General features: G+C 39.8%; 1 protein-coding gene and 1 long non-coding RNA gene across 11 annotated transcripts; one reads left to right on the forward strand and one right to left on the reverse strand.

Annotated features, from left to right (window-relative positions):
* Positions 1–2,913: 2,913 nt before the first annotated feature.
* On the reverse strand, positions 2,914–121,253 carry ASIP (agouti signaling protein). 10 transcript variants are annotated; one of them, XM_032604665.1, is made up of 9 exons: positions 121,226–121,253; positions 118,936–119,017; positions 106,834–106,997; positions 96,381–96,454; positions 94,920–95,001; positions 93,527–93,573; positions 5,857–6,026; positions 4,551–4,612; positions 2,914–3,297 (listed from the first exon to the last, which is right to left on the reverse strand). In XM_032604665.1, the coding sequence occupies exons 7-9, from the start codon at positions 6,014–6,016 to the stop codon at positions 3,121–3,123; spliced, it is 399 nt and encodes a 132-aa protein (XP_032460556.1). In that variant the 5' UTR covers positions 6,017–6,026; positions 93,527–93,573; positions 94,920–95,001; positions 96,381–96,454; positions 106,834–106,997; positions 118,936–119,017; positions 121,226–121,253; the 3' UTR covers positions 2,914–3,120. The 10 variants fall into 10 exon arrangements, with proteins under 10 accessions (XP_032460556.1, XP_032460555.1, XP_032460557.1 ...); XM_032604664.1 differs by having other exon boundaries at positions 93,527–93,705; XM_032604660.1 differs by having other exon boundaries at positions 3,116–3,297; positions 4,551–4,798.
* On the forward strand, positions 46,695–51,036 carry LOC116739861. Its single transcript, XR_004345724.1, has 3 exons — positions 46,695–46,984; positions 47,982–48,079; positions 50,491–51,036. It is a non-coding gene; the product is annotated as an uncharacterized LOC116739861 (long non-coding RNA).
* Positions 121,254–136,505: the final 15,252 nt, after the last annotated feature.

Raw genomic sequence — 136,505 nt, forward strand, 5'->3', positions numbered from 1 at the left:
GACCTATTCTTTCTGAGGCCTGTTGTATGGCTTTTCCTTCGATTCTTTGAGGTCTCCAGACCTCTCCAGTAGACTACTGCCACCCTTTATTTGTTTCTTAGGCTAGCCAGAATCGTTTCTGTTGTTTGCAACCAAAACATTCTGACTGATTTTCTCCGAATTTTGCAAATGGGGAAATGGTAGTAGCATCAAGAGGTCAGTGACTTCTTCAAGGCCACACAGTGAGAACTTTGGCACAAGTGTAAGGCCATGCTCTACAGGAAGAAATGATCCTAAATCAATATCCACAAAAGTAGAACAAATATATCTAGGACAGATATATTTCGTGTGTGTATGGGGCAGCGGGGAGAGAAATATGAATAATGGTGTGGGAAATAGGGTGTGTGTGTCCCAGATCTTCACAACTCTGAGTCACAGATGTATTTCAATTCTGGTCACTCAGGCAGGATTTTTGCAGAGACCCAGAACCAATCACTCAGGACCCTAAGGCTTGAGGAGGAATTCTGAAAAGGTGGATGAATCTTAGGCTCTCAAGCTGAAGGGGAACTTGGGCAGATAAATACCTAACCAGGGATCTGAGTCAACAGAAGTTAAGAACTGAGAGTCTGAGGGAACAGACCAAACATGCTAACAATGGTTCTTACCTTTAACAAGGGCTGGTGGTCATGGTCCACTGGACCATGAGCTCTGTAAAGAGAGGATTGGACTTGTTCACCACAGTATTCACAGCACCTGGCACAATGCCTGGCACCTAGTACGTGCTCAATACACATTTGCTGAATGAGTGAATGGGTTGGGCTTCCATGCGGTTGTTTGGACTCAGCAGCCTAGTGGTTTTGTCACTAATGGACTGGGTCTTTGGCTTTGCATCTCTGGCCTCACTCATAGGGGGCCAAATGGTGCCTGGTAGGTGAGCAATGTCTGGAAAACACAGGAGCAGCGGCTGCAGTATATTCCCGATATTCTAATTACTGATGACATTTACTCAGCAGCAACTGTGGTACAAGGAACAAAAGGTTATTGCCCTGTGGGCATGCAGCCAAAATGACAGAAAACAAAAACAAGCAACTGGTAGCTTTTCTGTGTCTGTGTGTGTATGTTGATTGTTGTGTTAAGGTATAAGAAGCAACACTATTTCAGATTTATAACAAGAACAGCAAGAGTGATTATATCCCATTTTACAGACAAGTAAATAGAAGCCCAGAGAAACACAGACTTTCCCAATGTGCAGAATCGTGTCCCCAGCCTAGCCTGGAGCACCCATCTTTTTGTGTGTGTGCTCCATCTAGGTGGCTTGAGCTCTGTCCAGTCCAGGGTCTGATGTTTGCCTCCTCCATTCCATACTGGTTATGTCACTGCAGGCACAACAAGGGTCTCCAGTTGAGAAAGGTCCTTGGAAAGGAGGGAGTTTTAAAACATTTGAAAGAGGGAAGATTGTAAGTTGACAAGTGCGTCAGGGGAGGTGGCCCCATCTGTGCTGACCCCGGAGCCCCACTGTCCTCACCTCCAAGGACCGAGATACACAGTGGTTACCAGGGCTGAGGCAACTGCTCCGCATTATTCTGTCACATAGCCTCTTTCTAGACTCTTTCTCATGTACAGACAGGCCGTGTTATTATTATTTAAAAAAAATTATCTTCTTACATCACCATCGTTTGCAGTTTCTTCTTATAGTGATTCCTTGGGGAAGAGCTCCAGCTCTGGGAGACGCTGACAGGTGAAACCTCAGCTTTTCTACTGGCAGGGATGCTCTCAGCCAAGCAGGGCAAGTAGGTGATGTCATTTAGAACCCTTTCCTCTCAAGGTGCTGGGAGTTTTCATGTGACTGTGCCCACACAGACCCTGTTCCTACCTTTACCACCTCTCTCCCCAAAACAGCACCTCCCAGGGTCCTTCCAGAGGGAAAATGCTGCATTTCAGTTTCCCACAGACTCAGAATCCCTTAGAATCTCAGGCAACAGTTTGGGACACTAGGAGACAGGCCCCCGATAATCCAGGACAAAAGTTGCTGCCTACTCACCACGCCCAGGCCCACTGCCTCCTTCCTGGCTGACAGAGCTGGGGCAGGGAGTGAGGAAGGATTCCTGAACACCTGTTTCCTACTTGGGAGAGCCCAAACTCTAGGCTTTCAGAATTAAAAATGGCTAGGGACCAATGATCAGTGTTCATTTAGCCTGGGAGTGGGAAAACTCAATCAGATTCTCTTTCTAGGGCATTTGAATTATGAATGGTCCCATGCAAGAACTGAAGCTGTTGGAGGTGACTTATCCCATAGTCTTGCCCTGAAAACATTGCCCATTGTTTACTTTGACCTGGCTCCTTTCATATCCCTCAGAATCCTATCCTTTCTGAGGCTTGTTGTATGGCTTTTCCTTTGATTCTTTGAGGTCCTCAGACCTCTCCAGTAGACTACCGCCCTCCTTTATTTGTCTCTTAGGCTAGCCATTTTGGGGGAGCCTCCTAAGGCTCTAGGGTCCTCAGGCCAGAGCAATGCCCAGTCACAATCAGCCACCCCAGTTTGTATCCGCAGACCCCTTAGGACAGACAGCCCAGTGAGACTGTGTATGGAGTTGTAGCCTTTCTTGTTTTGGGGGCGCTGAGGGGAGCTTCTTAGAAGGGGGAAAGGGTGAAACACTGAAAGGTAGTTCCTTAATGGTTCCTTTCTGCCTCCCTGGTTTTGGAGGCAGCTTCGGGTGTTCCCAGGCTTAAAGGAAGGGGGCAGCATTGCCTCTGGCGGCCACACCCAGAGATGGGCTTACCAGGAGGGCAGCCTCAGGGCCAGGTAACCACGTTTCCCCAGGACCAGGAGAGAGCAAGTGCGCAGCCCGTGGAACTTCTGCGGTGAAGGGGACTCGGCGAAGGGAAAAAAGGATCTTTCGGGTTCTTTAAAGAAACAGCCACACACCTTTCATTAGCCTATATATATTTGGATTTTAGCCCAACCCAAGCCAAGTCTCCTTGAAGCCCCGCCTCCTGAAAGCTCCGCCCAACGTCAGTAGCTACCCACTCCCTGTTCTAGGAAGCCACACCTACTAGAGATCGCCCGCCCCAGAAGGGCCCGTCCGGGGAGCCCCGCCCCTGTAAGCCCCGCCCCACCCCGCCCACCACCCAGAGGCGCGTTCAGCAGGTGGGGTTGAGCACGCGGCAGGAACAGGCGCTGCGGAAGAAGCGGCACTGGCAGAAGGCGCACGGGTCGCAGCAGCGGGGCGCCGGCGGCTTGCAGCTGTCGCGGGTGGCCACGCAGGGGCCAGGCGGCGGGGGCTGGGGCTGTGCCACCTTCTTCATCGAAGCCTTTTTCTGCGGGGAAACGCTGGGGCTGCCCGAGCAGTCCACGTCCGCCCCACTCGTCCTCACCTCTGCCTGGGGACTCCTTGGACTATGGAGGCCCCCGACCAGACATCCCCACCTTCTGCCCACCGCCCGCCCGACTGATGCCCACAGGGCACCCCAGCGGGTCCCCGCCTGCTCCCCCAACAATGCCCCACTTCATCAAAACTTAACTGGCTCCGGCCTGGCCTCTTCTCTCCCTAGGGCATCCCACTCAGCTCCACCGTTTTTAACTACCGTCTCTGTTGTCTTCCCCTTCCAGTGTAGCCACAATCCCTGTCAGTTCTGCCTTCACAATACATCTGGAGTCTACCCACTGCTTCACTACCGCTGCTACCCTGGGCTAGGCCCCTGTCTGCGGCTCTTGCCCCCTTACAGTCCAACCTCCAGTGCACAAAAGGGACCTCTCAAAAGACCTATGATGGCATCACACTTGGGCTTAAAGCACACCCTCCTCCCCGTTACTTTGATCCTTGAGGCCCTCTGTGGTTTGGCCTGCCCACCTCTCCCACCGGTCTTTACCACACTGCCTTGTGCGCACCGAACACAAGAAATGAGTTCCTACTGCAGGAGCTTTGAGTTTGCTACTCCCTTTTCTGGGGACATTCTTTGCTGTGCTGTCCAATACAGCCAGCCACCAGTCAGCCATATGTGGCTGCTGAGTACCTGAAATGTGTCTAGTGCAATTGAGGAACTGAGTTTTCAAAAAACAAGGTTTTATTTTCATTTTACTTATTTTTAGGGTTACTTTCTATTTATGTCAAGTGATACTGGTTTTCTATATTGGTTATATAGGTTTTTAAATAACTATATAACCATGATAGAAAAGTTTTAAAATTAAAGTTTTAATTTTAAACAAATATATTAAATAGGTGAAACTCAGATATGGTAAAAGTTGTGGAAATGGTTCTGAAATGACTGAGGTTTGGGAAACATTGCATTCATCCAAAAGAATGAGTGATGGTGAAATTTCAGGCAGGGTGTGAGCTAGTATAGGAAGATGCTTTTTAGCAGGTAAGCTATTTTGCTCAGTGAACCTTAGCTTTCTGGGCCTCAGCTCCTGGGGGTCTGGTTCAGGGCTTGAGGCCAGGAAGTTTTGGTAGCTTTCAGTTTCTTGTGGGCATGTAGGCCTGGGAAATCTTTTATTAGTTCCTAGCCAGAGCTTGGGGATCCTCTCCCTTTAAGTCCAGTCCCACCCCAACAACGTGAGCTCCCAGGCCTACCTTGGAAGATCTTTTTTTTTCCGCTTCTTTTCTGCTGATCTTTTTGGATTTCTTGTTCTGTGCTTCAAAGAGAGAAGGAGCAAAGCCAGTCTCTGAGGGCCCTGAGCTGCAACGAAGTGGGAGGAGCAGAGGGGGCTCCAGGAAGCCCCAGGGTAGGGGAGAAGATGAAGGGTTGGCTGGATAGATCACATCTTGGGACTTAGGCCAGCAGGTTCTTGTTAGCCTGGCTGCAGACCTGGAGCCAGAGACTGAGAGCAGAGTCCTCTAAGGGAAAGCAAAGGTGGCCCTGGAAAATGGACTCAGTGTCTTGTACATGGATGGACTTGTTTTTCCTGTATCCCTATTTTCCATTTCTCAGAGCTTTGGAGCCAGGCATACCTGATTTGAATCCTGACTCTGCGATATAACAGCTTTGTGGCCTTGAGCAACCTACTTAATCTCCTTAAGACTCAGTTTTCTCATCTGCAAGTAGGATACTGTAATACCTACCTTGAAGAGTTGTCTTGAGGATAAATGAGGTATGTTTATAAAGCAGAAAGTCTGACACATCGAAGGTGGTCAGTCAATGTTAATGTGCCCCCGTCCCTTCCCTGATATATCTAGAATATCTTCTTTTTGAAGTGAGAGACAAGTCAGCAAGGAACATTAGTTTTGAGCTTAGGTTCTGGAGTTAAACACCTGGGTTTGAATTCTGGCTCTGCCAATTAAGAACTGTGTGTTAGTTACTTAACTTTTCTAAGACTTAATTTACTTAGCTGTGAAATAAAATAGGAATAAAAATAATACTCACTTCACAGTGCCTAGCACAAAATAAGTATATATGTTATTATTATTATTGTCAGATGAAGTCGAGCCAGAAGATCTCCATGCCAGGCTCTAATGCCCCTGATACTTTCTCCCAAGCAATCATTTTCAATTCTCAACCCTGGCATGAAAGGACTAGTTCATCCCAGACTTGGTTATATTCTGCAGCATTTCCTAAAATTTTTACCATTGATAGGAGTTCCGTGACTCATTAAGTTTCAGAAATGGTAAGTTAAACCAAATTCACCAATTGTCATGACTTTAAGGTTTCTCAGAGCCTCTAACATGCTAGGCTGCGTATTCGATTGGTGGCAGGCAGGGCTTTCCTAAACCAAATGAGTTAAGGGGCACTTTATTCCTCCAGGATTGTTTTGAGGAATGAGCACGAAGGAGCTCTGACCTATGTCAGTAGATCCTGGTATCAGCTTGGGGAGTGTGTTTGACAACCTGCAGTTCTCTGGGGCCAGAGCCTGGAGGCTGGGCCCCAGGCTAGGCTACCTACCCACAATAGAGACAGAAGGGAAATCCAACAGGTTCATGGAAGAGTTGCTCCTTAGGCTCTTTTCATCTCTGGGCTTTTCCTCAGGTGCCAGGTGGCTGTAGGCAGTGAGGAAGCACAGGCATACCAGCAGGGTAGCCAGGAGGAGGCGTGTGACATCCATTCCGGGAGGCCTGAGTGGGACAGAAAAGGCAGTCAGGTGGGCCAGGGGTCCTGGCAAATGGGGGGTCCTGGCAAATGGATGTGCCCTCCTGCTTTCTTTGGGCTGGTGCTCTGACCCCATTCCACACCCCAGTGTCCCAGGGGAGCTGGAGGACCAGTAAGGCTTAGGACAGGGAAGGGGAACTGATGAAGAAAGAAGAGAGAAAAGGAGAGATGGGAGAGGAAGAAAGAAAGACAAGAAAGGGAGGGAGGGACTTCTCTGTGGGTGCAGTGGTTAAGAACCTGCCTGCCAATGCAGGGGACATGGGTTCGAGCCCTGGTCCAGGAACATCCCACATGCTGTGGAGCAACTAAGCCTGTGAGCCACAACTACTGAGCCCATGAGCCACAACTACTGAAGCCCGCACGCCTAGAGCCTGTGCTCTGCAACAAGAGAAGCCACCACGAGAAGGCCGTGCACAGCAATGAAGAGTAGCTCCCACTTGCCCCAACTAGAGAAAGCCCACGCGCAGCAATGAAGACCCAACACAGCCATAAATAAATAAATTAGTTAATTATTTTTTTTTTAAAAAAGGGAGGGAGATTGAAGTAAGGAGAAAAGGAATGCATTGCAATTGGTCTCTGCCTTCCAGAGGGTGGGGCGCTGGTTTTTTTTTAAGTCAGTGGCCCCAGGAGACCCTAGGCTTGGGCAGAGTTGTTGAAAGGTCCCCAGTAATGCCTCACAGTGGCAGAGGTCTTACTGAAGTGCAGAGAATAAGGCTCATGAGTTAAGACTGAACGAGACGGTGTAGGGATAAATGGCTTTTTTGGACAAGTGTGTAAGTCGTTGCATATGCTATATTCCGACATCCAGAGGAAATAAATGCAGATATGGTTTGCGTCAGGAGGATAGGATGGACCTGTTCAAATAGGCTAACTATATTTATCGATTTATTTCTAGCTGGATTTTGATGAACCAGACAGATCCCAGAGCGGATTTCTTCCCACGAATGTCTAGGTTTGGCTTAGTGAGGGCTCACAGCTTCAACAGCATCTTCATCTTCTCTGAGTGTGGAATCCCTACTCCTCACCTACCCTGTGCGTGTTCTTTCTGGTCTGGGAAAAAGCTGAGACTGCTTTCCCAAGGTTCTCTGGCCCTACCATAAGGCATAGTGGGTGAGAAGAGAATAAAACAATCTGCTCGTGCTGGTCCTGCCCATTACTGGGCTCAGCCTGGCAATTTCTATCCTATTCCTCCCAGCCCTCAGATTGCTTAGAGTAAAATTTTCTCCATTTCTGTTACATTCCAGGAGAAGGAGGACCCAAATAGCCAGCCCCCAACCTCATTCTAAACTTCTTAAAGGTAGAGGGGACAGTCCCTTCCTTTTGAAGCTCGCCCTCTACCTCTCTCAGCCCTCACTCCATTTCTTCTGATTCCTTCAGATCCTTTCATCAATGGGCATTTATTTGCCTATCATGAACTGGCCACCAATTTTCTTTCTCAAAGCCTGGTAGTGAGTCAACAGAATGAGCACTGGGCTCGGAGTCAGGACCTCTGAGTTCTTGTCTTGGCTTAAGCATTAGTAAAGGCATGACTTTGGACAAATCCATTCTTTTTTTTCTTTTTAATGGACTCTAATTTTCTTTTTGGTAAAATGAGGGGAGTGGGCTAGGTGAGTGGTTTGCATTCATTTAGCAGGGGAGCTCTTTCTTCAAATAAGCAATGACTTGAAGAATCCCAATGTATAAAACAGAAAGAGGCAATACAGAGGTTTTTCAAGCAGTTCACATCTTTTTTTTGTGGTGGGACAATACTTCTCCTCAGGCCCTAGAGCCCAAAACATATTTTGAGGCCCTACATTTCCCAGCTCCATGTAGTTCCATCTCAGAGGTTTCTAGTCCCCATCAGCAATAGTTAACCCAAACAAAACCTTTATCAGGAAAGTCTGGGGACTGAGGCATAGTAATTTGCTCCATTCTCTGCTTCTCAGAACTTTGTACTGTTCTCTGTCAAATACTTTATCACATTGTTTATGTGTTTGTCTCTCCCACTTGATAAAAAAAAGGTCATGTTTTACTCATTTCTGTGACCATGAACGTGGCACAGTGACCAGCCCCAAGCAGTAACTTGGACCCCTCTTCCTAGCAGGACTCCCTCTCTCTTTCTCTAATGATGCTGCTGGGCTCTCAGCTTGGAGAGCAATTTCTCCTTCTCTCTTGTTGCCCACACCCAGTCAATCAGTCATTAAGTTCTAGTGATTTTCACTCCCCCCAATTCTCACAACCCTCCCTCCCTTTCCATTCCTTCTGTCCGTGCAGCCTAGTTCCTCCCACTTGGTCTTCCATAAGAGCCTCCTCACTGGCCTCCTTGACTCTAGAACATATAACCAGACTAAGCTTCCTTTTAAATAAAGCCCCATTTCCTTTCATTCATTCATTCATTCATACCTACATTCATTCATCTAGTTAAAAAATATTTGTTAAGTACCAACTATGAACCAGTGCTATGCTAGATTCTTGGGTAAAAATAGTGATCAAGGGGCTTCCCTGGTGGCGCAGTGGTTGAGAGTCCGCCTGCTGATGCAGAGGACGTGGGTTCGTGCCCCGGTCCGGGAGGATCCCACATGCCGCGGAGCAGCTAGGCCCGTGAGCCATGGCCGCTGAGCCTGCGCGTCCGGAGCCTGTTGTCCGCAATGGGAGAAGCCACAACAGTGAGAGGCCCGCGTACCGCAAAAAAAAAAAAAAAAAAAAAAAGATACACAATGATGCCTGTCCTTACAGAGCTTACATTCTATCAGGGATGACTGACAAGTTAAATAAGTTATTCTAATAAAGCTTGTGCTATGGGAGAGCTCAACTAGTGCATGGACTAGGGAAGGTCTCTTGAAGCATGTTGTACTGAAGCTGAAAACAGAGGGCTGATTTGGACTTATCCATGTTGAAGAGGAGAGTGGAGGTGGTGATGGCAGTGTTGCAGACACTGAGAACCATATACATGAAGATCCAAAGGCAAGAGAGGATGGTGAATTTGAGGAACTAGAAAAGATCAGTAAGGCTGGCAAATAAACATAACAGGAGATGGAAGCAGGGGCCAGATCATGATGGGACTTGTAAACCATGGTAAGGAGTTTGAACAATATCTTTTTTTTTTAGCGGTACGTGGGTCTCTCACTGTTGTGGCCTCTCCCGTTGTGGAGCACAGGCTCCAGACGCGCAGGCTCAGCGGCCATGGCTCACGGGCCCAGCCGCTCCGCGGCATGTGGGATCTTCCCGGACCGGGGCATGAACCCGTGTCCCCTGCATCGGCAGGCGGACTCTCAACGACTGCGCCACCAGGGAAGCCCTGAACAATATCTTAAGGTCGATGGAAAATGAATGAAAAGTTTTGAATAGGGGGAGGGACTTGTTCAGATTTGCATTGTAGAAAGATCCCTCTGACTGGGGTGAGGAGATGGAGGGGACAAGACTGAAAGGAAGGAAAACCAATTAAGAGGCTGCTGCTGGTTCCAAGCATTCTATTCCTCTGCAGGGGTTACCCTGACTACCAAATGAAATACATAATCCATAGCCTCAAAAGGGCACCAGAGCCCTCCCAACCTGCCTTCCACATTCCTTTCCAGCTTTATCTTTTCCTATAGGAAGTATATATCCTAGCCAAACTTGGCTACTACCTGGTCCCCATACAAAGCTCGTCCTTTACCACTTCTTAAGCCTGACAACTTCTGACCTAAGCACAGTACTTAGCTTGTTATACAAGCATTTTTTTACTAACCACTGAGGCTGAATCTGTAGCTGTTAATGACTGCAGTATTCGTTTGCCCTTTCCATATTTCATGTAGCATTTGTACAGTCTTCAAGCTAAAAATGTTTTTTCACGTTTGTAAAGTGTTCTATTAAAAAAAACCCAACAGAGACCCTATGTGGTCCACAAAGCATAAAATATTTACTCTCTGGCCTTTCACAGAAAAAGTCTGCTGACCCTGTCTAGATTGTGAGAATCGCGAGGGGCTGTTAGGCAAGCAAGCATGTCACGTCTGCTCTCTCAATATCTACTAACTGATTGAAGTAATTAACTGCTTCTTTGGGTAAAGGTATTGATGATCCTTATTAAAAGACCAATGTGACTTGGGAAAGTTAACTTGTGCCATTACCAACCAATAATACTTGTCATTAATTTATCAGGTTTCAGATTCGTTTTAGGACAGGGCTGGGTCCTAATGAGACAAGAGTTAGGATTGTTAAGTTTTGATTATTAGAGGCAGAGGGAAAATATCCATTCTGAGTAGTTATCATAATGTTTTGAAACTTTCTATTACACCATGCTGCCTAGAATTCATAAAGATGCAGTGCAATAACCCCTGGAATACAAATAAGAAATATAATCATTGGAAATCGCAAGATAATATTTTGATTAGTTGCATAAAATTAAATGTGTATTTTTGTATAAGATCAATCTTGTATAAGATTTTATTTTGTATCCCCAATATCTTCCAAAAGCAATTTTTTAAAAAAAACTTTTTTCTTGTTTTTAACTAATTGATTTATTTTTTGGCTGCGTCGGGTCTTGGTTGTGGCACGCGAGATTTTCGTTGAGGCATGCGGGCTTCTCTCTAGTTGTGGGGTGTAGGTTTTCTCTCTCGTTGTGGTGCGGGGGTTCCAGAGTGCGTGGACTTCGTAGTTTGGGACACTCAGGCTCTCTCCTTGAGGTGCATGGGCTTACTCGCCCTGTGGCATGTGGGACCTTATTTCCCTGACCAGGGATCGAACCCGCGTCCCCTGCATTGGAAGGCGGATTCTTTACCACTGGACCACCAGGAAAGTCCCAAGACCATTTTTTTTTCAAGCAGCAGAGCTCTGGTATCAGTGGGTATTAATTAGAAGGACAAATCAGAAATAAATTCAACTTGAAAAGAGAAAAAAAAAAGAAAGGAAAGAATGGAGATGTGGTGGAATGAGTTGGGGAGAAGCTCTGATTAAGGAAAAGCTCTGATTAAGGCAAGTCACAAAAGTCATGTCATTGATTGAGAGGCATTATATTCAGTTATTCTATTTTTTTGGGGTTTTCCTTATCACGACTGACATAAAACTAACCAAAAAACATGCTGGGAATTCCTGCAAAGAAGTGAAAGAGTAATTGGGAAATGTGAGTTAGAAAAGGAGTGGCTGGAGTTTGGGGGGAATGAACTGAGACCCAAAGATCACATTCATCACTTCCTCTGAACACCTGATAATGCAGGAATTATCACCATCACAGCAACCAGCAGGCTTAATATAAATAGTAGCCACTGCACAATGGGCAGTGAGGAGATGTCACTAGGTAACATCTCTAGACTAATTAAGGATATAGTGAATTACAGGGCTTAATTATTATTTTTTAATTTTTAAATTAAATTAAATTTATTTTTTATACAGCACGTTCTTATTAGTTATCCATTTTATACATATTACTGTATGAATACACCTCCACCACCACTTTCCCCCCTTGGTGTCCATACATTTGTTCTGTACATCTGTGTCTCTATTTTTGCCCTGCAAACCGGTTCATCTGTATCATTTTTCTGGGTTCCACATATATGCGTTAATATACGATATTTTTCTCTTTCTGACTTACTTCACTCTGTATGACAGTCTCTAGATCCATCCACGTCTCTACAAATGACCAATTTCGTTCCTTTTTATGGCTGAGTAACATTCCACTGTATATATGTACCACATCTTCTTTATCCATTCGTCTGTCGATGGGCATTTAGTTTGCTTCCATGACCTGGCTATTGTAAATAGTGCTGTAATGAACATTGGGGTGCATGTGTCTTTTTGAATTATGGTTTTCTCTGGGTATATGCCCAGTAGTGGGATTGCTGGGTCATATGGTAATTCTATATTTAGTTTTTTAAGGAACTTCCATACTGTTCTCCATAGTGGCTGTATCAATTTACATTCCCACCAACAGTGCAAGAGGGTTCCCTTTTCTGCACACCCTCTCCAGCATTTGTTGTTTGTAGATTTTCTGATGATGCCCATTCTAACTGGTGTGAGGTGATACCTCATTGTAGTTTTGATTTGCATTTCCCTAATAATTAGTGATGTTGAGCAGCTTTTCATGTACTTCTTGGCCACCTGTATGTCTTCTTTGGAGAAATGTCTGTTTAGTTCTGCCCATTTTTTGATTGGGTTGTTTTTTTTTAAATATTGAGCTGCATGAGCTGTTTATATATTTTGGTGATTAATCCTTTGTCCATTGATTCATTTGGAAATATTTTCTCCCATTCTGAGGGTTGTCTTTTCATCTTGTTTGTAGTTTCCTTTGCTTTGCAAAAGCTTTTAAGCTTCATTAGGTCCCATTTGTTTATTTTTGTTTTTATCTCCATTACTCTAGGAGGTGGATCAAAAAAGATCTTGCTGTGATTTATGTCGGAGAGTGTTCTTCCTATGTTTTCCTCTAAGAGTTTTATAGTGTTCAGTCTTACGTTTAGGTCTCTAATCCATTTTGAGTTTATTTTTGCGTATGGTGCTAGGGAGTGTTCTAATTTCATTCTTTTACATGTAGCTGTCCAGTTCTCCCGTCACCACTTATTGAAGAGACTATCTTTTCTCCATTGTATATCCTTGCCTCCTTTGTCATAGATCAGTTGACCATAGGTGCGTGGGTATATCTCTGGGCTTTCTATCCTGTTCCACTGATCTGTATTTCTGTTTTTGTGCCAGTACCATATTGTCTTGATTACTGTAGCTTTGTTGTATAGTCTGAAGTCAGGGAGTCTGATTTCTCCAGCTCTGTTTTTTTCCCTCAAGACTGCTTTGGCTATTCGGGGTCTTTTGTGTCTCCATACAAATTTTAAGATTTTTTGTTCTAGATCTGTAAAAAATGCCACTGGTAATTTGATAGGGATTGCACTGAATCTGTAGATTGCTTTAGGTAGTATAGTCATTTTCACAATATTGATTCTTCCAATCCAAGAACATGGTATATCTCTCCATCTGTTTGTGTCATCTTTGATTTCTTTCATCAGTGTCTTATAGTTTTCTGAGTACAGGTCTTTTGTCTCCCTAGGTAGGCTTATTCCTAGGTCTTTTATTCTTTTTGTTGCAATGGTAAATGGGAACGTTTCCTTAATTTCTCTTTCAGATTTTTCATCATTAGTGTATAGGAATTCAAGAGATGTCTGTGCATTAATTTTGTACCAAATTCATTGATTAGCTCTAGTAGTTTTCTGGTGGCATCTTTAGGATTCTCTATGTATAGTATCATGTCATCTGCAAACAGTGACAGTTTTACTTCTTCTTTTCCAATTTGTATTTTATTTGTTTTTCTTCTCTGATTGCCATGGCTAGGACTTCCAAAACTATGTTGAATAATAGTGGTGAGAGTGGACATCCTAGTCTTATTCCTGATCTTAGAGGAAATGCTTTCAGTGTTTCACCATTGAGAATGATGCTTGCTGTGGGTTTGTCGTATATGGCCTTTATTTTGTTGAGGTAGCTTCCCTCTATGACCACTTTCTGGAGAGTTTTTATCATAAATGGGTGTTGAATTTTGTCAAAAGCTTTTTCTGCATCTATTGAGATGATCATATGGTTTTTATTCTTCAATTTGTTAATATGATGTATCACATTGATTGATTTGCATATATTGAAGAATCCTTGCATCCCTGGGATAAACCCCACTTGATCATGGTGTATGATCCTTTTAAAGTGTTATTGGATTCTATTTGCTAGTATTTTGTTAAGGATTTTTGCATCTATATTCATCAGTGATATTGGCCTGTAATTTTCTTTTTTTGTAGTATCTTTGTCTGGTTTTGGTATCAGGGTGATGGTGGCCTCATAGAATGAGTTTGGGAGTGTCCCTTTGTCTGAAAGTTTTTGGAAGAGTTTGAGATGGGTGGGTGTTAGCTCTTCTCTAAATGTTTGATAGAATTCACCTGTGAAGCCATCTGGTCCTGGACTTTTGTTTGTTGGAAGATTTTTAATCACAGTCTCAATTTCATTACTTGTGATTGTTCTGTTCATATTTTCTATTTCTTCCTGGTTCAGTCTTGGAAGGTTATACCTTTCTAAGAATTTGTCCATTTCTTCCAGGTTGTCCATTTTATTGGCATAGAGTTGCTTGTAGTAGTCTCTTAGGATGCTTTGTATTTCTGTAGTGTCTGTTGTAACTTCTCCTTTTTCATTTCTAATTTTATTGATTTGAGTCTTCTCCCTCTTTTTCTTGATGAGTCTGGCTAATGGTTTATCAATTTCGTTTATCTTCTCAAAGAACCAGCTTTCAGTTTTATTGATCTTTGCTATTGTTTTCTTTGCTTTTATTTCATTTATTTCTGCTCTGATCTTTACGGTTTCTTTCCTTCTACTAACTTTGGGTTTTGTTTGTTCTTCTTTCTCTAGCTCCTTTAGGTGTAAGGTTAGATTGTTCATTTGAGATTTTTCTTGTTTCTTGAGGTAGGCTTGTATTGCTATAAACTTCCCTCTTGTAACTGCTTTTGCTGCATCCCACGGGTTTTGGATCGTCGTGTTTTCATTGTAATTTGTCTCTAGGTATTTTTTTGATTTCCTCTTTGATTTCTTCAGTGATCTCTTGGTCATTTAGTAACGTATTGTTTAGCTTCCATGTGTTTGTGTTTTTTACATTTTTTCCCCTGTAATTGATTTCTAGTCTCATAGCGTTGTGGTCAGAAAAATGCTTGATATGATTTCAATTTTCTTAAATTACTGAGGCTTGATTTGTGACCCAAGATATGATCTATCTTGGAGAATGTTCCCTGTGCACTTGAGAAGAAAGTGTAATCTGCTGGTTTTGGATGGAATGTCCTATAAATATCAATTAAATCTATCTGGTCTATTGTGTCATTTAAAGTTTGTGTTTCCTTATTAATTTTCTTTTTGGATGATCTGTCCATCGGTGTAAGTGAGGTGTTAAAGTCCCCCACTATTATTGTGTTACTGTCGATTTCCTCTTTTATAGTTGTTAGCAGTTGCCTTATGTATTGAGGTGCTCCTATGTTGGGTGCATATATATTTATAATTGTTATATCTTCTTCTTGGATTTATCCCTTGACCATTATGTAGTGTCCTTCCTTGTCTCTTGTAACATTCTTTATTTTAAAGTCTATTTTATATGAGTATTGCTTCTCCAGCTTTCTTTTGATTTCCATTTGCATGGAATATCTTTTTCCATCCCCTCACTTTCAGTCTGTATGTGTCCTTAGGTCTGAAGTGGGTCTCTTGTAGACAGCATATATATGGGTCTTGTTTTTGTATCCATTCAGTGACCCTGTGTCTTTTGGTTGGAGCATTTAATCCATTCCCATTTAAGGTAATTATCGATATGTATATTCCTATTACCATTTTCTTAATTGTTATGGGTTTGTTTTGTAGGTCCTTTTCTTCTCTTGTGTTTCCCTCTTAGAGAAGTTCCTTTAGTATTTGTTGTAGAGCTGGTTTGGTGGTGCTGAATTCTCTTAGCTTTTGCTTGTCTGTAAAGCTTTTGATTTCTCCTTTGAATCTGAATGAGATCCTTGCCGGGGTAAAGTAATCTTGGTTGTAGGTTCTTCTCTTTCATCACTTTATATATATCATGCCACTCCCTTCTGGCTTGTAGAGTTTCTGCTGAGAAATCAGCTGTTAACCTTATGGGAGCTCCTACAGGACTTAATTTTTAAAAACAGTTTGCTGTGCAAGTAACTCTTAAGAAATAAACTTAAAATACAATTTCTTAGAACCTAAGTAACTTAGTGGAATTATAAAGCTAGACTGAGTCTGGGAAAGGTGAAGTTTCAGTGGAATTAATCTTATTTGTGTATTGGGAGACGGTAAGAACCAATATTCCTTACACAAATCCTGGGGAGATATGTATATTCTAAATGTAATATATGTCCATAATACCTAGGTGTATTATGATGCTTGGGGTCAGATTTTGTTTTTAGGATTCAGAATTTTAGAAAAACAATATCTTCTATATTAAACCACATATAAGAACTCTAGAAGCACCCATTAAAAATGTACTGATGCTTCTGTAGCAAAAAGGTATGGATAAACAAACAAAGGATAAACAAAGACTGTGAATTGATTCGCATCAATTCAGGACAGGTTTTTTGCCAAATGAGTTACCAAAGGAAAAAAAACTTACAGCAGAGTTTTGGGATTTTGCAATTTCATGTAGTGGATTATGGACCTATACAAACCCTCAACATGGGACACACACTCCACCTATTAATGTAGGATCATAATGCTGACAACAATGACTACCTGTGCAATTGCTTTTCTCAAGAGTAATTTGTCTTTCCACTCTGTGGTGGTAAAGACTGTTCTTTGATCTGTGGTATCACTGATGACAATTCTTCCTCTTAAACTCATCATCTGCTTTAAGTTACTGCTTAGGACTTAAGATGAGTTTCTCTTCAGTATGTGGACGTAAAGAATCCAGTAAGGGGAATCAGGTTACACGGACATACCTGCCAGTTAAGTGGCTGTGTGACCCTTGGCCCATTTGGGCCTGTGCTTTCTTATCTGCAAAATGAGAGGATAGGACTACATGACTCAGTACAGATTACGAGGTGCAGAGTAGAAATTTAATAAAGATTTGTTTAATGAATTAAAGAATTAAAGACCTTTCTATTTTTAAATTCTATAAATTCTATAAATTTAAATTCATAATTTCTGATTCCTGCTTCCTGGGCTTTGGGGAGATTAAGCAGTTGCACAAAGAAGGATTTTGTAAAGGCCACTTGTTGTGTATCCTTAAGAGTTGAGGGATTTATAAATGCATGAGTGTGACTGAATCTGATTAAACTCTGGAAAAGAGGGCATGGAAAGTCATGGCTAAATGTAAATGGTTTATATACCTCAGGAGTGCTGTTGATGTGTGTGTGTGCACACACATGTGCACGCACATGAGTACTAATGTGTAAGGGCTCTGACTGAGGGAATATGAGAGACAGCAGTGTCCAGAGCATCTCTGAGTATGGTAAGGTGAGGACACAGTGTATCAGTATGCAGCGCACACTGAGTGTACACTGTATACATCCCCTTAGCTATGGCACTGGGATAGCCTGATATCTTAATCCTTTAGGGTAAAGGCCTTGATCCTAAAAGCAAAGGAAAGGGTTATAATGTTCCAGTGATGGGGGATGGCTAACCACCTACTGGGACAGAGGTATAGTAAGAGATGAGAACAGTAGAAGAGGTGAAGGCAGCAGTCTTCTTGAAGACAGTGAACAATATTAGCTGCTGACCAAGCTAGGTGTAATGAGGTGCAGTCCTGACAGCCTGCCCTGGGGGGAGGCTGTGCTGGTGGCACCTGTGAGGGAAACCAGGGTGTCTGGGCAGCCAGCAAGCTGGCACTGCAGGGGAGGAGACGGGGCTCAGTTGATTGTAATAGTGGCTTCCATCAGTCCTGCCAAGCACCAATGGCTAGGGGTCTGGTGAAACTCAACCCTGTGAAGAAGGAAGCTGCTAGAATCAAAGCAGTGTTGGGTATGCATCCAACATGGAGGAGCAACTCATATAGGCTTGTGGTGACAGAGGCAGATTTTCCTCTGACCAGTCTTTTGGAACAGAACATATACTTGGGAGGAAAGGGAAATTATAGCAGGAGAGAATCTTAACCTAAAATTGTCTGCAAAATTTTGTGCATATGTGCATTTTTCTGGGGAGAAGGTCCATAGCTTTCTCTGGATCTATAAGTGTGTCTCTGGCCCCTAAAAAACTCAGAACCACTCAGCTTCTAGGAGCTAAAATGAAAACCCCTTCTTGGTATATTATGTTCCTGCAACTTGACGGCCTCATCCTGAATCACAGGCACATGAGAGCAGAGGATATTGTCAATATTTTTCTCTGCCCTGGAACACTCTCAAAGCCTATAACTCTTCTGGCTCATCAGCCACAGTTTCTGATATGCCAAAACCTGGGAGAAGTAACACACAATTTTTGTTGTGGTTTAGTTTCTCAGCCAAACTAGCTGGACCAAATACTGAGGGTCAGGGCCAGAGAAGAAGTATCTCTCATTCATAGTTATCTAGATTCCCCATACCAGATGTTCAGCAGCTGCATAAGGATACCACTGCCTTACACATCTTTCATCCACCTGGGCAGCTGGTGATTCGCATCCACTAAAAATGCCTGGCCAGGCTGAGCTTAGGAGGCTCCAATGGGGCTACCGGCCCATTCCTTAATGTTCACCCAGGCTTATTAGTGCTGATAATTTCTGGGGTAGCAGGAGAGTGGCAATATGTTTTATCTACTTAGTTTTGTCCTAGAACAGCCAATCAAGCAACAAAAATTTTTTGAATGCTGTGGGAAGCCTTGCCTGACTGTCCCCTCCAGGAGAGTTAATTATTCTCTCCTCCCTAGACACACTGTATTGTAATGATTTGTTCATTTGCCTGTCTCTTCTAGATTGAAGACTCATTAAGGGCAGAGCCTGTGCCTTATTCATCTCCATGCTCATCCCCTCCCTACTACCCCTAGCCCCAGTGCCTAAGCTCAGCACAAAATAAGGCCTCAGTAAATGTTTCTCTCAATTGAATTAATTTACTAAATGCTCAATATAAATGAATATGGGTATTACTTGGCAGTCCAGTGGTTAGGACTCCACGCTTGCATTGCAGCAGGTGTGGGTTCCATCCCTGGTTGGGGAACTAGGATCCCACAAGCCACCATGGTGCGGCCAAAAAAAGAAAAAAAAAAAAGAAAAAAGATGAATAAAGAGTCCCTGCCTTTAGATGGCTTTCAATCCTGCAGGGAAGACAAACAAATAACTAACAAAAAAAAAAAATGAGGAGAGAAGTGCTAGCGTTGAGGTACAAGTGAAATAAATGCCTTGGGTAGGCAGAAAAAAGAGGGTGGTTCAACTGCACAGGGTCTTGGATGATTTTGTGAGTTATTGTTGAACAAGAACCTCTCTAATTTCCTCAGCCTCCTTCCAATTTTGGGCTGCAGCTCCTGGAGTGCTCAAACATTCTGTGCTGCTCTTGCCAGTTCCTCCCTCTTTCACATGGTTCTATTCAGCATACAGCCTCTGCCTTTCCCCTTTGGCAGTCTCCTTGAATTTCCTGCCCTAGAGAGTGGCTTCCTTTTACAGCCGTCAGGTAGCCAGATGTGCATAGCCAAAGCCAATTACTGAGATTTCTATCCTATTTTAATCAATTATTTGGCTAGAGTTTTTCTTAAGAAGCCAAATCTCATACTGGGGAGATCATTAGGTCCTGTACATCCAAACCAGGCTGGTGGCCTGGGGTTGGGAAATAGTCAGTGGCCTGAGTCAGGAGTACAGGTGCCAAGTTCCTGATCCTGTCCCAGGGGATAGTTCTAGGTATTTCATTACAACCTCCTAATAAAACAGGGAGACCATTTTCCTTCTCATTCCTATCTCCTAGGATGTAAGTTACAGGTAGGCCACCTAATTTGTGGGGCTCTGTGCAAAATGAAAATGTGGGACCACATGCTAAAAAATTAAGAATTTCAAGGAGAGCATTAAACTAAGCAAGCATGAGGCCTTCTAAGTGTGAGGCCCTATAAAACTGCTCAAGTGCACACCCATGAAGTCATTTCTGGTTACAAGACTGAGAAAGCTGACACTGATGGTATGACATGGTGGCTGTAAAGAAGTTTGTGAGACAATAAAGAAGTTTGTGGATTGGGGGAAACATTAAATTACACTCAGCAGTTGCAGCAGCAAGTTATATAATGATGAGACTGCTTCTAGACATCCCCTGCAGCTGTCTTACTAGTGCTCCAGGCATCAGACATCTCAGTGGAGCAGACACCAAAGAATGGACAGGGGTTCTAGACCCAGCCCTGCCAGGAATTCACTGTGGGACTTCTGGCAAGTTACTTTCTCTCTGTGGGCATCTTTTTCTTCACTTGTACAAAAAAGGATTTGGATTTCTCTTCTAACTCTGAGTATAAGCAGCTTTTGGCAGGAAAGAGCTCTCTGGAGGAGGCCTCTTTGGTCTTGTCAATTTAGCAAAGCTATAATGTAACTAACCTTAAGCCAGACACCCCCATGCTCTACTCATCTCCAGCCCAAGCACACCTTTCAAATCTTTTGATCACACAATACCTTGCCTAATCTGTTGGTTCTTTCTGTAGATCAAAGAAGTAGAAATGAAGAATAAGTAATTAACAGATGACCAAGTCTCTTCCTTAGCTTCCCCTTCAGTAATCTCACAAATTGTGTGAAAAATATATGATCTAAAGAAAGATCACAAGTAGCTGACAAGCCTGCACACTGGGGGAGATGGTGATGAGTCTGATTCCCTATCTCAATGATTAACTGAGATTACTTCCCCTTTTCCCTTTAAAAACTTTCATGGGGCTTCCCTGGTGGCGCAGTGGTTGAGAGTACGCCTGCCGATGCAGGGGACGTGGGTTCGTGCCCCAGTCCGGGAAGATCTCACATGCCGCGGAGCGGCTGGGCCCGTGAGCCACGGCCGCTGAGCTTGCGTGTCTGGAGCCTGTGCTCCGCAACGGGAGAGGCCACAACAGTGAGAGGCCCGCGTACCGCAAACAAAACAAAACAAAACTTTCATGGATGAGCAGAATCTTCGGAGTTGATTCCACCTTCTCCCCAGAATGCTGGCTTTCTAATTAAAAGCAACATTTTCTGTTTCTACTAACACTTGCCTCTCGAGTATTAATTTTAGAGCAGCAGGCAGCTGGACTTGAGTTCAGTAACACGACTTGCGGTGATTCTAAATGAGCAGCATCCCCTTCAGAAAGGCTGTAACACATTCTGTTGAATGTTCCTTTTGATGGTAAGAATTTGCCCTCAGGATAAATCTGACTTCTGGAAATAGACAATGATTTACAGCCAAGTCTGGTAAGGATAGTAATATATGGCCTAAGTCATGAGATTTTATAATTTAAAAATGATTTTAATTTTAAGCTGACACAACCAGAACTGAGATAGCCTGTTGAGTGTTTTTCCTCAAAGCTGTAACATTGAGAGGCCAAAAATTCATTCTAATGCTGCAAGTTGCTTTAAATATCTTTAGAATTCTAGACATTCTAAAGGCAATTTAAAAGTCATACAAGGGGGCTTCCCTGGTGGCGCAGTGGTTGGGAGTCCGCCTGCTGATGCGGGGGGCGCGGGTTCGTGCCCCAGTCTGGGGAGATCCCACGTGCCATGGAGCGAGTGGGCCCGTGAGCCATGGCTGCTGGGCCTGTGCCTCCGGAGCCTGTGCTCTGCAACGGGAGAGGCCACAACAGTGAGAGGCCCGCGTACCGCAAAAAAACACACCCAAAAACAAAACAGTAAAAGTTATACGAGGACTTCCCTGGTGGTGCAGTGGTTAAGAATCCGCCTGCCAATGCAGGGGACATGGGTTTGAGCCCTGGTCCGGGAAGATCCCACATGCTGTGGAGCAACTAAGCCCGTGTGCCACAACTACTGAGCCCACATGCCACAACTACCGAAGCCCGCATGCCTAGAGCCCGTGCTCCGCAACAAGAGAAGCCACTGCAATGAGAAGCCCGTACACTGCACCAAAGAGTAGCTCCCCACTCGCTGCAACTAGAGAAAGCCCACATGCAGCAACGAAGACCCAACTCAGCCAAAAATAAATAAATTAAATAAATTTAATAAAAAAGAAATACATTAAAAAAAAAGTCATACAAGAAAAAGCACCATATAACTTAATAATCACAACTTTTATCTTGGGATGGAAACCTGTTTCAATTGAGCACCAGATATACACCCAAAAAGTAATCAAGAGCCTTAAAGAAGCCTCCTTTTAAATTAGTCTTCTTTTTTTAAAAAACATATTTAGAGAGGAGAATGTAAAATATTAAACTCACTAGATTTTAGAATTAATGAGAAGAGGGAATTCCCTGGTGGTCCAGTGGTTAGGACTCTGCGCTGTCACTGCTGAGGGTGCAGGTTCTATCCCTGCTGGGGGAATTAAGATCCCGCAAACTGTGAGCCATGGCCAAAAAAGAAAAAACTAAAAGAATTAATGACAAGAGAATAAAACAGGCAGAAAAGGAAAGTAGAGAGGAGAAAGATAAGTAGGGAGGAAAAGACAAAGAAATAGAAGAATTATGAGGATTGGAGCTGGGGGGTAAGGGAAATTCTAACTTTATCTGTAATTGTTTTTGTGGGCTTTTTTTTGCCACACCCGAGGTGGCTTACAGGATCTCAGTTCTCTGACCAGGGATGGAACCCATGCCCCCTGCAGTGGAAGCGCAGAATCCTAACCACTGGACTGCCAGGGAATTCTCTCTGTAATTTTTTTTAAATAAAAAAGACTTGAAGCAAATATGGTAATAAATATGGATGATTCTGGGTGGAGGTTACATGAAATTTTCCATATTTAAAAACATTCTCACAATATAATAATGTGGAAAACAAAGAAAAGGTAAATTATACTGTGGTCTGGTCTCTGTACCTGGTAGATCATGGCCCTTTGAGATGTTGATTAGTGTTCAGAGCTCTTAGGTCTTTAGACTTTCTAAGAGTGAGGCAATTATTTATAGCCAAGCCAAGATGTTGGTTCCGTTTCTCTCTGAATGGGATGTTTCCCTTTAACCAGAATAAAGCATATGGTTCATCCAACTCACAAGGCCAGGGTTGTGACTTAGTGTTGCTCATCCCTAAGTGGACTCCAGCTTGCCTAGGTCAGGAGAGGAGAGAAGGAAGGAAAAGGTAGCACCATCAGCATCAATCAGAATCAGCCGTTGTCAGACATGGGTTTATGCTTGACCTTCAGCTTTTCTCTCTACAATAATGGGTGGGAAATAGGGAGCAAGTTAGGGGCAGAGTTGTGGACTTGTACTTTCTAGTTTGCAAGTGAGAGCTTCAGTCACCTTGTTTACCTTTTATTTTTTTTTTATTTTTGGCCATGCCACATGGCTTGTGGGATTTTTAGTTCCCCGACCAGGGATTGAACCCAGGCCCTTGGCAGTCAGAGCACAGAGTTCTAACCACTGGATCACCAGGGAATTCCCCATTCACCTTGTTTAGAATGCCATGGCCATTCATCATCTCCTTCTCCAAATCCTATACTTCCCTTCAAAAGTCTGTTTAAGTCTTGCCTCCTCCAGGCCCATTGTTCTGGCCTATTTCTGGACTCTTGTCTTCTGCCAGACAAGAGGGGGCCCTCTAATTGGGGACTGCCTGGACTGTCATCTCTTAAGATTTCTATGGAAAGCCAGTCCCACCCTTCGTTGCTCCAGATCCCTCTACCTGTTGTTCCAGGCCACAGGGTCCAAGATCAACAGTGTCTCCAGTTAATGTTTTTCTTCAGACAACCTCTGTTGGCTAGTCTGAGTTCTTTAGGAAGACAGAGTGGGATAACTCACAAAATAGAATTTAAGCCACATTCTGCCTCAAAATATCTTCCCTGGGCTTCCCTGGTGGCACAGTGGTTGAGAGTCCGCCTGCCGATGTGGGGGACACGGGTTCATGCCCCGGTCCAGGAAGATCCCACATGCCGTGGAGAGGCTGGGCCCGTGAGCCATGGCCGCTGAGCCTGCACGTCCGGAGCCTGTGCTCCGCAACAGGAGAGGCCACAACAGTGAGAGGCCCGTGTACCACAAAACAAAACAAAACTAAACAAAAGAAAATCTTCCCTTAACTAGCCAGATTCCATAGCATGTCTTATGGGCTATAAGGATCAAGTGCAAATGCTCTCAGTCATGGTTAAGTTGGTAGCAATTAGTGTTACTGGATTAGTTTTCTATTTTCCTATCTAAGGGCAGACCTCTGAGGAGAGGAAAAGAAGGAGAAGTAAAGAAAGAAAGGTCCAGAGAGCTTTGGGGCACTGTGTTAGGAGGGCAGATTCTGCTGACAGTGGGCATGAGACCCCAAAAGAGAGAAAGAAACTGATGAAAAGGACCTGGAGAAGCCCCCGTCATAAATGTGGCTCACTTCTCAAGATTGGGTCTGAAGAAAGGCACTTCAGGGACTGAACATTCTGAGGGATCCTTTATTCAGCCTCATCTATGACATGTGGGGAAAACATTAGAAAGACAAGGCCAACTGAGCATGAGGAATTCACTAACTTCTGAAGTTGTTTTTTCTTGCTCTCTGTCTTTGGTTAACCGAGTTACCAAACTAGGGTAGCTTTGCACAGCAGTTCAGCCCGGATTCTGAACCTCTGGGACTGTTGCTTGCTCAACTGTAAATGTCTCTTAATTGATATCCTGTCTCCATTCTTGTCCTGTTCCAAAACAGTAGAGTGATTTTTTTTTGCGGGGGGAGGGGGAATTAAAATCACATATCACCCCCTGCTTAAAAACTTTAATAGTTTCCCATCGTTCTTGAAATAAGATCACGATTTCTTGTAAGGCCCTGTTGTTACTCTCTCTGACCTCATCTGATAGACTTTCCCTCTCAATCACTAGATTCTAGACATATTGTACTCCTTTCTGTTCCTAAAATATGCTCTTTTCTACCTTGCCCCTAATGCTCATTCCCTGGCCTTGAACTTGATTCTTTTAGTTCTTCCCATGGCTGGATCATTGGCAACCTCTGGATATTTGTACAAATATCACCTCCTCCATAAAAGCGTCCTTCCCCAGTATTTATCTATCCCATCATCCTATTTCTTTCATAGCTCTTATCACAATTAACAATTATCTGTGTTTACCTTTGTATTGGCTTTCCTTCTCTTGTAGAGTTCAAACTTCCTGAGGGCCGGGACCTTGCTATCATATTCATTTTGCTACTCCCACTACCCAGAGGTACCTGGCACAAAGCAAGGCACTCAGTAAATATTTGGTGAATGAATGAATGAATGAATAGAAAAGAAAACCAGCAACAGAAAATCCTCAGATTTGTTGGTCCCCTTGGGACAACAGGACAGGTGACAAGTCAGATTTGATGGTGACTTAATGTCTTTTCCTTGGCCTTTGTTCTGTCATACTGGGGCTTGGACAACCTTTAAATTTCATTAGCATCCCTTATCTGAGTGCTAGGATATGCTCAGGACTCTGGCTTTTCTTAATATATTTTATCTTGTATTTGATCGAGAAAGGTAAAAGATATAACCTAATTTGTGGGTAAAAGGGACTGGTAAGGGGGCCTGAGATGGGGCTATAAGAACCATAGGGCTTTAGAACTGGAAGAGAACTTATGGATCATCTTGTCCAGGAAACTTAAGCCTGGCCATGCATTAGATTCGTCAGGGGAATATTTTGCCCTTATGCTAACAGTACTTTGTTAAGATATCATTCACATACAGTAAAATGCACCAATTTTAAGTATCCAGCTTGATGAATTTTAAGTTTACAAACCTGTGTAACCACCACTCAGCTCAAGGTATAGAACATTTCTTCCACTCCTGAAAGTTCCCTTGTGCCTCTTTCCAGGCAATACCCATTTTTACCTGTCAGAGGTGACGTCTATTCTGACTCCTACCACCGTAGATCAATTTTGCTGGTTTCTGTACTCATATAAATGGACTCATACTGAATGAAATCATTTGCATCTGACTTCTTTTGCTCAACATGTTTTTGAGGTTTCACCCACTTTGTTGCATGCATAAGTAGTTTGTTCTTTTTTTAATAGCTGATTAGTATTACACTGTAAACATATGACATTTGTTCATCCCTTTTCTTGCAGAATTTTACCAAATATAAACCCCAAAGCCTGCCCTAGGCCCACTTAATCTGAATTTCCAGGGATGGAGCCTGGGAGACATACTTTCAATAAGCTTCCAGGCAATTGTGATATACAGCCATGTGTGAGAAACACTGATTTTGTCCATTCACTCTGGTTCTACAGAGAAGGAAACTGAGGCTCCAAGGAGGAAAGGGGTTTCCCAAGGAGACACTTGAATCAGTGAGTCAAGACTAGAATCTCTTCCACTGTGCTACTCTTTTCATTGTAAGACAACTCAAACTGCTAATTACTGACAAGGGCAGAGACATGAATCATAATAGCTTCTATTTATTGAGTACCTGCTATATGCCAGGCTCTGCTCTAGGCACATTATGTACATTTAATCCTTTTAACAATCTATATATCACAGTTGAGGAAACTGAAACCCAGAGCAGCCCAAGGGACAGAGGTAGTAAGTGACAGAGAGAGCAGTGAATCCCAAGTCTTCCAGACTCCAGAGCCACACAAGAAGGTTGGTACCTTTGCGTGAAGTAGAAAAAGGAGGAAAATTACAAACTTCTTGGTTTGGTGGTCTGCCATCCTGACCCAGTCCAGCTTGCTACAGTAGAAATAAAAACAAAACAGTATTTACCCCATTTCTCAAACCCTGGTTTTAGAATTCCTTCAGTTCTATACACTCAGTGTCTATCAGTGAGAGTTGTTGACTGTCAAGATTGACTAAAAATGTGCCAGCTAAAGGAAGGGTGATGTGTTTGCTTAATCACTAGCTCTTCCTCCTTTACTGTCCCTCGGGGTGGGGATTGCAAAGGCTGCCAGTGGGTCTGTCAGGGATGTTGTCCACATCTGGAAAGCAAGTTTCCCAAAGTGGAGAGGGCCTTGACTCTTTCATCAGAGTAAACCGACCCTAGCAATCAGAGACTGGAATGAGTCAGAGATACATCTGCTAGTTGAGATGCTGAATCTGGAGTCCTGAGAGTCTGGCACGCTCTGTTTTTTTTTTTTTAATTATTATTTATTTATTTATTTTTGGCTGCATTGGGTCTTCGTTGCTGCGCACGGGCTTTCTCTAGTTGTGGCGAGCGGGGGTTACTCTTCGTTGTGGTGCGCGGGCTTCTCATTGTGGTGGCTTCTCTTTTTGCGCGGCACAGGCTCTAGGCATGTGGGCTCAATAGTTGTGGCTCGCGGGCTCTAGAGCACAGGCTCAGTAGTTGTGGCACACAGGCTTAGTTGCTCCACAGCATGTGGGATCTTCCCGGACCAGGGATCGAACCTGTGTCCCCTGCATTGGCAGGCTGATTCTTAACCACTGTGCCACCAGGGAAGTCTGGCACACTCCGTTTTTTGATAATGAGGAAATCTGGGAAGTATAAGGGATGGCTGGCTGAGGAAAGTGGAGACCTCTCTTTTGTTGCTGGTAGGGTTGGGGGAAGTAGGATGGGAATGGATGGCAGGAAGAGAAGAAAGCTTGTGGATACTGACAAAGACTCTCTCCCTGACCAAACTTTAGTTAGGCTCCTCTGAGACCTCTTCTTAACTAGGCCTTGACTTTGGCCCTCCATTCTGTCTTTGGCTTGCATAGCTCAGGTTTAGCAAGAATGCTGTCAATTTAGTGAGAATCCTCCCACCCTTGATATCTGATCACTCGATATCTAATCAAGTTTCTCATCCCCCACCTCTGATGTATAAACCTGACTTTAGGGAGAATCCTGTTAGGTCAGTTTAGCAAGGATCGCCTTACCCTTGATGTCTCCTCTTAGTAATTTTCCATCCTCTGACCCTCTTACTCTAATCATTGGCTAAAAATTCCCAACTGTCTTTGTTGTATTCTGAGTTGAGCCTGATCTTCCTTTCCTATTGCAACATCCCTATCGCAATAGTCTTGAATAAAGTCTTCCTTACAATTTTAACAAACATCAGAATAACTTTTTTATACGATACCAAAACAATTTGATCTCTTGGGCTATATCTATACACAGAGACTGATTTGACTGTTGTGACTGGATTGACTAGTCTAATTCTTATGCCTAACAGATGACAAATTGAATAATATTCTAATGGGTGGTTTGGGTCTTATGTGGACAGCCTGCTTCAGGACTCTTCTTCTGAGACCAAGAACCATGTGATAGGCCCAGGCTCTGCCTAAGGGGTTCTGAGTTAGTATCCGAGAGAAGGCTTGATGCTGTGTTCTTCCTCAAGAAGCAAAAGGACACAAATCATTCAGGCAGCTGCATGTCAGTGTGAAATCTGTCTCCCTGTTCTACTGAAACAGGTGTCAAGAGTCCTGGCTTCCCAGATATGCCTTCCCAAAGTATATAAGGAATACAATGCTGGTAGGAGCTGCTAAAATGATGAACCTCCTGACATCATTCCCTTCGGACTGATTTAGTGCTTATCACTCAACAAAGACCTTAGTGCGGACTTTATTGATTTTGGTTTTACTCTCCAGAAATTACTTCTCTCTCTTTTCTTTTCCCCAGTCATCATGCTGTCTTATGGTTTTCTTAATTCCTTTTACTTGAGATGTATTCTGAACTTACTAAGAATGGCCTGAAGCTGGGTGGATGGTCTGCTACAGCTCTCAACAACTTTCCAGCAGAAGGAAGGGAAGAGGCTTTGATGTCAGAGAAATTTTCTGCAGAAAAGGATCAAGGCAGACCAAAGGAAATACAGCTGAGCAAATCTTAAAACGATGTATGAATTAGACAAACTTTGTGTTTAGACAAAGTAGAACAGGTTCTGAGACAGACACATGTGAAAGTGTTTTTTGGAATGGGTCAAGATCTCTTTTTTTTTTTGGCTGCGCTGGGTCTTCGTTGAGGCACGTAGGCTTCTCTAGTTGTGGCATGCGGGTTCCAGAGTGCGCGGGCTCAGTAGTTGTGGTGTGCAGGCTCTCTAGCTGCAGCACGCGTGGGCTTAGTTGCCCAGTGGCATGTGGGATCTTAGTTCCCCGACCAGGAATCGAACCTGCATCCTCTGCACTGGAAGGCGGATTCTTTTTTTTTTTTTTGAAGGCAGATTCTTAACCACTGGACCACAAGGGAAGTTCAGGGGTCAAGATCTCTTGATCCCACAAAGGTCCCCAAAATAGCCAAAGAAAACCCAAAGTGACTCCAATGTTGCATCTCTTAAGCCTCCTAGAGCCTCTCCAATGGAAATGGCAGAACAAATGTCCAGTGTTGCTGAAGCAAAACAAACAAATCCACAATTGAAAATATTAACCCGAGCTTTCCTCTAAGGGGCATTAAAATGTGCTGAAATGGGCATCCACTCTGAAAAACCAAACACTTAGAAAGGAAAAGGAAGATTTGCAATAAATGGAAGTTTGGTTGTCTGTTTTTTGCCCTAATAAATACGAAATGAACCAATTCTTCACATGCAGACTGATCCTAAATCCCAAATTCTACTCTATGAGAGTCATTAGAAATCTGATACTACAAGTGACTTTTATTTATTTATTTATTTATGCATTGGGTCTTCGTTGCTGCGCGAGGGCTTTCTCTAGTTGCGGTGCGCGGGGGCTACTCTTCATTGCGGTGCGCAGGCTTCGCATTGCGGTGGCTTCTTATGCTGCGGAGCACAGGCTCTAGGTGCACAGGCTTCAGTAGTTGTGGCGCGTGGGTTTAGTTGGTCCACAGCATGTGGGATCTTCCCAGACCAGGGCTTGGATCCGTGTCCCCTGCATTGGCTGGTGATTCTTAACCACTGCGCCACCAGCGAAGTCCCTACAAGTGACTTTCTGAAGACATTTAAAGAAGTGCTAAAATATGATTCTGGAGTCAGGGCTGAGATTTTTAAAGTACCTCTTTCTATGGATTTTTTTTCTTTTACTGCTAGAAAATGGAAAAAGCAGGGTAAAGAGAAATAAGAAGCTACTAATTAGTGAAAGGTAGATTGCTTTCTTTATGCTAAACTCCTAACTACTCTGACCCACAAAAGTGAAACAAATAAATCTGTTTAGCTTTCCTGAAAATGAAGAAATGAGGGATGACCAACAAGTTCTTTAAACTTTCCAAAGTCGCAGTAGCTTCACTCACTCTGAAAGTAAATTTAAGCTGCCAGCTAGACTCACATGCTTCCCCTCAAAAAATGGAGGCCAAAGGAACTTTCTCACCTTGCAACAGAGGAGGCTTGCGACTCGCTTGTCTGTAATTTCAAGGACAAGAATAAGAAAACAAACAACCATACTACAAAAATTATTTTAAACTTCACTCCATCTCATTGGCAGGAAGATTCTCACTGACCCACAATGAAAAGAAGAAATGTTTCATCATCAGAAAAGTAGTAGTAAACAGAGCAGGTTTTACAAAAGAAGTGAAAGTAAAGGGTAGCATTTATTTTACGTAGGGGATCTCTAGCAACCCAGGTTATTTGAAGAACCCAGAGGAGGAGCCAGGATTTCTGTAGGCAGCAGAAGAAAAGAAAAAAATTTTCTCCTACTTACAGTGCCCTTTATCAGTCTCTCTAAGGGAAGCCAGAGCTGAGCATCTTCCCTGTCCTTACACAGCAGAGGCAAGATGTGTTGCTGTGAGATTTTTAAAAGACCCGGGAAGTCCCAGCAGCCGACTTTCCCATCTCATCTCTTTGCTTTCAGCCAAGCAAAGACTGTCTTCATACTCATTCTGGTGGCCACAAGCCTTGTGGTCTAGTCTCCCTATTTTTCTCCCCAGTCTTTGGAATTAGAATTGGTGTTGACACTGAGGTTGCAAGGGCTTGGAAAGGAAGTGGCTGCACTGAGGATACTCATGCACAGGATTTAATGAGACTTTAGTTCAGAATGGATCCCAGGAGAGAGAATGAAACTTTGCCCTAATGAGTTAACCTGGAAAAACAAATCCTGCCAAAGAAGGGCTTAATTCAGCTTCTTTCAGAAATTCTGGGTGGACTAAGGAGTACTCGGTGGAGAAGCTAAACTCTAGGTGGGTAGATTGCTGAGGCTCAGCCTGCCTTATTAGTAAAATCTCTCTGGGAACTTTCAATATTGGTCTCATGATTTTCAAATTTCTACGTAAATTTTCAACAGTTGAAGGGCTGCCCTTCTGCTGACACGGTAAGTTATTAGGCTGTGGTGCTCCTCTTCTCACTCACTTGGGTTTTATTTGAATAAAGTAGAATTTACAAGGTCACAATTTATGACCCCTGGGTGATGTGAAGCTTTGAGACTCTTTAGAGGGGAGCAGCTTAATACAGGGCTATGCAGCAAGCATTGTTTGTTTTAGTGGGGATGGTGGTGGAAGAATGTGATAGGTAGTGGCATGGTCCTACATTGATTTATCCTAATTTCTAGGGACCAACTTATTTCTGGTGGTTTATGGAGACAGGGGCAATTGGAAAGAGAAGTGAATAAGAAGTCAGAAGATCTGGATTCCTGTTCAGGTTTTTTTACTTTCTTTCTGTGATCCTGGCAAGTTACATGAACTGTCTGAACCCACTATCTCACCTGCCTACCATCCTGGGCTGAAAAGAAGATCAAATGAAATCACGTAGACACCTTGAAAACCGTGAAGCACTCCACAAATGTGAATGTTTTCTAAATTTTAATTCATTGTATGACCCACCAAGTAAGCTCTTCAGATAAATCAAGAGTTTGAATATGGAATGGGGAGGAGGCAACATCCTGAATCTGATGGATTTTAGGTGACGGGAATAGAAGGCTATGAAAGATAGAACTAAGTGGGAAAAAAAGAAGAAAAAGGAGGGAAAGAAAGTAGAAAAGACATAAAATTCCTGAGAAAGACTTGGCTCTGATGCTGATTGGGCTTTATGACTCTAAAATATAATCCTATTCAAGTATGGAGCAATGGAATATAAATAAGTAATGAACATTATTATTTCCTTAAAAGTAATTAGCCAAAAGGACAAATACAGGTTGTCCAGCAGGCAAAATCATGAGCCTTTGGGGATAAATCAGGAGGTAAAACAGATTGTATGAGAATGGCAGGATGTGGGAAAGGATGGTGGTGAGGGTGAAAAGTGCTCTGAAGTCCAGGGACTTGGCTCCTGCCACTGACTCGCAGTAGGCCCTTGGACAAATTACTATCTGGTTGGTTCCCTAATCTATACAGACTGACCTCAAATCCTAAATGAGAGAATTAGACTAAGTGATCTACTAAAAAAAATTCCGTCTTTGTTACTTTTATGTGACTTTGGACAAGTCACATAAACTGTGATAGTCACCCATGTGCTCACCACAGATGTTAATGTTGTCCCCATATTTGCTTCAAAGTTTTAAACAAAGAAATAGAATGCTATAAATATAGCTCTCCATTCATTTCTCCTCCTTCTCCCAGAGGTAAACACTATCCTGAGTTGGTGAGTACCACTCCCATGAATATTTTTATACTTCTAGGTATATGATTTCGTAAAAAAAACCATAGAAATGTTTTGAGGGTTTTAAACATTTACATAAATTGTTACATACCATATGTTTCCTGCTACAGCTTGATTTTCAGCAATATCATACTACTGAGAAGTAGTATAGCCTGGTGGTCAAGCTCTAAGATTCCAGGGCAGATAGCCTGGGCTCATATCCTATCTCTACCATTACTAGCTGTGTGATCTTGGGTAAATTGCTCAACGTCTCTGAACCTCAGTTTCCCCATATGTAAAGTAGGGATAGTAACATAGAGCTTCTGTGAGAAGTAAATAAGTTAAAATACGTAAAGCCCATAGAATAATGCCTGCACATAATAACCACTATGTGTTTGCTACTATTATTTGAGATTTATCTATGTGGATACTTAAAGATTTAGTTTGAGATTTATCTATGTAGATAATTATATCTTTAGAAGGATAGATAATTAACTACTATACTACAGTTTTCACTCTAAAATAGTATTTCCTATAGAGGGATTAGGTAGGTCAGGGGCCATCCTGGATTATAATCTCCTTGTGCACATGTGTGAGCGTTTCTCAAGGGGACCTAGATCTCATTTAGGTCTGATCCAGCTCAAATGAGACCCTGTTATGATCTAATAGGATCAGACTCATTTCTATCTTTTTAGACCTCCTAGATATGGTCATTTATCAATTAATTATCCATCATTTACTTATTTTAGCTGAAAACCAAGAGAAGAATAAATAGCTAATTTCCTTAGTACTGTTCTGTTTATGTTTGAATTGTCAAGGTTAATTATTTGCTTTAATTATATTTTATGATATCGTGTCTTCATCAAGTCCATGAATGCTCATAGGTAAGTAAAAGTCTGCTCATATTCCCATGGAGCATTTGATTTGCTTGTCAGAGACTTAATCAGTATTTCCTTGAACTAACCTTTGTAATCAAAGCGTAATGATGACTCCTCACAATAAATTATAAAGAGAACACCATAAATGGAAACTCACATTTTTCTAGTTATTCAATCATTCTGAGAACAAAAATATTTATAACATACATTACCATATGTGTATTAAGAAGCTTTTCACCATCAAATGAATAAACATTTAAGTTCATTTGGAAATACTGTATTATGACTCTTGATTCTGACTTCAGGCTATAAACATTTTTTTCAAGAGGAATGTTGAACATTCTATTTTCTCTCTGCACCATTCCAACTCTTCAAAGGCAGTGGGGTATGTTGAAAGAAAAGAGCATATGCCAGAAACCTGGGTTTGAACTCAAGCTCTGCCATTTATTACCTAGTTGTGTAATTTTGGACTAGTTATTAAATCTCTCTGCATCCCTCATCTGAAAATGGGATATCTCATAGTGGTATTGTGAGAAATTCATTCATTTAACAAATACTTATTAAGTATCTATAAACAGCTCCAAGCACAGTGCCAGACACATAATACCTGCTTAATAAACACTAGTTTCCTTCTTTCTCAAAGTTTGGCGAGGTCTTATAAATATCTTCTAATGCATGCCAAGTGTAGATAATTAAGCTCTCTTTCCAAGAAAATTGACATTTCTGTTAGTTTTGAAGACCCTCATGGTTTTCCCACATTGGGTAGAGTTGAGTTGGGCATCTCTCAAGAGTCCATTGGCTGGTTTTCACAAAAGGGCTATAATATAGGTGACCAGATGACTTCTAATAAGTGTGCGATTTGGGAAGTTCTCCAAGGTCAAGGGGCATGTCACAGGGTTGACATGATCTGATGAGAAGATGCTTGTGAACTCTCTCTAAAAACTCTGAAATGCTGACCTAGTACATGGTATTTCCAGGAAAGATTCTGACTAGGTCACTGGGCTGCCTCATTCAGGTTGCAGTTCCCTGTGTGGGGTGAGCTGGGCATGGACCATGTGGCCTGCCTGGGGTGGTGATGTCGCCCTTTCTGCACCATATCTGGAACTTATTGGAATAGTTTTTCTGGGGCAGAACTGCCTCTGAGGGCCATCCTCATCTCTGCTGATTGGAAGGAAGTGGCTTTGAGAGGTGAGGCCTGAACCATCCTTTCAGAGACAAGAGCCTAGCTCCCTCTGGTGCTATTTAAGAGGCCCCAAACACTTCTATCCAAAAATATCTTCCTCAATGAAATTTTACTTCTATCTGGAATTAGCACCACTCTTTAAGGGTCTTCCAGACACTGTAAAATTATTACCTTGAATTTCAGCTGAATAATGCCCTTGCTTGCTTTTATGCCTTGCTTTCATACATCAGTATGAATCTCTAAACAATGAACAGTTTAACTTAGCCTGTTTTTGAACTTTATCTAAATGGAGTCCCATAACTTTATCTTATGGGACTTGTTTCTTTTGTTTTACCTGTTGATGTGTGAATTTGTGGTTTAGTTACTTTTACTGCTGTATGGTATTCAATTGTGTGAATATCCCACAATTTATTTATCCATATTTTACTAGGATGATCATGTGAGTTGCTCCCAGTGTGGGCCATTAATAACAGTCCTGCTCTGTATATTTTTTTTTTTTTTCTTTTTTGCTCTGAATATTCTCCTGGGCATACATACATTGGTTACTCCATATACTTACTTAGGAATGGAATTGATGGTTTTAAAGTTATATGCATGTTCAACTTAATTAGGTAGTGCCAAACTGTTTTCCACCTTCATTTTACCAGTTTAACACTTCTGTCAGGAGTAGATATGAATTGTTCTTGCCCCATTATGTCACCAATATTTGTTTACTTTTTGACCTTAAAAAATTTTGCCCATCTTATATAAAACAGTATTTCATTATGGTGTTAACTTGCATTTTCTTGATTACCAAGAGATTGAGCATTCCCTTCATATTTTTATGGGCATTTGAATTTTCTTTTTTGTGAAATTCCAGTTCATGTCTTCTCCCCATTTTCCCATTGTCTTTTTCTTATTGATTCATAAATATCTTGTGTACTAATCCTTTGTTGGTTATATGTATTGCAAATATTTTCTCCCAGTTTGTGGCTTGCCCTTGTACTCTTTTTATGGTATTTTGGATGAATCAAAATTCTTAATTTTAATGTAGTCAAATTTATTTTTCTTTCTGTATGTTTAAGAAATATTTTCCTATCCCATGGTCATAAAGATATTTTTCTATATTGTTTTCTAAAAGTTTTATAGGTTTACCTTTCACATTAAAATCTCTTTAACTTTTGATAGTGTATAATTTCAAACATATATAAAATAGAGAAAATAGCATATTAAACCCCTTTATTCCCTTTACCCAGCATCAAAAATGTTCAAATCAGGGAGTTCCCTGGTGGTCCAGTGGCTAAGACTCCATGCTCCCAATGCAGGGGGCCCAGGCTCAATCCCTAGTCAAGGAATTATATCCTGCATACGGCAACTAAGAGCCTGCATGCTGTAACTAAGATTCCCACATGCCATAACAAAACATACCGCATGCTGCAACAAAAGATTCTACATGCCGCAACTAAAGATCCCGCATACTGCAACTAAAAAAAAAGATCCCGCATGCCGCAACTAAGACACAGTGCAGCCAAATAAATAAATATTAAATTAAAAAGTTCATATCCGGGCCAATCTTGTTTTATCTATACTCCCATACTATGTCCACTAGAACATAATATTTCACCCATTAATATTGTAGAATATATTTCTAAACTATAAGAATTACTTTAAAACGTTAACTATGATACTAATATCATACCTAAAATATTAAAAATTTCATAGTATCATCAAATATCTATTGAGTTCCTCATATTTAAATCTTTAGTAAACCTAGAATTCATTTTTGTATATGGCATAAAGTAGAAATTCAGTATAATTTTTTCCTATACATAACAACTGTCCCAGAACAATTTATTAAAAAGCTTATCTTTTTCCTTCCTTTCTGTAATGCTACCTCTGTCATAAATAAAGTTTCCACATATGCTTGAGTTTGTTTCTGGGATTTCTTTCCTGTTTCATTGGTATATTTGTTTTAAGATACTGTCTTAATTATTATAGCGTTATAAATCTTGATACTTGGTAGGAGAAGTCCTTTGACTTTTTCTTTATCAGGAATGTCTTGGCTATTCCTGGTCCTTTGCTCTTCCATATAAAAATTATAGAAACATCTTGTCAACTTTTACACACAGAAAAACTGTTAGGATTTTTATCAAAATTGCATTAAATGTATGTCAATATGAGGAGATGTCACCTTTACAGTATCTTTTTATGTGAACCTATCTCTCCATTTATTTAGGTATTCTTCATTGTATTTCAATACAGTTTTAAAATTTTCTCCATAGGGCTTCCACAACTTTTGTTAGATTTATTCCTAGGTATTTTTAATTTTTGTTATGATTATAAATGGTCTCTATATAAATTTTATTTACTAATTGTTGCAACTGACTTTATAACATGATTTTTACCCATAACTCTTGCTAAATTCTTTTAATTCTAATAATTCACCTAGAGATTCTTCTGGATTTTCTGCAGAGTTGAACATATACCCACAAATAAACACCATTTACTCCCTCCCTTTCCAATCCTTATACTTTTTTTTTTTTAACATCTTTATTGGAGTATAATTGCTTTACGTTGTTGTGTTAGTTGCTGCTGTATAACAAAGTGAATCAGCTATACGTATACATATATCCCCATATCTCCTCCCTCTTGCATCTCCCTCCCACCCTCCCTACCCACCCCTCTAGGTAGTAACAAAGCACGAGCTGATCTCCTTGTGCTATGCAGGTGTTTCCCACTAGCTATCAGTTTTACATTTGGTAGTGTATATATGTCAATGCCACTCTCTCACTTCGTCTCAGCTTACCCTTCCCCCTCCCCATGTCCTCCAGTCCATTCTCTACCTCTGCGTCTTTCCAATCTGTATACTTTTTATTTCTTATTCTTACATTATTGTATTGGCTAGGGTCTTCAGTATAATGTTGAATAAGATGAAGCATTCTTGCTAATCTTTCAACAAAGGGGATACTTTAACATTTCACAATTACTTGTAGTAACAGAGATGCCCTTCATTAATGAGGTTCCTTTCTGTTGCCTTTTATTTTATTTTTTTGGCTGTGCAGTGCGGCATGCGGGATCTTATTTCTGGGATCAGGGATAAAACCCACACCCCATGCAGTGGAAGCACAGGGTCTTAACCACTGGATAGCCAGGGAAGACCCATGCCTTTTTTATTTTTAAAAAATTTTATTTATTTATTTTTGGCCGTGTTGGGTCTTCGTTTCTGTGCAAGGGCTTTCTCTAGCTGCAGCAAGTGGGGGCCACTCTTCATCGCGGTGTGCAGGCCTCTCACTGTTGCGGCCTCTCTTGTTGTGGAGCACAGGCTCCAGATGCACAGGCTCAGTAGTTGTGGCTCACGGGCTTAGTTGCTCCACGGCATGTGGGATCTTCCCAGACCAGGACTCGAACCCGTGTCCCCTGCATTGGCAGGCAGACTCTCAACCACTGCGCCACCAGGGAAGCCCCTTTATTTTATTTTATTTTAAATGATTTATTATTTATTTATTTATGGCTATGTCGGGTCTTAGTTGCGGCATGGGGGATCTTCGCTGAGGCATGCGGGATCTTTTGTTGTGGCACGCAGGCTTCTCTCTAGCTGTGGCGTGGGGGTTTTCTCTTCTGTAGTTGTGGCACGTGGGCTCCAGGGCGTGTGGGCTCTGTAGTTGTGGTGTGCAGGTTCCAGAGCACGTGGGCTCTGTAGTTTGGGAATGCGGGCTCTCTTGAGGCGCGCAAGCTTAGCAGTTGTGGCACGCGGGCTTAATTGCCCTGTGGCATGTGGGATCTTAGTTCCCTGTCCAGGGATCAAACCCGTGTCCTCTGCATTGTAAGGCGGATTCTTTACCACTGGACCACCAAGGAATTCCCATGCCTTTTTTATTTTTGAATCATGAACAGATCTTGGATTTTCCTCATCAATTGGTACAATCGTATTGTTTTTCTCCTTTAATCTGTTAATGTGGTGAATTAAATTAATTTATTTTTCATTATTAAATCAACTTTGCATTCCTAGTATAAATCCAACTTGGTCATACAGTACTGTTTTTTCCTGTCTTGTTTTCTTTCACTATGTTTGTTTGGTTTTGGTATCAAAGTTATCTACCTTCATAAGATGAAATGGGAAGTGTCCCTCCTTAAAAATTAAAAAAAAATATTCTGGAAACTTTGTGTAAGATTGTCTATTCTTTGAAATTTTGGTAGACCTTACTTTCCAGGCTTATCAGAGTGCATGATACAGATTATGGTAAGATTTTAAAATTATGGTCCAATTTCTTTAATGGTCATGGGACAATTCAGATTTTCTATTTCTTCACCAATCAGTTGGAATTTATCTATTTCATATGTTTTCAAATTTGCTGCCTAAATTGTTTATACTATTGTTTGTATCTATTTAATCTCTTCACCACCTATCATATCACCTTTTATCATTTGTAATATTGTTTATTTTTACATTTTCTCTTGTTTACTTAATTAATTTTACCAGTGGTATTTCCAAACCACCAAATTTTGGCTTTGTTATCTTCTTCAGTGGATGTTTGCTTTCTTTTTCATTAATTTCTGATTTTTATTTTCTTTTGCCTTCTTTGAGTTTATTCTTCTATTTTTCCTTTAACATCATATACTGGATGCTTAATTCTTTAACACTTTCTTCCCTTTTTTCCTTTAAGGCTATGAATTTCCCACTAAACAGTGCTTGGTTGCATCTCAACCATTTAGATACATAGTAGCTTTACTACTGTTCAGTTATAAGTATTTTCTCGTTTCCATTATAATTTTTCTTTTAGACTGTGAGTTTAGAAATTAAGTTTTAAAGTTTATAAATATGTGAGATTTTTCAGCTTTTTTTATTATTGGTTTCTTTTTAAAATTTTATTTATTTATTTTTTTGCTGCATTGGGTCTTCTTTTTTTTTTTAACATCTTTATTGGAGTATAATTATTTTACAATGTTGTGATAGTTTCTGCTGCATAAAAAAGTGAATCAACTATATGTATACATATATCCCCCTATTCCCTCCCTCTTGTGTCTCCCTCCCACTCTCCCTATCCCACCCCTTTAGGTGGTCACAAAGCACTGAGCAGATCTCCCTGTGCTATGCAGCTGCTTCCCACTAGCTATATATTTTACATTTGGTAGTGTATATATGTCAATGCTACTCTCTCACTTTGTCCCAGCTTATCCTTCCCCCTCCCCGTGTCCTCAAGTCCATTCTCTATGTCTGCGTCCTTTTTTTTTTTTTTTTAGATTCCATATGTATGTGTTAGCATATGGTATTTGTTTTTTTCTTTCTGACTTACTTCACTCTGAATGACACACTCTAGGTCCATCCACCTCACTACAAATAACTCGATTTCATTTTTTTTAAGGCTGAGTAATATTCCATTGTACATATGTGCCACATCTTCTTTATCCATTCATCTTGTCGATGGACACTTAGGTTGCTTCCATGTCCTGACTATTGTAAACAGTGCTGCACTGACCATTGTGGTACATGTCTCTTTTTTTGTGTGTGTGTGTTTTGCGGTACGCGGGCCTCTCACTGTTGTGGCCTCTTCCGTTGTGGAGCACAGGCTCCGGACGCGCAGGCTCAGTGGCCATGGCTCACGGGCCCAGCCGCTCCGCGGCATGTGGGATCTTCCCGGACCAGGGCACGAACCCATGTCCCCTGCAACGGCAGGCGGACCCTCAACCACTGCGCCACCAGGGAAACCCCATGTCTCTTTTTGAATTATGGTTTTCTCAGGGTATATGCCCAGTAGTGGGATGGCTGGATCATATGGTAGTTCTATTTTTAGATTTTTAAGGACCCTCCATACTGTTCTCCATAGTGGCTGTATCAATTTACATTCCCACCAACAGTGCAAGAGGGTTCCCTTTTCTCCACACCCTCTCCAGCATTTATTGTTTGTAGATTTTTTTTTTTTTTTTTGCAGTACGCGGGCCTCTCACTGTTGTGGCCTCTCCCGTTATGGAGCAAAGACTCCGGACGTGCAGGCTCAGCAGCCATGGCTCACGGGCCCAGCTGCTCCATGGCATGTGGGATCTTCCCAGACCGGGGCATGAACCCATGTCCCCTGCATCAGCAGGCGGACTCTTAACCACTGTGCCACCAGGGAAGCCTCTGTTTGTAGATATTTTTGATGATGGCCATTCTGACAGGTGTGAGGTGATACCTCATTGTGGTTTGATTTGCATTTCTCTAATGATTAGTGATGTTGAGCATCCTTTCATGTGTTTGCTGGCAATCTGTATATCTTCTTTGGAGAAATGTCTATTTAGGTCTTTTCCCCATTTTTGGATTGGGTCATTTGTTTTTTGATATTGAGCTGCATGAGCTGCTTTTATAGTTTGGAGGTTAATCCTTTGTCAGTTGTTTCATTTGCAAATATTTTCTCCCATTCTGAGGGTTGTCTTTTGGTCTAGTCTATGGTTTCCTTTGCTGTGCAAAAGCTTTGAAGTTTCATTAGGTCCCATTTGTTTACTTTTGTTTTTCTTTCCATTTCTCTAGGAGGTGGGTCAAAAAGGATCTTGCTGTGATTTATGTGTTAGAGTGTTCTGCCTATGTTTTTCTCTAAGAGTTTTATAGTGTCTGGCCTTACATTTAGGTCTTTAATCCATTTTGAGTTTATTTTTGTGTGCGGTGTTAGGAAGTGTTCTAATTTCATTCTTCTACAGGTAGCTGTCCAGTTTTCCCAGCACCATTTTTTGAAGAGGATGTGTTTTCTCCATTGTATATTCTTGCCTCCTTTATCAAAGATAAGCTGACCATATGTGCGTGGGTTTAACTCTGGGCTTTCTATCCTGTTCCATTGATCTACATATCTGTTTTTGTGCCAGTACCATACTGTCTTGATTACTGTAGCTTTGTAGTATAGTCTGAAGTCAGGGAGCCTGATTTCTCCAGCTCCATTTTTCTTTCTCAAGATTGCTTTGACTTTTCGGGGTCTTTTATGTTTCCATACAAATTGTGACGTTTTTTGTTCTGGTTCTATGAAAAATGCCATTGGTAGTTTGATAGGGATTGCATTGCTTTGGGTCTTTGTTGCTGTGTGCAGGCTTTCTCTAGTTGTGGGGAGTGGGGGCTACTCTTTGTTGCGGTGTGTGGGCTTCTCATTTTGGTGGCTTCTCTTGTTGCGGAGCACGGGCTCTAGGTGTGTGGGCTTCAGTAGTTGCAGCATGCGGGCTCAGTACTTGTGGCACACAGGCTTCAGTAGTTGCAGGACATGGGCTCAGTAGTTGGGGCACGCAGGCTCTAGGGCACGTGGGCTTCAGTAGTTGTGGTGTGAGGGCTCAGTAGTTGTGGCTCGCGGGATCTAGACTGAAGGCTCAGTAGTTGTGGTGCAGGGGCTTAGTTGCTCTGTGGCATGTGGGATGTCCCTGGACCAGGGCTTGAACCCATGTCCCCTGAATTGGCAGGTGGATTCTTAACCACTGTGCCACCAGGGAACTCCTATTATTGGTTTCTAACCTAATTGCACTGTGGCTCCAGAATGTGGTCTGTTTGATACTAATCCTTTAAAAATGTGTTTAGGCTCACATTATGGCCTAGCATTTGTTCAGTTTTCATAAATATTCCAAGGGTACTTTAAAAATGTTTTCTGTAGTCACTAGGTGCAATGTTCTTTTTTTCTCAGTCCCAAAGAGTGTCCCCTTGATCTCCAACAGCTTAGAGATCATTTAAATCACAACAACGGAGAGGCTGTTTTTCCTGATGCCAGGCACTCTTTGGCACTTAACTCTAGAAAGAATATTTCCCAAAGATGGCACCAAGCACCCTTTTGCCAGACATGTTACAGAGTCAATAAAGTCTCATTCAGAACTCACATTTTCTGCCTTAGCACATATTTACACTGTTTTCCTTTCTGTGTTTGCAGATTTCAGACTCTACTTTGCCTCACTCATGGTCTAGTTCTTTCATCACTCCTCAGTGGCTTTGGAGGAAGCAGATTTTCACAAAAACTTTTGTGGTTATTGTTTTTCAAGGAAACATGTGATAACCAGCACTATGCCTAGTATTAGTAGGTGCACAATAATATTTGTTGAATGGAAAAACTAAAAATACAATACAATGTCAAAACTGAAGCTCGTTTACTAAAAATTGTAATCAAGGCAGAAGATCTCATTTAAATGCTTAATAATTAGAATATAAATTAATACAAATTTAGAACATAATTTACAAATTGCTTAATTATTCTTTTTCCACTGAGAATATCAACTAGCTATCATTCCATCTTTAGTCATAGAATGCACACATGTGTGACACACAGACACAGGATTAATGAGTGATGGCAGATTAAAATGAATATAGTGAAGGCATATCGTGACCTGGGGTTAGATTCTAATGTCAGTATAGGGACTTCCCTGGTAGTCCAGTGGTTAAGACTCCGTGCTCCCAATGCAGGGGGCCCAGGTTTGATCCCTGGTCAGGGAACGAGATCCTGCACACTGCAACTAAAAGATCCTGCACGCCACAACAAAGATCCTGCGTGCTGCAACTAAGACCCGGCACAGCTAAATAAATAAATATTTTTAAATAAATAAATAAAGTCAGTATATATAGTGAAAATTGCATATAGTCAAAATTGCCCTTGAAACCCCTTAAGAGGATGCCATGTTGTCTTCACATATTTTACACAGCCAGTTTTTCCTCTAATGTTCGAACAGATTGCTGTTACTTCAGTTAAGCACCACATTGAAGAGTTGGTTTGTATTTAGGGGCCATGATCCTTTAACCATTAGACTCACAGTTAGCTTGGTAAAAAGCTCATCAGAAAGAACTGAGACAGCCTGAGTGCAGCAAAAATAGAAATGAAGTTTTCTCTCTCCTGAGAGCAAGGAAAATAAAGGGAACAGTGAACAGGCTAGAGAAGAAACATAACCTGGCCTGAAACAGTTAATCACTCCTAGTTTTTTTTTTTTTTTTTCAACTGTTACTAATCTGCAGTGTCTCTAACTAGATTTGTACTTCACAAAGCTAACCTATTACTCTTCAATACTATGTGAATTACATCCTGCACTCCCTTGTAGCAAATCACCCTTTGTAGCATTCGCATTTCAGATAAAAGGTCGCAGGCCAATAACCAGAGACAAACGGACCCAATTACCCGGCTGCCTGACGCCAGCTGTGACTGTTTTGAAATAATGCAGGAAGAAGAAGAATGCAAGACCTTCACTACTTTGATCCTTATCATATACCCCGGACTGCGAGCCCCGCAGATAAAATCTTCTCTGATTCCCAAAGGAGGGGGGGACACAGTTATTGAGGCGCTAGCCTGCTGTGTCTTCCCTTCTGTCTGGCAGAAAATTAAAGCCATCTCTCTCTTCCTCCAAAATCTCTGTCTCCGTATTTCTGTTTGGCATCGGTGCACAGGGAAGCCGATATTTCCGCAAGAAAATGGGGGCTCGTCAGGGATCTGCTCTGGGGCAGGCGGCCCGCAGGACCCCTCGGCTTGATCGGAAACTCGGGGATCTCTCTCCACGCCAGTCTCCTTTGGGAGAGCGGAGGGTTGGAGGATATCTCTGAGGCCAGATCGCCAGGGACTCCTTGCTGCAGAGCTGTGCCGTGATCCCACCCGGCCCACCGACTGGGCTGCGGAACTCGGAGGCTGCGGCGGAGAACTGGGGAGAGGCTGACCTAACAGCTGCCAGGCTTCTTTTGCCTTGAGGACAACTTCTCTTCTCTTGCCCGCGCCGGCCTGGACTTCCACTCTGAGAAAACACTAAATATTGGAGGATCAGAAAGAGGGCGTAGGCAAGTCGCGACACACCCGTCAGCACCTACGTGAATCTCCCCGAGTGCACTCCGTGACTTTTGACCGTCCCCTTACGGGAACTTCGGTTCCAATTTTGGGATTTCCCAGCAAAAAGAAAATCCTGATGTGGAATTCTCCCTGCAAAGGGAGATTCTGATGTAAGGCGCTGCTTTGGGGCAACGGTCCAGGTCGAGTGGGATTTGGAAGTCACGTTTGGGCGGGTCTCCGCCATGTTTCTCCTTTTTCTTTTTGAACATCCCTTTGCTGTTTTCTTTTACGGTTTATGTTTTATGTGTGACTTCCAGCTGACAAGGTGAACGTTTATGTTTTGATTTGAGCGCGCTAACCTCTAACGTCTGTTACCAACTGCTCCAGTCTAAATGGGAAGCGCTTCCTCTAAGGTTCCACCCCCACCCGGGAACCCTTAGGGAAAATTTTAAATGACAGGTCGACCTATAGCTATGATCCAATGACAAAGAAAAATGGTCTGAAAATGGGTCTCCTACAATTAGATCTTTATTGCCACAGGATAGGAAAGATGGACTGAGGTTCCCTTATGTTCAGGAATTTATGCCTCTTCTCTTATAATCCTGTTCTAGGTGGCTCCATAATCAAAAGCCTGAGGAGTCGGGAAAAAAACAAAACGAAAACAAACATAAAAACTACCTCTCCTGACATTCTAAATGATCCTCTTCTAACTTCTCCCAACTCTCGGGGAGGGGGAAAACCAAGCTTCCGCCACTCCTGCAAGTTCCCTCACTCCTTCAGATTCTTCTGATCAAACTAAGACCCCACCTCTTCAGAGGGACAATCCCTGATGGGACAACATTTTATCAGCCAGTCTACCCCTGTTATCAGAGCCAATTTGAGCACTATCTGGTTTAAATTTTAGCTATGAAATCATGACCACAGAAAGAGAAAGATGATTTTCGACAGTATGGCTACAATATTCTTTAGACTGGAGAAAACTGGTTAAAATAAAACTTTTCTTAAAATTGCAAAACCAGTTCTTTTTGCATGTGCAGTTAGAAAAAGCTAGCTGGTTAAAATACTTTTCTTCAAAATTCTGACCCTGAGAGAACAAAAATATGCCTAGGACAAACCTTGAAGTTAACTCTTATCATGTCCTTGAGCTACAAACGTAGCCCACTCTGCCTGAGACTTCAGCCTTGCGTTAATTAGTAGAACTTCAAGCCAAGAGAAGAAAAAAAAAAAAAAAGAGGCAAAGAGATATTTTAAATCTCAAGTGGAAACTCTCAGATCTCTCTCTGTCTGGATATATGTGTATGTCTCAGTATGTGCTTTTGTCTTTGGATAATATTGCTGAGGTTAATTTGTAAATGAGCTCTATTTTTTTTTTTTTTTTTTTTGCGGTACGCGGGACTCTTACTGTCGTGGCCTCTGCTGTTGCGGAGCACAGGCTCCGGACGAGTAGGTTCAGCGGGTCATGGGCTCAGCCGCTCCGCGGCATGTGGAATCCTCCCGGCCCGGGGCACGAACCCGTGTCCCCTGCATCGGCAGGGGGACTTCCAACCACTGCGCCACCAGGGAAGCCCTGTAAATGAGCTCTATTTAACTGGCTTAAAAGTCAGCGCTTACAAATCAAACAATTCTAAATACAAGAAAAATTAAATAAATTTCAGGTTCACGTGAACTGGGAAATATTCAGTATTAAATTAGGACCTGGTATTAATGTTTGTTTGTTGATCTAATTAATATAGACATGTCTTTAGAGCCATCAACCTTAAGTATATTACTTTTATTGTGCCTAGGTTTAATATAAACTAAATAAGATCTTATATCTGTTACAAATTTGTCAGCAATGAAAATAACTCGATGTGAAGAAAATTTAAGAAAAAAAATTGCAAATGAGATAAGAGTTTTGGGTGAAATTTTTAGGAATAATTATGTTTTATGAATATTTACTTAAGAATGATCTTTCCAGATGTTTGATGACTTGAAATTTTAGAGTTGTGCTAAATTAAGTTAAAGGATGGAAGTTTATTAAATAACCAGGCCATTTCCAAATAAAATAAGATATTAAAACATTAATTATTGAATATTGGCTTCCTTTTACAGAGAAAAAAAGGTTTAGAACTATTAAAAATGTGTTTGGTGCCACACTGAGATATTTTCTATAAGAAAGCACATTCTTCAAAAATTATTATTTGGATGTGTGTTTACCAATCTACAGAGTGCTGATATAAGAGACAGTTCATGGTTGCTTAAGGAAAGTAGGATGTGTGTTTTTAGTAAAGAAGGTATGAGGAATGGAATTGCATTTTATTAAGGAAAAAGGAAGTAGATCTGACTTACAGGTGGCTGTTTCTGAATGGAAAAATAAAGTGATGGATACAGAAAGTGATAGAAAAGGTTTGTGGAAAGTGGACCCTGAGAAAAGAGTTTTATGCACGGTACAAGTTTTCTTAAGATGTTGAACTGCCATGGATGACAGATTTTAATCTTCTTTACCTTTTAAGTGATCAGTTCGATATTCGGCTTTAAAATCTTTTACTGTTACTTTGGCTAAGTGAATAACTATTGTTTCACAGTGATGTATGATCTTATCTGACTGAGTGTTCTAAACTCTTTTGATTTTTTTTGATAAAACATCCCAAATCAAATTGTAATGAAGTTTCTTTGACCTCTAGCTAACTTTGGGGTGCTTCAAAGGGCCCCTGAAACATCCCAAAGAGAGATATTACACTAATTAGGTTCATGTGGTATGTTAAAAGTACATGGGAAGTATTGTCAAATGTGTAATAAATCTTCTTAGGTTATATTTTATGGTAACTGTTACTAATATAGATAGTCTAGAACTTATATGGAGTTTCAAAAAAATTCTGATATGTCCTGGTAAAATGTTATCAGTTATAATTCTAGTTATTATCTTGTGTCATGTCACAACAGTAACCAAGTTACCTTGTTAATTACATTATAATCAGAATTTAAACTTGCATTAAGTCTTTTGTCATTATAGACGCTTAACGGTTTCACTCTGATGCCTTTGCAAAAATTCTTCCTCTTCAAGAAGATTTATAAAAAGGACTTTTGGATAAACACAGGTTTCTGACTTTCAGACCATAATGCTAAACTGGATAAAAAGAAGCTCTCCTCCTCAAGCTACTTATGGTTTACAACGATTTGGTAATTTACACCTATGGGCAAAATTAAAACATTTATCTTTTCTCTCTATCTGCTCCCTCCAGAGACTGGAAACTCCTAGGTCCCCAGCACCTTTATCAGATAAATTAGGAAGGCTACCTCACTAACAGGTACAGAAATCTCAAGGTATTTTCGGGACCCTGAAAAAGGAGGAATTCACCTAGATTTGGTAAGCGAAATCTGTGACAAGCCCTTGGTGTGACGTTCCTGAGAGGTCTTTTAATTTAATTTAATTTTTTTTTTTGCGGTACGTGGGCCTCTCACCGTTGTGGAGCACAGGCTCCGGACGCGCAGGCTCAGCGGCCATGGCTTACGGGCCCAGCTGCTCTGCGGCATGTGGGATGTGGGATTTTCCCCGACCGGGGCACGAACCTGTGTCCCCTAACATCGGCAGGCGGACTCCCAACCACTGTGCCACGAGGGAAGCCCTGAGAGGCCTTTTAAAAGTTCAGTCTGAAACTCCTTACAGTTTCAGCAAGCAAAAAGCCTATATGGTTAATTACAGTTATATAAATCATCAGGCCAAGTTTATTGAGACTAGACTGAAATTTGGTTCTCTCTCTCTTAAGAGAACAAAGTTTTCTTGGAATGCTGCTTTAATAACAGACTATATAAATTTATTTGCCTTTAAGTGATTTACACTTACTTTTAAAATCTTTTGTTACTTAGGTAAAGTAAATAAGTATTATTTCATAGTGATCTATGAAGATTATGGCACATGTAGATAAAGTTCATTATGCTCCTACAAAAATTAACCCCTCATTGTCAGACTTTTTCCATCCTGATGTCCTTAAAACATGACAGTCTACTCCTAAATCAGGGAATTTAAAATGGGTAAACAATAGCTGTAAATCAAACAGTCAGGGCTATGGAAAATCCAAGACAGCTGCTTGGCTTTTTGTGCTCCCTGACAAACCTCGTTTTTTATTTGATGGGATAAAGCCTTCTGGGTTTTTCAGGGTTAATGCCCTCACAATGAAGAAAAAAAATTATGTTTTACTGAATATTAAATTCTAGTTTTGTTAATTAAGGTGTTTACTAAGACTCACTTCCCGGATAGTTCCTTGCTGTTATGTTATATTGCTAAAAAGTTTAATTGAATTATTAAAGGACACATTCTAAGTTTGTTTCTAAAGCTTATCTCAGTAATCTATTTTTGGATGAAGATCAGATGCCCACTGACCTACAACCAGGGGATTATACATACTGGAAAAGACATAATTTAAAGGACTATCTCCAAACTGTATGGAAGGACCCTTATCAGGTACTCTTTTTTTGTTTTTTTGTTTTTGCGGTACGCGGGCCTCTCACTGTTGTGGCGTCTCCCGTTGCGGAGCATGGGCTCCGGATGCACAGGCTCAGCGGCCATGGCTCACGGGCCTAGCCGCTCCGTGGCACGTGGGATCTTCCCAGACAGGGCATGAACCTGTGTCCACTGCATCAGCAGGCGGACTCTCAACCACTGTGCCACCAGGGAAGCCCCCTTATCAGGTACTCTTAACTAGCTCATACACAGTAAAACTAAAGGGAATTAACTCTTGGATTAATTTCCACTCACAAAGGGCCCCTGCATTGGACTGGCCTATAGGGAGGACTGCTGACCTCAAAATCACCTTAAAACAACGCTCAAACAGAGGAGAAACTACACTCACACCAGGATGAGAAAAAGACAACATCAGAAGTAAACAGCTTACCAAAGACCCTGGACCTGACTCATCTGTTCATTTATAATGTTTTCTTGACTTCTTGGACCTTTGCATATGTATCAAATGTTTTTCTATCATAGGCATGATCCTATGCTAGTTTTAAAAATCAATCCAATTGTTGGGTTTGTGGCCAGTTACCTATGTCTAGTACTTCTGGGTTACCTGAGTGGATTTATCCACTCCGTGGCTCTAATTGGTTGACTCTTAGGAAATTTATCTTAAAAGGAAAATTATACTCATGTTCAAGCCACTATTGATATTACTGGATGAGATCCCCTCACCTGACCAATTAATAACACCTGCTCTGACCCTTACCATAAATATGAATTTTCCTCTATTACTCAAAGTTCAATCAGAGCAACAAGCAACATTTCAGCCAAGGAATAAAACCTCCCACAATTATGGGATGGATTTATATAATTAACACCACGCTATGGTAACTTAAGGTTAAAGGCTCCTCTGTGCTGGGGACAATTAAATCATACTAAGGATAATCAGTCTAGTAACACTAGGAAACTGGGCTGAGTACCTTACAGACAATGCCAAAATATAATTTCCCTGAAGCATAGGGATTGGTACAGAACAGACTAACACGACCTGGGATATACTGGGCTGCACCTAATGGAACTTCTTGGCTTAATTCTTACTTATGACTTTATTAATACTGCCAGCTATGCTATTTGTATTTTGCCTATTTCAAAAAAAAAAAATGATTGTTTCTTACGTTACCAAAAGTGTAACTGAGCCTCTGATAAAATGATGATTTATAGTTCCATATGAGATCAATGATTGCAATAGTCTAACTCTAGATATGAGAAGAAGCAACAAGAGGGAATATTGTCCTGGACCATAAGAGACTAGGAAGACAGGTGTCCAGAGACTTTTGGATGCGAGTAAAGGCCTAGTCCAGTAACAGCACATGGAGTGGCCTATCAGCCAAATCTTTGCCAGACCTGGGAATGAGCATTCCTAGCACCATGGGACAAAATGGTCATGAAATGCCCCAAACCATGGTTGAAATTATGACCAAAAAGGGGTCCTGCTGACTGAAAACTGACACTTGCCGTCTACTTCTACAAGGATTAAATCATGAGCTGCTGTAGCTGGTGACCTTCAACACCCGCTACAAGGAGTTCAGGGTGGAGATCTGAAATGAGGCACTCTATGCTCTGGGAAAAATTGACAGGACAGGCCTTCAGATAGTTAAATACTTTCAGGAGAAGATTTTACGAGCCCCAATTCTTGCATCTTCTCATACCTAGAGAAACACTGACATCATTAACGGTGACACTATGGTGTGATTTTAGGCAAGTTCTTTTATTGCTAAGAACTTGAGTTTTCTGAGCTGCATTAGATTTGGGATGCCACCAGCCGTTCTCAAAACAATGTCTGTTGGCAGCTGGTAACTGCAACCTTACTTCTTAAAGGTCTCCTCTTGTAACTATTACACTTTTAGATGATAAAATTGCTTTAGATCATATATTAACAAAAAGAGAAAACACATATGTAGTGACCAATAGCTCTCATTACTTATATGTTAATATCACATCAAAGGTTAAAACCTACTTTGATGAAACTAGATAACCAGCTACCTGGCTACAATTCTCCCCAAAGTGCCAGGCCTAGACTGGGTTTCAGGCTTATTCTCCTAAAAAGAAATGAGATCTATTTTGTCTATTAACATTTAGGTTGTCGCTCCTCCAAATACTTCTAACAGGGTCTGTTACACCTACATCAATCACACTGGGCTAATAGAAGAGGACATAAAATTATATATATGAACACACCAAATGGCTCCATTCCTTTAGACAGGGTAACCCAAGCACTGACTCTATCTAGATCAGGATCAAAATTACTACCAAAGGGAACATGGCTTTTAATCCTGCTTGGGACCCTGGCTATAATAATTCTTTTACTAATCTTTGGCTTCTGTTTTTTTAAACTACTTGTTAAGTTCTGTCTCTTCCAGATTACAATAGGTTCACATCAAGATAATGATGATGCAAAGATTCCAGCCATTTCTCAGAACAGATCCTGCCAAAACAACAACAGAAGGTACCCTGGGGCCCTTAATCAGACAGGGTGAGAGCTCTGTGACCCCAACTAGGTAGGGTTTACGAGCCCCTTGCCAGCCTAAAGAAGCTACAGAAGACAGACTGTCATCCCTCATCCTCCCAATAAAGATTTCTTGGGGGTCATGTCTCTCAGGGGGGATTTGAAATATGAGATAGATGGGCCCCTGGGCTGGACAGCTGGTGTTTGTCAAGTGGAGCAAAACTGAAGTTCTGTCCTCAGCCAGACATGAATGACGCCTGTTTCCTTTCCTCTGTTGATATGGAGGGGATGAACTAGCAGTGGGGAATTTGTTGCAGCAAAAATAGAAATGAAGTTTTCCCTCTCCTGAGAACAAGGAAAATAAAGGGAACAGTAAACAGGCTAGAGAAGAAATATAACCTGGCCTGAAAGAGTTAATCACTCCTAGTTTTTGTGTTTCTTTTAACTATTACTAATCTATAGTGTCTGTAACTAGATTTGTACTTCACAAAGCTGGCCTATTACTCTTTATTTTTTCCACATCTTTATTGGAGTATAATTGCTTTACAATGTTGTGTTTGTTTCTGCTGCATAACAAAGTGAATCAGCTACATGTATGCATATTTCCCCCTATCCCCTCCCTCTTGCACCTCACTCCCACCCTCCCTATCCCACCCCTCTAGATGGTCACAAAGCACCTAGCTGATCTCCCTGTGCTATGCAGTTGCTTCCCACTAGCTATTTTACATTTGGTAGTGTATATAGGTCAATGCTGCTCTCTCACTTCCTGTGTCCTCAAGTCCATTCTCTGAGTCTGCATCTAGAGACAGGACAGGAATAACCTATTACTCTTTAACACTATGTGAATTACATCCTGCACTCCCTTGCAGCAAATCACCCCTTGTAGCATTTGCATTTCAGAAAAAAGTTCGCAGGCCAATAAACAGAGACAAACGGACCCAATTACCCGGCTGCCTGACGCCAGCTATGACTGTTTTGAAATAATGCAGGAAGAAGAAGAATGCAAGACCTTCACTACTTTGATCCTTATCATATACCCCGGACTGCGAGCCCCGCATATAAAATCTTCTCTGATTCCCAAAGGAGGGGGGGACACAGTTATTGAGGCGCTAGCCTGCTGCGTCTTCCCCTCTGTCTGGCAGAAAAATAAAGCCATCTCTCTTCCTCCAAAATCTCTGTCTCCGTACTTCTGTTCGGCATCGGTGCACAGGGAAGCCAATATTATAGCAAAATGAGGAGATAGCAAATTCCTCCTTCCCATTTAACACTCATAATAACAGTATTGAGTGGAACAATGGAGAAATCCCCAGCACTATTTAAGTCCCTCCCTCTCTTCCTTCTTTCCTTCCTTTTTGCTTGCAGTATGAAGGAGTTTGTAAGTTCTCTGTAAAGAGGTATCTTCAGGCATCTTTAACAGCCTTTTTATGATACAAAGTCTTAACTCAAAAGAATGGATCTTGAGTGACAGCATGTCTGACACTAGGGCAGGTAATGAACTAAGCAATTTTTGGACTGGGTTGACTTTCCTGAAGGTCTAAAATCACACAAAGCAAACATCTAGGTTCTCAATGAGTTTCAGTATATTAATTCATTCAATTTCAACAAATTAAAATATTTTTTAAGCTTCTATTTTGTGTCAAGCATCATGGGCACTCAAGATACTATAGTAAACAATTCAGACAATTGACCACTGAGGTGATTGTTCAATCCTTTTGGCAATTTCTGCTTAATCCTTTACTACTCTGTAAACCCCTCTTTTTTTACATTGCTCAAAGTGAAGGGAAAATGAGTTAATAGCAGTGTAAGTGATATAAATAGCAGTCCAAGACTCAGGTTACCATCTTATAATCCTTACTTATTAGCTTTCTTACCCTCTAGAAAGATCTGGATATGGCCTAGCCAGCAGTAATAATAATAACAGCTACCAAACAGTGATTTCTTACCATGTGCCAGCCACTGTGCTAAGTACTTTATATATCTTATCTCAATTAACTCTCACAATGACCTTATAAACTAGGAATTATTCTCATTTAATAGTTGAGAAGACAGAGGCACAGAGCAGTTAAATGACTTGTTTTGAACTATTTGAATATACTGCCTCTCAAATTTCCCTTACACCACACAGAGGAAAAGATAGTTGTTAAATGCATTATAGGTGTGCAGCCCAAGGAAAAATAGGCAAAATAAGTTATAGAAGATAAAATAAGAATATAGAACATTACAGATTTTAGAAGATTTTTTCCTGATTTCAGGGAGCTCATCTCCCATCCTCCTAAGATGAGTCAAGGAAATATTTCAATGAAGAAATAGGAATAGAGGGGTTCAGTGTCACCCTGAGGTCAGACTGCAAGTCAGGGCTGAGATTCAAGCCTCCCAGTACTGAAGTGGCAGTCACTCTTCTCTCCCTCTCAAAGGACCCCAATTCTGCCCCAATTTCCCATTTCTTCATTTCTACCCAATGCCCCCATAGCCATTCTATGAACTCCAGAGGCACCACAGAGACCCTAGTCTGATTTTCTCCAGCAAACAATGGGACAGAGTTTGCGGAACTTGCCTTAGAGCCTCTGTAATCTTGGGTTTAGGAGAGTTTGGGTTGAAAGTGGGAGCAAGAGAAAAATTCCATTTCCAGTTATGAAAGAAAATCTTTAGGGAAAGGTTTTATGACATCTCAGGGACAACTGGAATGAGGGGCCATCTATCTGAGGCACAGCCCATTTGACAGACTTCCACCACAGACATTTCCTTGTTTTTACAGAACTAACTGGCTCATGAATTGTTGAAAGATTCAATGCTGTATAACGAATAATAGGAACAAATACTACCACTGGGTTTCATGGGTATTATGAACTTATTGGAGATGCCAAAAGGCACTGTGGTTTAACTCTACTGTTTACTATTTGAATTCCTATAGTAGTTGCACAATGAGATAGAATTAGCCTCAAGTAGATTTGCCTGGTTGTTGCCTTTTTTGTTACCTATTTAACACACCTTCTGACCCCGTAAACTGGGTTAGGACTCCCCAGTATATATTCTCACAGCAACCTGTACTTTCCTTTCTTTTTTTTTTTTTTTTTTTTTTTTGCGGTACACGGGCCTCTCACTATTGGGGCCTCTCCCGTTGTGGACTACAGGCTCCGGACGCGCAGGCTCAGCGGCCATGGCTCACGGGCCCAGCCGCTCTGCGGCATGTGGGACCTTCCCGGACCGGGGCACGAACCCGTGTCCCCTGCATCAGCAAGCGGACTCTCAACCACTGCGCCACCAGGGAAGCCCCTTTTCTTTCTTAGAGTGAATAAAATTATAATTATTTGTGTGATGTGTTCAGTGCCTGTATTTCTCTTCTATAATGTAAGCTCCACGAGGGAAGGCATTTAAATACATTGTTTGCCACTGTATCCCTAGGTCCTCATGCAGGGCCTGGCCCCAGAGATGCTCAATTAATATCCAGTGAGAAGTGAATGAATTCGTGATCTGAGAATCACAGAATTAAGAACTGAGCGGGGGGTTTCCCTGGTGGCACAGTGGTTGAGAATCTGCCTGCTAATGCAGGGGACACGGGTTCGAGCCCTGGTCTGGGAGGATCCCATATGCCATGGAGCAACTAGACCCGTGAGCCACAACTACTGAGCCTGCGTGTCTGGAGCCTGTGCTCCGTAACAAGATAGGCTGTGATAGTGAGAGACCCGTGCACCGCGATGAAGAGTGGTCCCCGCTTGCCACAACTAGAGAAGGTCCTTGCACAGAAACGAAGACCCAACACAGCAAAAATAAATTAATAAACTCCTACCCCCAACATCTTAAAAAAAAAATTACATGATATGTAAATAAAATGAACTATAGGTAGGTGTTACAATAAAACAGCACAACACAAACAAACAAAAAACAGTGGGTTCCCCGAGCTCAGCATTCCTCTCATGTAAAACATTTCACCATGTTTGCAGACAAGCATCTGGGTCCTCTGTGTTGCCCCTGTTGAATCTGAGGGCAAGGGGAACTGATGCAAAAGGCTGATGCTTATGCTGCTTGCTGTTTGGTGAGTAATAAAGTACTTTGACCCAAGAGTCTCATGTCTCCATCAGCACCCACAAAACAACAATAAGCTAACTTATCAACTTATAAGTAGGTTAAAATCAAACCCTAGATCTGACGTGCATGAGAGTTCCATTTGCTCCATGTCCTCACCAACACTTGATATGATCAGTCTTTTTAATTTTAGAAATTCTAATAGGTGTGTATAGTGGTATCTCACTTTGGTTTTAATTTGTGTTTCTCTAATTAGCTTATTTCCATCTATATATTTCCTTTGATAAAGTGTCTGTTAAACTATTTTGCCTATTTAAAAATTGAGCTGTTTGTTTTCTTATATATCCTATTATATTCTGGAAACAAGTCCTTTGACAGGTAAGTTATTTGTAAATAATTTCTCCCAGTCAGAGGCTTGGAGTTTCATTGTCTCTAACAGTGTCTTTTGAAGAGTAGAAGTTCTTAATTTTGATAAAGTCTAATTTACTAATTTTTTCTTTTGTACATTGTGCTTTTCATGTTATATTTAAGAAAACTTTTCTTAACTTCACGTCACAAAACTTTCTCCTATGTTTTATTTTAAACGTTCTATTGTTTATCTCACCATACAGCAAGATTTTACACTTATGTCTACAATTCATTTCAAATTAATTTTTGTATATGGTGTGAGGTTATTGGTTGGAGTTCATAAAATGAACTCCAAATGGTTCATAACCATTTGCTTATGGTTATCTAATTGTTCCAGCACTAGCACCATTTACTGAAAAGACTATACTTTGTAACTGTTGGAAATCAATTGACCATATATGTGTGAATCTATTCCTGGACTCTCTATTTTGAACTATTGACTTATTTGTCTTATTCTAATACTACACTTTGTTGATTACTTTCCAAGTCTTAAAGTCAGGGAGAGTAAGTCCTCAAACTTTGTTCCTCTTTTCAAAGTGTGTTGGCTATTCTATTCTACGTTCTTTGTATTTCCACATGAATTTTAAAATAAGCTTGTCAATTTCTAAAAAAACTCCTGGGATTCTGATTGAGGTTGTGTTGGATCAATATGAAGATAATTGATATTTAACAGTACTGAGTCTTCCAATCCATGAACATGGTATATCTCTACTTATTTAGAGTTTCTTTAATTTCTCTCAGTAATGTCTTATAGTTTCAGTATATAGGTCTTGTATAGATTTATCACAAATAATTTAATATTTTTGATGCTATTATAAATGATTTTTTTTTACATTTCAATTTCTATTGCCTCTGCTATTATATAAAAATTCAATTGATCTTTGTATATTGATCTTGAATGTTTCAACCTTGCTAAAATTAGCAGTTCTAACAGACTTTTTGAGGGTTTCATTGGATTTTCTACATAAACAATCATGTCTTCTTCAAATAAATACAGTTTTAATATTTCATTTCCAAACTGGGTGAATTTTATTTCTTTTCCTTGTCTTACTGCATTGGCTAAAACCACCAGTACGACGTTGAACAAAAGAACAGATTCCCTTGCCTTGTTCCTTATCATAGAAAGAGACATTCAGTCTTTAATCATTAAATATAACATGAGCTGTAGGTTTTTGTATATGCCCTTTATCAGATTGATGAAGTTCTTTTCTATTCTAGATTGCTAAGATTTTTAAAAAATCAGAAATGGATGTTGGATTTTTTCAGATGCTTTTTAATGCATTTATTGAAACAATCATATAGGGTTTTTTTTAGTCTGTAAAAATGGTAAATTACATTGTTTTGAATGTTTAAGCAAACCTTGCATTCCTGAGATAAATCTCACTTGGGTCATAATGTATTATCCTTTTTATTGCATTGTTGGATTTGAATTGCTAAAATTTTGTAAAGAATTTTACAGCTATATTCATTAGGTATATTGGTCTTTAGTTTTCTTTTTTTGTAATGTCTTTGATTTTGGTTTGAGAGTAATTCTAGCTTCATAGAATGAGTTGGCATACATTCTCTTCTTTTTCAATTTTCTGGAAGAGTTAGTGTGGAATTGGTATTATTTCTTCCTTATATCTTTAGTAGAATTGACCAGTGAAGTCATTTGGGCCTGAAATTTTCTTTGTGGGAAGAGTTTTAACTATAAATTCAATGTCTTTAATAGGTTTGGGAATATTGTTATATGATTTTGTTCTTGAGTGAACTTTCATAGTTTTTGTCTTCCAAGGAATTTGTCTATTTCATCTAAATTGCTGATTTATTAAAAAAATAAATTGTTGATTTATTGGTATTCCCTCATCCTTTCAATATCTGTAGACTCTAGTGATATCTCTCTCTAATTTCTAACTTGGTAATTTAGGTCTTCCTTCTTTTTTTCCTAATCAGTCTGGCTACAGGTTTATCAATTTTATTGAACTTTTCAAATAATCAACTTTTATGTTCCTTTATTTTCTCTATTGTTTTTTCTCTCTTCTGTTCCATTAGTTTATGTTTTAATCTTTATTGTTTCCTCTTTTCCTCAATTTTATTATTTCCTTTCTTTGGGTTTCATTTGCTTTTTTTTTTCTAGTTCTTTAAGGTGATTTAAGAAATTTCTCCTTTTCTAATATAGGAATTTAGCAGTATAAGTTTCCAAGTACTGCTTTATTGGCATCTCATAAATTTTATTCAGTTCAAATATTTTACAACATTTCTTTTGATTTCTTCTTTGACTTATGGATTATCTATAAGTGTGTTATTTAGTTTCCAAATACTTGAGCATTTTTCAGAGAACTTTCTGGTATTTATTTCTGATTTAATTACACTGTGGTCAAAGGGCATATCTTGTGTAACTTAAAATTTATTGAGACTTATTTTATGTTCTGGAATATTGTCAATCATGACAAACATTCTCTTCTTAAAAATAATGTGTATTCTGCTACTGTTGGATGGATTCGTCTATAATTACCAGTTAGGTCAAATACCAGTTGATAGTATTATTCAAGTCTTCTATATCCTTACTGACGTTTTTCTGTTTGTTCTATGGATTATTAATATAGGGATGTTGAAATCTCTTACTATAATTGTGGATTTGCCTCTTTCTTCTTGCAAGCCTATCAGTTTTTTATTTCATGTATTTGGGAACTCTGTTGTTAGGTGTATAAACGTTTAGGATTGTTATATCCTCTTGGTGAATTGATCTCTTTATCATTATCCCTAGTAATATTCTTTGTCTTGTAATCTACTTTATTTGACATTAATAGAGCCGTTTCAGCTTTCTTTTGATTAGTGCTAGTATAACATTTTCCCATTCCTTTACTTTTAACTTATTTGTGGTTTTGTATTTATAGTGAGCTTCCTGGAGGCAGTTTGCAGTTGGGTCTTGCCTTTCTATCCAGTCTGACAATGTCTACCTTAATACTGATATTTAGACCATTTAATAATCATTTAATGTGATTACTTATATGACTGAGTTTAAATCTACCATCTTGTTCTTTGTTTTCTATTTATCTCATGTGTTCTTTGTTTCCCTTTTCTGTTTACTTTTGGATTGAGTATTTTTTATTTTATATCCTTTATTGGCTTATTAGTTATAACTTTATTATGTTATTTTAGTAGTTGCTTTAGAGTTAAGAGTATATACATCTTTAATTATCACAGTCTACCTTGAAGTGATATTATACCACTTCACATGTAGTATAAGAAACTTAAGGACTTCCCTGGTGGCACAGTGGTTAAGAATCCACCTGCCAATGCAGGGACATGGGTTCTAGCCCTGGTCCAGGAAGATCCCACATGCTGTGGAGCAACTAAGCCTGTGCACTACAATTACTGAGCCTGCGCTCTAGAGTCCGTGAGCCACAACTACTGAGCCCATGTGCCACAACTACTGAAGCCTGTGTGCCTAAATCCCATGCTCTGCCACAAGAGAAGCCACCGTAATGAGAAGTCCGTGCACTGCAATGAAGAGTAGCCCCCACTCGCCGCAACTACAGAAAGCCCATGCGCAGCAACAAAGACCCAACACAGCCAAAAAAAAATTAAATTTAAATTTTAAAAAAAGATTAAAAAAAACAATAAATTTATTTTTAAAAAAAAGGACCTTATATCTGTATACTTCCATTTCTCCTTTCTGGACTTTGTGCCATTGAGTCATACATTTTACTTCTACACATGTTCTAAATCACACGAAACATTGTTATTATATTTGCTTTAAAATGTTGAACTGTTATGTGTATTTTACTACAATAAAAAAATGGGAAAAAAGTTGAACTATCTTTTAAAGGATTTAAATAATAAAAAATAATTTTCTATCTACCCATGTAGTTGCCATGTCTGATACTCTCCTTTCTTTGTGTATAGAATGTACAAAGTTTCCATTTGGTGTTATTTTTCTTCTGCCTGAAGAATTTCTTTAAGATTTCTTGTGGTATAGTTCTGTTGGTGATTCTTTCAACTTTTTAATCTGAAAAAAATCTTTCTTTCACCTTCATTTTTGAAAGATATTTTTGTTGGGTATAGAATTCTAGGTTGTCAGGGGTCTTTTTTTCTTTCAGCACTTTAAACATGTCTTCTCCACTGTCTTCTGATTTTCATTATACCCAGCAAGAAACCTGATATTGTTTAGGTTTGTTGAATTTCTTGGCTCTATGGGTTTATAGTTTTCATCACTATTAGAAAAGATTCATCCATTATTTTTTCAAATATTTTTTTCTGATTCTCCCTTCCTTCAATTTTCAGGAATTCCAATTACACATATATAAGATTGCTTAAAATTGTCCCAGAGTTCACTGATAATCTGTATACAGGCATAACTTGGAGATACTGAAGGTTCAGTTCCAGACCACTGAAATAAAGTCAATATCGCTATAAAGTGATTCACACAAATTTTTTGGTTTCTCAGTGCATATATGTTTACACTATGCTGTAGTCTATAACGTATCCAATAGTATTATGTCTAAAAAAAATACACACCTTAATTTAAAAATAATGCTGTTGGAATAATGGTGCCAATTGACTTGCTCAATGCAGGGTTGCTACAAACCTTCAATTTGTAAAAAATGCAATTTGTAAAAAACAGCAAGTGCAGTAAAATGAGGTATGCCTGTATGTATATTTTTTCAGTCATTTTTCTCTGTTTCATTTTTTATTTCTGTGTCTTCAAGTTCACTGATCTCTTCTGCAACAACTAATATGCCATTAATCTCATCCAGTATCTTTTTCATCTCTATAAATTTGAGTTGGGTCTTTTTTTATATCTTCCATGTCTCCACTTAACATGGTCAATCCTTTCTTTAGCTTCTTGTACATAAGCCATACGGTAACAACAACTATTTTAATGTCCTTGCTACTAATTCTATCATATGTATCGTTTCTGGGTTGGTTTCTATTGATTGATTTTTGTCCAAATTATAGGTTCATATTTTCCTGCTTCTTTGAATGTGTGGTAAATTTTGTTTGGATGGCCAGACATTGCAAATTTTACCTTGTTGGGTGATGTATGTTTTTGTATTCCTGTAAATATTCTTGAGCTTTGTTTTGGGTACTTGGAAACATTTTTATTCTTTCTGGTCTTGATATTAAGCTTTGTTAGGCTGGACCACAGCAATCTTTAGTCTGGGATTAATTTTTTCCCAGTATTAAGGCAAAACCTTCTGAGTACTCGTCCTGATGCCATGTGAATTATGAGATTTTTCCACGGTGAATGGTAGGAATAGGTACTCATTCCAGCCCTGTGTGATATTGGTTTTTTTCCCCACTAATCTTTTTCAGTGGTTCTCTCCGCAGCCTTGGGTAGTTTCTTCATATTCTGCTGTATACTCTAGGAGGAATCTTCTGAAGATTTCTGGAGTTCTTTCTCTGTGCAGCAATTTCCTCTCTGAAACTCTGCCCCAAAAGCTGTATATGCTTTGACCTCTAAAGATTCCCAGCATCGTCTCTCCTCAACTCAAGGAGATTGCCAGTTTGCCTGGTTTCCCCCTCATTGCAGCATGGCCTGGAAAATTTCCAGTAGTTTAGCTAAGAAAATTGTAAGGATCATTTGTTTTCCATCTTTCAGGGATCACTGCCTTTCATAACCTGGTATCCGTTGAAACCATTTTTTTCAAATATTTTATTCCTTTTTTAAGTTGTTTTAGGTGTAAATTCAGTCCCAGTTATCCCATCTTGGTTGGTCGTGTTCATTCTATTTGAGGTAACAAAATTAAGGCACTGAACAGAATTATGCTGTGGTCTTAACCATCTGTGAGAGTCAAGTATATACTATAGTAAACTTACAGTATTTACTGTTGTAAATTTACAGTATTATACCTCTTAGGGTAAGTAATCAAGTGTCAAAAGCATGCTTTTGAAGTTAAAGTCAGACAACTTGGGTCTAAATTCTATCTTTACCATTAACTAGCTATGTAACCATAGATAGGCAATTTTAGCCCTGTGAGCTTCAGTTTTCTTATCTGTAAAATGAGAATATTAATATCTATATACTAGAGTTGTTGTGAGCATTAATTGAAATAACTAATACAAAATGTCTATCTTAATGGCTGGTACATAGTAAAATCTCAATAAATGGTAGCTGTTATTACCAAACTTACCTACTAGTACCATTAGTTTCTGCATGGGTATTCAAATTTAGTAAACTATAAGCCAAGTGAGGACATTGTTCTTTTATTGCAAAGCTGTCACTTGTTTTAAAATTAAATTTTGTGCTACTGTATAGCACAGGGAACCCTACTCAATACTCTGCAATTACCTATATGGGAAAAAAATCTAAAAAAAGAGTGGATATATGTATATGTACAATTGATTCACTTTACTGCACAGAAGAAATTAATACAACATTATAAATCAACTATACTCCAATAAAAATTTTTTTAAAATTAAATTTTGTGGCTTTCTTGGATGGCACTGTCTTGCAGACAATGTATGATTAAGTTTTTAATAGCACTTCCTGATTAAACCTAATTTACATTAATAATGGTCCAAGAAAATGCACTAGTTAATTAATGTAAATTATGTACATAACGGACAGGTAAAGTGTTTTTGCCAATATGATCAGTTGACATATGAGACACATGTTCTAAAATATTTGTAGATCTAGTTACTAAATAAAGATTTAAAAACCAGTGGTGTTTGTATATGCCAACAATAATGACTTAAAAACTATGAAAATGGCAAAATAAAAATATCTAATTCACGGCAGAAAGAATTACAAAAATAATTAGGCAATTATGCAATTATGCATTTAAGCAATTATAAGGATGTATATGAAAAAAGCTATAAGCTCTACTGAGAGATATGAGAAAAAACTTGAAAACGTGGAAAGACAAGCTATTTTCCTTGAGGTAAGAATTATAATGGTTAAAAAATTTCCCCCAGATTAATGTATAAATTGAACATAATCGCCATCTGAATCCCAATGCAATTTTATTTTAGTTTTCTGTAAATTGCCTCTGAAGTTCATTTGAGAAAAACAGTGAGAATAACCAAGAAAATATTGAAAGGGAATTCTCTGGAGGTCCAGTGGTTAGGACTCGGCCCTCTCACTGCCAGGCGCCTGGGTCTGAACCCTGGTTGGGGAACTAAGATCCCGCAAGCCACATGGCGTGGCCAAAAAATAAGAAAATATTGAAAAAGAAGGATAATAAGGGGAACACATCCTATGAGATATTAAAAAGTATTATAAAGCTATATTAATTTTAATTGTGGGGTACTAGAACCAGAAAGGTCAGTAGGACCAAATAAAGTCTGAGAAAATAAACTCATATAAGAATTTTCTATGTAACAAAGATGGCTGTATCTCATGAAGCCTAGTGGAATTGCTGTGGGGGGTATAAAGATGGAAAAGATGCAGTTTCCAATCTAAAAGAAAGGTTGAGGGCTTCCCTGGTGGCGCAGTGGTTGAGAGTCTGCCTGCCGATGCAGGGGACACGGGTTCGAGCCCTGGTCTGGGAAGATCCCATATGCCAAGGAGCAACTAGGCCCGTGAGCTACAGCTACTGAGCCTGCGCGTCTGGAGGCTGTGCTCCACAACAAGAGAGGCTGCAACAGTGAGAGGCCCGCGCACCGCGATGAAAAGTGGCCCCTGCTTGCCACAACTAGAGAAAGCCCTTGCACAGAAATGAAGACCCAACACAGACAAAAAATAAATTAAAAAAAAAAAAAAAAAAAAAGCTTTAAAAGGAAGGTTGAGATGAGCACAACTTTTAATACAAAAGAAAAAGTGTTAAGGGGCATATAATTAAGGAACTATATAAATTCAAAGGCAGGAGAAAAGTCTTGGTCAGGTCTGCCAAGCCTTGAATGTTGGACCTTGTTTTGTGTCCCAAAGATTGTCAGCCCACCCTGGTTGTGCAATTTCAACCAGAGTTAGACCAATGTGGGTGCCATAGAGGCTACTCTACCACACTGGTAAGTCATTTCATTAGAGTGGCCTCAGAAGTCCTGGTGGGGCAATCCCAAGAGTCCTCTTTGGTTGTCTTGCTTGATTTTCTCAAGCAAGTCCATTCTGCTAGACCCCTGAATCTAGGCATCCCCTTCCTTTTTTTAAACTCCAGTCTCTACAGGGTCATTTAAGCAAATGTCTGCATGTTTTTGATTCATTACTATGTTATGATGATTATTCTTAAAAACCTTTTTTTTTTTTGCGGTACGCGAGCCTCTCACTGTTGTGGCCTCTCCCGTTGCGGAGCACAGGCTCCAGACGCACAGCCTCAGCAGCCATGGCTCACGGGCCCAGCTGCTCCGCGGCATATGGGATCCTCCCGGATCGGGGCATGAACCCACGTCCCCCGCATCAGCAGGCGGACTCTCAACCACTGCGCCACCAGGGAAACCCTTAAAAACCTTTTGACGTCTACAAGTCTTTAGACTCACTCAATAAGGCCTGTCTGAGCCAGTGTCCTGGAACCTGAGTATCTCCTTCTCCTTCACAGCCAGTGGAGAAGAATAACTTTGATGGGCTAGAATGGTCTAGCACTCCTGAGGTTCCCGGTGGTGAAGTCACATGGATCTGGAGAAGGCATACCTGCAGATACCAGCCCAGTCCTCCCTGAGCAGGTAGCTTATCTTTCTCTAAATGTTTCTCAAAGGGTCTCCTGAGCATCTTTTTCATTAGCATCACCTTAAGAAGCTTGGTAAAGATTCCTGGGCCCCACTTCAGACCCATAAGTCAGGACCTCAGGGTCTAGTTCCTTAAAACTTGTTTTTCACAAGTTTCTCTGAGTGCAAAGCCTTCTAAAATGACCCCTGCTCTGTCTTTAGCTTTGGAGTTGCTCAATCTGATAAATAGTGCCCTCAAAACAATGGTTCTCAGAGTCTTTACGTGTTTTTAAAAAAGGTACTTCAGGGAATTCCCTGGCGGTCCAGTGGGCTTTCACTGCCGAGCGCGTGGGTTCGGGTTCAGTCCCTGGGTGGGGAACTGAGATCCCACAAGCCAAGAGGTGTGGTACCCCCTCCCCCAAAAAGAGGTACTTCACAAACCCTGAGCCCTAAACCTCACTGGAAGACACCTAAGGCCTGGGCTACTTACTAGCCACAGATCATAGCAGTTATAACCTCATCATCAGTCTGCAGCCTTTTTTTTCATTTCCTTTCTTCTCTGTAGCCTACTATTCCTAACCCAACTTCTTTTAGGATTTGTAGCCTGTAACTAGGCATTTCCTAAGGTTTAAAAACTGATATCCTGGAGGTATGGATTCTCTATATCCTCAAGCTCTGTCTATTCTTTCTTTAAAATGTGCCCTGCTCCTTTCCTCCCATTCTTTCTGCCATACCCTAGAGACCCTTATTACCAGAATTAGGCTCACACACAGCCTCTTGTTAGTCTGTATAATACCAGTCTTCCCTCTCTCAAATCTTTCCCACCCACTTTTTTCCCCCTCACCTGCTCAAAAGCCTAAAAGGACTCTTGATATTAAAACGTGTCAAGTCTAAACTCCTCTGTTTGTTTTCTAGGCCCTTTACAACCTATCCCATTTTGCTTATTAGACTTTATTTCCCACTATTCCAGATATGATTTCCACTTACTGCCCACGAACATGTACTGCTCATTTCAACTCATGGGCCACATTCATCTCAGTGTTCCCAGAATGTGGTATAGAAGGCAGGGTAGGGATTCACAAAATGTGAGTTGATGGACTCAATAGCTGGCATTTGTTTCCCTTTCAGTGTCCTCCCTTTTTATACTTAAATCCCATAAATCCTTCAAGTCACACTCTGCTTGAAGACTTCCCCAGTTTCTCCAGCTCTTATGACCTCCTTATTTTTTGGGAAAAAAAATCAAAGAAAAGATGGGAAGGAAGGTAGGAAGGAAAGAAAGGAAAGAGGGAGGAAGGGAGGGAGGAAGAAAAACTCCCCATAACAAGAGTGGGTTTTAGGAGTTACAAAAGCAAAGGTAAGAGAAGGAAAAGTTTGTAGTCTGATAGCTCCCACTCTGAAGTTATTGAGGGAACAGCTCAGTCATGGAATATTCATTGACTTTCTGTAGTGCCATATCATCTGTATCATTCTGTTCAGAACACATATACTGTCAGTGCTGCTTGCTAAGTGTTTCAGATGCATTAATTCTGCCTCCCCCATGTTAGTTCAAGAGTCATGTCTTCCGTCTTCCCTGAACCCCTATATTGAGCTAAATGTCCCCTTTCCATGCTCCTGCGACATCCTGTGCTTCCTTTTAACTCAATATCTTATATTGAAAGTGACTTTTTGTGAGTCTGACTCACCCTTAGACTGTGAGTTACATGAGAGAAGGTCCAGGCTTACTTGTCTTTGTATTCTCTGTGCCTTTTATAGGTATATGTAGATTCTGTACATGTAGATGCAGCATAAATGACATCTGAAGTAACTAGGCTGTAAGCTTTGGAGAGTGAGGACCATGTGTTCTACTTCTTGCCTTTATGTTCTGAATAACCAGTTCAGTGCTTAGGTGTTCAGAAAAAGCTTGTTAATGCTAATAGTTCTGTGCTCTGTTCCTCTCACTGTTCACATATAATGTTACCCTTGCCCATAAAATCCTAGTAACTGAGCATTTAGTAAGTGCTCAATAGACTCTTATTCACTGAAACTGATGCTGATGGTCACCGTGAGAGAGAAATAATAAACAAAGTCATAAATTATGCTTCTATTTAGAAACTCTATTGCAGACTCTAATTGTTTAAATAAGAAATTCTGCCTCTTTTTCATACTTTCAGAGAATAGGCTTTGGAGCCAGGCAAAATTAGATTTGAATCTTGGCTCTGCAAGTACACTGACTATCTGACATTTGTTAGGGCCTTTTGGGGCCTTAAATTAAAAATGGGGATAACATACTTATTCTGTAGGATCATACGAGGATTGAATGTGATAATATATGTAAGATGTCCTAGCACCATACTTGGCACATAATAGGCATCAGCTAAAGTCAGCTCTTGCTTCTTGATCCTGTCCTTCCTCAAGAGGGCAAGAGGTGTTGTATAGCACAGGGAACTATATTCAATATCTTGTAATAAGCCATAATGTAAAAGAAAAAACCCCACAAATAACAAATGTTGGAGAGGATGTGGAGCAAAGGGAACCCTTGTAAACTGTTGGTGGGAATGTAACTTGGTGCAGCCACTGTGGAAAACAGTATGGAGATTTCTCAAAAAACTGAAAATAGAACTACCATATGATTTAGCAATTCTACTTCTGGGTATATATCTGAAAAAAACCCCAAAACACTAATTTGCTCCCCCCCCCAGTGTTCATAACAGCATTATTTATGATTGCCAAGATATGGAAGCAACCTAAGAGTCCATCAGCAGATGAATGGATAAGTAAGATGTGGTATATGTATATAATGGAATACTACTCAGCCATAAAAAAGAATTAAATTTTGTCATTTGCAACAACATGGATGGATTTGGAGTGTATTATGCTAAGTGAAATAAGTCAGACAAAGAGAGACAAATAAATACTGTATGATACCACTTATATGTGGAATCTAAAAAATAAACTAGTAAATATAACAAAAAAGAAACAGACTTGTTGATAGAGAACAAATTAGTGATTACCAGTGGAAGGAAGGGGGGGTGGGGCACTACAGGGGTGGGGGCTAAGAGGTACAAACTACTATGTATAAAATAAATAAGCTACAAGGATATATTGTACAACATATGGAATATAGGCAATGTTTTCTAATAACTATAAAAAAAAGAGGGCAAGAGGGTCATCTGAGTCACTTCTTTCCACATAGTATCCAGTGGATTATATGGTATTATCTAGTTTAGCCTGAGGTTAAGCTTCCTGTTCTCACCATAGCTATTCTACAGAAGCTATCAGTCTATGTCTATATACCTTTGAGTGTGTAAAATGCATGTACTTGGGAGCATGTGTATGGAAATCTATACAGCTGCTGATGTGTGTACATCTGTGTACATCTGTACACAAGAGCCATAGGCTTCTAGCTATCCTCACATTTGATTTGAGAAACTTCAGAGGCTTAAATTAAAATTTTTGAATAGGGCACATTCTCCTTTCCTTTTGCTGCTTTCACCTCCACCAACCTGATTTCCTCTGTTAAGTGACAGCATAGTGAGAAGTACCTGGGATTAAGCTAGAGTGAGCAGATTCCACTATCAGCATCTAAAAGCAAATAGGAGGAATGCTCACTAGTATTATCCAGCTATAAAACTCACATGTTACTATAGCTCAGTAATGAAAAAATGTTGAATGGGTAATACCACTTTGCTTCAGTGGGGCTGGATGAAGGTGATAAGCAAAGGTATATTACCTCTAACTTCCCAATTACGGGTGGAAATAGGGGAGTGGAAAATTTATATGACACACCAAGTAGCCTTGGTGAGTAGCTCCAAACATCACATTCCGTTTGTGGCCTCTCTCATTCTGGTCTGAGGGCCTGTGGTATTTTCCTGCCTAAAATGCTGAAGCAAACCCCCATGCTAACAATTTCCACCACTCTAGGTAATTGCCAATTATCTCCATAATCGTTAGGAAAGTCTGAAAATATTTTCCAAAACCAAATTAACTTTAATTAACTCGTATTTAAAAAAAATACATCAGAGTTCCTGTTCTGGCAAAGGCTGACTAATTAAGCTTTACAGACACACCTTTTGCTGAGAACAATTAGAAAAGTTGGACAAATTATTATTTTTAAAACACCAATTTGAAGGTATAGAAGAGTTACCAAAGCAGTGAGAATTTGCTGATCCAAGATCTGAAAGAAAAGAGAAGCCAAAAAAGGTGAGCCTGGTGTTTGGGGAAACTTTATCCTGAAGATAATTGCTGACTCTGAAAACAAAAACAGCACGGAAAAGCTGAAAAGAGCTTTCAGCCATTTCCCAGTCAGGAATGGCAAGAAAAAAAATTGTAGTAAAGAGCCTGAAAAGGAGGAAGGGCCCTGGTAAACACCCAGGCTTCGGACTGGGACCAAGAAGCACTTCACCCTTGGAATAAGGATGAACTGGAAATAGACCAGTCCTCAGAAGGATTGAAGCCCAGCTTTGAATTTCTCAGACATTTATTAGATAAAGGTATTCATCCTATAGGCCATCTGCTTGACAAAAACAAAAAGTTTTCTCCCTCTCTCTGGAGGGAGAAAATATATGGAACCTCAAATTATCTCTAGGGTTCGGCAGGCTTTTTTGAAGAAATTGACAAGGTGGTTCTAAATTCAAAGGATCCAGGACCTAGAATAACCAAAATAATTTTGAAAAAAGATTAACAAAGTTAGAGTACTTACATTCCTGAGTTCTAGATTTACCATAAAGCTACATCAAACTTACAATAGATGTAAATAGAAGTAGATTGATAACAAGAATCGAGTCCAGAAATAGACCCAGACTTATACAGTCAATTGATTCTCAACTAAGACACCAAATAAGATCAATGCGGAAATGAAAGTCTATTTAACAAATTATGCTGAAACTGGATATCTCGTGGAATGGTAATTCTGATCCTTACTGCACTCCATACACAAAAATTAATTCAAGATGGATCACAGACCTAAATGTAAAAGTTAGAATCATAAAGCTCTAGAAGAAAATCTTTGCAACCATGGAATAGGCAAAGCTTTTTTAGGCATAACATAAAATGTACTAAACATAAAAGTAAAAATTGAAATACTGGACTTCAAGAAAATTAAAATATTTTCCCATCAAAAGGAAGCATTTTGAAAATTAATAAGCAAGCAACAGACTGAGAAAAAATATTCCAATATACATATGTGGCAAAGACTTGTGTCTATAACATATGAAGAACTCCTACAGAAGAATTCTGGGAAGATGGTAAAGGAGCATAAGGAATCTACCTCCCCACCTAGACAACAATTGTGCTGACAGAATCTATCTAATGCAACTATTTAGGAACTTTAGAGTCTATTGAAGGCTTCCAACTTCTAGCGGAAGGCTTAGACAGTAAATTGTGATTAATCTGGCTTTTAGCATAGTATCAGCTACCTGTGGCAGGCAGCTGTGTGCGTGTTTGTGGAGGGAGCTTGCACACAGCTTTCAGGAATGAGGCTGGGCAAAAAGTATCCCATCCTCCAAATATTGGGATGCGTGCTCTGATTGCTGATTGTTGCTTCTGGTCACGGAGGTGTAGACAAAGAGGCAGGTGGCCAATATTGTTGCACCTCCCCACATTGTTGGAAGCCCCTCTCTCTCCAGTTAAAGTAACTTCCATGCAATTTAAGGAGTTAGCATCCTTTTCCCCCTAATTTTTCTTTTTCCCTTTTTGGGAGCCGGACATTAAAGAGTAGGACATTCAAAAACAACTGCATAAGGAAAAATTAGAAATTGACCATGCATGCCCACAGAAAGGCTTAGAAAAGGACTGAGAAGACCTTAAGTTTACACCTCAGGCTGATCCTGGGCAAAGAGACAGCCTACAGCAATTAAAAACAAAACAAAATAGTAACGATGACAAAAACAGCAAACCCTGGGGTAGAGGAAGAATCAGATTTCCAGAGATACCACATTACTAAATGCAAACGTCTGGTTTAAGAAAAATCACAAGGCACACAAAGAAATACGAAAATATGACTATTCAAAAGAAAAAAAAATCAACAGAAACTGTTCCTAAAAACGACCTGATGGCAGATATACTAGGCAAAGACTTTAAAACAACCATCTTAAAGATGCTTGAAGAACTAAGGGAAAATGTGGGTAAAGTGAAAAAAATGATGTATGAGCAAAATAGAAATGTCCATACAGAGACAGAAAACCTAAGATGAAATCAAAAAGAAATTCTGGAGCTGAAAATTACAATAATGGAAAAAATTTGTAATTCTAGTTTTGGTTTTCTAGATTATTTGAGACATTTAAAAAATAACTGTTAGTCTAAAAGATAGTATTATTGTAACTTTGCACTGAAACTTCATTTTTTGTTTTCTACATAATTTCAGATACTGATTAATTTAAAAGAATTACTAGTTTATGCTTTTGGGTGCACAATGTATAAAGACATAATTTTGTGATGTCAACAACCAAGAGGAGTGGGATGGAGGTGTAAAGGGGGAGAGTGTTTATAAGTTATTGAAATTAAGCTGGTACAAATTTAAATTAGAGAGTTATAACTTTAGGATGTTAAATGTAATCTCCATGATAGTTACAAAAAACCAGCTATAGAATATACCCAAAAATAATGAGAAAGGAATGTAAATATTTCACTATAAAAATATCAACTAAATACAAAAGGAGACAGTAATGGAGACAGGAAATGAGGGACAAAAAAGCAACAAGCCATACAGAAAACAAATAACAAAATGACAGCATTAAGTCTTTCCTTATCAGTAAGTACTTGAAATGTAAATGAATTAAACTCTCCAATAAAAGTACAGAGACTGGTAGAATGGATAAAATCATATGATCCAACTATATGCCATGTACAAGAGAATCATGCTAGATCCAAATAGACAAAAAGACTGAAGGTGAAAAGATGAGAAAAGGTATTCCATGCACAGGGACTTCCCTGGTGGTCCAGTGGTTAAGACTCTGTGCTTCCACTGCAGGGGAAGTGGGTTTGATCCCTGGTCAGGGAACTAAGATCCCACATGCCACACAGTGTGGCCAAAAAAAAAAAAGGTATTCCATGTAAACAGTAACCAAAAAAGAGCAGGAGTGGCTATACTAATATCAGACAATATAGACTTTGAAGCAAAAAAGGTTACAAGAGACAAGGATGACATTATATATTAATAAAAGTTTTAGTACAGCAAGAAGATACAACAGTTATAAGCATTTACTCACCTAATAACAGATCATCAAAATATATGAAGCAAAACCTGACAGAATTGAAGGGAGAAATGGACATAAAAATAATAGCTGAAGACTTTAATATACCACACTCAATAATGGATAAAACAACCAGACAGGAGATAAATAAGGAAATAGAAGACTTAATGCTAAGCCAATTAGATCTAACAGACATATACAGAATACTCTATCCAAAAACAAATGCATAGATATTCTTCTCAAGTGCACATGGGACATTTTCCAGGAGAGTCCATATGTTAGGTCACAAATTAAGTCTCAAGAGATTTAAAAAGATAGATATCTTACAAAGTATATTCTCCAACCACAACAGGATAAAGTTAGAAATAATAACACAAGTAAAACTGGAAACTTAACAAATTTTTGGAAATTAAACAACACACTTAAATAATCAATGGATCAAAGAAAAAATCACCAGGGAAATTATAAAATATTTAGAGATGAATGAAAACAAAAATGCAACATACAAAAACTTATGGGATGCAATGAAAGCAGGGATGATGGGGAAACGTATAGCTATAAACACTTACATCAAAAATCAAAAAAGATCTCAAATCACAATTTAACTTTACATGTTAAAAAACCAGAAAAAGAAGAACAAACTAAACTCAAAGCTAGCAGGAGGAAATAGTAAAGAGTATAGCAGAGATAAATGAAATAGAAAACAGACAAGATAGAGATAATCAGTGAAAACAAAAGTTAGTTCTTCCAAAATATCAACAAAACTGACAAACTTTTAGCTAGAGAGACTAAGAAAAAAGAAGGAAAGACTCAACTTATTAAAATCAGAAATGAAAGTGGGGCTATTACTATCAATCCTACAGAAATAAAAAGATTTTAAGAGAGTACTATGAACAATTTTACACCAACAAATTGAATAACCTAGATGAAATGGACAAACTCCTAGAAACACAAAATCTACAAAGAGTAAATCACAAAGAAATAGTAAATCTGAATAGACCTATAACTAGTAAGTAGATTGAATCAGTAATAAGAAGTCTCCTAGAAACAAAAGCCCTGGACCTGACAGCTTCACTGGTGAAATCTACTAAACATTTAAGAATACCAATCCTTCTCAAACCTTTCCAAAACATCGAAAAGGAGGAAATACGTCCTAACTCATAGTGCCAGACAAAGACCCTACAAGAAAAGAAAACTACAGACCAATATATCTTATGAACACTGATGCAAAAATCCTCACCAAAATACTAGCAACTGAATTCAGCAGTATATTAAAAGGATTATATGCCATGACAAAGTGGGAGTTATTTCTGGAATGCAAGTATTGTTCAATATACAAAAATCAATGTTTTACACCATATTAACAGAATGAAGGGAAAAAAAACAAAACTCATGATCACCTCAATTGATACAGAAAAAGCATTTGATAAAACTCAACACCATTTTATGATAAAAATACTCAAAAAGCTAGGACTAGAAGGAGACTACCTCAACACAATAACAGCCATGTATGAAAAACCCATAGCAAACATCATACTCAATGGTGAAACAATGAAAGCTATTCCTCTAAGATCAGGAACAAGATAAGGATGCCCACTTTCACCACTTCTATTGAATGTAGTACTGGAAATTCTAGCTAGAACCATAAGGCAAGAAAAAGAAATAATTATCCAAAGCAGAAAGGAAGAAGTTAAATTATCTCTACCTGCAGAAGACATAATCTTATATGTAGAACACCCTAAGGATTCTACACAAAAGAACTGTTAGGGGGACTTCCCTGGTGGTCCAGTGGTAAAGAATCCATCTTCCAATGCAGGGAATGCGGGTTTGATCCTTGGTCAGGGAACTAAGATCCCACATGCCACCGGGCAACTAAGCCCATGTGCCACAACTATTGAGCTCACACACCTCAATGAGAGAACCCAGGTGCTGCAAACTACAGAACCCACATGCTCTGGAGCCTTCAGGCCACAACTAGAGAGAGAAAACCCACATGCCACAACTCAAGAGAAGTCCGTGTGCTGCAACTAGAGAGAAGCCTGAGTGCCACAACAAAGAGACTGCACACTGTAATGAGAAAAGATCCAATATACCTCAACGAAGATCCCGTGTGCCACAACTAAAGACCTGATGCAGCCAAAAAAAAAAAAAAAAGGATAAATATTAAAAAAAAGAACTGTTAGAACTAACACATGAATTCAGCAAAGTAGAAAGATAAAAGATCAACACACAAAACTAAGTTGCATTTCTAGACACTAAAAATGAATAATCTGAAAAAGAAATTACAAAAGCAATTCCATTTACAATAGCATCAAGAAGAATAAATAGCATCAAAAAGAATACACACTTGTGCAAAGAAAACTACAAAACATTGCTGAAAGAAATTAAATAAATGGCAACACATCCCATGTTCATGGATTGGAAGACTTTATATTGCTAAGATGTCAATACTACCCAAAGCACTCTACTGATTCAATGCAGTTCCTATCAAAATCCCAAAAACATTTTTTGCAGAAATAAAAAAAGCATCCTAAAATTCATATGGATTATCAAGAGACTCAAATAGCCAAAACAATCTTGAAAAAGAAGAAAAAAGCTGGAGGACCCATACTTGCTAACTTCAAAACTTACTACAAAGATACAGTAATCAAAACAGTGTGGTACTGGCACAAAGATGGACATATAAAACAATGATAGAATAGAGAGCTCAGAAATATACCTTCACATATATGATATTTGATTTTTGACAATGGTGTCAAGACCATTCCATGGGGAAATAGTCTTTTCAACAAATGGTGCTGGGAAAACTGGATATCCACATGCAAAAGAATGAAGTTGGACCTTTCCGAACACCATATACAAAAATTAACTAAAACTGAATCAAAGACTAACTGTGAAGACCTAAAACTATAAAACTCTTAGAAGAAAGCAGGGAAAAAAGCTTCATGGTATTGGATTTGGTAATGATTTCTTGGATATGACACAAAAAATATAGGCAACAAGAGAAGAAACAGACAAAATGGACTTCATAAAATTAAAAGATTTTGTGTATCAAAAGCCAATATCAACAGAGTAATAAGGCAACCTGCAGAATGGGAGAAAATATTTGCAAATCATATGTCTATTAAAAGATTAATATCTGGAATATAGGGAGAACTCCTAAAACTCAACAACAACAACAACAACAAATTAAAAAATGGGCAACAGATTTGAATAGTCATTTCCTCAAAGAAGATATATAAATGGGCAATAAGCACATGAAAAGGTGCTCATCACTAATCATTAGGGAAATAAAAATCAAAACTATAGTGAGATAGTTCACACCCATTAGGATGGCTACTATTAAAAACAGAAAATAACAAGTGCTGGAAAGAATGCTGGATAAATTGGAACACTTGTGCACTATTGGTGGGAATGTAAAATGATACAGCCACTGTGTAAAACAGTGTGGTGGTTCCTCAAAAAATTAAAAATAGAATTTCCATAGGATTCAACAATTTCACTTGTGAACATGTACCCAAAAGAATTGAAGGTAGAGTCTCAAAGAGGTATTTGTACTCCATAGCAGCATTATTCACAACAGCTAAATTATGGAGGCAACCCAAGTGTTCATCAACAGATTAATGGATAAGTTAAAGGTGATATATACATAAAAATGAATTATTTGACATTTAAAAGGAAGGAAATTCTGACCTAAACTACAACATGGATGAACCTTGAGGACATTATGTTCAGTGAAATAAGCCAGTCACAAAAAGACAAATATTGTATAATTCCACGTATATGAGGTACTGAGAGTAGTCAAAACCACAGAGACAGAAGTAGAATGATGGTTGCCAGGGGTTTGGATGAGGTGCAATGTGGAGTTATCATTTAATGGGTATAGAGTTTCACTGTTTACAAGATGAAAAGATTTATGGAGATGGATATTGGAAATGGTTTCACAGCATTATGAATGTATTTAACATCATTGAACTATATACTTAAAAATGGATAAGCTGGTAAATCTTTTTAAAAAAATATTTATTAATTTTATTTATTAATTTTCTTTATTTTTTTGGCTGTGTTGGGTCTTAGTTGCAGCACGTGGAATCTTTGTTGAGGCATGTGGGATCCTTTCGGTGTGGCATGTGGGCTCTTTGTTGCGGCACACGGGCTTCTCTCTAGTTGTGGCATGCAGGTTTTTCTCTCTTTAGTTGTGGCACACAGACTCCAGGGCACGTGGATTCTGTAGTTGTGGCATGCGGGTTCCAGGGTGCATAGGCTCTGTAGTTTGTAGCATGCAGGCTGTCTCAAGATATGCGAGCTCATTAGTTGTGGCATGCGGGCTTAGTTGCCCTGCAGCACATGGGATCTTAGTTCCCTGACCAAGGATCAAACCTGTACCCCATGCACTGGAAGGCAGATTCTTTACCACTGGAACACTGGAGAAGTCCCAAGCTGGTAAATCTTATGTTATGTGTATTTTACCACAAAAAAATTAGGGGGAGGGACTTCCCTGGTGGCTCAGTGGTTAAGAATCCTCCTGCCAATGCAGGGGACATGGGTTCAATCCCTGTTCCTGGAAGATCCCACATGCTGTGGAGCAACTAAGCCCATGTACCACAACTACTGAGCCTGCATGCCACAACTACTGAAGCCTGCTCACCTAGAGCCCGTGCTCTGCAACAAGAGGAGCCACTGCAGTGAGAAGCCCATGCACGGTAACAAAGAGTAGCCCCCACTTGCCACAACTAGAGAAAGCCCGTGTACAGCAACGAAGACCCAATGCAGCCAAAAAAAAAAAAAAAAAAAAAAAAAAAAAATTAGGAGGATAAAAGGAAATTAGTGGTTGCCTAGGGCTGGAAGTAGCAGAAGTAGGAATAACTGCAAATGGACATGAGGAAACTTTTTGGTGATAGAAAAGTTCTAATGGTTGCACAATTATTTAAATTTGGTGAAAATCACTGAATCACTTATAACTGGTGAATTCCATAGTATGTAAATTATATCTCAATTTAAAAAAAGAATTACGTGGAGATACAAGATGATGAAATATATAGAAAAGAGTGTAAGAGACATATGGGACATAGTAAAAGGTTGTAATCCTAGTAGGTTAGAAGTGAGATAATGGGGCAAAAGCACTATTTGAGAATATTGAGTATTTTCTAAAGTTTTTATCTTTATATTTTTGATATCTTTATCCAGACACAGATTCAAGACATATCCCAAGGCCTAAGCAGAATAAATTTACACCAAGGCTAATTATAGTAAATCTGTTAAAAACCAAAGACCAAGAGAAAAATCTTAAAATTAGAATGAGAAAAAACTCAATTTACTTGCAAAAGACCAAAACTAAGACTGACAGCTGACTTCTCAAGGAAACAGAAGCCAGAAAACAATGTGAAGATATTTTCAAAATGAAATAAAATGACTGCCAAGTTAGAATTCTACACTCAGCAAAATGATTTTTGAGAAATGAAGGTGGAAATACAGTTTCAGAAAAAGAAAAACTGCAAAATTTGTCACCAGTAGACTCACACTAAAACAAACACTAAAGGGCTTCCCGGGTGGCGCAGTGGTTGAGAGTGCGCCTGCCAATGCAGGGGACATGGGTTTGTGCCCCAGTCCGGGAAGATCCCACATGCTGTGGAGCGGCTGGGCCTGTGAGCCATGGCCTCTGGGCCTGCGCATCCGGAGCCTGTGCTCTGCAACGGGAGAGGCCACAACAGTGAGAGGCCCGTGTACTGCAAAAAAAAAAGAAATGCTAAAAAGGTATTTTTCAGGTGGAAGGAAAAAGGAAAAGCACAAAACGGAAAGGAAAAATACAGAGCAACATAAAGTTAAAGAGAATGGGTAAATTTAATAAATACTGATTGTATAAAACAATGGCAATGACAATAACAAAAATACAAATAAAATTTATATAAAACTATATTTGAAGTATAAATTTTAAAATATATAATTAAAATATATGGCACTGAGAACAAAAAAGGGGTGTATGTGTGTGTGTGTTGGATAATTGAACTTAAAGTGTTTTTAGATCCTTACATTGTCTGGGAGATAGAAAAGTTCCTATTTGATTCATGATGTGTAATCTGTAGGGTACCCATTTAAAAAAAGAATAAAAACCTGCCAGGGTGGGGTGGTGGTCCATACTACTGGGCCCCACAGGACACTTCCTACATAAAGACACTCCATTAAGAACACGAGATGTAGCTGATTTACCTAATACATAGAAACAAACACAGAGAATTGGGCAAAATGAGAAAACAAAAGAATATTTTCCAAACAAAAGAACAAGACAAACCTCAGAAAAGAAAATGGAGTAAAATGGAGATAAAGCGACCTTCCAGATAAAGAATTCAAAGTAACGATATAAAGATGCTCATTGAACTTAGGAAAAGAATGGAGGAACACAATGAGAACTTCAACAGAAAGAGAAAATATAAAGAAGAACCAATCAGAGCTGAAGAATACAATAACTGAAACGAAAATCATACTAGAGGGAACCAATAGCAGATTAGATTATGCAGAAGAATGGATCAGTGATCTGGATGACAGGGTAGTGGAAATCACCCAATCAGACCAGCAGAAAGAAAAAAGAAACAACAACAACAAAAAATGAGGATAGTTTAAGGGACCTCTAGGACAACATCAAGCATACTAACATTCACATTATAGGGGTCGCAGAAGGAGGAGCAAGAGAGAAAGGGACAGGAAACCTATTTGAAGAGATAATGGCTGAAAACTTCCTGACATTGCAAAGAAAACAAACACCCAACTCCAGGAATCACAGAGAGTCCCAAACAATGACCGAAAGAGAAACACACCAAGACACATTATAACTAAAACGTCAAAAGTAAAAGATAAAGAGAGAATTAAAAGCAGCAAGAGAAAAACAACTAGTTAAATACAAGGGAGTCTCCATAAGCCTACCAGGTGACTTTTCAGCAGAAACTTTACAGGCCAGAGGGAGTAGCAAACATATTCAAAGTGCTGAAAGGAAAAAACTTACAACCAACAATACTCTACTTGGCAAGGTTATCATTCAGAATTGATGGAGAGACAAAGAGCTTCCCAGACAAGCAAAAGTAAAGGAGTTTATCACCACTAAAATGAACTTATAAGAAATATTAAAGGGACTTCTTTAAACAGAAAAGAAAGGTCATAACTAGAAATACGAAAATTATGAAAGAAAAAAATCTCACCAATAAAGGCAAACATATAGTAAATGTCGTGGATCAACAACCTGCATAGCTAGTATGAAGGCTAAAAGACAAAACTAGTAAAATCATATATATCTACAATAATTAGTAAAGGTATACACACAAAAAGATGTAAAATATGAAGTTAAAAACATAAAGTGTCAGGGGGAGATGTTAAAAGGTAGTGTTTTTAGAGTGCACTCAAACTTAAGTGACCATCAACCTAAAATAGACTGCTAAATACATAGGTTGTTATATAAGAACCTCATGGTAACCATGAGCCAAAAACCAATAAAGGACACACAAAATATAAAGAGAAAGAAATATAAATGTAACACTAAAGAAAGGAATCAACTCATAAGGGGAGAGAGCAAGAGAAAAAGAAAGGAATAGAGATCAATAAAAATTACCAGAAAACAATTTAAAAAATGGCAATAAGTATATACCTATCAATAATTAATTTAAATGTAAATGGACTATACGTTCCAATCAAAAGACACAGGGTGGCTGAATGGATAAAAAAACAACCGCCACATATATGCTGCCTAGAAGAGACTCACTTCAGATCTAAAGACACACACACTAAAAGTGAGGGGACAGAAAAATATATTCCATGCAAATGGAAACAAAAAAGAAAGCTTGGGTAGCAATATTTATAACAGGCAAAATAGACTTTAAAACAAAGACTGTAACAAGAGATAAAGAAGGGCATTACATAATGATAAAGGGATCACTCCAAAAAGAAGATATAACACTTGTAAACATAGGAGCACCTAAATACATAAAGTAAATATTAGCAGACATAAAGGAAGGAATTGACAGGAATTCAATAATGGTAGGGGACTTTAACACTCCACTTACATCAGAGGATAGACCATCCAGAAAGAAAAACAGTAAGGAAACTTTGGCCTTAAACTACACTTTAGACCAATGAACTTAGTAGATATATAAAGAATATTCCATCCAAAAACTGCAGAACACACATTCTTTTCAAATACACATGAAACATACTCCAGGATAGATCACATGTTAGGCCACAAAACGAGTCTCAATAAATTAAGGAAGACTGAAATCCTATCAACCATCATTTCTTTTCTTTTTTTTTTTTTTTGGCGGTACGCGGGCCTCTCACTGTTGTGGCCTCTCCCATTGAGGAGCACAGGCTCCAGACGCGCAGGCTCAGTGGCCATGGCTCACGGGCCTAGCTGCTCCGTAGCACGTGGGACCTTCCCAGACCGGGGCACGAACCCGTGTCCCCTGCATCGGCAGGCAGACTCTCAACAACTGCACCACCAGGGAAGCCCCCAACCATCATTACTGACCACAACAGTATGTGACTAGAAATCAATTACAAGAAAAAAAACTAGAAGAAACACAAACACATGGAGTCTAAACAACATGGTACTAAACAGCCAATGGATCACTGAAGAAATCAAAGAGAACAAAAACGCTGGAGACAAATAATAATGGAAACGCAATACTGCAAAATCTATGGAACACAGCAAAGGCAGTTCAAAGTGGGAAGTTTATAGTGATACATGCCCATGTCAGGAAACAATAAAAATCTCAAATAAACAATCTAAACTTACACCTAAAAGAACAATAAAAAGAACAACCCCACCACCACCAAAGTTAGTAGAAGGAAGGAAATAATAAAGATCATAGTGGAAATAAATGAAATATAGGCAAAAACTAGAAAAGATTAATGAAACTAAGAGCTAGTTCTTTGAAAAATTAAACAAAATTGATAAATCTTTAGCCAGAATCATCAAGAAAAAAAAAGAGAATGGGATCAAATAAGTAAATAAATCAGAAATGAAAGAGGATAATTTACAACTGACATCACAGAAATACAAAGGATCATAAGAGATTACTATGAACAATTATATGACAACAAATTGGACAACCTAGAAGTAATGGATAAATTCCTAGAAACATATCTTCCCAAGACTGAATCAGAAGAAACAGAAAATCTGAACAGACATTACTAGCAATTAAATTGATTCAGTAATAAAAAAACTTCCAACAAACAAAATAACACACAGCTTCACAGGTGAATTCTACCAAGCATTTAAAGAAGAGTTAATACCTATCTTTCTCAAACTATTCCAAAATTGATGAGGAAGGAATGCTGCTAAACTCATCCTATAAGGCCAGCATTACCCTGATACCAAAACCAGACAAAACATCACAAAAAAGAGAAATTACAGGTCATATCCCTGATGAATATAGGTGCAAAAACACTCAACAAAATGCAGGAAAACTGAATTCAACCATACATTAAAAGGATCATACACCATTATCTAGTGGAATTTATCCCAGAAGAGCAAGGATGGTTTGATATCTGCAAATCAACCAATGTGCTACACCACATTAACAAAACAAAAGATAAAAATCATATGATCCTCTTAAAAATGGAGAAAACCTTCTGACAAAATTCAACATCCATATATTATAAAAATTCTCAACAAAGTGGATATAGAGGTAACATACCTCAACATAATAAAGGCCATATATGACAAACCCATAGCTAACATCATACTCAATGGTGAAAAGCAGAAATCATTTCCTCTAAGATCAGGAACAAGACAAAGATGCCCACTCTTGTCACTTTTGTTCAACCATACCATTGGAGTTTCTAGCCACAGCAATCAGATAAGAATAAGGAATAAAGGACATCCAACTTGGAAAGGAAGAAGTAAAACTGTCACTGTTTTCATATGACATGATATTATATATAGGAAACCCTAAAGACTCCACCAAAAATTGCTAGAACTAATAAATAAATTCAGTAAAGTTGTAGGATACAAAATTAATACACAGAGATCTGTTGAGTTTCTACACACTAACAACTATCTATCAGAAAGAGAAATTAACAAAACAATCCCATTTCTGGTTTCATCAAAAAGAATAAAATACTTAGGAATAAATTTAACCAAGCAGGTGAAAGACCTGTATTCTGAAATCTATAAGACATTGAGGGAGGAAATTGAAGACAACACAAATAAATGGAAAGATACACCATGCTCATGAATTTGAATAATTAATTGTTAAAATATCCATACTACCCAAAGTGATCTACAGATTCAATGTAATCCTTATCAAAATACCAATGGCATTTTTCATAGAACTAGAACAAATAATTCTAAAATTTGTATGAATCATGAAAGATCCTGAATAGCCAAAGCAATCTGAGAAAGAAGAATGAAGCTGGAGGTATCAAGGTCCCTGATTTCAGACTATACTACAAAGCTATAGCAATCAAAACACTATGGTACTGGCACAAAAATAGACACATATATCAATGGTAGAGAATAGAGAGCCCAGAAATAAATCCACACTTATATGGTCAATTAATCTATGACAAAGGAGGCAAGAATGTACAATGGGGAAAAGACAGCTTCTTCAATAAATGGTGTTGGAAAACTGGACAGCTACATGCAAAAGAATCAAACTGGACCATTTTCTGACACCATATACAAAAATAAATTCAAAATGGATTAAAGACTTACCTGAAATCATAAACCTCCTAGAAGAAAACACAGGTAGTGAACTCTTTGACACTGGTCTTAGTAATACTTTTCTTGGATCTGTTTCCTCAGGCAAGGAGAACAAAAGCAAAATTAAACAAATGAGACTACAACAAACTAATAAGCTTTTGCACTGCAAAGGAAACTTTCAACAAAGCAAAAAGGCAGCCTACTGAATGGGAGAAGATATTTGCAAACAGTATATCTGATAAGGGGTTAATATTCAAAATATACAAAAGACTCATACCACTCAAAAAAAAAAAAACAATTAAAATATGGTCAGAGGACCTGAATAGACATTTTTCCAAAGAAGACATACAGATGACCAACAGATACATGAAAAGATGCTCAACATCACTAATCATCAAGGAAATGGAAATCAAAACTGATGAAATACCTCTCACCTGTCAGAATCACTATCATCAAAAAGACAACGGGGGGACCTTCAAGATGACGGAGGAGTAAGACGTGAAGATCACTTTCCTCCCCACAAATACATCAAAAATACATCTATATGTGGAACAACTCCTACAGAACACCTACTGAACGCTGGCAAAAGACATCAGATTTCACAAAAGGCAAGAAAATCCCCATGTACTTGGGTAGGGCAAAAGAAAAAAGAAAAAACAGAGACAAGAGAATAGGGATGGGACCTGCACCTCTGGGAGGGAGCTGTGAAGAAGGAAAAGTTTTCACACACTAGGCAGACCCTTCACTGGTGGAGACGGAGGGTGGGCGGGAGGGGAAGCTTCGGAGCCACAGAGGAGAGCACAGCAACAGGGGTGCAGAGGGCAAAGCGAAGAGATTCCCCCACAGAGGATTGGTGCCGACCAGCACTCACCAGCCTGAGAGGCTTGTCTGCTCACCCGCCAGGGCAGCTGGTGGCTGGCAGCTGAGGCTCGGGCTTCAGAGGTCATATCCCAGGGAGAGGACTGGGATTGGCTGTGTGAACACAGCCTGAAGGGGTCTAGTGGGCCACTGCTAGCTGGGAGGGAGTCTGGGAAAATGTCTGGACCTGCCTAAGAGGCAAATGACCATTGTTTCGGGGTGCACGAGGGGAGGGGATTCCTTCCCTGTCTGCCCACAGAAGGCAGAGCACCACCTAAATGAGCTCCAGAGATGGGTGCAAGCCATGGCTATCAGCTTGGACCCCAGAGACGGGCATGAAAGGCTAATGCTGCTGCTGCAGCCACCAAGAATCCTGCGTGCAAGCACAGGTCACTATCCACAGCCCCCCAGGAGCCTGTGCAGCCCGCCACTGCCAGGGTTCCATGATCCAGGGACAAGTTCTCTGGGAGAACACACGGTGCACCTTAGGTTGTTGCAACGTCACGCTGGCCTCTGCCACTGCAGGCTTGCCCCGCATTCCAATTATAACTACTGCACCCCTCCCTCTCCCTGGCCTGAGTGAGCCAGAGTCCCCTAGTCAGCTGCTCCTTTAACCCTGTCCTGTCTGGGTGGGAACAGATGCCTGAGGGTGACCTACACACAGAGGTGGAGCCAAAACCAAAGCTGAACCCCAAGAGCTGTGTGAACAAAGAAGAGAAAAGGAAATCTCTCCCAGCAGCCTCAGGAGCAGCAGATTAAATCCCCACAATCAACTTGATGTACCCTGTGTTTGTGGAATAACTGAATAGACAACGAATCACCGCAAAATTGAGGCGGTGGACTTTGGGAGCAATTGAAGTCATGGGGTCTGCTGTCTATGACTGATTTGTTTCTGACTTTTATGTTTATCTTAGTATAGTTTTTAGCACTTGTTATCATTGGTGGATTTGTTTATTGGTTTGGTTGCTCTCTTCTTTTATTATTATTTTTTATTTTAATAATTTTTTTTCTTTCTTTTTTTTCTCCCTTTCCTTCTGAGCCGTGTGGCTGACAGGGTATTGGTGTTCCAGCCTGGTGTCAGGCCTGAGCCTCTGAGGAGGCAGAGCTGAGTTCAGGACATTGGACCACCAGAGACTTCCCAGTCCCACATAATATCAATCTGTGAGAGCTCTCCCAGAGACCTCTATCTCAATGCTAAGACACAGCTCCACCCAACGGCCAGCAACCTCTGGTGCTTGTCCCCCAGTGCCAATCAACTAGCAAGACAAGAGCACAACCCCAACCATTAGCAGAGAGCTGGGTAAAATCATACTAAGTTCACAGACACCCCAAAACACATCACCAGACGTGGCCCTGCCCACCAAAAAGACAAGATCCAGCCCCACCCACTAGAACACAGGCACCAGTCCCCTCCACCAAGAAACCTACACAACCCACTGGACCAACCTCACCCACGGGGGGCAGACACCAAAAACAATGGGAATGGCAAACCTGCAGTCTGCAAAAAGGAGACCCCAAACACAGTAAGTTAAACAAAATGAGACAATAGAGAAATATGCAGCAGACGAAGGAGCAAGGTAAAAACCCACCAGACCAAACAAATGAAGAGGAAATAGGCAGTCTACCTGAAAAAGAATTCAGAGAAATGATAGTAGAGATGATCCAAAATCTTGGAAATAGAATGGAGAAAATACAAGAAACATTTAACAAGGACCCTAGAAGAACTAAAGAGCAAACAAACAATGATGAACAAAACAATAAATGAAATTAAAAATTCTCTAGAAGGAATCAATAGCAGAATAACTGAGGCAGAAGAATGGAAAGGTTGACCTGAAGATAAAGTAGTGGAAATAACTGCTGTGGAGCAGAATAAAGAAAAAAGAATGAAAAGAATTGAGGACAGTCTCAGAGACCTCTGGGACAACATTAAATGCACCAACATCTGAATTATAGGGGTCCCAGAAGAAGAAGAGAAAAAGAAAGGGTCTGAGAAAATATTTGAGGAGATTATAGTTGAAAACTTCCCTAACGTGGGAAAGGAAATAGTCAATCAAGTCTAGGAAGCACAGAGAGTCCCATACAGGATAAATCCAAGGAGAAGCATGCCAAGACACACATTAATCAAACTTTCAAAAATTAAATACAAAGAAAACATATTAAAAGCAGCAAGGGAAAAGCAACAAATAACATACAAGAGAATCCCCATAAGGTTAACAGCTGATCTTTCAGCAGAAACTCTGCAAGCCAGAAGGGAGTGGCACGACATATTTAAGGTGATGAAAGGGAAGAACCTACAACCAAGATTACTCTACCCAGCAAGGATCTCATTCAGATTCGACAGAGAAATTAAAACCTTTACAGACAAGCAAAAGTTAAGAGAATTCAGCACCACCAAACCAGCTTTACAACAAATACTAAAGGAACTTCTCTAGGCAGGAAACACAAGAGAAGGAAAAGACCTACAAAAACAAACCCAAAACAATTAAGAAAATGGTAATAGGAACATACATATCAATAATTACCTAAATGTAAATGGATTAAATGCTCCAACCAAAAGACTGGCTGAATGGATACAAAAGTAAGACCTGTATATGTGTTGTCTACAAGAGACCCACTTCAGACCTAGGGACACATAGAGATTGAAAGTGAAGGGATGGAAAAAGATATTCTATGCAGGGCTTCCCTGGTGGCGCAGTGGTTGAGAGTCTGCCTGCCGATGCAGGGGACATGGGTTTGTGCCCCGGTCCGGGAAGATCCCACATGCCACGGAGCGGCTAGGCCCGTGAGCCATGGCTGCTGAGCCTGCGCGTCTGGAGCCTGTGCTCCATAATGGGAGCGGCCACAGCAGTGAGAGGCTTACGCAACGCAAAAAAAAAAAAAAAGATATTCTATGCAAATGGAAATCAAAAGAATGCTGGAGTAGCAATTCTCATATCAGACAAAATAGACTTTAAAATAAAGACTATTATAACAGACAAAGAAGGACACTATATAATGACCAAGGGATCAATCCAAGAAGAAGGTATAACAATTGTAAATATTTATGCACTCAACATAGGAGCACATCAATACATAAGGCAAATGCTAACAGCCATAAAAGGGGAAATTGACAGGAACACAATAATAGTAGGGGACTTTAACATCCCACTTTCACCAATGGACAGATCACCCAAAATGAAAATAAATAAGGAAACACAAACTTTAAATGATACATTAGACAAGATGGACTTCATTGATATTTATAGGACATTCCATCCAAAAACAACAGAATACACTGTCTTCTCAAGTACTCATGGAACATTCTCCAGGATAGATCATATCATGGGTCACAAATCAAGCACTGATAAATTTAAGAACACTGAAATGATATTAAGTATCTTTTCCAACCACAACGCTATGAGAATAGATATCAATTACAGGAAAAAAAACTGTAAAAAATACAAACACATGGAGGCTAAACAATACATTACTAAATAACCAAGATATCACTGAAGAAATCGAAGAGGAAATCAACAAATACCTAGAAACAAATGACAATGAAAACACGATGACCCAAAACCTATGGGATGCAGCAAAAGCAGTTCTAAGAAGAGAAGTTTATAGCTATACAAGCCTACCTCAAGAAATAGGAAATATCTCAAATAAACAACCTAACCTTACACCTAAAACAATTAGAGAAAGAAGAACCAAAAAACCCCAAAGTTAGCAGAAGGAAAGAAATCATAATGATCAGATCAGAAAGAAGTGAAAAAGAAATGAAGGAAACAATAGCAAAGATCAATAAAACTAAAAGGTGGTGCTTTGAGAAGATAAACAAAATTGATAAACCATTAGCCAGACTCAACAAGAAAAAAAGGGAGAAGACTCAAATCAACAGAATTAGAAACGAAAAAGAAGTAACAACTAACACTGCAGAAATAAAAGGATCATGAGAGATTAGTGCAAGCAACTATATGACAATAAAATAGACAACCTGGAAGAAATAGACAAATTCTTAGAAAAGCACAACCTGCCAAGACTGAACAAGGAAGGAATAGAAAATATAAATAGACCAATCACAAGCAGTGAAATTGAAACTGTGATTAAAATCTTCTCACAAACAAAAGCCCAGGACCAGATGGCTTCACAGGTGAATTTTATCAAACATTTAGAGAAGAGCTAACACCGACTTTCTCAAACACTTGCAAACTATAGCAGGAAGAACACTCCCAAACTCATTCTACGAGGCCACTATCACCCTGATACCAAAACCAGATAAAGATGTCACAAAAAAAGAAAATTACATGCCAATATCACTGATGGACATGGATGCAAAAATTCTGAATAAAATACTAGCAAACAGAATCCAACAGCACATTAAAAGGATCATACACCATGATCAAGTGGGGTTTATCCCAGGAATGAAAGGATTCTTCAATATACACAAATCAATCAATGTGATACACCATATTAACAAACTGAAGGATAAAAACCATATGACAATCTCAATAGATGAAGAAAAAGCTTTCAACAAAATTCAATACCCATTCATGACAAAAACTCTCCAGAAAGTACGCATAGAGGGAACCTACCTCAACACAATAAAGGCCATATATGACAAACCCACTGCAAACATCATTCTCAATGGTGAAAAACTGAAACCATTTCCTCTAAGATCAAGAAGAAGACAAGGTTGCCCACTCTCACCACTGTTATTCAACATAGTTTTGGAAGTTGTAGCCATGGCAATCAGAGAAGGAAAAGAAGTAAAGCTGTCACTCTTTACAGATGACATGATACTATACATAGAGAATCCTAAAGACGCTACCAGAAAACTACTAGAGCTAATCAATGAATCTGGTAAAGTAGCAGGATACAAAATTAATGCACAGAAATCTCTTACATTCCTATACACTAATGATGAAAAATCTGAGAGAGAAATTAAGGAAACACTCTCATTTACCACTGCAACACAAAGAATGAAATACCTAGGAATAAACCTACCTAAGGAAACAAAGACCTGTATAAAGAAAACTATAAGACACTGATGAAAGAAATTAAAGATGATACAAAAAAGGTGGAGAGATATACCACGTTCTTGGATTGGAAGAATCAACATTGTGAAAATGACTATACACCGAAATCAATCTACAGATTCAATGCAATCCCCATCAAACTACCAATGGCATTTTCCACAGAACCAGAACAAAAAATTTGACAATTTGTATGGAAACACAAAAGACCCCAAAAAGGCAAAGCAACCTTAAGAAAGAAAAACGGAGCTGGAAGAATCAGGCTCCCTGACTTTAGACTATACTACAAAGCTACAGTAATCAAGACAGTATGGTACTGGCACAAAAACAGAAATATAGATCAATGGAACAGGATAGAAAGCCCAGAGATAAGCCCATGCACATATGGTCAGCTTCTCTTTGATAAAGGAGGCAAGAATATACAATGGAGAAAAGACAGCCTCTTCAATAAGTGGTGCTGGGGAAACTAGACAGCTACATGTAAAAGAATGAAATTAGAACACTTCCTAACACTGTATACAAAAGTAAACTCAAAATGGATTAAAGACCTAAACCTAAGGCCAGGCACTATAAAACTCTTAGAGGAAAACATAGGCAGAACACTCTATCACATAAATCATAGCAAGATCCTTTTTGACCCACCTTCTAGAGAAATGGAAATAAAAACAAAAATAAACAAATGGGATCTAATGAAACTTAAAAGTCTTTTGCAGATCAAAGGATACCATAAACAAGAGGAAAAGACAATCCTCAGATTGGGAGAAAATATTTGCAAACAAAGCAACTGACAAAGGATTAATCTCCAAAATATACAAGCAGCTCATGCAGCTCAATATCAAAAAAACAAACAACCCAATCCAAAAATAGGCAGAAGACCTAAATAGACATTTCTCCAAAGAAGATATACAGATTGCCAACAAAGACCTGAAAGGATGCTCAACATCACTAATCATTAGAGAAATGCAAATCAAAACTACAATGAGGTATCACCTCACACTAGTCAGAATGGCCATCATCAAAAAAAAATCTACAAACAATAAATGCTGGAGAGGGTGTGGAGAAAAGGGAACCCTCTTGCACTGTTGGTGGGAATGTAAATTGATACAGCCATTATGGAGAACAGTATGGAGGTTCCTTAAAAAACTAAAAATAGAACTACTATATGATCCAGCAATCCCACTACTGGGCATACACTCTGAGAAAATCATAATTCAAAAAGAGACATGTACCACAATGGTCAGTGCAGCACTGTTTACAATAGTCAGGACATGGAAGCAACCTAAGTGTCCCTTGACAGATGAATGGATAAAGAAGATGTGCCACACATATACAATGGAATATTACTCAGCCATAAAAAGAAATGAAATTGGACTATTTGTAATGAGGTGGATGGACCTAGAGTCTGTCATGCAGAGTGAAGTAAGGCAGAAAGAGAAAAACAAATACCGTATGCTAACACATATATATGGAATCTAAAAAAAAAAATGTTTCTGATGAACCTAGTGGCAGGGCAGGAATAAAGACGCAGACGTAGAGAATGGACTTGAGGACATGGGGAGGGGGACGGGTAAACTGGGACAAAGTGAGAGAGTAGCATTGATATATACACTACAAAATGTAAAATAGCTAGTGGTAAGAAGCTGCATAGCACAGGGAGATCGGCTCGGTGCTCTGTGACCACCTAGAGGGGTGGGATAGGGAGGGTGGGAGGGAGATGCAAGAGGAAGGAGATATGGGGATATATGTAGACATTTAGCTGATTCACTTTGTTATACAGAAGAAACTAACACAACATTGTAAAGCAATTATATTCCAATAAAGATGTTAAAAAAAATAAAGCAAAAAAAGACAACAGATAACAATAATTGGTGAGGATGTTGAGAAAAGTGAACCTTTGTGGACTGTTAGTGCAAATATCAATTGGTACAGCCACTATGGGAAATAGTATGGAGGTCCCTCGAAAAATTAAAAATAGAACTACCATATGATCTAGCAATTCCACTTCTGGGCGGAAAACAAAAGGAAACGAACCCACTAAATTGAAACACGTGTGAATAATATATGTTCAGTACAATAATGTTCATTGCAGCATTATTTACGACAGCCAAGCTGTGGCAGCAATCTAAATATCCACTGATATGTGAATGGATAAAGAATATGTGGTATATATACACAATGGAATATCATCAACTATAAACAAGAATGAAATCTTGCCATTTGCCACAACATGCCACAACTTATGCTAAGTGAAATAAGTCGGAATGAAAAAGACAAATACCATATGTTTTCACTTACGTGTGGAATCTTAAAAAACAAAACAAACGGGCTTCCCTGGTGGCGCAGTGGTTGAGAGTCCGCCTGCCGATGCAGGGGACACGGGTTCGTGCCCCGGTCCAGGAAGATCCCACGTGCCGCGGAGCGGCTGGGCCCGTGAGCCATGGCCGCGGAGCCTGTGCTCCGCAGCGGGAGAGGCCACAACAGTGAGAGGCCCGTGTACCGCAAAAAAACAAAACAAAACAAAACAAAACAAACAAAACAAAACAGAAATAGACATAGATACAGAGAACAAACTGTATCAGAGAACAGAGAACAAACTGATTGCCAGAGGGGACAGCTATAGGGGGTTGGGTGAAATAGGTGAAGGAGATTAAGAGGGACAAAATTCCAGTTATAAAATAAATAAGTCACCAGATGTAATATACAGTATAAGAAATATAGTCAATAATACTGTAATATCTTTGTACGGTGACAGATGGTTATTAGACCTATCATGGTGATCATTTCATAATGTATTTAAATGTCAAATCACTATGTTGTACACCTGAAACTAACATAATATTGTATGTCAACTATACTTCAATAAATAAATAAATAAAATTTATGTGGAAATGCAGAAGTTCAAGAATAGCCAAGACCTCTTGGGGAAGACCAGAAACATGAAAAACTTATTCTATTATGTATTAAGTCTCATTATAGTAGCTACAGTATTTGACACAGCATGGAATTGGCAAAAAGACGAACTAATAGATAGATAGAAAAAGAATGGACATCCCAGAACCAGATTCACATATATTGGTAAATTATAAAAGGAATTGACAGTCTTTTCAGTACACGATCCTGGGTCAACTGGATATCCATATGGAAGAAAAAAAGGAGACATGACCTTATAGCATATCTTAAAATCAATTCCAGGTGGACAACGTTGTCAGACTACATTGCCACTAGCTATATTTAATTATATTAATTAAAGGAAATAAAATTTAAAATTCAGTGCAACAGACATACTGGCCACATTTCAAGTACTCAATAGCTGCATTATATGTCGTCAAGTTGAAGGCTTTTTTGTGTAATAGAAACAGAAAAACTTTCAATAACAACTTTACTTAAAAGAAAATAAAAGTGTGTCCAGACCATTCAGGATCCCAGTGAAGAGGGAGATCAAGATTTTAAAAATTAAGCAATCAAGTGACAAAGTCAGCTGTCACAACTGTCTCCCTCTGACCCCACTCCCTCTCCCCTAGCTAAGGCAGATACTTTCAGCTTTCATCTTATCCACAAGTAGGGGAAGCTAGTCTTTGTCTTCCCATTTTATGCATGGAAAGATGGCTGCCCTGAGCGGGTCAATGACTAGATTAAGGCCTCACAGGCTGTTAGAAGTAGATGCAGGACTAGAAACTGGTCTCCTAATTCCTATTCCTGAGCTTTGTGCACCAGGGCCTGCTGCTCCTGTGAATCAGGTCACCTGACCACACCGAAGCTCTAATCCGTGAATGTCTTCACTAGGGTCCAGTGAATTTTTCTCTGTGTCCCTAACTTACAGTGATGCTAAGGATGCGGATGGCCTCCTAATTTATTTCACAGTTGAACTAACTTAAAGCAGATACCTAGTCAGTCATCACTGTATACACCTCTCTGGAAGCAAATGTCAAAGGGTGCAACTACCAGACATAAGGAGGCAATTTTAAATAACCACTTTTCCCTCTTCTAAAAGTCCAATTACTGACTGTATTGAATGAGGCCTGATGGCACTTGAGAGCAGAACAAACCAAGGAAAGAGTGAAACACATACCGGATGGGATACTGTCTGCAGTGACTATTTCTAAACAAATGAAAGAGTCACACTTCTCATCTTTTAAATAAGATTTAAATTGTGGTTTTAGAATGTTTTGAATTTAGTACTTTTGCTCCAAGCTGATTCTTCTTAAAAACACCTGAATATAAAGAAAGAATCTGTAAGCACGGGTTTCGGGAACAGCTGGAGACAGAACTGGTGGCTGTCTAGCAGGCCTACCTGTGCGCGGGCCATCAGAAGGGTTTATGGACCTCTCCCCCACTGCAATGCCCCCATTCATCTTCTTTTTCCTCAAGAGAGCTGCCTTTTGAGCAAATGCAGACTTCTAGGGGATCTAGGGACTACTTTGGCCCCAAGACCCAGCTGCATAGGTATTCAAATTGGATACAGACTTTAGCTTTACAGTTCTTTCCAATTTTCTCCCTAAAATCTGAATAAATGTTCCCTACCCAACTGAAGTCAGTTTTCTCTCAAGCCATGATCTATTTCTTTGTGCACATTCTCCTTGAACTATATTCTTTCTTATGTCAATCAAAGATGACGCTCTGGGCTTCCCTGGTGGCGCAGTGGTTGAGAGTCCGCCTGCCGATGCAGGGAACACAGGTTTGTGCCCCGGTCCGGGAAGGTCCCACATGCCGCAGAGCGGCTGGGCCCGTGAGCCATGGCCGCTGAGCCTGCATGTCCGGAGCCTGTGCTCCGCAGCGGGAGCGGCCACAACAGCGAGAGGCCCGCATACTGCAAAAAAAAAAAAGATGACGCTCTGCTACCCTCCACCATCCCCCAACCCCAATACATACACCGACATCTGATCTTTTTGGTTTCTATTTTCTATTTCTCTTCTGTAATAGCTCTTCTCTCTTTTTGACTAGTGTCCTGGCTCTTTTGTCCAACTTTGAACACTTGGGCTCCTTTGCTTCCTCATGCTGGACCGTAACTGCATCTTTGCTAGAATGCTTACCCATATGTAGAAGTGCTTGGAAGAGAGAAAGATTCATGGTGTAACCGAAAGATGGCAAGTTTTATGCTATTTTAATTTTTGATAATCCTTCAGACTGTCTTGAAGAACCAGAAACAGCCCTTTCCCAGATTGCATTCCAACCCCGAGCCACTTACGCAAAATGAGGGTTACTGCACTAGACAGTAAAACCGCCAATTAAAATAATTGTCTTGAATTGGGTTATATATTTCCTTATAACCTTGAATATTCTCAGGACTCCAAAGCAATTGAATCTGGTATGTGGTTTCCTAGACCCACAGGTCTGTTTTTCAAAGCCTCAACCTGAGAGAGACTGAAACCAAACACTTCAACCATAATTTACTTCTTTTGAGGTAAAGATTGGTCTCCTTTCTACATCTGTCTGACAGGATGTTTGGGTGACCAAATCAAAAGGCTATAATGATCTCTCCACTCCTGGTAATTACCTTTGCATGGGGCCATCCTGCTGAGGTCGTGCCCAGAATGAAGCCATGTGTCAGTGCCCCGATCCTTAATGAGATCCCTGTGGTTTAAGCAGAGCAGATGCAGACACATGCCCTACCTTCAACATGAGTGAGAGTCTTTTCCTGCATTTTCGGAGAAGTTTGACCAAAGGAACTATTGTAACTTCATGCTTCCAGCGTATGGTTCCATTTATCCCTGGATTTGTTCTTCATATGATCTGTGTTGTTGGTTCATTGCAACATGGCTGCTCCCTCCACGAAGGTTCTTCTCCTTTCCTACACGTATGTCAATAGAGCTCTGCATTTTGGTACAGTGAAAGGCACAAACCTGCAGCCTTCTCTTCTCTGGTATTATCTCAGGTAACTGTACACAAGGCATGGGCAAGGGCCGGCTGCGTTTACAATAATTTGGGTGCTCAGATATAGGAAAATTCACACCCGAATAAGAAACTGTGATGATGAAACTTCAATTAGTGGAATGTACCAGGCAAAAATCATTTAGGCACCGAGGGCTTGGGGAAATTTTTACTATAGAAGAAACAAACAAAGTAGAAGAAAATGAGGAAGAGGAAGGAGGGGAGAGAAAGGAAAAAGAAGAGGAAGAAAAAGAGAAGAAGAAATTGAGCTCATAGATATCATACTAAGCATAGATATCACACTGTACCAAAACACCCGCCGAGAAAGAGAAAGAGATTTTCTTCTTCCCACACTGGGCTCACCTCTCGCTCTACAGGACACTGTTCCAGTAATCGTCAGTAGCAGCTTTCTGTGGTCAATAATAGATAATTCCAGATCAAAAGAAGGGTTCTGAAATCAAGATGTCGTGTTTTAGATCGATGGGCTCTCCAAGTGGAATCCAGGGATCTCTGGTGGGTTGGCAAAGATTCTTCCAATCGTTCTGTGGGTTGGGTCAGTATGCAAGGCACAGAAGTATGTTGGGTGGTTTGTTTTTTTTTCCCTTTGAAACAATATCTTCCACTGTGGATTTCAATCAAAACTTAAATGCATCAAAACAAACATGTTTAAAGGGAGCTACAAATAATCACAGGGATTCAGCAAAGACAGCTCAAAAGTGGTTTCTTGTTTGTTTGTTTGTTTGCTGGCTTGTTTATTTAGTCTAGTAAATAGGTGAGACACTCTTGTTTTGCTCAAATAGTCTAAGGACTAAAAATTTTGAGACTCAACAGTCCAGATGAAAAGACGAACCTTGCTTGCAAAGTACACATCTTTGAGGGGAAGAAAGTCAGGTCCTTTCTCCTCTGAGTTTCCCCTTTCCCGGTGTCATTTAGTTCCTGGTCCTCTCTCTCTGTACTGCTTTCTAGCTCAGTGCCCACAGCTCTGAAGTCAGAAGCAGCCGTTGCCAAGAAGAGCCCTTCTCTGCTGCCATGGCTATCTTTACTCAGGTTTCTCCTCCAAGGAGCAGGAGCTCAGGTGTGGGGTAAAGGAGGTGTCAATTGCAGCTGCAGCTTGGGAAGGTCTGTTTTTCCTCATCCCAGCCCCACAGAAAGAGTTAACCCCAGGAGAGCCTGGGCTGCTGGAGGGGAGTTTTGTGAGCTATCTAATGACCCAATTGTTACCCATATATTGTAGCACAACAAAACTGTCAGGCCATCTAGGCTGCTCAGATGCCATGAGATAAAATTTAGTACTTATGTCTACGTCTGCCTTTCCGTCTCTAACAGAGCAATGTGTACCTTCAGCTATTTGTTGGACCAATTTGCACAGTCATGGTTCCTTAGAAGAATTTCAAAACGGATGCGCTGCCTATACTGCAGGTAAACAGTGTGGGAGCCGTAAATTAGAATGGACTCAGAGGCCCGTAATTGGATTTTGCTAAAGTATTTGCAACACCATTTACCTATTCAGATAATTCTGTCACACGTACAAAGTGCTCTCAGATAACTCAGATGTCACCCTTAATTACTCAGATGCTGTTAGCCCTCTCAATCCTTTGGTGCAGATCCACTCAAGAATAAAGGAAGCAATGTTCTTCTCACCTTGCTTGATAAGGTGAAAAGAACTTGTTCGCTCTTCGAATGTGATTGAAAAAAAAAAGAAAGAAAGAAAGAGGAAAAAACCAGTCCCAACATCTGAATGGAATTTATTACGTACCTCTCTGTGACCCCGTGGTTCTTGAATGTTTCAGCTAAGGATTCCCTCTTCCAAAGTCTGCAGAAGCTCAAGGACCCGCAGCCTGTCAGGGAATGATACTTTGTTGCCAGTTACTGCAAGTTGGTTTAAATATGCTGTCAAGATGCTGTAGCTGTGACCAAACCCCTGGCAGGGGGAGGCGGGGCAGAACGTGCCACGTAAGCATGCTCCTGTGTTTCTGTGTGGACACCCAGTGGGAAGGATAGTTGCCGCTTCTGGAGAAACTGAAGGTTCTCTACTGTATTACGTGATATGCCAGCACTAGAATCTGCCTCATGCAGGTAAAGTCCACAAACTTACTCATGTCTTGAGGAGATCTATGTTTGGTTCCTATTATGGCTAATGTTTCTGGATTCCTTGGGTATCAAGAAAGAGGATCAGAGTATCAGAAGACCTGGTTTCAGCTCCGACTGCCGCTTACAAGCTCTAGGATTTTAAACTAATGTATCTGCTTTCTCTGAGCTTCGGTTTATCAGTACCATGGGTAAATAATATCCTCAATGGAGGTACTGGGGAATGAATTGAGATAATGATATGCAAAGTGCCTGGTGGTGTTCCACGCACGTGAACTGTGTGTGAATCTGGGGGAGCACATTTTGGCAAACGACGACTCAGCCTCGAAAGAGGAAGACCCCATAATTATAATGGGAGCCCAGGGAAGGGCTTCAGTGACTGCTAATACCCTGATTTACTGCAACTTTTTGGAGGATATTTGTTCTTAAGTTGAAATGGCGGAACACGCACTGAACTGGAAGTTAGGCAATCAGTGTTCTAGTCTTGACTCTAGTAACAACAAAGCTAGATGAGTTTGGGCAAGTCATTTAATCTCTTTGTGTTTGTATGTATAATAGTGAGAGTCATACTTTCCAAAGTTTAGCATTATTGTGATGCTTAAATAAGATAGGGTCTATACAAAAATATATAGAACATATTAAAATATAATTAATTTTGGTCAAAAGCTTCAAAACAATCCTATCAACCTATCAGTGCCTAACACATTCTGGTACATGCGTCTGATACTTAATCCTATTTCTGTGGCTGATAAGAATGAGTTATAACTGGCAATGTCCTCACTGAATTCACCCAAATAGCCAGTCCCTCGCGTTCTGTGTATAGCCCTTGAGGGGCAATGAGAAATAACATCAGGAAAGGAGCAAAGGCTGAACTCCAGCTTTTCTAAATTTCCTGCGAATGCATGGTTGGAACTTCTAGAATGAGGGCTATGTCTTTGGTGGCTAGAATTGAGGGTCCTCTTTGGAGCCAAAGGGCTTGAGGAGATTGCTCCCTGTTTTGACTTAAGCATATAGTGGAGCAGGTCAGGAGGTCTGGGAGGCAGGGACAGTGTTATCTTTGCAACTTTTTGAAGCTTAAGACAAAATCCCACCCTTAAATCCCTGATCACGCAACCTTGTAAACACTTACTTTCAACAGTAGCCAAGAAGGAGAACCATTCTCTCTATGAGATTTTTCATTTCCCTTCCCATCCAAGAAAATACCTGCAGAAGAAAGTTAGGAAAACTCATGTTTATTTGTTTTTGTTTTATTGTTTGCTTTTGCTTTTTCTTCCACGACCCAGCAGACTGCAGATCTGCCCTGGGTGAACAGATTATGGGAGAGGTTTATGGAGCAGGCTCTCAACTCTGAGGCACTGAGGCTCTATCCCTTTCTTATAGTAAAAGGTTACCTGGAATGTTCCTTCCATTTATGGGTCAGCCTGGGCCCTAAAACAAAGCCAGCTGCCCCAAACTCTTCTGCATGGACATGGAGACTTGTGGACACAGAGCTTTTCCCACAAATGCTGCCTTTTACAGGAAGCCACTGAAGTGACGGGCTGGGGTTGGGGAGCAGGGAGGCAGCAGGTGGACAGTGAGAATTAGGATTCAATTTTTCCTTGGGTGCCTTGGCCTTGGTCTGCAAAGCAGAAGACACTGTGAGGTATCCCAGTTCCAGGCATGCCACACCTCCTCCCCAAAACTTGTTTAGTGTCCTTAAACAATCCCCACTCACGTAGCAGTAAGAACAGGAACGCACTGGAACTAACAGAAGCCCTGGCATTTAAAGTCCTACAGCAGATCCAAATCCAGGCTTCCACATTAGAACCATGCAGTTTATCCTTTTAGAAGGAGTCATTAGCATGAATTTCATTTTAATGCTTATGGATTCTATCTACCTCAGGAGCACCTTGGAAAAATCTAAGATAAATCTAAAAATCTAAGAAAAATCTTAGAGAACCTGTATCTAGTTAGATTCATAGTAAACAACTAGATAAAGGGCTGCTAGTTTAATATTTTTAAGGTGTGGGGTATGTCAGTTCATTAGAGATAAGAGTAAATTGGGACAGTTTTTGTTTGGGAGGCATCTGGTCAGGAGGCCTTTAGGGGACCAGGATGTTCCAGGGAGTGGATAATCTCATTCTCTGGCCTTTATTGTTTGAAATTCTACCAATCTGGGTCTGAAGAGAGTGGAAATGGGCTATGAGTTCAAGGACAGGAGGGCCCTTAGGTAGGGGGGCCATACTTGTGAGTACGGGGCTGCCAGGATTGGGATAGGCACAACCCTCTTACTCCCAAAACTTGTTCCCTGGCTGGCCCTCCTTCCTCTAGTTTTTCAGGCCCTGTGATCTTTACTGCAAAGCAAACCATATGGTTTTGATTCTGGCTCTTGGCTTACTGAGAGTGTTTCATGTCTCCAGCGACAGGAAGCCCTCCAGCCTCTTTAAGCAGCTGCTCTGGTATCTAAGAGAGGAGGCCAGCTCTTTTGGACTCCCTCACCAGCTGGGCATGGCAGCCCAGTGGAGGGCAACACACAGTGTGGAGAAAGGATAACAAGAATGGCTGTAGGGGTGAGGAGACACTCCTGGGATTCACAGAAGTGGACTCCAGGCTCTCCCACTTGTGTGTATCTGTCCAAAGAACTGACTTTTTCCCCTTAATGCTGCCCCTGGGTTTCCATTTGAGTGTTCCTGGAGAAGGGAGAGCAGCACCAAGTCCTTCTGGAAGTGATAGGGGAGGGAAGTCCCTTAAAAGGGACCACACAAAGCATCTAATCCCATGGATTGGTGCTTCAGTCAAATGAACTTCTGGTGAGTTTCAATGGGATTCACCGGAAGAAAATTCTGTGATTTGAGTGGTAGGGACAGTGGAGGTTAAGGGAAGTCAATCACTTCTCAGAAGGGATTGAAGCTACTCTATTGCGAAAGGGATGACGGTATACTGACAGGCTAATGAAAGTCCTGAAGCAATCATTTTGTTTATTTATATAATGCTTTATAATTTTCAGTCATTTCATCTTGTCTCTAGGCCTGTGCTCTTGATGACCTTTCCACTTGAAATTTTTTTCTGCAGATCCCCATATGGCTTTCTCCTTCTTATCCTCCAGATTTCAGTGTTTCCTTGTCAGAGAGGGCTTACCCGACTAATGTCTCTTCACTCCCTATCACATCACTTTATTTCCTTTCTATAACTCATCATTATTTGAAATTATCTTGTTCGTTTACTTGTTTTGGTCCAGTTATTCAACCATAATGTAAGCTCCATGAAAGTATCCCATCTATCTTGTTCACTGCTGTATCCTCAACACCTAGAATAGTGCATGCAGAACAGCAGGTATTCAATAAATACGTGCTGAATGAGTGGCATGGGTTGGGAGAGCTAGCCAAGAAAATCTAGGTAAAACTGGGATGAGATGCATATGGTCAGAAAGAACAGAAATGATCAGGAGAGGAAATTGAGACCAGTAATCAAAATTTCCTGAGAAGTGGAAATAGAAAGTGAAAATAAAAGAACCACATTTTGCCTGATGTGTTGCAGCTTTCATCAAATGCAACAAATGTTTGTTAAGTACTCCTATTCCTAGGTGGCAAGCATTAGGCTAAGAGCTGCGAATACAAAGATGAATGAAGTCATAGGATGGGGAGAATGAATGAAGAGGAGGGGGAGAGGAAGTAACCTCAGGAGTTGCTCTTTCAAGCCATTCACTGAGTTCACCGATAAAGAGACACGTAAAAAACAGCTACATGAAAATGGGACAGAGACTATCAGGAGTGTCAGTGCACTTCAATAAGGGGAACATATTAGTGGAAACTACAGAGCAGATGACATTTTATTTGGGCCTGAAGATAAGTAAAGAGTTCATCAGGCAGAGAGGAAGAAAAAAGGTACTCCAGGCAAGGAAACAACATGAGCAAAGGCACGGAGGCGTGAAAGTACTTCTTATGCTTCGAAAACAGCAAGCAGACCAAATTGTTCCCTGTGACAAGAGTATAGTGTACATGGGGGAATGACTAGACGTGAGGCTAGAAACAGATGAAATGAAGTGGTGAAGGGCTGGCCTTATTATGGGCCACACTAAAGAATGTGATCTTAATCAAATCAGAACAACCTAGATTCTGTGAAATTCTTGGATCCTCATATGACCCCTGATTAATAGTGGTATGTTAGCAAATTCTCTCCATCTATAAAAAAAATCAATCAAAGGACTCTTGGCTTGATGCTCAGAGGTCTCATTGTACAATACCTTACAGGTGTGACCTCAATACAGTCCAGCTGAGGGTCTGGGAGAAATGCTAGCCCAGGATGCTGGGCTCCTCCACTCTCACCCAAGGTCAGGCTGAGACGCTGGTGTCCCACCAAGGGTCTCATATAGCTAGGCTCAGGCTATATCCTGTGAATGAACTACGAGGGCTCTAGGTAGCTCTGCAAGGGGCAGATGCCAGTGGACAAGCTAGGGTGAAACAAGCAAGGTATGCATCTAAGGTGCAAAATTTAAGGGGGTGTCAAAAATCTCAGTAATCAAAATAAGGATATTTTAATTGAATATTAAAAAATAAAAATTTATACCAAAAAAAATCAGTAATCAAGATTGCTCTCTTCTGTTATTCCATTATCCAGTTCATTATTCAAGGGTTAGATGTGGTCTTGGGGTAATTCTCTCATAGATTCTTCAAACTCCTTCCAGAGATCAGGCCTAAATGAGGCCAGCCCCAGCGAATTGGAACATGGGACCAGTAATCAAAATAGCTCCATCCTCCCTAGTCAATCTGGGACCTACACAGAAGATGGGGGAGCCTAAGTTTGCTGCTTACTTTCAACCTGAAGCACTCCCCAGTCTGAAGCTGGAACATTATCAGTGTGGATCTCTACCTGCAGTATGGCCTACTGCCTCTTCCTGGAGAGGCTCCATACTCTGGGAACAAAGTATGAGATAAGCAGTGCTTTAGTGTTTGACAGGCTAACCTGCTTGAGGAATTAACTTGTCTTATTTTCTGTGGTGTCAGCCATTTCTGTTCTTTGTGAAAGAATGAACTATTCCTATCTTCTACACTGGCCATCCCAAAAGAGTAACTGAGGGCCTTTTGTTCTGGAGATCAGGGCTTCATTCGCCTCAGAAAAGAAAAATAAAAGAAATCAACAGGCTTTTGTTTTTGAAATCAGCCCTGGTCTCAGAGGGGATACAGCTGTTTTGTCTGAGACAAAGAAGGGCTCTTAGGATTAGAGGAGGGCAGAGGAGAGAGAATGTCCTGAGCCTGGCTCTGAAAGGGATGGTGGTAAGGGGCACTGCAGTCTCCTTGAGCAGCCAGGTCCTGCTCCCACTCTCCTACAGACCCCTGGCACAGTAGGACCTTGAATGGGGATGACTTTGTGCTCAAAGAGGTGACTAAAGGCACTGCTATTATGGAGCCTCAGCAGAGGTCTCTATGCCCCAGTTAGGCCTAGAGAAAGGGTCCTAGAACAGACAGTTGTCACGGGCAAAGAGCTCCAAAGGCGGCAGGCACTAACTGAGAGACATTTCTGAAATACCTGTGAGCTCCTGAAAAGAGGACCAAGATTGGATTTTCCACCCACTGGTGGATGGGAGCCAAGGATATTTAATTTAGAGAACTACAGAAATATGACATATTCACAACCTGTGTGTCATGGAACAGAGTTATACCTGTTAAACAGTGTTTAATGCCAGCCTTCACATTTTCCTTTAAAGTATTTAGGTTTCCTGGCCCAAAGAACCCCCCAGCTTGATTTGTTTAACCCTGCCTCTCAGGAGTTGGAGGCTAGAAGTGTTCCAGGATACGGGTATGGGTATGCATGCTGCTCTGTGAGTGTGCCTCACACCTGAGCACCTATTCCAGTCAGCCTCATGTCAACTCAGTAGGAGCCTGAGTCAAAGTGGGAGAAAAGGGAACTGGGCAGCAGACTGGGACTGCTCAGCGCTGGGACTCCCTAAGCCTTACTGTGAAGTCCATCCACAAGTCTGCATTGCCCCCAGGTGGCCACATCAGAGCTCTGGTTTGGGGAGAAGAATATCTGAGCTGTGTGTGTCTCAGTGGAACTCTTTGGAGACCCAGTAGTGGGGAGACAAGGGGAGAAGCCAAGACATTCGATCATCAAATTGGGTACTGGAACGTTTAAGGAATGCCTTTCTTCAATATCACTATGTAATTTTTGGCATAAACTTAAAATATATTCAGAGAAATCAATTCAGTTCACTACCTAAAATGTTCAGGGACTTAGGGCAAGAAGATGCTAGGTAACTGAGGTTAGCTAAAATAATTTTTCAGTTTTTACCATTGGAGACTTTTTTTAAAAGCTAAGATTAATTTTCTGACATTCAGTCAGTCAAACAATTATTGGGGGCTTAGTTTATGCCATGCACTCTACTAGAAATGGTGGATATAAAGACATTGTCTCTGCCTACAAAGAGCTTACAGTCCAGAAGAAGAGATAATATAATATAATTATAAAAATAAATAATAAATGAGCCTTGTGCATGCCAGCACCTTATGGACCAGGGGATGGGGCTAGTCAGGGAAGGCTTCTCAGAAGAAGTGATATCTGAGCTGAACCTTAAATGATGAATAGGATTTAGCTATGTGGGGTTGGGGTGTTGACAACAGAAAGGGACCACATTTCAGACAGAAAGGCCAGTCAGTGATAGCAAATATGTGGAGGGAAATAAGGATGGGGGCAGGAAGGGCCCAAAGGTCAGGAGAAACAGACAGGGAGAGCCTTACATATATCAGATTAAGGAGCCTGGACCATATCCTGTGATGCTGCTGAAACATTTTAAATAGGAGAGACATATGGTCAGACTTAATTTACAAATATTGTGCTAGCAGAGGTATGGAGGGTGGATTGATGTGACATATCGGGAAACAAGAAGACCAGAGAAAATAATCAAGGTTAAAGCAGAATAATACAGGGGAAAGACAAATGAGCACCTGAATTAGTAAGTTTGGGAGAGAAGCAACAGACCTAAGGGCCTTGGATGCAAAGGGATGAGGGCAAAGCAAAAATCAAGGAAGGCTCTCTAGCGTCTAGCTCAGGTGACTATGTGGCTGATGGTATCACCAATTAAATGCTAAATTCCGAAGGAAGAGAAGGGCTGAGTGAAGAAGCGGGTGAGTTCCGTTTACTCTACCATATCTGTGGGATACACTGAAATAGAGTTATCTAGGAATCTATTAGAAATAAAAACTAAAGTTCTGGGGAGAGATTTAAGCTAGACATGCAGACTTGGGTGTTACTGGCATATAGGTTATAATTAAAACCAGGGGAACAGATGAGATCACCCAGGGAGAATGGGAATAGAGAAAAGGACAGAAATCCAAGGACTAAACTCTGGAATGGGTTAGGAAAGCTTTGGTCATATTGTCTTGTACATTTTTCTGGGACTTTGGAGTTTACCAGTTGCTTTTATATCTCTTATCTTACTCAACTCTCATCTGAGGTGTTCTGTAAACTAACTGGTAAAGGCAGGTGTAATTGTGCCGATGCCAAGACTGCAATAGATCCAATCCACTGAATGAGCAGGAGGTGGGAGCCAGCAGTCCCCCCCTTATATCCTTCACAGAGGATACTCCCAGCTGTTGACTGAGAGCCCTAGGTTAGCGTGACCCAGTATGAATTCTTAAAAGGACTTGAAATCCTTGCCTAGACTTCTGGTGAAGAGCTTGGCCGGCCTGTGGCCTGCTTTGGAAGGGCTGTGGAGGAGCAGTGGCAGAGCTGACAGGAGCCTGCCTGCCTGCCTCTGTGGGTCCTGAAGACAGCAGTCCATTAGTCCCGCCTGACCAAGGGCCGCAGGCTAGGAGGAGAGGCATCCTTTCCAGAGACAGAAATAAGGCAGCAACAGAATTTTCTTCTCCCTGAATGCCTGTGGTCAGCAGGAGGCATTAAGGCTGGCCTGGGCCTGTAAGGAGGTCTGTATCGCAGAGGCAGATGGATAGTCTAAGCAGGATGCGGAAATGCCACACGCCAGCAGAGTAGAATCTGTTCTGAGGTTTGAAACTTGCAAAGAATAGTTCTTTCTCCTCTTTTAGACTTGAGGATATGGCTTTTGATAAGCGATTTTATTTATTCTTGTGATGGTCCTGTCTCATTTTCATGTGGTGAAACCACTCCAAAGTAACTTCCCCTTGTAAAGGTCATTTACAGTAAGTGATGTGCTCCAGGTATGTCTTGCACTGAAAACAAACCATCGAGGGACTTCCGTTACCCCTCATATCTAAGAGCCTGGTACTCTAAGTTTGTATCCACTAGAGTATATTTTCTTGATTTTGCACAGATGATATGAGTGATGGATACATAAAGTCTGTACTAACTACTATTTATAAAATAAAATATGAGTCTCTCAAAGGCAGTTTGGAAAATTCAGGGCCCTCCTAAGAGATAAATGAAAACACCATCAGTAGACCTGCAACCCTGAGGAAGTCCATCTTAAAGTTACTAGGCCTGTGGACAGGGATGAAACGGACAAACCTCAAGTACTTTGCCCTAGTCCAGAGCAGGGAATTGACTTTTTCTCTGAGAAGGAACTTTAGAGGCCAAAGGAAAACAAAGATTGAAAATAAATTCCTCTCTGAAAGGGTATAAACTTGCTGTGGAAAAGATTTCAGAAGTCTTCAGGCTAATGAATCTTTCTCCCCAGCCTAGTTTCATGCTGAGGCTCTGTGCCCAAATTCTAACAAAGAACCAGCTTCTGATGGTGGCTAGAATTATTCATTTATAACTCCCCTCCCCATTTGTGGATTATCAATGACAACGTCTAAATGAACAGTTGGTTCCCCTTTGTGCCTCATTCACCAACCTGTACATTCCCAAAGACTACCAATTTTTATTTTCAACCCAGGTTAAACATACTCAAGAACCTGATGCCAAGTGCCACCCCAAATCCCAAAGTTAAATATAAATGATTTGGGGGTTGTCTATTGTTTTAGAGAATTCCTGGCAAGCTCCCTACAGAAAAATGAGAGTTGACCTCATTAAAAAATCATGTCATAATCACTGGCCCATTTTCTTTCTAGTTTTGGTGATGATATCCTTATATCAGGAAAGCAGAATTAAACTGTCAGGTTCCTGAAGCACTTCGCCTTTGTACATCTGTGGAAATTGCTGAGTGGGAAGGGTCAGTGAACTGGGGCTCCAGGATTTGGTTCAACTTTGGCAGCCTGACAGAAACCATCCCCTGCCTTCCCACTGCTTTTTATGCAGCCCTGAGCTGTTAATGACCACCAGCTGTGGGGCCACCCCTCTGATCATTTTTTTTGCCTGGCCTCCTGGATCTTCAGTTCTTTCAGGGCTACGGGGCTTCTATATTCTCCCGCTCCCTGGCTTCCTCTGCCTCAAGGATCTCCACCTCCCAGAGTGTTGCCAACTCAGCAGGAGTTTCCCTGGTGTGAGTTCTTTTGCTTTATGGCAACTGAGCTCTCACGTTTCTAATCTGGAAGCACCCTGAAATTAAGGTGCAAAAAACTGAATTTTGGAGACCAAAGGGATTTAGTGAAATTGAATTTCAGGTATTGTCTAGGTCTTCTTGGAGTTGATCATGCTGTGTGGGGGCCTCCTGTCCATGGCTTTGGAGCAGTTTGATAATTTGAAATATCACTTAGCCATGATAGGTCCCTGGTACAGCCAGGATCCAGCAGATTTCTGAACTAGGTCTCCATCCAGTGCCATTCTCAAAGTTGAATCAACTCCACTTACAAGCGATGTGACCTTGGGCAAGTTATTTAACCTCTTTGGGCCTCAGTTTCCTCAGATGTAAAATGGGAGCAATGATACTCCAGAGTGTTAATATAAACTTTAAATGAGATTTTTGTGTAACACATGGTAGACACTCAATGAATTTCAGTCCCTTAACCCTACCCTTTACATTTTAAAGGGAATCTATTCACCTGCCTCACCTCTTGCTTAGTAGGCGGAGTGAGGCTTGGGTTGGTACCTCTAGGGTACCTCTAGGAAAGATGTTGGGTAATAGGAAGTCACAGGGATTGGTCTCTCTTTCTCAGATCCTAGGTTACACTGGTAAGACCAATAGATCCTGTCTGAATTCAGCTCCACTTCAGAGAATGCTTGCAAGTTCATTTCTGGGAAAAGCCTGTTAGTAAGCAAGACCAGGACTCCTCATTAACATACTGCAGCCCAGAACCTTGGAGATGACAGTAATTTAATCTTACACTATGGGGTACAATGTGCTAGACCATATATCTGGATTTTGTATATGGCTCTCAAGAGCAGAAGTACTTGTCACAGAACATGACATTACCAGGTCCATAGTCTAGATTTGCACAACTCCCAACTCTTTGCAGCAGGAATCCTCTTATTCATGTTTATTTCCCTTAAGTACCAACCATATTGCATATTGAAAGTGCTCATTAAATTGGATTAAATTAACTCAGCATCCCGGAGTAAGACACTGAAGAAAAAGAAAGTAACTTAACACTGCTAGAGCACAAGATCTAGACTGACTAAAAGAACCAGCAAGAAACCAAAGCTGAGCAGAATCTTTTCTATGTACCAGACTTTGCTCTATGTACCACATAACTTTTATCTGTGGACTTTCGCCATCTGTTAGGAAACAGTCATTTCACTCAAGAAGACTATCTTAGAAATATGTTGTTAGTAGTGTAACTGGCTAGAACAGTGGCTGGAATAGATAGTCTTGTTCTTGAAGCCATGCCTAGTTACCAGCAAGAGATAACCACCCCCCCCCAACCACCATCCCCACCCCCGACCACCACCAACCCCACCCCCACCCCCCACCCCCGGGATGTGTTAGGAAGACAGCAGTGTGTTACCAGTCATTCTGTGCTATCTGGGAAGAGTGCTATTGCTTAGAATTTAACTTTCTCAGTCAATTATTACCTCCTCTTTGTTTTGTCCTCGATGTTTATAGAGTATTTGCTACTGTTAATTCATTAATTAAAATCCCCCTTTCCCTTAAGGCATAGTTTTGTTACTTTCCAGCTCATCATTAGTATGTTTGTTTGTTTTGTTTTGGTTTTGACTGAGAGCTGAAATGGAAGTGTTCTGAACTGGAGGAGAGAGGAGTAGAGAAAGTGATTTAATCTTAGAATGGATTGGGGTGTTAATAGACTGCTGATGAGGTTGTCTCCGCCACTAAATTTTAACTCCTGAGGGCAGAGACTGTGTCTTATTTGTTTGTGTATCCCCCTGCCTAGTGGAGTTCCATGGTGGCTGTTTAATAAATACTTACTGATTAATAAATGAGTCAAATATAACCAGCGTTGCATAAAGTTATAGGTGTAAAATTGGTAGTGTAGGTAATATGCACCAGAGAATCTCTGAAGAAGAAGAAATCACCTTGGGCCAGGATGGTCAAGGAAACTTCTGCAGAAGGAATACGAAAGTTCCACGGAAGAATTTAACTCTCTGGACAGAGATGGGATAGAATGTGGAAAGGGTATGGGCTTCCAAATCACTTATACTCTGTGAACCTCAATTTCTCCTCTATCTAAACATTTACATTTTAAAAATGGGAATAGTAAACATTTCGTAAGTAAAGAGTAAATGAGATAGCTATATAAAGTAATTAGTACAGAGTGTGATGCACACAAAAGAATTTTCTTCCCTTTGTAAGTTACCTTTCTTTTACTAGCCTGTATAGTCATCCCATTGGATTTGAAAGCTGTCCTGACAGTATTCTGGAGTCCATGGTGTCATTTCCTTCACCAACCAAAGAGCTTTCTAGACATCAGTGGAGATATTCCCCTGGTGGAAGATACTTCAGAGAGGATTTGTTCCTTCTCTAAGAAAAAATGAGATAAATAAGCATGTTAAATACTTTCTATTTTCAAACCTTGAGCACATACGACCATGTTGGACATGGGACACCTTTACTAGGCAATGCATCTCCAAATTTATTTCCATTTCCACCTTGAAGAACTTTATCATGGGAAGAGCTCTTGGAGACAATTTAGTACATCTCTTTTATTTTACATATTAAAAACCCCTCAGCCCAGAGCAATTAAGTGATTTACTCAGCTAGTTAGTGGAAGAATTGTGAACTATACTTGGGGGCTTTTGATTTCTTACCCAGTGCTCTTTACAACATATCAGGCTATTTCACATTTTCATCAATGCTGGCAACTCGGTGTTTTTGGGGCGAGGGGTTTCAGAGACGTCCTATATGTGAGCTCTGGCTTGTCTATCAAATGACTAGGAGGATCAAGTGATTAATACAAATATAAGCTATTCCTGATAAATTCATGATTCCTGACTTTTGCAATATTGGTTATTCTAGATGACTTCTTGGTCCTGCAAGATGACATTTTGTTATTTCCCAAGATATTCACTTTTTCCAAGTTTGAACACATTGTTAACATCTTCTAATTTTATATTCCAAATTTCGATTAAATTTTATCTGGAGACTCTGGGAGGGCTCACTCCAAGGAGTACTTCCCAGAACTTCTGCTGTCAGTGTCCTTGTCCCCACCGTGAGCCACAGCCACCCCCCCCCTCTGCAGGAGACCCCCCCAACACCAGCAGGAGGAGTCATTAATGAATTAATGTACCAAGTGAATCTCAGATATGTGGAGTGAAAAATATCTGTACTGACACCCTCCGGCGACCTACACACAGAGGCGGGGCCAAATCCAAAGCTGAGCCCCTCGGAGCTGTGAGAACAAAGAAGAGAAAGGGAAATCTCTCCCAGCAGCCTCAGAAGCAGTGGATTAAAGCTCCACAATCAACTTGATGTACCCTGCATCTGTAGAATACATGAATAGACAACGAATCATCCCAAATTGAGGAGGTGGACTTTGAGAGCAAGATTTATTATTTTTTCCCCTTTTCCTCTTTTTGTGAGTGTGTATTGTGTATGCTTTTGTGTGAGATTTTGTCTGTATAGCTTTGCTTCCACCATTTGTCCTAGGGTTCTATCTGTCCGTCTTCTTTTCTTTTTTTTTGGATTTTTTCTTTTCAAAAAAAATTTTTTTTCTTAATAATTATTTTTTATTTTAATAACTTTATTTTTTTCTTTCTTTCTTTCTTTCTTTCTCTCTTTCTTTCTTTCTTTCTTTCTTCCTTCCTTTCTTTCTTTCTTCTTTTTCTCCGTTTTATTCTGAGCCATGTGGATGAAAGGCTCTTGGTGCTGCAGCCAGGAGTCAGTGCTGTGCCTCTGAGGTGGGAGAGCCAACTTCAGGACACTGGTCCACAAGAGACCTCCCAGCTCCACATAATATCAAATGGCGAAAATCTCCCAGAGATCTCCATATCAACACCAGCACCCAGCTTCACTCAACGACAAGCAAGCTACAGTGCTGGACACCCTATGCCAAACAACTAGCAAGACAGGAACACAGCCCCACCCATTAGCAGAGATGCTGCCTAAAATCATAATAAGTCCACAGACACCCCAAAACACACCACCAGACGTGGACCTGCCCACCAGAAAGACAAGATCCAGCCTCATCCACCAGAACACAGGCACTAGTCCCCTCCACCAGGAAGCCTACACAACCCACTGAACCAACCTTAGCCACTGGGGACAGACACCAAAAACAACGGGAACTACGACCCTGCAGCCTGCAAAAAGGAGAGCCCAAACACAGTAAGATAAGTAAAATGAGAAGACAGAAAAACACACAGCAGATGAAGGAGCAAGATAAAAACCCATCAGACCTAACAAATGAAGAGGAAATAGGCAGTCTACCTGAGAAAGAAATCAGAATAATGATAGTAAAGAGGATACAAAATCTTGGAAATAGAATAGACAAAATGCAAGAAACACTTAACAAGGACCTAGAAGAACTAAAGATGAAACAAGCAATGATGAACAACACAATAAATGAAATTAAAAATACTGTAGATGGGATCAATAGCAGAATAACTGAGGCAGAAGAACGGATAAGTGACCTGGAAGACAAAATAGTGGAAATAACTACTGCAGAGCAGAATAAAGAAAAAAGAATAAAAAGAACTGAGGACAGTCTCAGAGACCTCTGGGACAACATTAAATGCACCAACATTCGAATTATAGGGGTTCCAGAAGAAGAAGAGAAAAGAAAGGGACTGAGAAAATATTTGAAGAGATTATAGTTGAAAACTTCCCTAATATGGGAAAGGAAATAGTTAATCAAGTCCAGGAAGCACAGAGAGTCCCATACAGGATAAATCCAAGGAGAAATATGCCAAGACACATATTAATCAAACTGTCAAAAATTAAATACAAAGAAAACATATTAAAAGCAGCAAGGGAAAAACAACAAATAACACACAAGGGAATCCTCATAAGGTTAACAGCTGATCTTTCAGCAGAAACTCTTCAACCCAGAAGGGACTGGAAGGACATATTTAAAGTGATGAAGGAGAAAAACCTGCAACCAAGATTACTCTACCCAGCAAGGATCTCATTCAGATTTGATGGAGAAATTAAAACCTTTACAGACAAGCAAAAGCTGAGAGAGTTCAGCACCACCAAACCAGCTTTACAACAACTGGTAAAGGAACTTCTCTAGGCAAGAAACACAAGAGAAGGAAAAGACCTACAATAGCAAACCCAAAACAATTTAAAAAATGGGAAAAGGAACATACATATCGATAACTACCTTAAATGTAAATGGACTAAATGCTCCCACCAAGAGACACAGATTGGCTGAATGGATACAAAAACAAGACCCATATATATGCTCTCTACAAGAGACCCACTTCAGATCTAGAGACACATACAGACTGAAAGTAAGGGGATGGAAAAAGATATTCCATGCAAATGGAAACCAAAAGAAAGCTGGAGTAGCAATTCTCATATCAGACAAAATAGACTTTAAAATAAAGACTATTAGAAGAGACAAAGAAGGACACTATATAATGACCAAGGGATCGATCCAAGAAGAAGATATAACAATTGTAAATATTTAGGCACCCAACATAGGAGCACCTCAATACATAAGGCAAATACTAACAGCCATAAAAGGGGAAATCGACAGTAACACATTCATAGTAGGGGACATTAACACCCCACTTTCACCAATGGACAGATCATCCAAAATGAAAATAAATAAGGAAACACAAGCTTTAAATGATACATTAAACAAGATGGACTTCATTGATATTTATAGGACATTCCACCCAAAAACAACAGAATACACATTTTTCCCAAGTGCTAAAGGAACATTCTCCAGGATAGATCATATTGTGGGTCACAAATCAAGCCTTGGTAAATTTAAGAAAATTGAAATTGTATCAAGTATCTTTTCCGACCACAATGCTATGAGACTAGATATCAATTACAGGAAAAGATCTGTAAAAAATACAAACACATGGAGGCTAAACAACACAATACTTAACAACGAAGTGATCACTGAAGAAATCAAAGAGGAAATCAAAAACTACCTAGAAACAAATGACAATGGAGACACGATGACCCAAAACCTATGGGATTCAGCAAAAGCAGTTCTAAGAGGGAAGTTCATAGCAATACAATCCTACCTTAAGAAACAGGAAACATCTCGAATAAACAATGTAAACTTGCACCTAAAGCGATTAGAGAAAGAACAAAGAAACCCCAAAGTTAGCAGAAGGAAAGAAATCATAAAAATCAGATCAGAAATAAATGAAAAAGAAATGAAGGAAACGAAAGCAAAGATCAATAAAACTAAAAGGTGGTTCTTTGAGAAGATAAACAAAATTGATAAACCATTAGCCAGACTCATCAAGAAAAAAAGGGAGAAGACTCAAATCAATAGAATTAGAAATGAAAAAGAAGTAACAACTGACACTGCAGAAATACAAAAGATCATGAGAGATTACTACAAGCAACTCTATGCCAATAAAATGGACAACCTGGAAGATGGACAAATTCTTAGAAATGCACAACATGCCAAGACTGAATCAGGAAGAAATAGAAAATATGAACAGACCAATCACAAGCACTGAAATTGAAACTGTGATTAAAAATCTTCCAACAAACAAAAGCCCAGGACCAGATGGCTTCACAGGTGAATTCTATCAAACATTTAGAGAAGAGCTAACACCTATCCTTCTCAAACTCTTCCAAAATATAGCAGAGGGAGGAACACTCCCAAACTCATTCTACGGGGCCACCATCACCTTGATACCAAAACCAGACAAGTATGTCACAAAGAAAGAAAACTACAGGCCAATATCACTGATGAACATAGAGGCAAAAATCCTCAACAAAATACTAACAAACAGAATCCAACAGCACATTAAAAGGATCATACACCATGAACAAGTGGGGTTTATTCCAGGAATGCAACGATTCTTCAATATATGCAAATCAATCAACGTGATACACCATATTAACAAATTGAAGGAGAAAAACAATATGATCATCTCAATAGATGCAGAGAAAGCTTTCAACAAAATTCAATGCCCATTTATGATAAAAACCCTCCAGAAAGTAGGCATAGAGGGAAATTTCCTCAACATAATAAAGACCATATATGACAAACCCACAGCCAACATCGTCCTCAATGGTGAAAAACTGAAAGCATTTTCACTAAGATCAGGAACAAGACAAGGTTGCCCACTCTCACCACTATTATTCAACATAGTTTTGGAAGTTTTAGCCACAGCAATCAGAGAAGAAAAGGAAACAAAAGGAATCCAAATAAGAAAAGAAGAAGTAAAGCTGTCACTGTTTGCAGATGACATGATACTATACATAGAGAATCCTAAAGATGCTACCAGAAAACTACTAGAGCTAATCAATGAATTCGGTAAAGTAGCAGGATACAAAATTAATGCACAGAAATCTCTGGCATTCCTATACACTAATGATGAAAAATCTGAAAGTGAAATCAAGAAAACACTCCCATTTACCACTGCAACAAAAAGAATAAAATATCTAGGAATAAACCTACCTAAGGAGACAAAAGACCTCTATGCAGAAAATTATAAGACACTGATGAAAGGAATTAAAGATGATACAAATAGATGGACAGATATACCATGTTCTTGGATTGGAAGAATCAACATTGTGAAAATGACTCTACTACCCAAAGCAATCTACAGATTCAATGCAATCCCTATCAAACTACCACTGGCATTTTTCACAGAACTAGAACAAAAAATTTCACAATTTGTATGGAAACACAAAAGACCCCGAATAGCCAAAGCAATCTTGAGAATGAAAAACGGAGCTGGAGGAATCAGGCTCCCTGACTTCAGACTATACTACAAAGCTACAGTAATCAAGACAGTATGGTACTGGCACAAAAACAGAAATATAGATCAATGGAACAGGATAGAAAGCCCAGAGATAAACCCACGCACATATGGTCACCTTATCTTTGATAAAGGAGGCAGGAATGTACAGTGGAGAAAGAACAGCCTCTTCAATAAGTGGTGCTGGGAAAACTGGACAGCTACATGTAAAAGTATGAGATTAGATCACTCCTTAACACCATACACAAAAATAAGCTCAAAGTCGATTAAAGACCTAAATGTAAGGCCAGAAACAATCAAACTCTTAGAGGAAAACATAGGGATAACACTCTATGACATAAATCACAGCAAGATCCTTTTTGACCCACCTCCTAGAGAAATGGAAATAAAAACAACAATAAACAAATGGGACCTAATGAAACTTCAAAGCTTTTGCACAGCAAAGGAAACCATAAACAAGACCAAAAGACAACTCTCAGAATGGGAGAAAATATTTGCAAATGAAGCAACTGACAAAGGATTGATCTCCAAAATTTATAAGCGGCTCATGCAGCTCAATAACAAAAAAAACAAACAACCCAATCCAAAAATGGGCAGAAGACCTAAACAGACATTTCTCCAAAGAAGATATACAGACTGCCAACAAACACATGATAGAATGCTCAACATCATTAACCATTAGAGAAATGCAAGTGAAAACTACAATGAGATATCATCTCACACCAGTCAGAATGGCCATCATCAAAAAATCTAGAAACAAACAAACAAAAAAAAATCTAGAAACAATAAATGCTGGAGAGGGTGTGGAGAAAAGGGAACCCTCTTGCACTGTTGGTGGGAATGTAAATTGATACAGCCACTATGGAGAACAGTATGGAGGTTCCTTAAAAAACTACAAATAGAACTACCATATGACCCAGCAATCGCACTACTGGGCATATACCCTGAGAAAACCATAATTCAAAAAAAGTCATGTACCAAAATGTTCATTGCAGCTCTATTTACAATAGCCCAGAGATGGAAACAACCTAAGTGTCCATCATCGGATGAATGGATAAAGATGATGTGGCACATATATACAATGGAATATTACTCAGCCATAAAAAGAAATGAAGTTGAGCTATTTGTAATGAGGTGGATAGACCTAGAGTTTGTTATACAGAGTGAAGTAAGTCAGAAAGAGAAAGACAAATACTGTATGCTAACACATATATATGGAATTTAAGGAAAAAAAATGTCATGAAGAACCTAGGGGTAAGACAGGAGTAAAGACACAGACCTACTAGAGAATGGACTTGAGGATATGGGGAGGGGGAAGGGTAAGCTGTGACAAAGCGAGAGAGTGGCATGGACATATATACACTCCCAAACGTAAAATAGATAGCTAGTGGGAAGCAGCCACAGGTGTGTAGCAGAGGGATATCAGCTCGGTGCTTTGTGACCACCTAGAGGGGTGGGATAGGGAGGGTGGGAGGGAGGGAGATGCAAGAGATATGGGAAAATATGTATATGTATAACTGATTCACTTTGTTATAAAGCAGAAACTAACACACCATTGTAAAGCAATTATACTCCAATAAAGATGTAAAAAAAAAAAAAGAAAAAAAATTTATCTGAATTTAATTTATCAGTGTATTATAAAATTAATTAAACTTTAACAGTTTAGGGCTTCCCTGGTGGAGCAGTGGTTGAGAGTCCGCCTGCTGATGCAAGGGACACGGGTTTGTGCCCCGTCCCGCGAAGATCCCACATGCCGCAGAGCGGCTAGGCCCGTGAGCCATGGCTGCTGAGCCTGCGCGGCGGGAGCCTGTGCTCCGCAACCGGAGAGGCCACAACAGTGAGAGGCCCGCACACCGCAAAAAACCCCCAAAAAAACCACCAACAAGGGCTTCTCTGGTGGCGCAGTGGTTGGGAGTCTGCCTGCCGATGCAGGGGACGTGGGTTCGTGCCCCGGTCCGGGAGGATCCCGCATGCCGTGGAGCGGCTGGGCCCGTGGGCCGTGGCCGCTGAGCCTGCGCGGCGGGAGAGGCCACAACGGTGAGAGGCCCGCGTACCGCAAAAAAAAAAAAAAAAAACCACCACCAACAAAAAACTTTAACAGTTTTAAACCATGTTTTTTTCCCTTAATAATTTTTCCCAGTGGATGTACCAGATTATTCCAAGAAATTCTTGAATACTTCTTTAGGCAAATTGGATGGAAACACATGTTCCTCAATTTTGTTTTCTGTATTTACTGAAGAGTTATCTTCTCATTTTTTCTACCCTTAGAGGACAATTTACTCATTCATTCAACAAATATTTATTAAGTACCTGCTATGTGCCAGACTCCTTGCTAGGCAATGGGAATACAGTACTGAACAATGAAAACAATGGAAGTGGAGGGAGATGAAGAACAAAGAATGAATAACTGAAAAATGGAAAACAAAATCATAGCAAAAAATGAGAGTGCTAAAAAGAAAATGATTAGGATAATACCAAAGAGTAACTGGAAGGGCCTTACATTAGACAGGGTGGTCAGGAAAGGGCTCTCTAAGGGGGTGATGTTGAGATAAGACTTGAAGAATGAGAATGAACCAGTTATGCAAAGAGCTGGGAAAAGAGTGTTCTAAACAGAGGAAACTGCAAGTACTAAGATCTTGAGGCAGGAAGGGCTTGACATGTTTGAAGAGCAGGAGGGAGACCAACCTGGCTAGAGCATAGTGAACAAGCAGAAGAGAATGGGAGATGAGGCTGCAAAGACAGGTAGAGACTAGGGCCTTGTCAGCCACAGTAAAGAGTTTGGATCTTAGCAACAGGAAGCAAAAAGTTTTAAACAGGGTAGTGACATAATCTATTTTTTTCCTTTTTAAAAAAGTGGAGATATGATTAACATACAATGAAATATACAATAATCATACAATACACAATATACACATGCAATCTGCATGTGTAAAGTGTGGTTTTGAAAACTGCATATGCCAGTATAACTCACACCTTATCAGATACAGAACATTTCTATCAGCCTAGAATGATTCCTCAAGCACCTCCCCAATCATTCCCCACCCTCCTTCATAATAACTGTTAGATTTCTTTCACATAGATTAGCTTCACCTATTCTAGAACTTTATATAATTGGAATCATACAATATGTACTCTTCTGTGTCTGGCTTCTGTCATTTAGCATAATGTTTTTGAGGTTCATCCACAGTTTGTATCAGAAACTTCTTCCTTTTTAATTCTGAGTAGAATTCCATTTAATGGATATACCACAGTTTGTTTCTCCATTCACCTGTTGATGAACATTTGACTTGTCCACTATAAATAAAGCTGCTATGAATATCCTTGTACAAGTCTTTTTATATACATATGGCTTCATTTCTCTTGGGTAAATAACTAGAAGTAGAATTGCAGGTGTGTAGGGTTAGGTGTGTGTTTAATTTAATGAGAAACTGACAGACATTACCAAAGTGGTTAAATCATTTTTACACTCCCATCAGCAATGTGTGAGAGTTCTGCTTGCTGCACATTCATCCTCACCAACATTTGGCAGTGACAGTTTTTCTTTTGTTGTTGTTGTTATTCTAGTGGGTGTAAAATGGTATCGCATTGTGGTTTAATCTGTGTGTGTGTGTGTGTGTGTGTTTAACATCTTTATTGGGGTATAATTGCTTTACAATGGTGTGTTAGTTTCTGCTTTATAACAAAGTGAATCAGTTATACATATACATATGTTCCCATATCTCTTGCAGCTCCCTCCCTCCCACCCTCCCTATCCCACCCCTCCAGGCAGTCACAAAGCACCGAGGTGATCTCCCTGTGCTATGCGGCTGCTTCCCACTAGCTATCTACCTTATGTTTGGTAGTGTATTTATGTCCATGCCTCTCTCTTGCTTTGTCACAGCTCACCCTTCCCCATCCCCATATCCTCAAGTCCATTCTCTAGTAGGTCTGTGCCTTTATTCCTGTCTTACCCCTAGGCTCTTCATGACATTTTTTTCTTAAATTCCATATATATGTGTTAGCATACGGTATTTGTCTTTCTCTTTCTGACTTACTTCACTCTGTATGACAGACTCTAGGTCTGTCCACCTCATTACAAATAGCTCAATTTCGTTTCTTTTTATGGCTGAGTAATATTCCATTGTATATATGTGCCACATGTTCTTTATCCATTCATCCGATGATGGGCACTTAGGTTGTTTCCATCTCCAGGCTATTGTAAATAGAGCTGCAATGAACATTTTGGTACATGACTCTTTTTGAATTATGGTTTTCTCAGGGTATATGCCCAGTAGTGGGATTGCTGGGTCATATGGTAGTTCTATTTGTAGTTTTTTAAGGAACCTCCATACTGTTCTCCATAGTGGCTGTACCAATTCACATCCCCACCAACAGTGCAAGAGTGTTCCCTTTTCTCCACACCCTCCCCAGCATTTATTGTTTCTAGATTTTTTGATGATGGCCATTCTGACTGGTGTGAGATATCAATCTCACTGTAGTTTTGATTTGCATTTCTCTAATGATTAATGATGTTGAGCATTCTTTCATGTGTTTGTTGGCAGTCTGTATATCCTGTGTGTGTGTTTTTTTAATGAAATGTTTCCCATTAGAGTGGATTCTTTTTTTTTCAATTTATTTATTTTGCTTGCATCGGGTCTTGGTTGCAGAAGGTGGGCTCCTTAGTTGTGCTCGAGAGCTCTTTTGTTGTGGCATGAATGTGGGATCTAGTTCCCTGACCAGGAATTGAACCCAGGCCCCCTGCATTGGGAGCATGGAGTCTTAACCACTGTGACACCAGGGAAGTCCCTAATTTGTGTTTTCTTGATGCATAATGCTGTTAAGGATTTTTTCATATGTTAATTGTCCACCTGTACATTTTCCTTTATGAAGTGCCTGTCTCAGTTTTTATCCCTTTTTCAACTGGGCCTGTTTGTCTTTTTATTATTGAGTAGGAGTTATTTATATACAAATCCTTTGTCCTGTATGTGTATTGTGAATATTTCCTAGGCTAAGGTTTGCCTATTCATTTTCTTATCAGTGTCTTTCGAAGAACAAAATTTTAAAAATTTGAGGGAGGAATAATTTTAAATTTATGAAAAAATTGGGAAAAATAAAAATAGTTCAGAAATTGCCTATATTTCCTTTACCTATGTTTACCTGTTAACATTTTTATCCATTTGCTTTATCATTTTCACTGTGTCTCTCTACACACTCACACACACATCTTGCCACACACACACACATAAACACAGTTTTTTTCTGAACAGTCTGAGAATAAGTTGGAAGCATCATGGTCCTTTACCTCCAAATACTTCAGAGTATATTTCCTAAGAATAAGGATATCCTATGACTTAACCACCCGATGTTGATCAACTTCAGCAAATTTAGCATTGATATGAAACTTTAGTCAATTGTCCATACTCCAATTTTTTTTGATTTAATTTTGGCTGCGTTGGGTCTTTGTTGCTGCACATGGGCTTTCTCAAGTTGCCGCGAGCGGGGGCTACTCTTCACTGCAGTGCACAGGCTTCTCGTTGCAGGGGCGTCTCTTGTGGTGGAGCAGGGGCTCTAGGCACGCAGACTTCAGTAGTTACGGCATGCAGGCTCAGTAGGTTTGGCTTGGAGGCTCTAGAGCGCAGGCTCAGTAGTTGTGGCACACGGGCTTAGTTGCTCTGCAGCACGTGGGATCTTCCAGGACCAGGGATCGAACCCGTGTCCCCTGCATTGGCAGGTGGATTCTTAACCACTGTGCCACCAGGGAAGTCCCCATACTCTAATTTTGTTAATTGACCCAATAACGTCAATTATGGAATTTCCCCCACCTCTCACACAAGATCCAGTCTAAAGTCAGGCACTGCATTTTGTTGTCAAGTCTCTTTAGTCTCCTTTAATCTTGAACATTTTCACAGCCTTTCTTTGTCTTTTATGACATTGACATTTTAAAAAATAGAACATTCCAAAAAAACAGAAACAGTTTTCGTTTGTCTGATGTTTCCTTATAATTAGATTCAGGTTATGCATTTCTGATCAGAATACTACATAAAAGCTCTGTTCTCCTCAGAGTTTAATACCCATTAAGGCATACAATATCCATCTACCCCTTATTTGTGATGTTGTGATCACCTGGTCAAGTTGTTTGATTTCTCTACTGTAGAGTTACTAATTTTTCCCTGATAATCAATAAACCATCTATGGGGACACACTTTAAGATCATGCAAATATCCTGCACCTCATAAAAATTTGCTCCTAGATTTAATATTAGTTGATATTCTTGCCTGAGCTGATCTTTGTTATGATGGCTGCAAAATATGACTTCACAACCTCAGTATTGCCTTTGTATTTAGCAGTAAGCACTAGACATTCTATTGTAAGCAACAGTATGTATGTATAAATGTATGTATGTATCTATTTGCTATAAGTTGGGATTCATAGATTTCTATTTTTAATTGTGTATAATTTATTACTATCCTTAATTATTTTGGTGCTAAAATTTCAAGATATTGTCATTATGAACTCCTTCAAGCTGGCTCTTTTGCCCTCAAGACACGTGCCCATTCTTATTTTGAGTAATTCCTTACTTTATAGCATAACAAGATGTTCCAGGCTCGTCTTATACCTCCTGTGCCCCAGGTCTGGAATCAACCATTTGCCCAAGGAGTCCTGGTTATACAAAAAACAAATTTTAAGTGAACATACAGTAAAATTGACTTTTTTTGTGTGTACAGTTCATTTTAACACATGTATAGATTCACGAACAGAATACAGAACAGTTCCATAACCCCAGAAAGTTCCCTCATGCTGTTCCTTTGTAGTCCTACTCCCCACCCTGCCTTCATCACTAACTAACCCCTGGCAACCACTCTTTTTTTCTCTATCACTATAGTTTTTTGTCTTTTTGAAAATGTGATAAAAATGGAATAGTACAGTATGTAAGCTGAAACATCTGGGACAGGAGATTCCTTTCTGGCTTTTGACTATGAATGCAATGTCTTTAATAGTTATAGAAATATTGAGGTTACCTATTTCATCTTGAGTGACTTTTGTGATTTTCAAGGAATTAGTCCGTTTCATCTAAGTTGTTGAATGTATGTGCATAGTTGTTCACAGTCTTCCCTTATTATATATATTTTTAATTTTTATTTTTATTTTGGCTGTGTTGGGTCTTCATTGCTACTCACAGACTTTCTCTAGCTGTGGAAAGTTGGCGCTACTCTTCATTGCTGTGTGCGGGCTTCTCATTGTGGTGGTTTCTCTTGTTGCGGAGCATGGGCTCTAGACGCATGGGCTTCACTAGTTGTGGCTCACGGGCTCTAGAGCACAGGCTCAGTAGTTGTGGTGCATGGGCCTAGTTGCTCTGCGGTATGTGGGATCTTCCTGGACCAGGGAACGAACCTGTGTCCCCTGCATTGGCAGGCAGATTCTTAACCACTGTGCCACCAGGGAAGTCCCTCTTATTATCCTTTTTTTTTTTTTCTTTTGTGGTTCACGGGCCTCTCACTGTTGTGGCCTCTCCCGTTGCGGAGCACAGGCTCTGGATACGCAGGCTCAGCGGCCATGGCTCACGAGCCCAGCCGCTCCGCGGTATGGGGGATCTTCCGGGACCGGGACACGAACCCGTGTCCCCTGCATCGGCAGGCGGACTCTCAACCACTGCGCCACCAGGGAAGCCCCTCTCTCTCTTATTAAGAGTGTATAATCACTTTCATTACTGCTAATGGTAATTTGTATCTTTTGTCTTTGTCGGTCTTGCTAGAAGTATATCAATTTTACTCATCTTTTCAAAGAACTGCTTTCTTTTCCTTTTTTTTTTCTGTTTTCAGTTTCATTGATTCCTGCTCTTACCTTTATTATTTCCTTCCTTCTACTTGCCTTGGATTTAGTTTGTTCATCTGTGATTTCTTAAAGTGAAAGCTTAGTTCATGCATTTGAGATTTTTCTAATATAAGCATTTGATGCTAAATTTCCCTCTAAGCATTGCATTCTAAAATTTTTGATTTGTTGTATTATTTTTGTTCGGTAAAAATTTTTTATAATTTCACCTGAGACTCTGATTTTTTTGCTGTTGTTTGTTCGTTTTTATTAATTTTTATACTTTGACTTTTTGATTATTTAGAAACATGTTGTTTACTATCCAAATATTCGGAGATTTTCCTGTTATCTTTCTGGTTTTGATTTCTAGTCTAATTCCATTATGGTCTGTAAACATACTTTGCATGATTTAAACTCTTTTAAATTTGTTAAGGTTAATTTTATAGCCCAGCATATGGCCTATCTTGATTATACTTTCCATGTATACCTGATTAGTTTTTCCATGTACACTTGAAAAAAATATTTATTTTGCTGTTGTTAGATGGAGTAGTCTATAAATGTCAGTTAGATCCATTTGGTTGCGTCCTTCTATATGCTTACTAATTTTTATCTAGTAGTTCTATCAATTACTGAGAAAGGAGTGTTGATACTTCAACTATAATTGTGGAGTCCCCCATTTTTCCTTTCAATTCTATCAGTTTTGCTTCATGTATTTTGAAACTCTTCTGTTAGATATATACACATTTAGGATTATTATATATTCTTGGTGAATTTACCCTTTATCATTATGTTCTGACCCTCTTAATCCTTGGTAATTTTCATTGTCCTGAGACTTTGTAGTTCTTAGTTATTATTTCTTCAAATAATAATTTGTTTCACTCCCTCTTGCAAGAGCACTGAATCACAACTAATTGCTGAATAATCATCGACAGGAAGGCACTGGAACCAACCAAAAAAGATATCCCACATCCAAAGACAAAAGAGAAGCTGCAATGAGATGGTAGGAGGGACACAATCACAATAAAATCAAATCCCATAACCACTGGGTGGATGACTTACAAACTGGAGAACACTTATACCACAGAAGTCCACCCACTGGAGTGAAGGTTCTGAGCCCCACGTCAGGCTTCCCAACTTGGGGGTCCGGCAACGGGAGGAGGAATTCCCAGAGAATCAGACTTTGAAGGCTAGTGGGATTTGATTGCAGGACTTCAACAGGACTCGGGGAAACATGGACTCCACCCTTGGAGGGAACACACAAAGTAACATGTGCATCAGGACCCAGGGGAAGGAGCAGAGACCCCGTAGAAGACTGAACCAGACCTAACTGATAGTGTTGCAGGGTCTCCTGTAGAGGCAGGGGGTGGCTGTGGTCCACTGTGGGGACAAGGACACTGGCAGCAGAAGTTCTGGGAAGTACTCTTTGGCGTTAATCCTCCCAGAGTCCGCCATTAGCCCCACCAAAGAGCCAGATAGGCTCCTGTGCTGGGTCACCTCAGGCCAAACAACCAATAGGGAGGGAACCCAGCCCCACCCATCAGCAGACAAGTGGATTAAAGTTTACTGAGCTCTGCCCACCAGAGCAACACCCAGCTCTACCCACCACCAGTACCCCCCCCATCAGGAAGCTTGCACAAGCCTCTTAGATAGCCTCATCCACCAGAGGGCAGACAGCAGAAGCAAGAAGAACTATAATTATGCAGCCTGTTGAACAAAAACCACATTCACAGAAAGATAGACAAAATGAAAAGGCAGAGGACTATGTACCAGATGAAGGAACAAGATAAAACCCCAGAAAAACAATGAAATGAAGCGGAGATAGGCAACCTTCCAGAAAAAGAGTTCAGAATAATGATAGTGAAGATGATCCAGGCCATTGGAAAAAGAATGGAGGCAAAGATCAATAAGATGCAAGAAATGTTTAAAAAAGACCTAGAAGAATTAAAGAACAAACAAACAGAGATGAACAATACAAAAACTGAAATGAAAAATGCACTAGAAGGAATCAATAGCAGAACACCTGAGGCAGAAGAATGGATAAGTGACCTGGAAGACAGAAGTGTGGAGTTCACTGCTGTGGAAAAGAATAAAGAAAAAAGAATGAAAAGATATAAAGACAACCAACGAGACCTCTGAGACAACATTAAACACACCAACATTCGCATTATAGGTGTCTCAGAAGGAGAAGAGAGAGAAAGGACCCGAGAGAATATTTGAAGAGACTATAGGCAAAAACTTCCCTAACATGGGAAAGGAAATACCCACCCAAGTCCAGAGAGCTCAGAGACTCCCATGCAGGATAAACCCAAGGAGAAACAAGGCGAGACATACAGTAATCAAATTGACAAAAATTATTAAAAGAACAAGGGAAAAATGACAAATAACATACAAGGGAACTCCCATAAGGTTAACAGCTGATTTCTCAGCAGAAACTCTACAAGCCAGAAGGAGTGGCACCATATACTGAAAGTGATGAAAGGGAAGAACATACAACCAAGATTATTATACCCGGCAAGGATCTCATTCAGATTCAAAGGAGAAATCAAAAGCTTTACAGACAAGCAAAAGCTAAGAGAATTCAGCACCACCAAACCAGCTCTACAATAAATGCTAAAGGAAATTCTCTAAGTGGGAAACACAACAAAAGAAAAGGACCTACAAAAACAAACCCATAACAATTAAGAAACTGGGAATAGGAACATACATATCAATAATTACCTTAAACGTGAATGGATTAAATGCTCCAACCAAAAGACACAGGCTCGCTGAATGGATACAAAAACAAGACCCATATATATGCTGTCTACAAGAGACCCACTTCAGACCTAAGGACACATACAGACTGAAAGTGAGGGGATGGAAAAAGATATTCCATGCAAATGGAAATCAAAAGAAAGCTGGAGTAGCAATACTCAGATAAAATAGACTTTAATATAAAGAATGTTACAAGAGACAAAGAAGGACACTACATAGCGATCAACAATTATAAATATATATGCACCCAACATAGGAGCACCTCAATACATAAGGCAACTGCTAACAACTATAAAAGAGGAAATCGACAGTAACACAATAATAGTGGGGGATTTTAACACCTCACTTACACCGATGGACAGATCATCCAAACAGAAAATTAATAAGGAAACACAAGCTTTAAATGATACAATAGACCAGATAGATTTAATTGATATTTATAGGACATTCCATCCGAAAACAGTAGATTACACTTTCTTCTGAAGTGCACACAGAACATTCTCCAGGATAGGTCACATCTTGGGTCAGAAATCAAGCCTCAGAAAATTTAAGAAAATTGAAATCATATCAAGCACCTTTTCAGACCACAATGCTATGAAATTAGAAGTCAATTACAGGGGAAAAAAACGTGAAAAACACAAACACATGGAGGCTAAACAATACATTACTAAATAACCAGGAGATCACTGAAGAAATAAAAGAGGAAATCAAAACATACTTAGAGACAAATGACAATGAAAACATGACGATCCAAAACCTATGGGATGCAGCAAAAGCAGTTCTAAGAGGGAAGTTTATAGCAATTCAGTCTCACCTCAAGAAACAAGAAAAATCTCAAATAAACAGTCTAACCTTACACCGAAAGGAACTAGAGAAAGAAGAACAAACAAAATGCAAAGTTAGTAGAAGGAAAGAAACCATAAAGATCAGAGCAGTAATAATTGAAATAAAAACAAAGAAAACAATAAAAAAGATCAATTAAACTAAAAGTTGATTCTTTGAGAAGATAAACAAAATTGATAAACCATTAGCCAGACTTATCAAGAAAAAGAGGGAGAAGATTCAAATCAATAAAATTAGAAATGAAAAATGAGAAGTTCCAATGGACACTGCAGAAATACAAAACATCATAAGAGACTACTACAAGCAACTCTAGGCCAATAAAAGGGACAACCTGGAAGAAATGGACAAATTCATAGGAAGGTGTAACGTTCCAAGACTGAACCAGGAAGAAATAGAAAATATGAACAGAACAATCACAAGTAATGAAATTGAAACTGTAATAAAAAATCTTCCAACAAACAAAAGTCCAGGACCAGATGGCTTCACAGTTGTATTCTACCAAACATTTAGAGATGAGTGAACACCATCCTTCTCAACTCTTCCAAAAAATTGCAGAGGAACGAACACTCCCAAACTCATTCTACGAGGCCACCATCGGCCTGATACCACAACCAGACAAAAATGCTACAAAAAAAGAAAATTATAGGCCAATATCACTGATAAATATAGTTGCAAAAAGCCTCAACAAAATACTAGCAAACAGAATCCAACAATACATTAAAAGGATTATACACTATGATCAAGTGGGATTTATCCCAGGGATGCAAGATTCTTCAATAAGTGCAAATCAATCAATGTGATACACCATGTTAACAAATTGAAGAATAAAAACCATATGATCATCTCAGTAGATGCAGAAAACGTTTTTGACAAAATTCAGCATCCATTTATGATAAAAACTCTCCAGAAAGTGGGCATAGAGGGAACCTACCTCAACATAATAAAGGCCATATATGACAAACCCACTGCAAACATCATTCTCAATGGTGAAAAACTGAAAGCATTTCCTCTAAGATCAGGAATAAGACTAGGATGTCCACTCTCACCACTATTATTCAACATAGTTTTGGAAGTCCTAGCCATGGCAGTCAGAGGAGAAAAAGAAATAAAAGGAATACAAATTTGAAAAGAAGAAGTAACACGTCACTGTTTGCAGATGACATGATACTATACATAGACAATCCTAAAGATGCTACCAGAAAACTACTAGAGCTAATCAATGAATCTGGTAAAGTTGCAGGATACAAAATTAATGCACAGAAATCCCTTGCATTCCTATACACTAATGATGAAAAATCTGAGAGAAAAATTAAGGAAAAAATCCCATTCACCATTGCAACAAAAAGAATAAAAGACCTGGGAATAAACCTACCTCAGGAAGTAAAAAACCTGTACTGAGAAAACTATATGACACTGATGAAAGAAATCAAAGATGACACAAACAGATGGAGAGATATACCATGTTCTTGGATTGGAAGAATCAATATTTGAAAATGACTATACTACCCAAAGCAATCTACAGATTCAATGCAATCCCTATCAAATTACCAGTGGCATTTTTTTACAGATCTAGAACAAAAAATCTTAAAATTTGTATGGAGACACAAAAGACCCCGAATAGCCAAAGCAAACTTGAGGGAAAAAAACAGAGCTGGAGGAATCAGACTCCCTGACTTCAGACTATACTACAAAGCTACAGTAATCAAGACAATATGGTACTGGCACAAAAACAGAAATACAGATCAATGGAACAGGATAGAAAGACCAGAGATAAACCCACACATCTATGTTCAACTAATCTATGACACAGGAGGCAAGGGTATATGATGGAGAAAAGACAGACTCTTGAATAAGTGGTGCTGGGAAAACTGGACAGCTACATGTAAAAGAATGAAATTGGAACACTCCCTAACATCATACACAAAAATAAACTCAAAATGGATTAAAGACCTAAATGTAAGACCAGACACTACAAAACTCTTAGAGGAAAACATAGGGAGAACACTCTTTGACATAAATCACACCAAGATCCTTTTGACCCACCTCCTAGAGTAATGGAAATAAAAACAAAAATAAACAAATGGGACCTAATGAAACTTAAATGCTTTTGCACAGCAAAGGAAACTATAAACAAGATGAAAAGACAATCCTCTGAATGGGAGAAAATATTTGCAAATGAAGCAATGGACAAAGGATTAATCTCCAAAATATATAAACAGCTCATGCAGCTCAATATCAAAAAACCAAACAACCCAATCAAGAAATGGGCAGAAGCCCTAAATAGACATTTCTCCAAAGAAGACATACAGATGGCCAAGAGGCACATGAAAATTGTCAACATCACTACTTATTAGAGAAATGCAAATCAAAACTACAATGAGGTATTTCCTCACACTGGTTAGAATGGGCATCATCAGAAAATCTACAAACAACAAATGCTGGAGAGGGTGTAGAGAAATGGGAACGCTCTTGCACTGTTGGTGGGATTGTAAGTTGATACAGCCACTATGGAAAACAGTATGGAGTTTCCCTTAAAAAACTAAAAATAGAATTACCATATGACCCAGCAATCCCACTACTGTGCACATACCCAGAGAAAACCATAATTCGAAAAGACACATGCACCCCAATGTTCATTGCAGCACTATTTACAAAAGCGAGGACATGGAAACAACCTAAATGCCCATCAACAAAGGAATGGATAAAGAAGATGTGGTACATATATACAATGGAATATTACTCAGCCATAAAAAGGAATGAAATTGGGTCATTTGTTGAGATATGGATGGACCTAGAGACTGTCATACAGAGTGAAGTAAGTCAGAAAGAGAAAAACAAATATCGTATATTAACACATATACGTGGAATCTAGAAAAATGGTACAGAAGAACCAGTTTGCAAGGCAGAAATAGAGACACAGATGTAGAGAACAAACGTATGGACACCAAGGGGGTAAGTCAGTGGGGGGGGGTGGGATAAATTGGAAAATTGGGATTGATATGTATACACTGATGTGTATAAAATGGATAACTAATAAGAACCTGCTGTATAAAAAAATAAATTAAATAAAATTCAAAAAAAATAATTTGATATTTATATAAGCCACTGGGCTTTCTTTTGAGTAGTGTTTGCCTGTTATATCTTTTTTCTATCCTTTTACTTTTAATCTAGCTATATCATTATATTTGAAATGAGCTTTTTTTGTAGACAGCATATAGTTGGGTCATTTAAAAAATTCATTCTGAGAAGCTCTGTTTTAATTGATACATTTGAACTTTCTACAGTTAATGTAATAATGAATATGTTCGGACTTAGATCTACCATTTAATATTTGTTTACTACTTGTTTCCTCTCTTTTTGTCCCTCTCTTTCCCCTTCCCTGCCTTCTTTTGGGTAATTTGAATTTTTTTCTAGTATCCATTTTATCTACTGTGGGCTTTTTTTTTTCTTTAACTCTATAGTTTTTGTGTTTGTGCATGGTTGCTATAGGGATTACAGTATAAGTATTTAACTTTCACAGTGCATTTACAACTGGAGTTTTACCAGTTCAGCATAGAAAGCTCACCACTATATTAGTCCCTTTACTCTCCCCCCTTTATGATGTGTTTGTCTTCTATATTACATATACATACAGAAAAAAACCCTATCAGACAATATCATAATTTTTGCTTTCAACCATCAAACATTCTTTTAAACATCTTTATTGGAGTGTAATTGCTTTACATTGTTGTGTTAGTTTCGACTGTATAACAAAGTGAATCAGCTATACACATACATATATCCCCATATCCCCTCCCTCTTGCGTCTCCCTCCCACCCACGCTATCCCACCTCTCTAGGTGGTCACAAAGCACCAAGCTGATATCCCTGTGCTATGCGGCTGCTTCCCACTAGCTATCTATTTTACATTTGGTAGTGTATATATGTCAGTGCCACTCTTTCACTTCATCCCAGCTTACCTCAAGTCCATTCTCTATGTCTGCATCTTTTTTTTTTTTTTAACTGCCCAAAAGTTGAGCTTTATTCCCCATTGTGTTACTAAATACTAATGATTCAGGCTCAATGATAGTATTTGCATATAAAATTATTTATAAAATGTTTCTGACTTGGGTAATATTGATGTAAAATATCTTATGGTGCTATGTTTGATTTCCCTGTAGAGTTGGTAAATGTCTTTATATTTCAAATATTTTTAAATATATTTCAAGTATCACATTTTATTTCAAGTCATAAACTTATTTGCTATCAATTTAAAAGAAGGAATACCTGTTTCTCCTTTTTTTTTTTTTTTTTGCAGTAGGCGGGCCTCTCACTGTTGTGGTCTCTCCCGTTGCGGAGCACAGGCTCCAGATGTGCAGGCTCAGAGGCCATGGCAGAAATATAAGAAGTATAACGGGATAATCAAAGATATTCACAAAATACATACACAAGAAGGTTTATCATAATATTAGTGGTTATCGACTCATGTGGTCATTACTATCTTGGCATGTTCTTTTTTTAAAATTTTTATTTTATATTGGAGTGTGGTTGATTAACCATGATGTGTTAGTTACAGGTATACAGCAAAGTGATTCAGTTATACCCATACAAGTATCCATTCTTTTTCAAATTCTTTTCCCATTTAGGTTATTACAGAATATTGAGCCAAGTTCCCTGTGCTATACAGTAGGTCCTTGTTGGTTATCTATTTCAAATATAGTTCTTGGCATGTTCTTACAGGCTGTCAAAATCATAAAGCACCTCATCTCTTTAATGTTTCTGCTTCATTATGAAAATAATCCTTTGAAAGTGCTTGGCTGGTCATTCTCTCAAAATGACCCCTTCATTCTCAAAGGTCTTATTTGGACTAATTTTTAGCTGTGAAGTACTTCTTAGTTAATTGAAAAGGTAATTGAAAGTAAAAACCAAGTTTGAAGCCTACTTGTGAGGATATCTCATAATTACAACATTAAATCAACATGATTTTGAAAATTACCATCACAAAGACAATTCCTATGCCCATATATTACATTTTCTCAGAAGACAAAGAATTATTACTTGAAAATGAAACCCATAAGAAATCTCAAAAAAACTATATTAAACATGAAGGCAATGCTACTAGATATTTAAATTGTATCTTAAAAAGGAGAAACAGGGGCTTCCCTGGTGGCACAGTGGTTGAGAGTCCGCCTGCCGATGCAGGGGACACGGGTTCGTGCCCCGGTCCGGGAAGATCCCACATGCCGCAGAGTGGCTAGGTCTGTGAGCCATGGCCGCTGAGCCTGTGCATCTGGAGCCTGTGCTCCGCAACTGGAGAGGCTACAGCAGTGAGAGGCCCGCGTACCGCAAAAAAAAAAAAAAAAAAAAAAAAGTAAGTATTGCTATAATAAAAATAATACAAACTCATTATTCAAAAATATAAACATTGAAAGAAAAGTATAAATAACGAAATACATATCATCCCCAAATTTTACCAGTCTGAGCTATCACAGTTAGAGATATGTTCTATTCTTATGATAGCAAAATTTCATCATCCACTCAGCTTCATGCCCTGAAAGATGAAGAGCTGTATGATCTTTCTATCTAAGCTGCAGTCTCAATTTGAACCCCAAGAACTTCTACTCACAGTGGCTTTACATTTGTAGTTTCCAGGTCTGCTCAACTTATGTATCAGCTAGCATATCTCAGCATTGAAGGCTATTAGTAGGAATACTCAGGATATAAAAGCAAATAATTTATTTTTTTTTCTCAGTATTGTCTCTTTGGGGTGGGGTGGGGGTCGGAAGCTGTGCTACACAAAAATACCACATATCATTTCTTTCTTTACTTTGGTGTTGCTTTTCAAGGTTTGGGGCACATGGATAAGCTTTATTCCTTACTTCATTGCTACTGGAGAATTTATCACAACTGGTTCTATATTACATTATGTTGAACTCAATTTGAGGAGAAACCATTACAGATTTATCTAGGTGTGTACACATTAGGATGTCATATTCTAGCACTGTTTACCAACATCAAAAATCTTTTATCCAAGTGCATTTTATTTACATCATGCCAAGAATCCAAAAATTATCAATAATAGACATTACAAACTATCTGTCCCTGGCCCATGAAAACAATGGTAGTGTTTGAACAAACTATTACCCTAGTCAATTCGTAAAATATATCAAAGATGAGCTTATGCCAAAAACCTTATTTAAGTCAACACTTAGTCATTTCATTTATTTTTATTCTTACTTGCTGTTTAATTTTTTTTCTTGTGATGAGAACTCTTAGGATTTACTCTCTTAACAAACTTTCATATATAATATACAGCAGTGTTTATTATATTTAAACACATTGTATATTACATCCCTAGTACTTATTTATCTTATAACTGGAAGTTGTACATTTTGACTGTCTTCATCCGATTCTCATTCCTTCCCCCCACCTCTGATAACCACAAATCTAATCTCTTTTTCTAAGAGTTTGCTTATGTTGGTTGTTGTTTTTTTATTCCAGATGTATTTTATTTTTTAACATCTTTATTGGAGTATAATTGCTTTACAATGGTGTGTTAATTTCTGCTTTACAACAAAATGAATGAGATATACATATACTGACATCCCAATATCTCCTCCCTCTTGCATCTCCCTCCCACCCTCCCTATCCCACCCCTCTAGGTGGTCACAAAGCACAGAGCTGATCTCCCTGTTCTATGTGGCTGCTTCCCACTAGCTATCTATTTTACATTTGATAGCATATATATGTCAGTGCCACTCTCTCACTTCATTCCAGATTACCCTTCCCCCTCCCTGTGTCCTCAAGTCCATTTTGTATGTCTGTGTCTTTATTATTGTCCAGCCCCTAGGTTCTTCAGAGCCATTTTTTTTTAAGATTCCATATATATGTGTTAGCATACGGTATTTGTTTTTCTCTTTCTGACTTACTTCACTCTGTATGACTCTAGGTCCATTCACCTCACTACAAATAACTCAATTTTGTTTCTTTTTATGGCTGAGTAATATTCCATTGTATATATGTGCCACATCTTCTTTATCCATTCTTCTGTTGATGGATACTTAGGTTGCTTCCATGTCCTGGCTATTGTAAATAGTGCTGCAATAAACGTTGTGGTACATGGCTCTTTTTGAATTATGGTTTTCTCAGAGTATATGGCCAGTAGTGGGATTGCTGGGTCATATGGTAGTTCTATTTTTAGATTTTTAAGGAACCTCCATACTGTTCTCCATAGTGGCTGTATCAATTTACATTCCCACCAATAGTGCAAGAGGGTTCCCTTTTCTCCACACCCTCTCCATCATTTATTGTTTGTAGATTGTTATCTTTTAAAAATATTTATTTTTTTAATAAATATTTTGCTGGGTCTTAGTTGCAGCATGTGGGCTCCTTAGTTGCGGCAGGCAGGCTTCCTAGTTGTGGATCCATGGCTCTTTAGTTGTGGCTCACCGGCTTCTTAGTTATGGCTTGTGGGCTCCTTTGTTGTGGCTCACCAGCTCCTTAGTTGCAGCACGTGGGCTCCTTAGTTGTGGCATGCAAACTCTTAGTTGCAGCGTGCATATGGGATCTAGTTCCCTGACCAGGGATTGAACCCAGGCCCCCTACATGGGGAGCGCAGAGTCTTATCCACTGTGCCATGAGGGAAGTCCCTTTTTTGTTATCTTTTTTTTTTTTAACAGATCTTTATTGGAGTATAATTGCTTCACAATACCGTGTTAATTTCTGTTTCACAACAAAGCAAATCAGTCATATGCATACACATGTCTCCATATACCCTTCCTCTTGAGCCTCTCTCCCATCCTCCCTATCGCACCCCTCTAGGTCATCGCAAAGCACCAAGCTGATCTCTCTGTGCTATGCTGCTGCTTCCCACCAGCCAACTATTTTACATTTGGTAGTGTATATATGTCGATGCTACTCTCACTTTGCCCCAGCTTTGCCTTCCCACCCCATGTCATCAAGTCCATTCTCTATGTCTACCTCTTTATTCCTGCTCTGCAACTAGGTTCATCAGTACCTTTTTTTTCTTTTTAGATTCCATATATATGTGTTAGCATACAGTATTTGTTTTCTCTTTCTGACTTACTTCACTCTGTATGACAGAGTCTAGGTCCATCCACCTCACTACAAATAACTCAATTTTGTTTCTTTTTATGGCTGAGTAATATTCCATTGTATATATGTGCCACATCTTCTTTATCCATTCATCTGTCAATGGACATTTAGGTTGGTTCCATGTCCTGGCTATTGTAATTAGTGCTGCAATGAACATTACGGTGCACGTCTCTTTTTTTTTTTTTTGCGGTACATGGGCCTCTCACTGTTGTGGCCTCTCCCGTTGCAGAGCACAGGCTCCGGACGTGCAGGCTCAGTGGCCATGGTTCACGGGCCCAGCCGCTCTGCGGCATGTGGGATCCTCCCAGACCGGGGCACGAACCTACGTCCCCTGCATTGGCAGGCGGACCCTCAACCACTGTGCCACCAGGGAAGCCCCAACATGTCTCTTTTTGAATTACAGTTTTCTCCGGGTATATGCCCAGTAGTGGGATTGCTGGGTCATATGGTAGTTCTATTTTTAGTTTTTTAAGGAAACTCCATACTGTTTTCCATAGTGGTTGTATCAATTTATATTCCCACCAACAGTGTAGGAGAGTTCCCTTTTCACCACACCCTTTCCAGCATTTGTTGTTTGTAGCTTTTTTGATAAAGGTCATTCTGACCAATGTGAGGTGATACCTCATTGTAGTTTTGATTTGCATTTCTCTAATAGTGATGTTGAGCATCTTTTCTTGTGCCACTTGGCCATCTGTATGTCTTCCTTGGTGAAATGTCTATTTAGGTCTTCCACCCTTTTTTTAACTGGATTGTTTTTTGGTTTGATATTGAGCTCCATGAGCTGTTTGTATATTATGGAGACCAATCCTTTGTCTGTTGTTTCATTTGCAAATATCTCCTCCCATTCTGAGGGTTGTCTTTTTGTCTTGTTTATGGTTTCCTTTGCTGTGCAAAAGCTTTCAAGTTTAATTAAGTCCCATTTGTTTATTTTTGTTTTAATTTCCATTACTCGAGGAGGTGGGTCAAAAAACATTTTGCTGTGGTTTATGTTAAAGAGTGTTCTGCCTATGTTTTCCTCTAAAAGTTTTATAGTGTCTGGTCTTACATTTAAGTCGTTAATCCATTTTGAGTTTATTTTTGTGTATGGTGTTAGGGAGTGTTCCAATTTCATTCTTTTACATGTAGCTCTCCAGTTTTCCCAGCACCACTTATTCAAGGGACTGCCTTTTCTCCATCATATATCCTTGCCTCCTTTGTCATAGATTAGTTGACCATAGGTGTGTACGTTTATCTCTGGTCTTTCTATCCTGTTCCATTGATCTGTATTTCTGTTTTTGTGCCAGTACCATATTGTCTTGATTACTGTAGCTTTGTAGTATAGTCTGAAGTCAGGGAGTCTCATTCCTCCAGCTCTATTTTTTTCCCTCAAGATTGCTTTGGCTATTCGGGGTCTTTTGTGTCTCCATACAAATTTTAAGATATTTTGTTCTAGATCTATAAAAAATGTCACTGGTAATTTGATAGGGATTTCACTGAATCTGTAGATTGCTTTGGGTAGTATAGTCATTTTCAAATATTGATTCTTCCAATCCAAGAACATGGTATATCTCTCCATCTGTTTGTGTCATCTTTGATTTCTTTCATCAGTGTCATATAGTTTTCTCAGTACAGGTTTTTTACTTCCTGAGGTAGGTTTATTCCTAGGTACTTTATTCTTTTTGTTGCAATGTTAAATGGGAGTGTTTCCTTAATTTCTCTTTCAGATTGTTCATCATTAGTGTATAGGAATGCAAGAGAGTTCTGTGCATTAATTTTGTATCCTGCAACTTTACCAGATTCATTGATTAGCTCTAGTAGTTTTCTGGTAGCATCTTTAGGATTCTCTATGTATAGTATCAAGTCATCTGCAAAGAGTGAGAGCTTTACTTCTTCCTTTCTGATTTGGATTCCTTTATTTCTTTTTCTTCTCTGATTGCCGGGGCTAAAACTTCCAAAACTATGTTGAATAACAGTGGTGAGAGTGGGCAACCTTGTCTTGTTCCTGATCTTAGAGGAAATGGTGTCAGTTTTTCACTATTGAGAATGATGTTGGCTGTGGGTTTGTCATATATGGCCTTTATTATGTTGAGGTAGGTTCCCTCTATGCCCATTTTCTGGAGAGTTTTTATCATAAATAGATTAATTTTGTCAAAAGCTTTTTTACTGTGTGTGTTGAATTTTGTCAAAAGCTTTTTCTGCATCTATTGATTTGATCATATGGTTTTTATTCCTTAATTTGTTAATGTGGTGTATCGCATTGATTGATGTACGTATATTGAAGAATCCTTGCATCCCTGGGGTAAATCGCACTTGATCGTAGTGTATGATCCTTTTAATGTGCTGTTGGATTCTGTTTACTAGTATTTTGTTCAGGGTTTTTGCATCTACGTTCATCAGTGATATTGGTCTAAATTTTCTTTTTTTGTGATATATTTTTCTGGTTTTGGTATCAGGGTGATGGTGACTTCATAGAACGAATTTGGGAGTGTTTCTTCCTCTGCAATTTTTGGAAGAGTTTGAGAAGGATCGGTGTTAGTTCTTCTCTAAATGTTTGATAGAATTTGCCTATGAAACCATCTGGTCCTGGACTTTTGCTTGTTGGAAGATTTTAAATTACAGTTTCAATTTCATTTCTTGTGATAGGTCTGTTTATATTTTCTAATTCTTCCTGGTTCAGTCTTGGAAAATTGTACCCTTCCAAGAATTTTTCATTTCTTTGTGGACATATTGTTGGCATATAGATGTTTGTAGTAGTCTCTTATAATCCTTTGTATTTCTGCAGTGTCATTTGTGATTTATCCTTTTGCATTTCTAATTTTATTGATTTGCATCCTCTCCCCTTTTTTCTTGATGAGTCTGGTTAAGGGTTTATCAATTTTGTTTATCTTCTCAAAGAACCAGCTTTTAGTTTTATTGATCTTTGCTATTGTTTTGTTTGTTTCTATTTCATTTATTTCTGCTCAGATCTTTATGATTTCTTTCCTTCTACTGACTTTGGGTTTTCTTTGTTCTTCTTTCTCTAGTTGTTTCAAGTGTAGGGTTAGATTGTTTATTTGAGATTTTTCTTGTTTCTTGAGGTGAGATTGAATTCCTATATACTTTCCTCTTAGAACTGCTTTTGCTGTATCCCATAGGTTTTGGGTCGTTGTGTTTTCATTGTCATTTGTTTCCATGTATTTTTAAATTTCTTCTTTGATTTCTTCAGTGATCTCTTTGTTATTTAGTAGCACACTGTTTAGCCTCCTAGTATTTGTGTTTTTTACAGGTTTTTTTTCCTGTAATTGATTTCCAATATCATAGCGTTGTGGTCAGAAGAGATGCTTGATACGACTTCAATTTTCTTAAATTTTCCGAGGCTTGATTTGTGACCCAAGATGTGATCTAACCTGGAGAATGTTCCATGTGCCCTTGAGAAGAAAGTGTATTCTGCCACTTTTGGGTGGAATGTTCTATAAATATCAATTAAATCTATCTGGTCTATTGTGTCATTTAAAGCTTGTGTTTCCTTATTTATTTTCTGTTGGATGATCTGTCCATTGGTGTAAATGGGGTGTTAAAATCCCCTACTATTATTGTGTTACTCTCGATTTCTCCTTTCATGGTTGTTAGCATTTGCTCTATGTACTGAGGTACTCCTATGTTGGGTGCATAAACATAATTGTTATATCTTCTTCTTGGATTGATCCTTTGATTATTATGTAGTGTTCCTCCTTAACTCTTGTAACAGTCTTTATTTTAAAGTCTATTTTATCTTATACAAGTATTGCTACTCCAGCTTTCTTCTGATTTCCATTTGCATGGAATATCTTTTTCTATCCCCTCACTTTCAGTCTGTATGTGTCCCTAGGTCTGAAATGGGTCTCTTGTAGACAGCATATATATGGGTCTTGTTTTTGTATCCATTCAGCCAGTCTGTGTCTTTTGGTTGGGGCATTTAATCCATTTACCTTCAAGGTTATTATCAATATGTATGTTCCTATTACTATTTTCTTAATTGTTATGGGTTTGTTTTTGTGGGTCTTTTTCTTCTCTTGCGTTTCCTGCTTAGAGAAGTTTCTTTAGCATTTGTTGTAAAGCTGGTTTGGTGGTGCTGAATTCTCTTAACTTTTGCTTGTCTGAAAAGCTTTTGACTTCTCCATCGAATCTGAATGAGATCCTTGCTGGGTACAGTAATCTTGCTTGAAAGTTTTTCTCTTTCATCACTCTGGCACTCCCTCTGGCCTGCAGAGTTTCCACTGAAAAATCAGCTGATAACCTTATGGGGATTCCTTTGTATGTTATCTTTTGTTTTTCCCTTGCTGCTTTTAATATTTTTTCTTTGAATTTAATTTTTGTTAGTTTGATCAATATGTGTCTTGGTGTGTTTTTCCTAGGGTTTATCCTGTATGGGACTCTCTGTGCTTCCTGGACTTGGGTGACTATTTCCTTTCCCATGTTAGGGAAGTTTTCAACTATAATCTCTTCAAATATGTTCTGACCTTTTCTTTTTCTTTTTCTGGGACCCCTATAATTCGAATGTTGGTGAGCTTAGTGTTGTCCCAGAGGTCTCTGAAATTGTCTTCAATTCTTTTCATTCTTTTTTCTTTATTCTGCTCCTTGGCAGTTATTTCCACCATTTTGTCTTCTAACTCACTTATTAGTTCTTCTGCCTCAGTTTTTCTTTTATTGAT

Source organism: Phocoena sinus, chromosome 15 (assembly GCF_008692025.1).
Source record: "Phocoena sinus isolate mPhoSin1 chromosome 15, mPhoSin1.pri, whole genome shotgun sequence".
Classification (NCBI taxonomy): Eukaryota; Metazoa; Chordata; class Mammalia; order Artiodactyla; family Phocoenidae; genus Phocoena; species Phocoena sinus.

Coding starts and splice junctions, on each gene's coding strand:
- ASIP (XM_032604657.1), bottom strand. CDS start 24,652: ATGAATATGATAGCAAGGTCCCGGCCCTCAGGAAGTTTGAACTCTACA. Junction 6,027..24,581: donor GAAGGAAAGCCAATACAAAG/GTAAACACAGAT, acceptor TGTCCCACTCAG/GCCTCCCGGAATGGATGTCA. Junction 4,799..5,856: donor CCCTTCTGTCTCTATTGTGG/GTAGGTAGCCTA, acceptor CTCTGCTCTCAG/TCTCTGGCTCCAGGTCTGCA.